This window comes from Leucopleurus acutus (assembly GCF_964270905.1).
Source record: "Leucopleurus acutus genome assembly, chromosome: 7".
Lineage (NCBI taxonomy): Eukaryota > Metazoa > Chordata > Mammalia > Artiodactyla > Delphinidae > Leucopleurus > Leucopleurus acutus.
Window position 1 is genome coordinate 103,815,475 of NC_139150.1, and position 144,179 is coordinate 103,959,653.

General features: G+C 38.0%; 2 protein-coding genes across 3 annotated transcripts; both read left to right on the forward strand.

The window, feature by feature from the left end:
• The first annotated feature begins 3,819 nt into the window (after nt 1–3,819).
• On the forward strand, nt 3,820–88,241 carry PPP2R2A (protein phosphatase 2 regulatory subunit Balpha). The gene is made up of 10 exons (XM_082843284.1): nt 3,820–4,062; nt 5,910–5,984; nt 57,529–57,626; nt 70,655–70,820; nt 76,759–76,871; nt 77,601–77,778; nt 79,793–79,957; nt 80,884–81,053; nt 83,565–83,656; nt 86,183–88,241. The coding sequence occupies exons 1-10, from the start codon at nt 4,056–4,058 to the stop codon at nt 86,460–86,462; spliced, it is 1,344 nt and encodes a 447-aa protein (XP_082699410.1). The 5' UTR covers nt 3,820–4,055; the 3' UTR covers nt 86,463–88,241.
• A 25,144-nt stretch (nt 88,242–113,385) lies between these two features.
• Nucleotides 113,386–138,882, forward strand: BNIP3L (BCL2 interacting protein 3 like). Of its 2 annotated transcripts, none has more exons than XM_082843285.1 (6): nt 113,386–113,559; nt 120,820–121,003; nt 125,228–125,300; nt 130,317–130,420; nt 130,539–130,688; nt 138,256–138,882. In XM_082843285.1, the coding sequence occupies exons 1-6, from the start codon at nt 113,460–113,462 to the stop codon at nt 138,302–138,304; spliced, it is 660 nt and encodes a 219-aa protein (XP_082699411.1). In that variant the 5' UTR covers nt 113,386–113,459; the 3' UTR covers nt 138,305–138,882. The 2 variants fall into 2 exon arrangements, with proteins under 2 accessions (XP_082699411.1, XP_082699412.1); XM_082843286.1 differs by lacking the exon at nt 113,386–113,559 and adding an exon at nt 119,972–120,053.
• Nucleotides 138,883–144,179: the final 5,297 nt, after the last annotated feature.

A 144,179-nucleotide genomic window follows, 5' to 3' on the forward strand; every position in this document is an offset into this window, starting at 1 on the left:
GCCACCAGGGAAGCCCCAGTGCATTAGATTTTATGAGAATATTTTGGAAGCGCATCTAACACAGCTTAAGGTGGGTAGGGAATGGGGAAAATATCAGGGAAGGCTTCCTAGAGGTAGTTACATCTACATTTTTTTGTTTGTTTTTTAATATTTCTTTATTTATTTTGGCTGCACTGGGTCTTAGTTGCGGCACGCGGGATCTTTCGTTGCGGCGTGCAGGCTTCTCTCTAGTTGTGGCACTTGGACTCTCTAGTTGTGGCATGCAAGCTCAGTTGCCCCATGGCATGTGGGATCTTAGTTCCCTGACCAGGGATCAAACCCACGTCCCCTGTGTTGGAAGGTGGATTCTTAACCACTGGACCACCAGGGAAGTCCCCACGCAGGATCATTTAGTTGTGGGCGTTTGGGATCCTTTTAGTTGCGGCATGTGGACTCTTAGTTGTGAAATGCAGGATCTAGTTCCCTGACGAGGGATTGAACCCAGGCCCCCAGCAGTGGGAGCGCAGAGTCTTAACCGCTGGACCACGAGGGAAGTCTCTACATTGGTTTTAAAATAATCAGAAAGCGTTTTGTTGGCTGAGGAAGGAAAGAGGGATGGGCATGTGGGTGGGGGTGGGGTGAGTGGATGGTGATGTTCCAGGAAAGAGACAGTGTCTGCCAAGGTATTGAGGGGACACAGACTTATATTCTGGCAGTGCTTGTTTGAAATTTTTTTTAAATAAATTTATTCAATTAATTAATTTATTTATTCTGGCTGCGTTGGGTCTTCATTGCTGTGCGCGGGCTTTCTCTAGTTGCGGCGAGCGGGGGCTACTCTTTCTTGCGGTACACGGGCTTCTCATTGCGGTGGCTTCTCTTTGTTGCTGAGTACGGGCTCTAGGTGCGCAGGCTTCAGTAGTTATGGCATGCAGGCGCAGTAGCTGTGGCTCACGGGCTCTAGAGCACAGGCTCAGAAGTTGTGGCACACGGGCTTAGTTGCTCTGCAGCATGAGGGATCCTCCCGGACCAGGGCTTGAACCCTAATCCCCTGCACTGGCAGGGTGGATTCTTAACCACTGCGCCAGGGAAGTCCCTTGTTTGAAATGTTTATTGGACATCTGTAGAAATGTCACGTAGGCAAGTAGAGGTGTGTATCTGCAGTTCCAAGGCAAGAACAGAGTTGGAGATCTAGATTTGGCAGTCACTGGTAAATACATGGTATTTATACCTGTAAATATCTGTAAATACTGAATGAAGTTGCCCAGAAGAGTGTGAAGTTAGAGAAGAAGACCCAGAGAGACAGGATTGCCTTAATATTTAGAGGGTGGTCTGAGAGGAGGAGCCAGCAAAGGAAGCTGAAAGGGGTGCCTAGAAAGTTTGGGGGGAACCAATAATGTGTCAAGAAAAAAAAGGGTCTCATTAAGCATGGGGTGATCAGCAGCTTCAAATGCTTTGGGGAAGGAGAGAAAGAGAAAGCCAAGGAAGTGACCATTGCATTTGGTAACTTGAAGATCGTTAATGACCTTGACAGAAACTGTTTCCGTGAAGTAGCAGGGACAGAGCCATAGTGCAGAGGATGGAAGATAGAATGTAAGATAAGGACAGAGAGATGAACAAGAGCAACTCTTGTCTTTGGGCTAATGGGTCTTCTGGCCTCTCTTCTTAAGTGCCATTCAAAGGAAAGGGAGGGAGTTTGTGGTCCACCGAAAAGACTGCCCAGGGTCAAAAAGTGCCAGGTCACTCATACCAGGGCTCCAGAGGGCACTGATCCTTGCTTATTAGGCTCATCTCAGCTTCCACAGACATGTAGTACTTTCAAGACTCTATGTAATGTTCTTAGAACAGCACACAGCACATAGTCAGTGCTATATGAACTTTTGTTAAAATTATCCCAGTTTCTAGGCAAGCTCTTTGGTGCCTAAGAAGAACAAATCATTTATGTGGACCAAATCATTTTTCAGGAAGTGTGAAGACACAAATCTTAACACATGGCAAAAAATGAAGCATAAAAAAGAAAAATGACTTGTGTATAGGGGTGCCAGTCCTCTAGTTTAATGATCTATTCTCTCTTTTCTGGTTAAGGTTTTTTAGAGAGCATAGGATTGAGCTATTGAACAAGGGCAGAGACATGAAAAGGAAAACAAAGAATAAAGGCATATCCAGAGAAATACATTTACGAAATCAACCAAAATAGAAGTCAGTACCACACACACTGCATTAAAGTTTTGTATCTTTCAGGTAGCTGAGAGATGACAGATACAGGGTGGATTTCTAGTTTTGGTTTGTTCATTGGTTAGATGAAAAATATTAACGTAGAAACGGAGGAATAATAATACAACGGTGCAGCTGTTCCACTGTGGAGGAATTTTGAAACCGAACTGCTCCGCAGATCAAGAATAAGGCAGAGGGCTTCTCTGGTGGCGCAGTGGCTGAGGGTCCGCCTACCGATGCAGGGGACGCGGGTTCGTGCCCCGGTCCAGGAAGATCCCACATGCTGGGGAGCAGCTGGGCCCGTGAGCCATGGCCGCTGAGCCTGCGCTCCGCAACGGGAGAGGCCACAACAGTGACAGGCCCGCGTACCAGAAAAACAAAACAAAACAAAACAAAACAAAACAGAATAAGGCAGAAAGTGGAGATAATGGAGAGGAAGTGTAAATAATCATAAACTTCTCCTTGATCTCTGAATGCCTTATCACTCCTTTCTGCCTGAAGGTTAAATCCTGGATGTTTTCACAGTTTTCACGTGGAAATTGTGGTTCTCTATCTTACAGGAATATTGTGGAGATTAAGTGAGATATGTAAAGTGTACAGTACATAGTGACTGCATCTTTAGTGCGTCTTTGAAAGAAGTACACATCCCCTCTTGACTGATGACTGGTGTTTCCAGTTTATTTTTTTCCTTATACCCTTTAACTCCACTGAAGATGCTTTCAATACAAATCTAATAATAACTGCAGCTAACGTTTATCATGTACTCAAATTAAGTCATTTAATCTTCGAAACAATTCTATAAGGTAGGATTGTTACCCTCATCTCGTGCGTGGAGTCAGCATTTGGCATCCTGGCTTCAGAGCCTATCTTAACTACTATTTCTACACTTTTGGCCGGACAGACCTGGGCCACCCTTTCGGGCACATTCTGCTGCTAGCAAACTGAGTTTTCTTTTTTGAAACCATTCTTAACTGCCTTCCGTTGCCAAGGGCTCTCGCCTCAGTTCCAGGGCCCATGAGAAGGTAATTTAATTCACCCAGATGGCACCAGCCCAGCTACGTCCTCCTCAGATCCGCGAACTTTCACCTTGGCTGAGCAACGAGTCAGCGCTACCGTCCCTGTATTTCACTGGCCGCGGGGCTGCCCCGCAGTGTCATTATTTCAAGTAGCAATACAGTACGGGTATTCTCTGCAAAGACTCAAGACCCCACCAATCTCTACGAGCGACCACGTTAACTGGACCACTGAGCCGGCCCCAGAGTCCAGGCACTGGCGCGACGGTGTGGGCGCGGATGTGCAGCAGGACCTCGGACTGGGACTGGCAGGGCGGGCAGAGGGGGAACCGCCTGAGACAGGGAGCGCGCGGGCCAGGCCGGAGGGGACGCAGCAGGCGGGGCGAGGCGGGAAGGGGCGGGGCGAGGCGGGAAGGGGCGGGGCCAGGAGCCCGCCGGGCCGCTCCCCGCCCCTCCCCCTCCGCTCCTCGCTCCAGCCCTCGCCCCGCCCCGCCCCTCCGGCCCAGGCCTGCGGCTCCGCCCTCCTGGTGACGTCACTGGCCAGGCCAGCCGGCGCCATTTTGAAAGTGGAGTCGCCTGCCCTGCCGCTGCCGCCGCCGCCGTCGCTGTCGTAGCCGCCGCCGCCGCCGCTGGAGAAAGAGCAAGAGTGGGGAAGACCAAGAGTGAAATCCACCATCCCGCCGGCTGGTTTGCCAGCCCCTCCTTCCTTCTCCCCCGACCCCCGCCCCCTCCCCCCACAGGTGCCATCCGCCGCCATCCGCCGTCTCTACCCCCCCATCCCCAGGTGAGGGGGGTGAGTTCAGGAAGCGGAGACCCCGAGGAACCCAGCAGGGTCACCATTTGCAGCGCAACATGGCAGGTAAAGGAGAAATCACCCTCTCCACTGACAAGGCACCGCTTCCTTCCTCCTCCCTCCATCACCCCCTAGCGACTGCTTGCGCCTCTCGGAGAGCCACGGGGCACCCCTGGGATTTCAGGGAATTGGTCGAGTGGGCTGGGGTGGGGGTGGGGCGGGTTCTGGAGAGGCGAGTGGTCGCAGTGGTATCGAAATGGCTTTGAACTGGAGGGCTGGAGCCTGGGCATGGGTGGGGGTGGGGTGTGTGCCGGCGAGCTGAGGGGTAAGGCGTGGGTGGGGCGGGGTAGGGGCGAGTGCCGATTCGTCCCTGCGCTTGGGAACCCGGTGGAACCTCCGCCCCCGCCCCCCCAGGGGGCTTTTCTGCGGCTCTTCCTTCCTTTAGTTCCTATGTTTCTCTCTGCTGCAAGCCTTTTTGGGTGTTCCTACAAATATATTTTGCACTGAGAAGGAAGAGTGCTTTATAAGTTGAAATACAATGGGGACATAACGTGTATTTCTTTCCACTGTGGGTACGTATATTTTTGAGACTGTAAGCCTGAATTTTTTTTTTTTGTCTGGAACCATCTCCCTTTCGTTTTTTTTTTTACCCTTTAGGTCCAAAGAGTGCAAGGCCTCTAATACAGCGAGTTGCGTGAAAAATGTAATTTTAACTTTCCGTTTTGCATGTTAGCTTTTGTGCAGATGTCCTTTTCCCAAAAGGGTTTCATGGAGTTAGTTAAAATAGTTGTGGAGCTCAGAGATATAAATAGCCAAGAGGAGAGAGATTTAGGTAAAAGCTTGGGGCGGAGGGGGGGAGATGCAGAGAGAAAACCAGGTTGGAATATTTAGCAAGGAATGGAGGTGAAGGAAGAGAAAGGTAATTGCTTCGAGGATTATTTTTGTATATTTTGGTGTTGCTGAATATCTTCCTTCATCTAGTAGAATCAGTCCTAGATCTAGATTCAGTTTCTTTCTCCATAGATCCAGGACATTGCCCCCTCCCTGCTTGGCAGTGAAATGGAAACATTCAGGGACTAAACCAGTTTTCCGTGCTTTTATCAATATTTAGATAGATAATTAAACCTGTAAAAAAGTTAACATATTGGATTGACTTAGGGTTTGCTATGCATAAGTTGCTTTTTGGCCTTGTTGAATGATTAAGTGAAATTAAAATTGTTCTGCACAAGATGATGACAAATGAGCGAAATTAATTCTTTGCCAGGTCCTTTGGATTCTGACGGATTAGGTCAAGGGAGGCAAACCAAGCTTCCTTTTGGCAATCTCTTCACCAACATTCAATTCAGTTTCTTTTCCTCTCTGGAGCCAGTGATTTGCTGGTAATGAACTGCAAAGAAATGGGTGGTGATGTTGTGTTTGCTGTATGTGCGCTGTGGTGATAGGGTTCATATGAATCATCGCTCCTCACCCAGGCAGTAATGTTCCTGAAGTTTTCTCTTCGTTCCGTGTTTTATGGTAGCTTAACCTTATTACCTCTCCTGCCGCCTTTTGTAGCCTTAAAGGAAAACTCTTTAACTTTCGGTATTTACTTTTTTCTGGTAGGTCTTGCTTGAAGTAAGGCTTTTACTGTGTTTGAGGGGAAGGGAAAATGGAAGGGAACTTTTGAACTGATGTACAGTGGTAACGATAGTACATGGCCTTTAAATATTTCAGACCTGGAATCTCTCTCTCTTTTTTAATGCAGTACCAACTATTGGGGACTAACCTTTTTCCAAATTAGTGCTCTGGGGTGGTGGTTGTATGTGTGGGCAGTACCAGGCTGTTAGTATCATGCCAACTATGGATGCCATCTCTGTTTATGAGAGTAAACATGAGTAGGACTCAGTTTTAATTGGTATGTTTTCTTTTTCCAGGAGCTGGAGGAGGGAATGATATTCAGTGGTGTTTTTCTCAGGTGAAAGGAGCAGTAGATGATGATGTAGCAGAAGGTAAGAAAGCATTTAATAATGCAGAATTTGGATATAGAATCTTTCCAAAATCTCTGTTGCTGAAGGATTTCCTTTCAGCTGAGTCTGTTCTAGTTTAAGAACATTTTATGTTTGTTGTCCAAGCAGGGAAAGAACAGTTTTAAAAGTCACCTTTCTGGAAGATAATCTTAAATCTTTTATTACTTATGCCGTGTTTTATTATTATTTTTTTCTGAATAAAATAAGGAGCACTAGATGATGATATATATAAAACCGTCACAAGAAAAATCTAAGGTCCATGCGGTAAAGGTGTCCTTGCTGTGTAAATTTCACGTACAAATAAATGGTGGTGCATTTTCATGGTTGTACACTGCTTTTAGATAATTTAGTTGAACTAGGTGCCATCAATATTTAGCTCAGAAATATTCTTGATAGCATCTTCCATTTTGAGGGGAGATTTTTAGTTTTTTTGGACTTGCCTACTATGAGAGTGTGGTGTTGATTGGCATATTCTGTGAAGAAATGCTGGCTCAAATGATGCATTTAATTGTCTTATAAAGATTAACTTAGGTGGATAAGAAAATAACGGTGTTATAGATATATAGCATGTCTTCTGGAGAGCTTATTGTTGTGTATTTTGAAGCTGGATTTGATCAGTGGAAGAGCTTTAGTTTTCCCCCAGATTTGTTTATTAGTGTATTTCAAAATTCTAGTTTTGAAACTCTAGGATTTTACATTCATTTGAGATGGTCTTAGATGGAGGAAGTCTTGAGATGGAGGAGACATTATATTCAATAAAGTAGTTTTATTATTTCATTGTTCAGAAATATTAAAGTTTGAATTTTAATAGTATTGTGTGTTTGAATTACAGTAGGAATTTTCTAATACTCAGATAATTAAAATATGTACTTTTAATTTTCAAAAATTTGTCTAGTGAAAATTTATAAATTATCTGTCTCTAGATTGTGTTGTCCTCATAATAAGATCCTATTTCTGACTTACGGTCAGTGTACTGTTTGTTTTGAGGGTTTTTCCAAGGCCACGGTAGGATGATGGCCTTGTGTTGAGCCAGTTGAATGCTTGGATTTGCTTGTGTCAGTGTTACTCGTTTTTGTTTTTTTTTTTAATTTTAAAATTTATTTATATTTTAAAAATTTTGGCTGCGTTGGGTCTTCGTTGCTGCGCACGGGTTTTCTCTAGTTGCGGCGAGCGGGGGCTACTCTTCGTTGCGGTGCGCAGGCTTCTCATTGCGGTGACTTCTCTTGTTGTGGAGCACGGGCTCTAGGCCCGCAGGCTTCAGTAGTTGTGGCACGCGGGCTCAGTAGTTGTGACTCGCAGGCTGTAGAGCGCAGGCTCAGTAGTTGTAGCGCACGGGCATAGTTGCCCCGCGGCATGTGGGGTCTTGCCGGACCAGGGCTCGAACCCGTGTCTCCTACATTGGCAGGCTGATTCTTCACCATTGTGCCACCAGGGAAGTCCTCAGTGTCATTCTTAATTAAGTACCTGATCAGTTTGCTGAATTGTGTGGGGAGCCAACTGGCATACATTGTACTTCTGATACAGAGCACTCTCACATTTCTTTCTATTGAATCCTCATCTGTTTTTCAGATGAGAAACTGGAAGCTTAAAGCAGTTAAGAGACTCACTGATGGTCATACAAATAGTGTAAATCAGGGTCTTCTGATGAAGCCTGTGGTGTTTGGCTTGTTCAGAGAAATAAATCCTAAGTTGAAGGGAGGAGTCATGTGTTACTCATTTTGTAATTCCATTACCTATTGAACAGTAGGCACTCAGATATTGGATCATTAGTTCTGTGCTGTTGTGTAATACTCGCCAAGTTATGAAAGTGCTGTATACTTGAAAAACATTCCTTTGCTGATGTCCATTTATTCCCTTTATCAAAGATCTTCTAGGGGCCTCCTAAATGCTGAGCACTAGGGCTCCAAGGTGTCTAGAATACAAACCCTGTGCGTAGTTCACTGTTAAACAGGCAAAGACCACATGCATTTGATTTAATCAGAAGAAATTGATGATTCCAAACTTAACTGAACCAAATGATAGTTTGTGACATGTATGATGGATCAGTGGTAACTTTCTTCTGCTAATATTTAGTAACTGCATTTTGCAACTGATTCATTAAATAATTTTCATCTGTGGTTGTTAAATATTACTTTTAACATACAGTGCATTCCTAGTATCTTATCCTGAAGCTTGGTATGTATATTTTAATAGAAACATGATTTATTCTAGTACCTATGTCTATAGAAATGCAATAAGTATAAAAAGCACCCAATTTTCAAATTATGCAGCTTTAATTTGGGTTTTTTGCATACTGTAGTTTGCACATCATAGTCTATTATGTTTATTTTACTAAGAGAAGGTTTACTTTTCTGAAATAAAGTAAGATTAATACATTTCCCCCTTGGTTTAGATTATAATCTCTAAATGGGTTACATCTGGCTCAACCTTTAGTTTAGCTTGCCTGTTTTCTGTTAACAGTACATCCTAAGTTCTTTTTCATCAAAGGCACCAAATTGTCTTTCCCCTCCTACATGTATTCAGCTGTCATGGCATACCCTTTTTACTTCTGTAATGCTTTAATCTTCTTTCCATACCCACTTTTACCTTGGTTAAGGTTCTCAGTATCTCTCATCAGGATTGCTCTAACTTCCTAAATGATTCCCTGCTTCTTGTCATGTTTTGCTTCTAAGTTAATCTTAAATGCCGTCCCAGTTTTATTTTCCTCAGAAATCTTTAGTGGTCACTGTATCCACAGGCTTATGAATTACATTCAGATATTTTAGTATAGAATGTGAGACTTCTCACTGGTATGGCCCCTGCTTCTCTAAGTTTATTTGCTAGTGTGGTTTACGATCCAGCTAAATGGATACAGTTCTTCACACAAGTCCTGTACACTCTTACTTTGGGGACTTCGTGATTTTTTTTTTTTTTTTTTTTTTTGCTGTTCCTACCTTGGAAGGCCTGATACTCCTGCCACAGTTCTCTTATCAGAATCATACTTATCCTACAGGTCATGCCTGTAACCCTTTTACTCATCTCCCTTTTTTGGGAGTATTTTAAGAATCTACCTTCATAGCACTTTGTATTTATAATATTAGTACCCCAAACCTCTACTGTTGTACTGTAAGCTGTATGTGGGACATTCTATAGATAAACTGCTATGCTTAAGAGAAAGCCTGGAACACAGTAGGTATCCAGTATTTATTGAATGGAGGAAGAAAATTTACTATAATGAGGTTATGAAGGGGGATAAGTATGGGTGAAAGGTAGCATGACTGAGACATACTTTTGGCAATCATGAGTTTATTTACTTGGCAGCTTTGTAAGTGGACTGATGGTATATAGCCGTGTAGTAGAAAGAAGCGAGGAGACCTTGGGTTTCTATCCTAGCGACAGACTAGTATATGTCACTTCTGGTAAGTACTCCTCTGAGTTCCAGTATGCTTAGCCTTAAGAAAACAGAACTGGAGTAGGTGATTTCGGTTGTTCTTGTACTCTTAATCTTGTTAACTCTCAAAGATGTCTTAGAAAAGAGACAGCCCCACATTATTATTACTGGTAAGTTAAATTGTTTGAGATGTTAGACTTTCTGGGGGCCTTAATTTAAAAATAAGACAGTGGACTTAGTTACTCAAGGCTCAGAATTTTTCCTTAAATAACATTACAGAACTAAGACAGAATTTTGACATTTGATCAGATACTCTCATTGTCTTTTGGCCCATGTAAGCCCTTCAGGACAGTTACAGCCTGTGTTGGGGTACTTATTCTATGCACACACGGCTCTTCAGGCACTTTAAGTAGTTTACCTTTGATGTAACTAATTGTTTGGGAGAAGGATGAGGCACTAAAATCATTCTCATGTAGTTTTTATTTTAACCTTCATAGTTAACAGTAATAACATTTTATCGTATCCTGTACTTTTAGTTTTTCCTTTATTGATAGCTATTCTCCCATGAGAAGGTAGGTCAGAGCACAAAGTCCATGGTTTGAATCCTGCCCAGTCACCTACTAGCTGTGTGATCTTGGGCAAGTTAACTCAACCTCTTTGTGCCTGTTTTCCCCCTCTGTAAAATGAGGATGACAGTAAAACTTGTCTTAGGATTTTGTTTTGATGATTAAATGAGTTAATATTCCTAAAACAGAAACCCAGCACATAATAAGGGTTTAGCTATTGTTATTACTTGAATATTTATGATGAGTAAGGGAGAGTAGGAGAATGAGGAAACTGGGCAATTGTCTTTAAAGGCTATTAAAAACTTCTCATCAGCCAAAGTGAGGAAAATGGTATGTGTATGTTTTATACATATTCTTTGATTCCACAGATAATAAAGTTCAAAAACATTTAGAATTAAACCATAGATTTAGAGACACATATGAAGCTGGTAAAACTCTATAAAGAATAGCTACAAAGTAATTAACTGTAAAAGCCAGGATAGTGGTTATCGTTAAGCAGTGATAGGCAGTTGTGATTGCCAGGGGTTCTGGGAAGGCTCATGGGGTGGCAAATTGACCTGGATGGTGGTTGTACAAATGTTTGTAATAACTGATTAACCTGAAGATTGTTGTTTTGATTTTGATTTTCTGTATTTGTTAGACTTCACAATGAAAAAGGTTTTTAAAAAATCCCATACTGTACTAAAGGGTTTAGAATGAAAAATGGCAATCCCTTCCACACTCACTCCCTAATCCTCCTTAGCCCTTCTCCTAAAGGCAATTATGTTGAACCCTTCTTCTAGCTGTTTCCCTTGGGCTTAATTACATTTTTTGTGAATAAAATTATATTTCTATTTCTTTCAATTTTAGACATTTTCAATTGACTTCCTTCCATGGTAGATGAAGATTAAGCTGTTGACGTTTTTGTGCGTTTGCCCCAGCGTTACATCACATGTTGTGGTTAAATTAGAAGTCAGTGCTTACATTGTTACGAGGATGCAGATGTTCTCTACTGAGCTGTACTACACTGTAGTGTTGCTCATTTCTTGTGCAGCCCTTCATTTTCCCTGAAGCTAATAATTGCCTGTTTTTTAATTTGCCTAGTTCTTTTTGAATTTTTTAAAAAACTTCATTATGGAGATTTTGAACATTACAGGAAGAAGATGGAATAGTATAATGAACTCCCATCACCCAACATCAACATGTGGCCAGTGCTGTCCCATTTATAACTTGGCATGACTTGACTCCTTCCCAGTTCTTTGTTATTTACTAGTAGAGATATTATTGGTTTTGTTTTTAAAATCTAGATTCAACAAACTAGAAAACCAAGTTCATCATTTTAATGTGAAACAGTAAGGAATTTTTCCTCATGATTTTCTGCAGTAGCAATTCTGATAATTTGTTAATTTGTTCAAATTTTACTTGTGAAAATAAAATTATTAAAAATTCAAATACACTTGGATAATCTGAAGTGTGTAATTTTGGGTGAAAGATAAGGAAAAATTAACCAATATTGGTTATTTTAATTATTTTAATGCAAATTTTCACTATTTAATATTAAGTATTAAATAATAAATTTTTATTATTTTCATTAATTAATGTAAGTATAATTTTCCTCATCTCCATATTTGACATTCTTAAACTTTCTTTTATAGGATATTATTTTAGGGTATGATTTTATTACAAGAAGTCAGTGAAACTTGGATCCAGATGTATTGCATCTTTTTCAACACTGCTTCCTGTTTATTTTTGGACTTAGACTTGTGGACTGGTTCTTGGAAAAAAAACTTTGATTGGGAGAGTCTAAATACTCCCCGAATAAGGACATAAATAAAATTTGAGAAGCAAATAATCTTTGGGGTATCACACAAAATTTGAGGGTTTTAAATCCATTCAGTATGTTTTATGCTACAATATAAATAGATTTTAAGATCATTTGTGTTCTGTGTTTCTTAGAGTAGTATGCATGTTCGATTTAGGCACTAGGGTCAATTTGTAGAAGAAAATAGTAGAACCCCATGTTTTGCAAATTTCAGAATATTGGCACATCAGCTGTATTCCAAAACGTAATGACTCATAGCAAAGGTATTAGTTAACATTCTTACCTTGTTTCACATGTCACACATCTTTCTCTCAGCACTAGCATTACTGCTGACAGAAGTCTGGTACTAATGCAGTATCATCACTTAAAGTAGTGTAACTTCGCCCATTAAATAACATGAATGATCATATTTATCTAGTATTAGGCAGTATCCTTGTTTTCTTTTAAGATGCTAAAAATTTTTTCTTACCCCTTTATTGGTAAAAAAAAAAAAATTACAAGAGATAATGGCATTTTGTCTCAGGTTACTAAAATAAACCAAAAATTACACTTAGATGTTTTTTAATACTCTCTTTTAGTGAACTATATTTTAAAATTTTTGAAGATTGTGGAATAAGCAGAATGATGAGAGACTGAAGGAAAGAATTAATTTTATTAAATCAGTAAAAAGATTACCGTATATTACGTATTTATACATCTATATTTGCCTAGTTGAGTTGCAGAAAGAAAGGTAAACTTTATTTTAAGCTTCTTATGCTGTTAAATAGGAAAATTAAAGGGTTGGAGATAGATGTTTTAGCTAATATTCTCAATTACAGTCTCTTTTCCCTTCTCTTAGGTGATAATGGAAATTAAAATTGAGTAATCAAAGGTCTGCAAGTTGCTTCCTTAGTAGAAGGAAAGAGAAGTAAAGTCTGGTAATATATAAATTAGATTTCTCAATTATGTGCCAGGTACTGTTTTAGGTGCTTTATTGATATTGTTATTAATCTTTGAAATAAATAGATGCTGTTGTTTTTCCATAGAGACAGGAAACTCGGCTAGGAAGGCTAGTTTACTAACTGTATCCTTGAGCAGGTGGTAGAGCTGGGATTCTTACCTCAAACCTTTAAATTTCCCTAATGTAATTTTATTTACTTAAAAACTTGAGCTGCTTCTTTTAGTTTAGGTGAAGGTGTTTGAGGTTGTTGGAATGTGACTTGTTTAGAGTTTATTTGTAATGCCAAGCAGATTATTGTTGTTTTGAAGTAATTAAATCCAACTTGGAGATTTACTGAATCTTCTGCTAATGGAATTCTTAAGCTAGGACATTCGATAAGGGGTTTTTGAACCTTCTGATGTTGTATGTAAAGTTGTAATGTGTGTGCTTGTACGTAGGTGCATTTTTCTGGTCACAGGGGGTCTGTAACCACTGTCAAAACAGTGATCATTTATTCCATTTTGACGTGTGGTCTGGCAACCCCTCAACTGTGTCAGAACGTCTCTGAAGTTGAAACTATTTTCATGATAATATTTGCCTTTTTCACTGTGTTGACATTTGCACCAATGGTACAAAAGCAAGGGTTGGTAAATCTGCAGGCAACTTAGCATGTATCAAGGCCTTGGCACCAAATGGTACCAGTAGTCATGGTAATCTTCATTGCCATGTACCAGCAGTTTTAAAATGCCAGTTTTACGTAATGTCTTTGATGAAACAGTAAAAAGTAATTTTGTCAAGTCTCTGCTATTGAAAGTCTTGACTCTTGAGTACATGTGTGTTAAACATTCTGTTTGACAGAATGGAAAGTACACTTATACCATTCTGTTATAGACCAGACAGAGTACAGTGGTTGAAGGAAAAGTATGGGTGCAATTGTTTGTTTCAAGCTGAAGTAGTTGCTCTTTTCATGGAACATTATTTTTACTAGAAGGAGCTACTGACAAACTACTCAGACTTGTATATTTGGCAGACATTTTCTCAAATGAACGGTGAATCTGTTACCTCAGTGGACAGTATTTGTTGCCCATGATAAAATCTGAGCTTTCAAGCAAAACTCAAAGTTTTGGAAAATGTGTATCTCCTGAGCTTGATAACTTCTGAATACTTACAGATATTTCAGATGAGATCAGTAGTAATATTAATGATTGTGATTTTTAATACTGTGTAATGAAATGTGTCAACGTTTGGAAAATCTGCATAACTTAATGGCCAATGCTTGTGATGCTAAAAGGTTATGCATAAGTAAAAGCGCAAGATAGAGCATTGGATTCTAATATAACAGACAACTGGTATGGTTTCAGACTCCACAAACCTTTAAGAAACTATCACGTGTTGAGTTTTGCTGTAGTATCAAAGAGTTATCCATAGTACCTGAAAAGCCTATTAAACTATTCCTCCCAGGACTTCCCTGGTGGTCCAGTGGTAAAGAATCTGCCTTACAATGCCGGGGACACAGGTTGATCCCTGGTCAGGGAACTAAGATCCCACATGCCTCGGGGCAACTAAGCCCTTGCGCCAGAACTACTGAGCTAGAGAGCCTCAACTAGAGCCTATGTGCTGCAAACTACAGAGCCCATGCGCCCTGGTGCCTGTGCGCCACAACTAGAGAAGAGAAAACCCGCACGCCACAACTATAGAGAAGGCTGTGTGCTGCAACGGAAGATCCCACATGCTGCAACTAAGCCCCGACACAGCCAAAAATAAATAAAATTTAATAAATAAAGCTTAAAAAAAAAAGTCAACATCTATTTAAAAAAAAAAAGGAAACTATTCCTCCCTTCCCAACTACATACCTAAGACTGGATTTCTTCATATATTTAACCTACACAACATAGTGTAGTATGTTGGATGCAGAAGCAATTAAGAGAACCTCAGCATCTTCTGTTAAGTCAGACATTAAAAAGATTTGCAGCAATGTAAAACAATGCCGTTCTTCTCACTGATTTTTTTTGGGGGGGGCAATAGTCTTTTTTTCTTTTTATAACTTTTTTGTTAATGTGTAGGGCTTTTTATTACATTCTTATTTTTTGGCTGCTTTGGGTCTTCGTTGCTGCACGTGGGCTTTTCTCTAGTTGTGGCGAGTGGGGGCTACTCTTCGTTGTGGTGCATGGGCTTCTCACTGCAGTGGCTTCTCTTGTTGTGGAGCATGGGCTCTAGGCATGCGGGCTTCAGTAGTTGCCACACGTGGGCTCTAGGGCGCCCAGGCTTCAGTAGTTGTGGCGCATGGGCTTAGTTGCTCTGGGGCATGTGGGATCCTCCCGAACCAGGGATCGAACCCGTGTCCCCTGCATTGGCAGGCAGCTTCTCAACCACTGTGCCACCAGGGAAGTCCCCGCTTATTACATTTTTAAATAAGTAGGTATTTGAAAATTTAAAATATCTTTGAGGTCTTCAGATTTTAATAGTATAAGGAAATCCTGCCATCCAGAAATACCTCACAACTGTGGGCTTAGTCTGTTAATTTCATTGTTCTATTGCTTTAAAAGAATCTCATGGGGGCTTCCCTGGTGGCGCAGTGGTTGGGAGTCTGCCTGCCAACGCAGGGGACGCAGGTTCGTGCCCCGGTCCGGGAAGATCCCACATGCAGCGGAGCGGCTGGGTCCGTGAGCCATGGCCGCTGAGCCTGAGCGTCCGGAGCCTGTGCTCCGCAACGGGAGAGGTCACAGCAGTGAGAGGCCCGCGTACCGCAAACAAAAAAAAATCATGAACTGTAAGTGATCAGAAAGAATCATAAAGTGCTGCTTTTGTGCATGTGTATTTAAAGCTTTCCTATGACTTCAGATTGTTTCAGCCTACTTACTCCCTTGCTGTTCTTTAGGTACCAAATTAAATCTGCCTTCAGTGTTTCAGGGCTTTTCCCACTATCTCTGCTGAGGTCCAGCTATCATTAATACTTAATGTAGGAATACTAAATTCCTTAAAGCCTAGTCTAGTGCCATTTCTGGGTTGGCTGCCTGGTCATTAGAAATGAGTTGGTGCCCTTGACATTGTGTTTTATTTTGAACCCGACATGTAGTGGTTTGATGTGTTACTTTTTTCTTGTAAGAAAGTCACAGAATTGGCATGGTAACTATTTTCAACTCTTAACCACTAAAGGGAGGAAAGGAGAAGGAACAGTGTTTTTCTTTAAATTCTACTTTAAAATGCAGCATAATTCTATATTTAAATAGTTGCTGAGTTTCCCATTTGAAGAATGCAGTATCAACTATTTATTGCTTAGTATTTTCAGGGTTTTTTTGTGGCTACTTTTCTACCCTTTTAAAAAAATTGTCGAAGTATGTAGGACTTTTAAAACTAGCTTTACCAATTTTCCATCCATGTTTAAACATTTAAACATTTTTAAATAAACATTGAGTTTATTTTAAAAATAGCTAACTTTTTATTAATATGGACATTTTTAGTTAATGTTAGCTGTAGCTGATTAAAATGTCATCTAGATCTTTGCCTGTGGCATATGTGGAATTCCTAGCAATTCATTATTGAGTGCTTCTGTGTGCCACTATACCAAGGGTCAGGCTCTTGTAATTTTAGTTTCTGTAGGTTGACTTTCTCTCTGAATGTTCAGATATCAACTGGAATTTTCTTTTCTGAAGTCCTTGAGTGATCTCTTTTATCCAGTTCAAGGGGGTTCATGGAACAATGACCCTGTTTAAGAACCTCTGCTTTAATCTAAAAATTTGTCTGTGATTATATGCCTATATGGTTAAGTTGGAGGAGTCAAGGATATTTTATATGGTAACGATAGTTTTTAGACTATTAAAAGGGTATTCTTTCTTAGGAATCTTGTTAGTACTTACTGTTACTGATATAATATTAGAGGGATGAATCTTCTAACTGGACCTGACAGCTTTAGTGTATTCCCATCTTGATTTTTTTTTTTTAATTAAAAAACTGCTGTCTCCTTAACCATGGGTAAAAATATTACAGAGTATATTGGATTTTTATCTGATTGCTTGTTTATACTTCATTCAGAAGGAATCTAAATTCTTCTTCAGTAGTCTGTATTAAGAGAGAAACCGAAGTTGGTAAAAGGGATTGGTGGGAACATTTTTAAAATTATTTGAAAATCTGGAACAATGTTACTTTTTAGAACTTGCCATTGTAGTTTCAGGTCAGCTGCCTATGAAAGTGGAAACAACCTTTTTGGTGTTTCCCCACGTCTGTTTTTTTTTTCTTTCCCAGTTTACCACAAGGTGAGAGTCTTGTGGGCCTGGAGTAGATGTGTTTTTAAGATAGCATAAGAGGAATCTTTAATATTTTCTGTTGGCTAATAGATTGGGAAGGCTGTATTTCAAGAAAACAAGCTGTTGTAGGCAATCAGTAACTCTTGTCAGATTCCTTATGTAGGGATGCAACATTAGAAATGGTTATAAGAATTGGTAGTGGGGAAGGGCCTGCTCATAGTCTTCTTTTTTCCCCTTGACAAGAATTATTTTTGTCTAGCAGCAGATAAGTGAAGTACTTTTTAGCTCCCTAATGTTTTTATGTTTTTTTCATTGTAAAAAAACACAAAAACATAAAGTTTACCATCTTGACCATTTTTAAGTGTACAGTTCAGTAGTGCTAACTGTATTCAAATTACTGTGAAACAGGTCTCCAGAACTTCATCTTGCAAAACTGATACTGGACCCATTAAACAACTCCCCATTCTCTCCTCTGCCCTGGTATCCACCACTGTGCCTTCTGTTTCTGTGAATTTGACTAGTTCAAATACCTCATACACGTGGAATCATACAGTATTTGCCTTTTTGTGACTGGCTTATTTCATATCCTCAAGGTTCATCCATGTTGTAGCATGTGACAGGATTTCCTTCCTTTTTAAGGTTGATTTCATTTTATGTATATACCACATTTTGTTTTTCCATTCATCTTTTGACAGACACTTAGTTTGTTTCCACCTCTTAGCTATTGTGTACTTCTAGCCTTTTTATATATAGCTGGGGTTCTGTGGGGAGGAACATCCTATAAGTACTTTCTGTAAGTGATTGGAGGTGGACAGGAAGAACCCTAAGCAGAACATGAAAGTATCAGATTAGAGGATATTAAAGAATACAGATTGGTACTGCTGTGATACAAGTCTGTTATCCCAGATTAACAGTTTGAGGACAAGAACTGGGTTACTTTATTTTGTAGGCTATTTCAGGATAAGGTTAGGCAAAATCTAAATTTTTGACCAAAGTTTCACCTCATTTGCAGTTTCTGGTTAAAAATAGAAAATCCCATAGATTTTGTAAGTCACATTTCATTACTGTAAAACTAACAGTAAAGACAGTCAGTATGTTGTTTTGTGTGTACTTTAATTAGGCAAAGTCTTCACCATAATAGGAAAATTTGATAACTGCATTGCATTTCTTTATAATGAAATTGTAGATAAGGAATAACCAAGGTTGCGTTTCTTAACAATAGCCTTTGAGGTAGACATTATTGTCATTTTGTACACAAGGGCACTGAAGCTCCAAGAGGTTGAGCAATGTTAATCTAAGATTATGAGTTAGTAAAACTGTTCTATTTTTTAGGCTCCCACGTTGCTTCTGTGTGGTTCAGCTTAAAAAAAAATACTATTTGATTAAATCTAAATCTCTGGTTCTCATAGGGAATGGTGCTAGGGTGAGACCTTAGGTATTCATCTACAAGTCAACAAGTACTTTTTGAGTGCCCAATATTTTGGAGAATGTGAGAGAAATAGAAGACATGAGTCCATCACTTAAGTATATTAAGGAAGGTCAGTTTTATTACAATAAGCATTCTCCATAACACATTGTAGCCTTTGGTATTAACCAGTTCATGTCACCAGGAGATCCTTGACTAATCGTATGTAAAACTTTTATAGGTAATGCTGGGATATGAGTAGTAAATCATTTCCCCTTTTCCAAGTTGACTTGACTTTGCTTGATATTGAGATGGTGTTGTAGTACACCTACTTGGTTGCTCAAAGAATCACATATATCTCAAGTCTCTTTTTTTCTTTTATGAGATGTCTATAATTATGCTTTAGAGAAACTAGTAGTGTATAACATTAAGTAGTAGTGTTAATTCTGAGGGCTCATAACATGAGCATTTTCCACATTTTTGAAAGAGTTAACTGCAAATAAGCTGTTATCAGTTGGAGGGCCTTTATTCTGTGAAAGTAGATGACAGTTGTCACGGGTATAGGTTGAAGGCATATGGAGATGTTTGTATATGTTATTTATAGCTATGATGGTAAGAAAATCCAATACCAACTAGAAAGAAAACCCCACTATAACTTTGAAGTGTTGTATTTTATTTATGTAACTGATGCCCAAGGACTCATGGAAATAAAGTGAGAGCTAATTGAAGTTATTTGGAAGTTTCTTTACTGTTAGAATTATAGTCCTTTAAGTTGGGAATGTTCAGTTCTACTCTGGGAGCATTCTGTTATTAACACATACTTGTTAAGCATGTCTCAAGTCTTTTTAAGACATAAATACGTCTTTCAGTGTTTTCAGATGGTCATGAGTTGAATTTACTAATGATTATAACTGGAGATTTCTCCAGGCAAATGTTTGTGGTAGTTTACAAGCCCTTTTGTCCCTTTCCTTTGTATCCTGTGTTTCAAAACCTTCATTTGAAATTTGGCAGTTCCTTAAAAAGTTAAACACCGATTTGCTGTGTAACCCAGCAATTCTACTCCTAGGTATATATCTAAGAGAATTGAAAACCTGTGTCTACAAAAACTTGAACACGAATGTTTGTAGCAACATTATTCGTAATAGCCCAAAAGTGGAAACAAACCAAATGTCTGTCACCTGGTGATGTAGCCATACGGTAGAATATTAAACAGCCACAGAAAAGAACGAAGTACTGATACCTGCTGCAACGTGGATGAACTTTGAAAGCATGCTAAGTGAAGAAGCCAGTCACAGAATTCACATACTACATGATTCCATATATATGAAATGTCCAGAATAGGCAAATATATTGAGACAGAAAGTAAATTAGTGGTTGCTAGGGCTCGTGAAGGGTGGGAGTAAGGAGAGTGACTGCCAACAGGTACAGCGTTTCTCTAAGGGGTGATGAAAATGTTCTGGAACTAGATAAGGGTGATGGTCACAAAATTCTGTGAATACAGTAAAAACTGCTGACTTGTACACTGAATTTGAAAAAATAATAATAGTTAATAAACTAAAAAATAAACAGGAGAGACAAGGTAGGATTCTGTTTCTTAAAAAAATTTCTACAGCCAATTAAAAACTCCCATTTACAAAAGAAAAAACTTTCATTTTGTAGTACTTCTCATACAGACGACATCTACATCTGACTTTCTCCACTGTAGTAAGCAAATCTAGTCTGCATATCTTTTTTACAAACCAAACATGAGGCAGTTATTTTTGTATTTTACTAACCAGAATTTAATGTAAACACACACACACAGACATATACAGTGGTAAAGACAAACAGTACAAGAGGTATACCTAGAAAGCATGTCTCCCTCTTACCCCATTCTCCCAGGTTCTGTGTCCCCAGAGATACTGTCACAAATTTCTTATATGTTATTCCGGAAGTATTGCATATTTGCATGTTTTTAACTTAATGGAGCATGTTCATCATTTTAGATTTAAAAGAGGAAAATATATTCCAGAAATCCATGATAGGAAAGGTCTGTAGGCCCCCTTAGCTACCAATTTCTTTTAACTGGTCTGTGATTTCTATATCTTCAGCCTGAAGAGTTGCTGAGAAGGTTGTATATGTTTGGGATGTGCATCTAGGTGTGCAATTAGTGTACAATAAAGCTAAGTAAAATTTATAATTATTAATGTCTAAGATATCAAAGTCTTTAAAAATAACAGTTTGGGTTCATTGATACCTGGGATCTGTGTCTTACCCCTTATTAAATTAGATCTTGAGCTTTCTGGAATTGAATCTTACTGTTCCTGGTAGAGTCTGAAGTGACCTGGTCTTTTTGGTGATTATTTAATTAAGATTATAGTAGATGTTATAGAGTAGGCTAGATCCCAAGGACCTAATTTTTTTTTCTACTGTGTCTTTCTGACTGTTCAATAAATACATAGGTCCCTTTGTTCACATATCCACCATCTCTAATTCTCAGATGAATTTCTTGGGAATTTGGTTAACATTGTTTAAAATGCTAAAATGTCCTCATTTGTATACTGCTCAGTTGATGAGAATACAGCTTTATCAGATTCTTGCTATGTGGTAATTTGCTAATGTCACAGATTTTTATTCTTTAAGGAAAAATAACTTTCTGAATATAAACATAAAATGTTGATATATTTTTAAAAAGTGCTCATTGGGCTTCCCTGGTGGCGCAGTGGTTGAGAGTCCACCTGCCAATGCAGGGGACACGGGTTTGTGCCCCTGTCTGGGAAGATCCCACGTGCCGCGGAGCGGCTGGGCCCGTGAGCCATGGCCGCTGAGCCTGTGCGTCCGGAGCCTGTGCTCTGCAACGGGAGTAGGCCACAACAGTGAGAGGCCCGCGTACCGCAAAAAAAAAAAAAAAGTGCTCACAAAACTTAGCTGATTGCCTACTAGTGTAAGCATTTTGCATGCATTATCTCATTTAATCTCTGAGGATAGGTATTACCACTTTCATTTTATAGATGAGAAAATCAAGGATTAGATAAAGTAAATTGACCAAGGTCACACAATTGGTAAGTGGGGGAGCCAGGGGATGAACCTTGGTTTCTTCTGACTTCAAAACCATCATAAGTAAGTGAAAAAAATAAAACCACATATAACCTCACCATTTTAAAATAACGTCTATTAACATTTTGGCATAGATCTTTCCAGTGTACAGTCCTTTTTCTGCTGTGAATGTATATTTTCAAAGCTGGCATTACACGTATAGTTTTGTATTATGCCTTCTTCCCAGTTAACATTTCAGAAGATAAATGGCTGTATGTTATTTAATTGGATGTCTGGTATATTTAATTTGGACATTTCATTTGTTTATGATTTTTGCTATTATAAATTATGATGAACATCCTTGTGAGAATTTTATCATTACTTTAGGGTATATTTCTAGCAGTAGAACATAATAGTCAAAAGGTGTGATCTTTTTTTTTAAGGCTAATGGTATGTATTACCAAATTGCCATAGAAAGGTGGTGTTGGGTTTCCCTTCCTCCACCAGTAAATGGGAGTGCCCATTTCCTGACCTGTTGACAATGTCTGGCACAATACTACCATTCAGAAAAATCTTTTCCACTTACTTGTTTGTGTGGGTTTAAGTGTGTAGATTCTGGCCCTGTCCTTTGTCTGTTGTTCTTTGGGGGTGCTTGTCTTTCTTATTCATATGTATTAGCACCCCCCCCCCATCATATTGTACCTGAGAGAGGTTGTATGGAAGCACAAAGAAGAAATAATTTGGGTCAAGAGTAGATGGGGAAAACTTTGTAAAAGAAGTGATTTTTGTTTGTTTGTTTTTGACAGGCAAAGGAAGGCCAAAGGGTAAGGAAACAAACATTTGAGAACTACTGTGTGTTTTCTTATCTGTAAATGGGGGTAATTAATAGACTTGCCTTGTTATTCAGAGGATTAAATGTATGTGCGTGCTCAGTTTTGACACATAATAAGTGCTCAGAAGATTTAGTAGGTGCACTTATTTAGTTATGTAATGCTAGCAGATTAACAATTAACAGAAGAATGAAAGCCTATATGAGCCCGTTAAATTAAAAAAAATCTAGTTGGTTTTGAAATTTGGGGCAGGTTACAGGCACTTTCAGTAAGTGTATGTTGCATTAATGACTACAACTGTAGTTTGCTTGGGTTAGGAATTTGGGAAATCCAAAGACAGAAGTGGGAAGATTAATTTCATCAGGATTGGGGTCAGGCTGGGGTTTGGCACTTTGCCCATTCATTTGACTAATTTAAAATTAATGTGTGGCAAAATAAACTCAAAATGGATTAAAGACCTAAATAAACTCAAAATGGATTAAAGACCTAAATGTAAGACCAGATACTATAAAACTCTTAGAGGAAAACATAGGCAGAACACTCTGTGACATACATCACAGCAAGATCCTTTTTGACGCACCTTCTAGAGAAATGGAAATAAAAACAAATGGGACCTAATGAAACTTAAAAGCTTTTGCACAGCCAAGGAAACCATAAACAAGACGAAAAGACAACCCTCAGAATGGGAGAAAATATTTACAAACGAAGCAACTGACAAAGGATTAATCTCCAAAATATACAAGCAGCTCATGCAGCTCAATATCAAAAAACAAACAACCCAGTCCAAAAATGGGCAGAAGACCTCAATAGACATTTCTCCAAAGAAGATATACAGATGGGCAACAAACACATGAAAGGATGCTCAACATCACTAATCATTAGAGAAATGCAAATCAAAACTACAATGAGGTATCACCTCACACCGGTCAGAATGGCCATCATCAAAAAATCTACAAATGGTAAATGCTGGAGAGGTTGTGGAGAAAAGGGAACCCTCTTGCACTGTTGGTGGGAATGTAAATTGATACAGCCACTATGGAGAACAGTATGGAGGTTCCTCAAAAAAACTAAAAATAGAACTACCATATGACCCAGCAATCCCACTACTGGGCATATACCCTGAGAAAACCATAATTCAAAAAGAGTCATGTACCACAATGTTCATTGCAGCACTATTTCCAATAGCCATGACACGGAAGCAACCTAACTGTCCATCAACAGATGAATGGATAAAGAAGATGTGGCCCATATATACAATGGAATATTACTCAGCCATAAAAAGAAATGAAATTGAGTTATTTGTAGTGAGGTGGATGGACCTAGAGTCTGTCATACAGAGTGAAGTAAGTCAGAAAGAGAAAAACAAATACCATATGCTAAGACATTTATATGGAATCTAAAAAAAAAGGTTCTGAAGATCCTAGCAGCAGGACAGGAAATAAAGATGCAGACGTAGAGAATGGACTTGAGGATACGGGGAGGGAGAAGGGTAAGCTGGGACGAAGTAAGAGAGTGGCATGGACATGTATGCACTACCAAATGTAAAATAGATAGCTAGTGGGAAGCAGCCACATAGAACAGGGAGATGAACTTGGTGCTTTGTGACCACCTAGAGGGGGTGGGATAGGGAGGGTAGGAGGGAGATGCAAGAGGGAGGGGATATAAGGATATATGTATACATATAGCTGATTCACTTTGTTGTACAGCAGAAACTAACACAACAATGTAAAGCAATTATACTCCAGTAAAGAAGTTTAAAAAAAAATGTGGGGCAACAAAATTTCAAGCTTTTTTTTTTAATTTTTTGCATCTTCCCATTTTTCTCAAGTTCCTCCAGTGTTTTGTTCTTCCCTGTGATTGTATACTCTACATCTTCTCTCAGGAATAATATAATTCGGGAGTGAGGGGGAACTTGGAACAGGCAGTAGAGCCCAAAGCATCCTTCACCATTAGTTTCATTTTCCCTGAGCAGGTAAGAGTGGAGTTTGGGACACCTGAAGGTGTGATATCAGGAAAATCCCATTACAGGTATTGACCCCTAATTACTGAGGCTCTAAAAAAGCCCTATCAGGTACCCCCCGCCCCAATCTAAGGCAACATTATAAGTACATTATTCTTTTATATTATAAGTATTTTCCCACTCTTCTTTCCTCCACTTCTCAGCTGTTTCTGTGATGATCTGAATGCTTTACCAAACCTTGAGTAGGCTGACGAGTATATGGATAGCTCATAAAAAAGGCGTCTGAAGAGAAAGCAAGTTTTATTGTACCAGTGAGCACCCTATTTCTCTCCTCCATTCCTTATTCAGAGGTGTGCTGTTTCGTTGTCAGAGGGTTGGTGTTAGCCCAATACAGGTACTTCTCAAGCTTTATGTGCTTACGAATTTCCTGGGAATCTTGTTAAAATGGAGATTATGATTCTGCATGTAGATCTCGGGTGGAGCCTATGATTTTGCACTTCTAACCAGCTCCAGTGACGGCCGTGTTGTTGCTGCTGCTGCTCTGGTGGTCTGTGGTCCACACTTTGAGCGCCAAGGCAGTTCATAGCCTTTTTTAGGGGAAGGGGAACAGGTACGGTAGTCTCTTAATTCTTTTACTCAGCATTTCTGACATACTGAATAGATCCATTGTGCTCTTCTCACATCAGTTAACAGTTGTTCAATAAATGAATAAACACCTCCTGGGAAGCTTTGTACTAGCTATTAAAAGAACAGGTTGCATCATAGTACACTACACTTTAGCCATCCCTAATTGTTAGGTTAAATCCATGTTTGCAAGTTCAGTTTAGCGCAGGCCAAGATCTTGCTATACTTATAGGCTTGCTTTTGCTAATTTGCTTTTATAAGTAGATTGTCCCCCAGTGCTGTGAAAAGGATGAGTTTAAGAAGTGAAATCTTAACTCCTTAATTGGTTGTTTCATAATCTCTAATACAGGTTTCAATAAGTATAAATGACTAACCTTTTAATTTTTATGTTTGTGATTCTTCTGTTTGTTTCATTAGCCTTGAGTGACCTTTTCAGTCTCCAGTAAGGCTTTCTCCCTCCCCGGCCACCTAATCTTAGTTTTGTTTTAGGCTGATTTTCATTTTATCCATATAGCTCATGTACATAATTTAACAAGTCATTAGTTTCAAAATGCTTTTGAGGAAGATTAATAGTTTTCTGTCTCTCCTCACCTATCCTCACCTTGACTCCCCTTCAAACTCTTCTTGCAGTTTCTTCTGGTATTTGTTTTCCTATTTCTAGGGAGATGCTCATACAGCTCTTAATCAATTTTAGACATCCTCAGGTATAAATAGTAGCTACGAATTGAGCTCTATTCTGCCCCTCTTACTGCTCCTGCTCTGTTTCCTCAGGATGGTTGTACCATTATTATTGTTTAAACCAATGTTAGAGTGAGTTTAAACAGGCTGAATAATGCCTCCCTCCCCCTCCCAAAAGAAGATACCCACTTTGTAACCCTGGGAATGAGTGAATATTATATGACGAAGGGATTTGAGATGTGATTAAATTAAGGATTTTTTTGAGACAGGGAGGTTATTTGGGCTTATCCTCCTAGGCCTTAAATGTAATCACAAGGGTACTTGTAAGGAAAAGAGGAGGAGATAAGAAGATCTGAGGAGGAAGGAGTAGATGTGACACCAGAAGCAAGAGGTTGAAGTGAAGCAAGGAAAGGATTACAAGCCAAGGAATGCAGGTGGCCTCCAGAAGCTCAAAAAAGGCAAGAAACCATATTCTTTCATAGAGTCTCTAGAAGGAGCTAGCCTAGCCAATACCTTTAGTCCAGTGAAACTGATTTTGGACTTCTGGCTTCCAGAACTGTAAGCAAATACATTTTTGTTGTGTTAAGCCACCAAATTTATGGTAATTTGTTACAGCGGTCATAGGAAACAAATACAAAAGTAGACATTATTATGTCCATATAAATACTGTTCACACTGCCAGGTAATGAATTATGATTATATCCTTTCTGCTATAACATTGTTTTTTCTAGGGATAATAATTACCGTGATTTTCCATCTGTTGTTGTTTTTTTGTTTTAATCTACCATCACTGTTTTCTTTCTACACCTTTCAGTAGCCTTTCAGTATAGTTTTCTACATGGTCAAAAGAATCAGGTAATCAATTATTTTCTCTCCCCTCGACCCCTGGAGTTCTCCATCATGCTGTTTCAGTCTGAAGTGATTTGCTTCATTTTCTGTGAATCTATCACTGAATCACCCTCAAATCCTCTGACAGGAGACTAGCTCTCCTGACAGTGTTTTGAAGCACATTGGATGTTCTACCAGTTTCACTTTTGTCTTGAGCTCTGTCCCTCTGATACTCTGGGTGTTTTCTAAGTTTATTGGTTAGCCTTGGGATTTTCCTTTGTTCTTACCATTTTCACATCACCATCGTGGGAACTCCTTTTGCCTTTCCTGTGTTGGATCTCCTTGTTCCTGGATGCCATGTTTTTTTCTTTCTTGGTTTACTCCCTCATTTTAGTGGTGTACAGCATCTGGTATGTCATGAGAAAGATTTCATGGGTGGTAGTTTTTGAGATCTTACCTGCTTGGAAAAGATGTCTTTATTCTGCCTTCACATTTTTGGGTTTGGCTGGTTATTAGAAATCATTTTTCCTCAGAATTTGGAAGGCATTTCTTCTGTCTGCTACTGTCCAGTGTTGCATTTGAGAAGCCTGTTGCTATTCTGTAGCACACTATTTTATTTTCCTCTCTGGACGATGTGCTATGGTGTGAGTCTTTTTCGTTAGTTGCGCCAATACTCATTGGCCCCTTTAAACTTGCAGATTCATTTCCTTTAGTTTTTTTCTTCTCTGTTTGTTTCTGGAACCCCTAATATGTGAATCTTGGACTTTCTGCATTGATCCTCTAGTTTTTGTGGGGGTGTTTTCCCTTCTATTTTCCATCATCTTTACATTTTGTTCTTTCTGGGAGAGTTCCTCAATTTTGTTTCCAACTCTTTCACTGATTTTTCCAATTTCAGTTATTATATTTTTAAAAGCTTTTTGTGGAGTATTCCTTTTTCAGCAATCTCTGTTTTGTAGATGGAGTATCTTTGAGAAGATCAATCTAATCTTGGCATTCCATTTCCTTTGAGTTCCTTTGACAGCGAATCAGCTGGTGGGCTCACTGTAAGGTGATGAGCCGGGGATTCTCAGCGTCTCAACAGAAGGAACACTTTCAGAGGCAGGTGTGTGTGTGGGGTGTCATATCTTAAGCCTGGCTGCTGGCATCCTGAGAGCCAGGAAGGTCAGCTCATTGCTGAGTATGCATCCTTTCACTTGATCTCGTTTTCAGTTTGGTACTTTGCCTTCAGCTCCAACCGATATCTTCTCTGGCTCAGGTTCTTCAGAAACTAAATAGCTCTCTCCTTGAGAGTAGGACTTCTCTGCATCTTATGTAGATGTTTCAACCGGTAGCCTTGTTTTGAGCCCCATGTCTCACTTGTCCTGTGCTGGCCCCTTGCATGGTCTGCGGTCTGCGGGGTGAATCTTCTGGTCTGCGGAGTGAATCTCCTCGTCTCTCCTTGGCAACCCCCTCCACGTGCTTTTAGTTTTCAGTTTCCTTTATTTTGCTAAGTTACCTGCTTTCCATTTTCCAGCACATTTGTTATTGTCCTCTGCTGTTTCCCTACATGTTCCTTTGTTCTTATTGTCTTAAACTGTTTTTATTCATTTATTGTCATTTTAGTGGGATCTAAAGGGAAGAGTTAATGAAGTGTTTGGAATCTCCATGTTTAACAGGTAGATCAATAAATATAGTTCTGTTTCCTTCATGTGGCAGGACACTTGGTAATCACTCTGCCATGGAACAGGAGAATTCACAGAATTCATATTTCTAATTCTTTTAATGTAAAGGTAGACTTAATTGTTTTCTCATATTTAAATTCTAATGTTGTATACTATTATTCTCCATATACTATAAACCTTGGAAAATTGTGGAATCTTTCCCTCAATTAGAACAAAAAATGAGATAAATTAAAGTAAAAGACACTATTTTCAAACCAAATTTTAGACATTAAGGAATCAGCCAAAAGGAGTGAGTTTTTAAAAAATTTACTATTATAATTTTTAAACTTTGAAGTGTATTTTGATACATTAAACTCTGCAAGGACCAGGTCTTTACTGTGCTACCTTCAGCATCTGCAGCAGTGTCTGCATACATAGTAGAAGCTCATGAGATATTTGTTGACTGAATGCATATGTGAAATTGTTCATATCTTTAAAATGTCAAGAGAAAGCTTGAGCTTTATTAAATATTAATGACTTTTAAGGGTTTTTTTCTACTTCTAAAATCACTTTTAATTAGTTGAAATGTTTGTCCCAAAGTGAATAAAATAAGATTATAGTCAGTTACTGATTGCAGGGCAACTAAGTTCATAATTTTCTACTGGGAACATCACTTATTCCTGAAACCAAGACAGAATTAAGGGAGTAATAATTTTTCTCTCTTTTTATCAGGAGCACTCATCCCCTGATATTAGTACTATACCATTTGTATACTTAGTTACCAGGCTGCCTCTGCCTACCTCTGAGATCTTTTCTGTCGTCTCCTCTTTGTGTTCCATGAACATACACATACACAGTCTTGTTCTTGTTGAAGGCTTTCAACTTGCCTTTTTAACCTGGAATGTACATTACCCAAATTTTCGCATGGCCTTACTACCAGTGTAAGTTAACTCAAGTCCCCTCCCAACCCCAAAGTACACTCAGTGTTACCTGCTTTTATTCCTCTTTTTCACCCGCATTATTATTTGAAATAATCTTATTTATTGTTTGCTTGCTTATTATAGGCTTTCTCTCAAGTTTAAAGTTTTCACGCATGAGGCATTGAACTCTATTTCTACCACTTTATTCTTAGCATCTTGAATAATCTCAGGCACGTAACAGTATTTGGCACACTCAGTGGGCATTTTGTAATTATTTGTTGAAAGGGTATATAATTGTGCAGCGTTGGGCTTCCCTGGTGGCGCAGTGGTTGAGAGTCCGCCTGCCGATGCAGGGGACACGGGTTCGTGCCCCGGTCTGGGAAGATCCCACATGCCGCGGAGCAGCTGGGCCCGTGAGCCATGGCCGCTGAGCCTGCGCGTCCGGAGCCTGTGCTCCGCAACGGGAGAGGCCACAACAGTGAGAGGCCCGTGTACAGCAAAAAAAAAAAAAACAAACCCAATAAATAAATAAATTGTGCAGCGTGTTTTCACGTCATCCCATTTATTTAAACATATATAAAACTTCAGTGTTTTATTTTACTAAATGTATATACTAGTTTTTTAAAACAAAAGAAAATAACAGCCAGCTAAAGAAGTTAATAGCGTTCATATCATTCTTCTCAGTTTTGTGAACCAGTAAAATGAGGCCCAGAAAAGTACCCTGAGTCACACAAGCTATTATAGACCAAGCTGCTGTAAAAGATCCAAATACCCTGTGGTTCCCCAAATTGGAAGCTTATTTCTCTCACGTAAGCCACCAGTGGTAGAGAGGAGTCGGAAATGGATAAGCTGCTTTTTTTCCTGGGATTATCCGGCACCCCAGGTCTTTATGTCTTCGATATTGCTCTTATCTGCATGGCCAGATCTGGTTCACATCTGTGTTCAGCCCTTGGGAGGGAGACAGAGAGGAGGACAAGGAGCTGCTTTTTAAGGATGTGCCGTGGAAACTTTACACTCGTATCCCCGTTGTTCAGAACTTGGTCACATGGCCTTAGAAGAGCCCAAGAAATGTAACCTCTGCTTTCCTGTTAAAACTGTGTGTGTGGTTTTGCTGGGGGTGCGGATGGAGGGCCCCCCGGTGGGGAGTATCAGGGTGTTTTGTTACTAAAAGGAGAAAGGCGGAAATGGCCACTTGCAGGGTCAGTCTTAGAACTTTTTACTCAGGCCTGATGATTCCTTAGTTCAGTGCTCTTCGTACCTCATCTGCACCTAACATTAGATATCTTCTTCAAGAAATTAAAAAATAAAAAATGCTACTGTAACTTTCATTATCAGATAAAATGTTGGTTAATGCAGAATGGAGTAGGTTCTAGAGTAGTAACAGTTAAAATCTTCAACTTTGATTGTGTCTTGTTTGAAGTGGGGTGGAGTAGGCCTACATCTCCTTTGTAAGAGGCATGAATCCCTCTCCCCCAGTCATCGGTGCCCTATATAGATAGCTTGGTTAGAATAGGGGAGATTATCTGGTTTAGTGATGATTTGGGAGAAACATGCCAGCTTAGATCTTGGTTTTCACACTGGTTAGATAGGAAAAGGCCAGTCTGGCTTTTTTTTTTTTTTTCCATTATAGGTGGCTTCATAGTTTTAGGACTAAGCTAAATGTGAAATGAGGTCAGACAGATAATATTAGATCTATACAATGAAATATGATGAGCTCTCTGCCGGGGGCAGGAACCAGAGGGGTGGTTCCCTGAAAGGCTTTGCAACCCATTTGAGAAGAAACCCAGAGAGGAGAGAGCTTCCTTTTTTGTTGCCATTGTACAAGAATGTATCTGGAGTTGCTATATTCCCTCTATCCCTTCCTTTTCCAACTTCTATTTTGAAAAATTTTAAGCCTACAAAGAAATTGAAAAATAAATATGATGATAACCATTCTTTATTTCACTTATATTCACCAGTTGTAAACATTTTGCCACATTTGCTTTATCTATACCTGTACTCCGGCCTCTAAATTTTTTGAAAGTAAATTGGAAGCAGCATGATGCTTTACCCCTAAATAACTCAGCTTTTATCTCTTAAGAACAAGAATATTCTCTTACACAGCCACAGTACCATTATGATACCCAAGTAATTTAGCATTAATTCAGAAATGTTCTCTATTACACTGTCCATTTTTAAACTTCCCCAACTGACACAAAAACTGTCCTTAAAAATATATATATATATATATATTTTTTTTTTTTCAATTCAAGATCCAACCAAAGCATTCTGTTAATTTTGAAGAGTCAAAGCTTGTTATAAAATATCTCACTTTCTGGATTTCACCAGTTGTTTCCTCATAATTAAATCCATGTTAAACATTTTTGACAAGACATATTACATAAGAGTACATAGAGTGTGCTTCCTGGTGCATCACATCATGTAATAAATTTGTCCTGTTATTGATGATTGATCTCTTGGTCATGTAGTGTATACTAGATCTCTCAAAAAAGGACCTTTTCCCTCCTTTGTAATTAATAAGTGAATCACTGATGGTCCTTGCCTGAGGCAGTTATTACATTGGTGGATGCAGAATGGTGATCTTCTAATTTCCCAACTCTTTTCCTTTTTAGTGTCAATATGGACTTGTAGGTTCTTTTTTGTTCCATGTATTAACAATCTATTAATGCCACCCAATCTGCTAATACCACCATTTCTTTTGATGCTCAAATTGTCCTAAATTTGGCCAGTGAGAGACCCATCAAGTCTCTTCCCTTTACGTGTCCCAGTCAGTCTTTTAATATTCCCTATTCTTTTGACACAAGATGTTTCCAGTTGTACTTTTTCCCCCACCATACTAGGAATTATTTTTCTAAGAAATTTTGTGTTCTTTTAGTAGAGAATGGTATTTGGAAACCATCATATGTACTAAGTGTATTCTTTACTGCTGGAATATCTTTATTCCTAGGCCCTGTCATTTTTTTTCTAGACAGAACTAGGAAATTAAAAGGCGTATTTGTTTTGGCCACACTGTGAGGCATTCGAGATCTTAGTTCCCCAACCAGGGATCAAACCCGTGCCCCCTGCGTTGGGAGTGCGGAGTCTTAACTACTGGACCTCCAGGGAAGTCCTGGGTTTTGTTTTTAAATCGTGAGTTCATATAGGATGAACTACAGTACGTTGTTTTATCAAGAGATAAACTGCAAGAAAAAAAATAGAGGGGGAACCTATAGATTAAAAAAACTTAAAAGATGTATCAGTCCATTGTAGTTTGAAAACCATATTGGATCATAATTCAGGTGGTTAAACTTTTTTTTTTGACGCAAGACAATTGGAAATTTGAACATATACTGGATATTTGATATTTGTAATACTGATTATTTTTAGGTGTGATAAAGTACTATTGATTTTTTTCAGGTATGGTGTATGGCTATATTCAAAGTGGTGGTCTTATCTTTTAGAGATAACTTCTGAAATATTTAAGGGTGAAATAATTTGATATCTGGGATGTGCAAAAAATAATATGGGATGACTTTATGGATGAAACAAGATTGGCCATGAGTTTGTGATTGCTGAAGCTGGGTACGTGGGAATTTGTTATACTATGCTCCTCTACCTACTTTCATATATGATTGAAATACTCTCATAAGATTTTTAAAATACCAGTTTATACTGATCGGCCAATTTCGATGGACTACCACAGAGTTCTTCCTTACCTCTCCCATTCCGTATTTATATCTTTTTTCTCCCACACTGAGAACTCTAGATCCCAACCCTGTAGCTATCTTTTGTCAGAATGTAAAGATGAAAAGAACCTGGATCTTTAATTAAATAAGCTGGTGAATTAACTAACATTGGATTTAATTGCCCTACCTTGGAATTTCTTATGGGAGATAACTAATTTATTGTGATAAAATATACATAAGTTTACTGTTTTAACCATTTTTCTGTATAGAGTTCAGTGGCATTAAGTACATGACACATTATGGTGCAGCCTTCGCCACCATCCATCTCCAGAACTTTTCTTCATCTTACCAGACTGAAACTCCATACCTATTAAATGGTAACTCTCCAGTTCTCTCCTTTCCCAGCCCCTGGTAACTCCCATTCTACTTTCTGTCTCTTTGAATCTGACTACACTAGGTACCTAATAAGAGTGGAATTATACAGTGTTTGTTCTTTTGTGACTGGCTTATTTCACTTAACATGCCCCTCTTCTTTGTCTATTCAGGCTGCCGTAACAAACTACCAGAGACTGGGTGGCTTAAATAACAATTTATTTCTCACAGTTCTTAGAAGTCCAAGATGAAGGCACCAGCAGATTCTGTGTCTGGTTCACAGATTGCTGTCTTCTCACTGTGTCCTCACATGGCACAAGGGGAGAGAGAGCTCTTTGGGGCCTCTTTTATAAGGGCACACTAATCCCATCCATAAGGCCCTACCCTCATGACCTAATCACCTCCCAGAGATCTCATCTCCTAGTGATCATCACACTGAGGGTTAGGATTTCAACATACGAATTTTGGGGGCTGTGGGGACAGAAACGTTCCATCTATAACAGTCCTCAGAGCTCATCCATGTTGTATGTCGCATGTGTCAGAATTTCTTTCCTTTTTAAGGGTGAATAGTCATTGTATGTATATACCATTTTGTTTATCCAGTTCATCTGTCATGCACGTTTGGGTTGTTTCTACCTTTTGGCTCTTGTAAATAGCACTGCTTTGCGCACTGGTGTTCAAATATCTGTTCAGGTCTGTGCTTTGAATTCGTTCGAGTATATACCCAGAATTGCAATTGCTGGATCATAAGATAATTCTGTTTTTAACTTTTGAGGAATTACCGTACTGTTTTCCATAGTGGCTGCACCATTTTAATTCCCACCAGCAATGTTGTACAGGGTTTCAATTTCTCCATATCCTTACTTACACTAGTTATTTTCTGTTTTTGTTTTTGATAATAATAGCCATCCTCATGGATGTCAAGTGGATTTTATTTACACTGTGGTTTTGATTTACATGTCCATGATGATTAGTTATACCGAGCAAATCTTCATGTGTTTATTGACCACTTGTATATCTTTAGAGAAATGTCTTTTCAGGTCCTTTGCCTGTCTTAAAATTGGGGATTTTTTTTGTTGTGTATCTGTAGGAATTCTTAATATATGCTGGATATTAATCCCTTATATGATTATGATTTGCACGTTTTTCTCTCATTCCATGTGTTGCCTTTTCACTCTGTTACTTGTGTCCTTTGCACCAAAGGTTTTAATTTTGGTGAACTTCAATTTATTTTTTCTTTTTTTGCCTTTTTTTCAGTGTCATATTCAAGAAATCATTGCCAAATCCAGTGCCATGATGCTTTTTCCCCTGTGTTTCTTCTAAGAGTTTTATAGTTTTAGGTGTTTTGAAAAATTTATTTATTTAATTTATTTATTTTTGGTTGTGTTGGGTCTTCCTTGCTGCGCGCGGGCTTTTTCTAGTTGCGGCGAGTGGGGGCTACTCTTTGTGGCGGTGCCTGGGCTTCTCACTGCGGTGGCTTCTCTTGTTGCAGAGCACGGGCTCTAGGCCCGCAGGCTTCAGTAGTTGTGGCATGTGGGCTCAGTAGTTGTGGCCCACGGGCTCTAGAGCGCAGGCTCAGTAGTTGTGGTGCATGGGCTTCGTTGCTCCGTGGCACGTGGGATCTTCCTGGACCAGGGCTTGAATCCGTGTTCCCTGCATTGGCAGGCAGATTCTTAACCACTGCACCACCAGGGAAGTCCTAGTTTTAGGTCTTACGTTGAGGTCTTTGATCCATTTTAAGTCAGTTTTTGTAAATGGTATAAGGTATGAGTCCAACTTCATTCTTTTACATGAGGATACCCAATTTTTCCAACACCATGTGTTGAAAAGACCTTGTCAGAAAGCATTTCACCATGTGTGGAAGGGTCACGTGTGATCAGATGTGGAGTAGAATAGTGTTTATTTCTGGGCTCTCTATTCCATTGGACTATATGTCTGCATTTATGCCAGTCCCATACTGTTGATTTCTTAGCTTCATAGTAACTTTTGAAATCAGGAAGTGTAAGACTTCCAACTTTGTTCTTTTTCAAGATTGGTCTGGCTTTTCAGGTCCCTTGACATTTCACATGAATTTTAGGATGAATTTTTTTATTTCTGCAAAAAACATCATCAGGATATTGATAGGGATTACATCGAGTCTGTAGAACACTTTGGGTAATATTGAACAATATTAACTATTAACTCTCCCAATCCATGAACATGGGATGTCTTTCCAGTTATGTTTTTAATTTCTTTCAGTAACGTTTTGTAGTTTTCCTTGTGTAAGTCTTTCACCTCATTTATTAAGTTTATTCTTAAATATTTTATTTTTGATACTATTGTAAAAGGAATTTCCTTTTTGTATTGCTCGCTTTTAATATATAGAAATGCCACCGATTTTTGTGCATTGGTTTTGTATCCTATAACTTTGCTAACAAGTAATTTTATTCCTTAAATGAAGTGCTAAAATGTTTGAAAATGCCGTTTGACTCAGAACATATCACCTAGAAATCTGTTGAGATCAGATACAGGGTTAAGCCTCAGGCACTGTGCCTTTTGTGTCTGTACAGGATGGTTGCTTGTGTAGGTTAGATCCTGTGCAGCAGTATGTGGTGGCCTTGTGTCTACTTAAGGTATTTCTTAATTCTGTTTTCCACATATTCATCAGCAGAAGACAAAGAACCTGAATTCCGATTATCCAGCACCAGAGTATCGCATCAGAAAATTTGTTGACATCTGATTGAGTTTTTGTTGATTCTCTTCCTACCCACTTTATTAGTATGCTAAGGAAATAGGGTGAATAAATTATCTTCCTGGGAATGAGGGTGGGGTATAGGAATAATACAGTATAGGAAAATATTTTTTTATTGTTAAACCAAAAATGGATATTTTCGTTTGTGAGTGAGGATGCTGTTGGTGTTTTTTACTTCAGATTTGTCTTTTAAGTGTTATGTCCATCTCATAGTGCTAGGTGCCCCCTGCTGGACACATAGTGGTAGAGGCTTCTTTACAATGCTCTGATTAGTTCATCCTGCTGAGCAGCTGTGTGTGTGATTCCTCTAAAGATAATGTTAAAACGTTTCTGTGTTAAGTTTTCTAATTAGTCACATCTTAAACGGAACTAAGTTTGGTGACACTGCATTTTTTAGAAATCATCAAAATTTAGTTATTTAAATTACCATAGTAGAATATATCTTGGGAACTGGTGTAGATTGAAATGTCTTTGTTTTATCCAACAACAGGATTGAATTATATGACTAAGAAAACCAACAAGTATTTCCTGTCATATTTATCAAAACAGAGTCTTTGAAGGAGTGTGTAAAGTGCTTTACTTAAACAAATCGCTGTGTTGACTTCCAGTGGAGGATGATGATCTAAGCCCATGTGTTAAAACAAACAGACAAACACACTGAAATGACCAAGAAGCATAATGGGGAGAGTTCAGTTTCCTTGGAAACCCTGGAAGAGTGCCGTAACAAAACTAAAAAGAATTTTGGCAGGAGACGGTACAGATGAGAAACATAGTGAGGGAAGTCCTTATTAGCTGACTTGGATTCATTTATGTGGTTGAGAATCCCTCCTGGGGTGTGACTAAAGGAACCTACCTTGAGCAGCCAGAGCTAGAATTGAAGGTGGTTCATGGGGCAGTTCATTGGTGAGGTATCTGGTGCTTTGAAGCAGGGTTAAACGCTGAATGACTCAGCGTGGTTCTTACCAAGGGGAATGTGACCAGTTGAGAAGGACTGGCTACCCAAGGTTGTAGGAGAGAGACTAACCATGAAGCACAATGTTAAAACTCCCTGCTCTAAAGCTTCCTTCTCTGGCCTTGTAGTCCTGCTTCCTGACCACATATTGCTGAATTGATAAGCTGACTAAGGGTAATGTGTGGCAGACAGCCTCTAAGATGGTCCCCAGTGACCCCTGCCCCCCACTCATGTCCTTGTGTACTCATGTCCCTCCCCTTGAGTATGGCCGGACCTAGTGACTTGCTTCCACAAGTGTGGCAAAAGTGATGGGATGTCACTTTCAAGGTTAGGTTACAACAAAGCTTTGGCTTCCACCAAAGCCTTTTGGGCGGCCCTGTCATTTGCTCTGAGGGAAGCCATCTCCCACTTTGTGAGCTTCCCTGTGGAGCTCATGTGGGCCAGCAGCCCTTGAAGACCCGATGCCTGCCAGCAGCCGTGTGCGTGAGCTTGGTTTGCAAGCAAACCCTCCCCCACCAGCCCTCATCAAGTTTGGAGATGGCAGGTGCCCTGTCTGACACATTGCTGCCTTTTGAGAGATCCTGAGTGAGATGCACCCAGCTAAGCCACACTCAGATTCCTGATCCACGGGAACTGTGAGATAATACTTGTTCACTGTTTTAAGCTGCTAAATTTGGGGTGATTTGTTAGGCAGCAGTTGAGAACTAATACAGGAAGTAACAATGTAAACATCTCCTTATCCCCAAAGATTTGAACTTGGTTCTAAATGTTTTTTGATTGAACCCAACACAGTTCCCAATATTGCATAAACATAGACCTTTCTCTTTAAAGTTGAATACACAAAAAGATAGACACAGATGCAGTCTAAGAGAAGGTGACAGACTTACTGCAAGAAACAAGAGAAGACATTGAAATTTAAAGAACTAATTAATATTCTCAAGGAGACTCTTGAGCATTTGAAGAAAAAGTATCAGAGAGCAGAAAAAGGAATTCTTAAGTGAAATATGTGATTCTTAACTATTGACTCTTTGGAGGCAGGAAGCATCAGGGCTGTAGAAATACTCCTGCAATTCAGAGGAAAATATAAGATGAATATTATAGACAAAAATACAAGAAATACAAATAATAGATTCCATGTAGAGTAAAAATTCAGAGTGAGAGGTCAGAGAGAACAGATCAAAAGGGCTCAGGGAATATATTTAACATTTATTGAGCACTTACTATGTGCCACGTGTTTGGCAAGTTGAAACTCATTTAAAAACCTCTATACAACTTCCATGTGGAAGGGTCTGTTAATACTCTTCTTTTACAGATAACTTAAGTGCATACCAAGCAAAATAAATGGGATCCACACCTAGAAATAGCCTAGTGGATTTCTAAATTTTAAGATGTGGAAATAAGTAGTACAAGTATTGAGACAAGAAACAGGTTACTGGCAAAGGAAGGTATATCAAGTAGACACTGTGTTTGTCTTCTGTATGCTAGAGCTGTCCAGTTAGTGGTAGCCACTAGCCATGTGTAGCTGTTAAACTTAATTAAAATAAATTCGTCCTCTCACTGCTGGCCGTTCAAGTGCTCAGTAAATAGCTACATGTGGCTAGTGGCTACCCTGTTGAACAGTGCAGAATAGAACATTTCTGTGATCACAGAAGGTTTTGTTGAACCATGCTGTGCTAAAAGACAGTGAGTGGAGTGCCATGTAGAAAACTTTGAGGAAAAAACTGTGTAAACTGAGAATCTTAAATTGGTGAAACTATCCTTCACATAGGGCAATAGAATAGCATTTTTCAGGCTTGGAATGACCCAGCGTATCAGTCAAGTGCTTTTCTTGAAAAAACACTACACTCAGTATACCCAGCCCCCTGAGAAGTCAGCAACTCTGGAGCATGATGAATCAGCTTCAGTGTTTGCTTAACCCTCTGCTTCCCAGAATAATCCAAGACATAAAAGTAAGGGAAAATCTTCATCAGTGTCAGACGTAAAGAGGATGCCCTTCACAAGCCAAATTTCCAACTGTCAGAGCAGTGATTTCAACCTAGACAGCTCAGTGCCAGAGCTGCTTCTCCTGATAACTGTAAAATAAAGCCACAGAAAATAACTTTTATTTTAAGGACACCAACCCCCTGAAACCACTTTTGTCAAAATCACCCCCAAAATCTGCATGTCACCAGATCCAAGTTTAATTCTCAGCATTCCCTTGATTTCTCTACACTTTCGGACACAGTTCATCACTGCCACCTTTTATTTATTCATTTATTTATTTTATTTTTTTCTGGATGCGCTGCGTGGCATGTGGGATCTTAGTTCCCCGACCAGGGATCGAACCCCTGCCCCCTGCAGTGGCAGCGTGGAGTCCTAACCACTGGACCACCAGGGAATTCCCCATCACTGCCTCTTTTTAGAAAGACTGTCTTTGCCTGGCTTCCAGAAAAGCTCTTCTTACCTCACCAGTAGTTCCAGTGCAATCTCCTTTCCTATTCAGCTAATGGTGGGAGAGCCTGAAGGCTCAGTCCTCAGACCAGACCTTGTTTTCTTGTCTGTGCTTGCTCGCTAGGAAATCACATTTAGTCCTTAAATGCCTCTACTACTTGATGATACTCTAATTTATATCTTCTCTTCCTCCCGTAAGCTGTCAAATCTGTCTAGCTGCCTGGATGACATTTCTACATGTGTGTCTGGTCGAAGTCAACACCAAAGATGTGAAAATGGAATTTTTGGCTCTTTTCTTACCCCCAAACCTGCTCTTTCTTGGTGTGTCTCTCCTCAGTAAATGGCACTGACTTTCCTCCATTGGACGTGGTTCTAAAACCTTGGAATCATCCTTTGACACCTCCTGTGACACCTCTTTTGAAACCTCAGCAAGTTCTGCAGTGCTGTCTTCAGATTGTATTCTGAATTCATCCATTTCTCTGGCTGCCACCTGAGTGCAGACCATCATCATCTCTTACTCAGGCTACTGCAATAACTTATGAACCAGATGAGCACTTGAAAACATAAATTAAAAACTCTCCAATGGCTTCTTATCACTTATGACAAATCCACAGTCCTACCATGGCTTACAAGGCTGAATATGGTTTGGCCTCTGTTAAATGCTCCATCTTTTCTAGCACGTTATCCTGCATTCGTCTTATCAAGTTTGGCAAACTCATTTCTACTTAGGTCCTCTGCTTGGAATGCTTTACTTTACAAGCTTGGATGACTAATTCCCTGTTCATTTTGGTTTCTGCCTAAGTTGTCTCCTCAGGGAGGCTTTCTTTGACTACCCTACTGTATTTGTATAGTACTTATTAGCACTACCCGGTACATTTTATATTTATCATTCATTTGTTTATCATATGCCCTCATCACTAGAATGTATGATCCATGAGGGCAGGGATTTTTTGGTCTGTCTTATGAACTCCCATATCCCTAGCACCTAGAAATGCTGGCATAACCTGGAGTGTCTTAACATGTATTAGATGCTCAGTAAAATATTTGTTAAAGGAATGACTCTCTTAAGAATTTGTTGAAGGAATGAGCAAAACAACAAAAATATGCAGGATTTATAAAAAATAAGATCAGTTGTCAGAGGAATGAACTTTTAGTTCAAGTAAGTGGAGAAAAACTTTAATTCTTTTTGAGTAAGATTCATGAAAGAAATTGCATCTTTGAAACTGGAATCGTGAAATTAATTTCAAATTATTTGAAAAATACGATTATAATTGTTTAAAAAGTATAGCAGAAACAATGAGTTGCAGTGTAAATACAATTGAAATAAGGTCAGAGAACTATCACCTAGAGCAAACTAACCTACCAGAACCGAGAAGAAAAGGATAAAAAAGGAAAATATGAGGAAAAAGAATGTTCTGAACGAAATTACTTTTTTTATGGTAATGTATGATGTATTCCTTTTGGTTAAGAGTTTTGGTGAAATCATTCATGACATGCTCTTTTGAACTTAGCCAATGGTGCTTAGCTTTTTTCTTTTACCTGAAGTTGGACCTGCCATTTAGATGCTATTAAAGAATACCTAAAGTAAGGTAAAATATCTGTCCATTGATGGTGATAAGTACATTCAGCCAGCATGAGAACCTGGACATTATTCTTGCTTTCATCTTCAGCTCTCCACAGCTTATTAATTATCAAGCCTTGCTTTATATACTTCATACATGAATTTTAAAGTCTGTACACTTCTGTGCCCTCTTTTGCTTCCATACTTTAGTTTCTTCATCTGTTAAATGGATATATTAATACCACCAGCTTCATAGATTTGTTATGAAGATTAAATCCCTAACATACTGTAAGTGAATTTTAAATGTTGGCTACTTATAATATTATTACTACACTAATACTGATTCACTCAGGTCACTTTCATTGCTTAGCAGGATTTCTGGAGTAACTCTAGGTTTGTCTCCAGACTTCTCTTTACTTAACCTCCTCCCAATTCCCAGTCCACTTCAGCCTGAGTAATCTAAGGTACATGTCTAATTGGATTACTCATATTTAAAACTCCCCAGTGGGCTTCCTTTTGTCATCAGAATAAATTCGATAACATTATTTGTATCGTATCTTAAAGTCCTCTAACCTCTTTTTCTAAGTATTCTGCCTCTTTGTACCCAGTTTGTAGGTGAGCTGAAGGAATTCTATCAGAAAACAAATTTGCACTGGTTGGCCAGTGAAGTGCTTTCAGGTTCTTATAGCGTGGCCATAATAATCCTAGTTTGAAAGATTTTAGGTAGATAGTAATAACCAGATACCCATCTGATTATAAAAATATTTTAATAAGGCATGCATAGATGCAGGAGCTTTGTGCAGTACTGCTTGTTTGTATAATCTCCACGAGAAACTATTTGCATTTTATTTCGATAAGGCAACCTAATGAGATGATTTGTTTAGTGGACTTAATTATGGGTCCGTTAAAAGTTGGTGAACATCTAATGAAGATGGTAACTAGGCTTAGAATGGTCAATTTAGAGCTCTACTTTCTAACATTACATATAACATTAATACACCAAGGCTTGTTTGTTAAATCACCCCTGTAGACTAAATGTATTAGCAACTGTTTATCTTTCTGTTCTTTGTTGCAGGAGGGTATTGTTCCATTCCATTTTATCCAAACATGATATCAGATTATCCAGGAACAAGTAAAAAAGAAGGGAGGCTGGTTCCAGAACACATCTCTGGAAATCACCTTATGGACCCTGACTCTCATGGCAACATTACAATGTAGGTTCTGTATGAGCATCAATAGCCAGCGGTCTTTGTTGAGCTTATCTCATAATGTGTTCCCGGTCACTGAGTCAGAGGTTGAGAAAAGGTTATGATGAAGGCTGTGAGCACTTACTTTGTTCTTGGAAATCATGGTAAAATCGAGGTGATATTTTGACCAAGAGACAGAAGTACAGGATCCTATCCTCAACCAGTTGTGCTTCATTTCAACCTGAGGCCTCTTGAGTGTATCTACAAAGAAGCAGCAAGCCCGGCAGCTGCAATACTTTGTTCCTAGTTTGGGCTTTAGCCTCAGGCTCCTGGGAGCTCAGCTGGACCATTTGGGGAACTTTTTTTTACCTAGGCTAGGTTGATTCACTGGAATAGTCTAGAAACAAGGGAAACTGCTTGTTTCTGCTTTGTGCAACAGAGCCCAAACCCCAGCCCATATCTTCTTTTAACCAGTGTGCCTACTGTGTGCCTCATTCAGGGATCATTTCTTTGCATTTATGGCTTGTTTAGCCCTAAAAGCAACTCTGAGGTAGGTATTTAAAGATGAGGAAATTAAGTCTTCAGGGGGCTGAGTTACTTCCTTAGGGTCATAGAGACAGAAGAAATGGCAGTTTGACAGTGAGGAAATGACCAGTCTGACTTCTGGTCATTTCCTGCACAAGTTCCCTGCCCCAAGAATGTGGTACAGGTGTGCTAAGGTAATGATCCCTCAGTCCTTGGAGCAGACGTGAGCAGCCTCCCCTCACCTCCATGCCAATGTGCCCTGGCGGGAGGAAGGTGGAGGTGCACTGGCTGCTACTATCAGCAGGAGTGCCGCCCTTCCTGCAGCCTTTCAGGCTACAGTGATCTGCCCTAGCCAATGCAAAGTAGGAAAGAGGAGTCGGGAAGGGAGAGAGGCAGAAGTGGTTGGGGCCTGCTCACCGTAGGAGCAGGTGAGCAGGTCACGTCTTACTCACTTCTGCTGGGCAAGAAATTGCTAAAGGGATGGCACACACTTAACTTTCTTTTTGGGGTGCCGAAATAAAATGTTCTTAAGTTTTGACCACAGCAAACTTGTGGGAGGAGTGTCCTGACCTTTGGGAAGAAGTAACAAGAACTTTGAGCTCCCTCTAGAGGTCAACAGTGACAAAGGAACATCATAGCGGTCTGCAGGGAAATAACTATACCTTCAGCTTGCCTACCCTTTATCAAAAAACTAGCATTTTATAGCTACATTATCCAGCAAAGTATTTTCTATGCTAGGGAGTAATTAGTTACCTTTGAGAAGAAATTTGGGTGAATCATATTCTGCTTAGCTGTGTGGGGCAATCCTGAAGTTCAGTGTTCTCCGCATAGGGTATACTAACTTAAGAGAGGAGAAAAGACTGTGAAAATGGTCATGTGTCCGAACAAGGGTAACATGCTGCTTTTTTTTTTTTACATTTATTTTATTTTTTAATGTCTTTATTAGACGTTATTTGCTTTACAAGATAACAGGCTTCTCAATGAGAACTCTAAGTGTTGAAACAAACTGGATCAAAATGAGAATTTCTGTGCTGTTATGTGCCAGGATGGTTTGACAGCAGTCCCTTGACTATAACGGAGAGTAGTTTGCCTGCTGTGTTCTCACCCCACTTCCCCAACATCTGAAAAGAAAAAAAAGCAGTGAGTACAGGAAGATTAGAATTATGAAATCCAAGTTGTAGGCATGTGCTAAGACTTCTAAGAAGGCTAACACACACAGTTTCTTAACTGTTAGAACCTCAGCTGACCAAATGAGAATCTATTCCAGGATAGAAATCTCAGTCATGGTCAGATAATCCAAGGATGAGAGTTAGTTACGGTGCTCTAGTTATTCCTTTTGTTCTCAGAATATTTATACTTCTCTTCAGAACTGAGAGAATTCAGTTCTTAAAACTTAGTATGTAACTATAGAATGAGTTAGAAGTCATCTTTAATTTGTGGTAATATTAAGAATATCTGAAAGTTACACATTAAAAAAAATATTCCAGAAGTGCTCAAGAAAACCAGAAGGATGGGAATATGTCAGAAGGACCCAGGAGCCAGTCTGAAAGAGTTCTCAGTGGCCAAATCAGGAACAGTTTGAGCAATACAATAATTACATATTATTAGATTATAACCCAAAGTATGACATTAATGCCTGTGAGTTCCTACTGATAAATGATTGACTGGATAAACAAATGAGGGAGAAGAGACAAATTTCCTATACAGAAGAATTCCAAATAATTTAACTAGCAATTCCCCCTCAAAGGGATGGAGCTTAACATACACACACTCCCTCTCCCTCTCTCTCTCTGTCCCTTGAGTGATTTCTTCCGGAGTACATTCTAGGGGGGGTGGAGTGACTGGAGGAACTTGGCAGACAGTACCTTGGCCAGGTCATCCAGTTGTCATCAATAAGTCATACTGGTAGGATGTACCCTTGATGTGATGTGAAAAGAATGGCACCTCCTCTCTGTTATCTTCCTGCCAGTAACCCATAATTGCAGACTGGCTGTGAGAAAACACAGTCCCAAATGGAGAGACATGCTGCAAAGTACCTGACCAGTACTCTTCAAAGCTGTCAAGGTCATCAGAAACGAGAAAAGCCTGAGAAATTGTCACAGACCATAGGAAGCTAATGTGGTATCCTGGAACTGAAAAAGAACAGTAGGGAAAAACTAGTGAAATCTGAACAAAACTGTGGAGTTTAGTTAGTAATCATATTCAAGTGTTAATCCCTTAGTTGTGACAAATGTACCATAGTAATGTAAGATGTAAACAATAGGAGAAACTAGGTGAGTGTAGATGGGAACTCTCTGTACTGTCCTTGTAACTCTTCTGTAAGTCCAAAATTATGATAAAATAAACTTATAGAAGACGAAAAGATCCAGCTCAGTTAACTCTTGTGTTATGTAGATTTTGTTCCATGACGCTTGAAAAATGGGGAACTTTTCTGTTATATGTACATGTATTAAGTAGTTTCTGACTTGTGTATAAAAGCGAGGAAGATACCATCTCATGAAGGTGTGCGAGTTAACGACAGATGACATGAGGATCTCTGGTGCTTTGCTGCAGCAGTGGCTGAAGTTGAGCAGAGCAGCTTCATTGTCTGGGTTCCATTCCTATTTCATCACTGATTAGCTTAAAACTAACTGGAAGTAACTTTCATTAAATCACTATTGTTGACGAGTTCCATGTTAAGAAATAAATCTGGGATCCATTTTTGTCAGAGATCTCTCGCAGAGATCCGTGGTCACGGGTAGAGTTATGCAACTGTTGCAGATGTGTTGTTCTTTTAAGTCTTCAATTTTTGCATATTAGAAGTTTATGCATCCTAACAAAAGCATGTTAATTTTCCCCAGCCATTATTCTGTTTTCTTCCTCCCTTAGATGTGTTGAGTTTAAGTGTCTGAGTATATGTTGTGTACATGCTCTGTGCAAGACAAATCCTCTGAAGAGATCATCTGTCAATGTTTCTTTGCAGATGAGGAATTTGAAGTTCATGAAGATTAATCGACTTACTCACTGTCAAATTATTACTTAATAGCAGAGCTGAGGCTGTTTGCCCAGTTGTCTTGTTGCTCTTCCCTAATGGTTAATGAAGAGCCAGGGCTTGTAGGGAAAGGGTGAAAAGAGAGGAGGATTTCAGGGAAAATGAGAGCAGAATGTGAAAGGATATTGGCAGGATAAGCACATTGATGTTTCTCTTATATTCTCTAACATTTTAGATATTTTAAAGACATTAGTATCTTTATGCATTAAAATTTTTTTTGGATTATTTCAGTATGATGACTTATGACATGAAGTGACGTGAAGTTCCAAGGGAATGAATGCTTTGTGGCTTCTGATATAAATTATGAAGTAGTTTTCTACAGTAATAATATATACTTCTATATACAGTGTAGGCAAATACCAGCCTTATGAACAATTACTATTTTCCCTCTAGTTTAGGAGATAGAAAATGGTGTCTTGTTAAAAATTTTATTTAATTTGATTTGACTGGCTCTTTCCTTATGTTTTATTAGTATTTCTCCTTCTGTGAATTGTTCTCCTATGTTATATGAACTGTTTCTAGAAATACAAGTATTTTTCCTAGTCCACTTGTCTTCTATTTAGTTATTGTGTAAAAATCACATTTTTATTTTATTACATCTATAGATTTTAATCTTCTGGTGTAGTTCTACCTCTCCAGAAATCTTATATGAATTAATTCTGTCTGTTTGTTTTTTTCCCCTGATGGAGCACATACAGAAGGGCTGAAGGAAGGGGGAGAGGAAAGAAGGTATTTCAGGCAAGGTAGACAATATATCCAAGCTAAAGAAGGAGTAGTTGAGGGTGGGCAAAAGTATGTATGTGGGAGGTGTAAAAACCTCAGTTTCACTAGAGAATTTGGTGAGTGCTATGGTACTAGGAAGTAGGATGGTATACCTAAGGGAGGTCTTCATAATATGGAGGAGATTGAATGCCAGGCAGTACTTCAAAAATCTTCTGTAATCCTTAGAGGACCTTGAAGGTTTTAGAGCAGGAAAGCATCTTGTAACCAGTAAGTAAAACGTAAGAGACAGATTTTGGCATGTCTGAGATGAGATTCCAGTAGTTGGATTTTGTTCTTGTTTTCTTATGGTAATTTACATACAGTGAAATTTCTCCTTTTATGTATAGTTCTTCAAGCTTTGATAAAAACCGTACAGTCACTACCATAGTCAACATAAAAAGCAGGTCCGTCACTCCAAAAAGTTTCATGTCCCCTTGTAGTCAACCTCTACCCCACGCCTATCCCTGTAGTTATACCTTTTCCAGAATGTCAGATAAATGGAATCATGTAGTGTGTAGCCTTTTGAATCTGGCTTCTATCACTTAGCATAATGCATTTTGAATTTTATCCATGTTACTGCTTCTATTGGTAGTTTGTTCCTTTTTCTTTTTTGCTGAGTGGTGCTTCATTGCATGGATATATACCTCATTTTGTTTATTCATTCACCAGTTGAGGATCATTTGGTTTGTGTCCAGTTTTTGGTGATTACAAATAAAGCTGCTATAAACATTTGCATTCAGATTTTTGTGTGAATATAAGTTTTCATTTGACTTGGGTAAACATCTAGTAATGTGGTTGTTGGGTTGCATGGTGTTTGTTTTTAGCTTTATGAGAAACTGCTAAATTTTTCCCCCAGAGTGGGTTGCATTCCTACCAGCTGTATGTGAGGGCTCCAGTTGCTCAATACCAGCACCAGCCATTGTCAATTTTTAGATAAAAGTTTAGTCATTTGAGTGGTGTGTAGTGCTACCTCATTACTTTTTTTTACTTTGTAGAGATTCGTCTGTCATTCGTGTATCTGTTACTGGTCTCCCTGTCTACGCTCTGATCACCAATTCCGTAATGCTCTGATCGTTTTGTTTCTGTTCAGTAGGATCAAATATGATTTGTCACTTTTTTTAACTCAGCGATATAATGTAGATAACATTCTTTCTCAGCACAATAGATATTTTTTTGTACTGAGCATGGGAAGTACATGTGGACAAACTATGGAAGGATATACTATACTGAAATTCTCTCAAAAGAGGGGTTAAGAGTAGATGACTATAGTTTTTTACAAAGTAGTTATTTGTGTGATCAAAAAAAAAGAGTAAAGTTAATTTTAATTCCATTACTGAAATTGGTCTTACAGAAGTCATAACATATATAAATATCAATACATCTCATACAAATTTTGCAATTTGCATGAGTTTGCTTAAAAGATTGTTCATTCATTACCTATGGTTATCCCTTGTGGTGGGATTTCAGGTTTTTTATTCTTTCAGTTTTTATAAGTTGGTTTGTTTTATAGTGATCATTGTATCTCTTTTTTTAAAAAAGAACAATACTATCTTAAATATTTATATACTTATGTTCCTATAAATCTTTTAAAATATTTTTATTGCAGTACTGATTTTTATCTTTGCCCTTAGAGTTTTAAGGTTACTAAGTGGTTGATTAGAACCGGTGGTTATTAATCTTTAGCTAATTTTATTGTGATTGAGAATGTGGTCTTTATAAGTAAAATTTTTTAAGGGGCTCTGTCGCTGCACCTGAGTTTTTTAAATTGCAAAGCTCTTTGGAAGAAATACGTATTTTTATATTGGTATGAAGTTGTGTGTGTGTGTGTGTGTGTGTGTGTGTGTGTGTGTGTGTGTGTGTGTGTGTGTGTGTATCAATTATATTTTTCAAGTGTCTGTCCTTTCTCCCTTCCCTGCCTCCCTACTTATTTTTTTATTTTTTTTTTGCGGTACGCGGGCCTCTCACTGTTGTAGCCTCTCCCGTTGCGGAGCACAGGCTCCGGACGCGCAGGCTCAACAGCCACGGTTCACGGGCCCAGCCGCTCCGTGGCATGTGGGATCTTCCCGGACCGGGGCACGAACCCGTGTCCCCTGCATCGGCAGGCAGACTCTCAACCACTGCACCGCCAGGGAAGCCCTCCCTACCTATTTTTAATCTGTCAGGTGTGGAAAAGGATTTGTCCACCTTCTCTAATTATTGTCAACTCTTCTATTCCTAATAACTCTGAAGTATATGAAGTATAAAGTAAAAATCTTTGAGTATGAAGATTTATGACCATTATATCTTCACCATACCTTTTATCAAATATATACATATTAATAAACTCTAGTCCTATTGAATTCTTTTTTTTACCTAATTTTACCAATGATTAAAGGCATTATTGGCACTTACTAGGCATGGGCTGAGTATGCTAACTATTCTGCAGTTTGCAGGACAGTCTTGAACAGGAAGAAGTTGTTCCATGGTCTGCATGATTTAGAATATTCTGCCAAATGTTCTTGGTGCTGAAAAAGACTTTATTTTCTAAGCCTAAAACCCAACTCTATTTGGTACTTTTAGTATGTGTTTAATGTGTATACTAAAGTTTACTTTGTAAATCAGGGGAAGATTATGCTTTGAAATGTTGGAATTCTTCATGATTTTGCAGTCACATCACTAACAAAAAACTAATGAAGTTTATTGAGTTGCCACTACTGTATACCTTTGTAAGTCTGCATTTATCCCTTGGTTGGATTATCCTACATATACTGTCATCATGCTTGAGCACTTACATACTGGTCATTTTCCCAAATATTCCCCACCTTTTTTCCTGGGACTGCAGTGATACGTATGTTAGAACACTTGATATTGTCCTACAAATCAAGACTTTGTTCTTTTTCTCCCCCCACTCTGCATCATTTTGTTTTGATTCTGTTACTAGGCCTTCAAGTTCTTGACCTTTTCTACTGCAGCATCTAATCTGTTAATCCTATCTGGTGTATCTTTCATTTCAAATTGTGTACTTTTCATTTTCAGATGTTCCTTCTTTGTCTTGAGCACATGGAGCATATTTACAACAGCTATTTTTTTTTTTTTTTACAACAGCTATTTTAAGGCCCTTGTCTTCTAAAAATGATTCTTCCATCATTTTTGTCATTTCTGGTTCTGTTTCTATTGGTTTGTTTTTCTTCTGGTTATGGGTCATATTTTCCTGCTTCCTTACATTCCTGGTGATTTTAGATGCCAGACGTGAATTTACGTTGTTGTCGGATTCCGTCCTTGCACGTGGTTAAGTTACTTGAGATCAGTTTTTCAATGTTTGCTTTTAAGCTTTGTCAGGACAAATTCAATATGGTGCTGACTTAGTCTCACCACTAAGGTGATACCCTTCTGAGGACTCTACCTCATGCCTTATTAATTATGAGGTTTCTTTACTCTGACTGAGTGGGAGACCTCTTTATTCTGAACACTTGTAAACTTTCTGATGGTTCTTTTCTAGGCCTTGTGGAGTGGCACACCACATGTCTTCAGATCAGTACTAAACCAAAGATTTTTAGTGATCTCTGTAGATCCCTTGAACTTTCTCTTTGTACTCTGTCCACAAAATCTAGCTGCTCTGGCTTTCCCTAACCCCCAGTTTCTGACTCCACAACTCGGTGAGGTTGCTGGCCTATGTTTGGATTCTTCCTGACTCACTGCACTGTCCAGGTGGTAAGTTAGGGCAAATACAGGGCTCACTTACTCTTCTCTAAGGGTTCACAGTCCTAAACTCCATGTTGTCCATTGTCTGAAAACAGTTTCATATATTTTGTTCCGTTTTCTAGTCATTCATAGCTAGAGGTTGAATCCAGATTGTCTTACTCCCGCATGGCCAGAAGCGGAAGACCAATTACAGATTTTTAATTTTGACTTCTGTCTTTCACTTCAGCCTTTTGAAAGAGGAAGTGCAAAGTTAACTTCACATTTTTATTGGTACTTTTTTGGGACATCTTCGTTTATGCAGTTAGCTGTAGTGTTCTTTGTTAACCTTTGTTTTTACTGAAATGTAACAAAAAGGAAAGGAGACTGATTACCTAGTAGAGTTTTGTGGGAAATTAAATATTATTTGCAAAAAGGCAAGATTCAGTATAGTCAGCTTGCTAATAAGCTCATTTTCTTCCAGGTGTGAAAGTTTCATTTGATACCTAGAAGGCCACGCTGGCAGGTGCTCTTGCAGCAAGTCTTCGCAGACGCTTGCTTTTTTCGTCAGAGCGGTCCCTTTTGAGATAATATCAAAAATGTAGAATTTTAAGAAACAGTGGTTATTCATAGAATTTTTGTGAACCTCTTGTCATGAGATTTATGCTATCTTGTGATGCATAAAGTAGCTAGGCCTGAATTTTTTAGAATTATTTGCTGCAGCAATGTTTATAGTATTTTATGAATTTTAACCTTTAAAATTTTCTTCTGTGTTACTTAGCTTTAAAGACTAATCATATTGAGGGGTACTTAGCACAGTACCCAGCACTGTGTAAGTGTGAGCTGCTCTTATGGGGGGGGCTCTTAATACTGATGTCTCAGTGATAGCACAGTAAGTGCTCAGTAATGTTTTTGTGAGCAAGTGAATTTGCGACACGGGTTAAAGTATATGCATTGTTTTCTGGGCGGAATAAGAATAAATAACAGGTTGGACCAGGTTAAGTTAAATTTAGGATTAAGTAAAAATGTTTGTGATCTGACATAATTTTATTGAAAAAATACTGCACATTCTTGTTTCATTAAAAAGTGTATCTGTATTTAACAATAAAAATTCTCTTAGGTCAGTAAAAAAATTTTTTTTAAATAAAGACTAATCATATTGAGAAAAATACAGAATCAGGTTTGTCAGCATTCAGTGGATGCTATGTTAACTGTTTCAAGTGAAACTTTTGGGAATCTATAATCCAGATGGGTAAAAATATGTAAGCAGCTTATTCTAGTTGATTCCTCCCCATTTATTTTTAAAATGAAGGGAGCATCTTTATATATTTACTCAGTCTTTATGCTTAGAATTCATTTTATAATTGTTTATTTTGCCTTACAATATTCCTTCTTTGGTTCTCTTAAACATTTACTAAATCTTTTCTTGGTTAACTGTTTATCTGTTGTGATTACATTCTGCTTTAAGCCCCTTTAGACGGTAGAATTTCGACTGGATCACCCAGCCCCTTGAATATAGCAGGTGCTGAAAAAAATGCTCAGTTTTATGGTAGGGCTACAAGTAACTGTAATGTGGTCATTAGTAAATAGTATAAAGGTGATGTAGTTTGACTCTAAATGTTTTATTGAACATGGACATTTTGGCAATGAAAAAGAAGCAGTAAACTGAACACATATATTATTTCTTTATTCATCATCCAGTGATTTATAGGATTCTGTGCTGCCACCTTATCCATATGATTGTTCACACCTGCTAAATTTGAATCTTGGCTCTGACACTTGACAGAGGTGTGATAGGCAAGTTACTTAATCTCTCCGTGCTTTCGTACACTCCTATTAATTGAAGATGATGTCTATATCATAGTGGTATTAGAAGGATAAAATGAGGATATATGTAAATGCTCACTTAGTATAGTGCTTGGCACATTATAGTTGTACCTGTCTGTAGACAGTGTGTGCTTTGACATTAGTTTGTTGTGTCTCTGTACCCACATAAGTCATATTTGTTCATTTAATGTTAATATCCAATTATATTAATATTCTAGAGCAGGGGTTGAGGAGCATTTTTTGTAAAGGGCCAGATAGTAAATATTTTCAGTCTGTCTCTACTGTTCAACCCTGCTGTTGTCAAGTGAAAGCAGCCAAAGACAATATATAAACAAATGGTCATGGCTGGGTTCCAATAAAACATTATTTACATAAACAGCTGGTGGGCCATAATTTTCCAACCTGTGTACTAGAGGTTACTTTTATATTTCCTCATTATCGGATGTTTGAAATACGTTCAGCTTATTTCATAACAGGCACATCTCAGATATTGAGGGTTTGGCTCCAGATGACTGCAGTAAATAGAGTCACATGAAATTTTTTGGTTTCCCAACGCATATAAAAGTTGTTTGCACTACACTGTAGTCTGTTAAGTGTGCGATAGCATTTATGTCTAAAAAAACAATGTACATACCTTAATTGAAAAAACACTTTATTTAAAAAAAATGCTGTCATAATCTTTTTGCAATAGTAATATCAAAGATCACTGATCACAGATCACTGTTAAAAATAAAATAATAATAATAATGAAAAAGTTTGGCATATTGAGAGAATAACCAAAATGTGACACAGAAAGGAAGTGAGCAAATGCTGTTGGAAAAATAGTGCTGATAGACTTCGTCCTCGCAGGGCTGCCACAAACCTCCAATTTGTAAAAAAACGCAGTACCTGCGAAGAATGGTAAAGGGAAGTGCAATAAAATGAAGTATGCCTGTATGTAAATAATTCACCTATAACCGTGTTGGTACTAATTTTAATTGGTTTCTTTCAAATTATTTATTTGGACTGTAGTCCTGAAATGGAATTATAAAATCAATGAGTAACCCCATAAAGTGTCTTACAGTGCAGGAGTTGAAGTATTTAGAGAATGTCAGAGCTAATAATAATTTGATCACTTAATATTTAGTCATTATTGTTAATTACTACCATTTATAGATACTATCTATTAATTTTCCCTCATCTGATTTTTATGCTGAGCGTGTTATACTTTTGAACCTTCGGTTGTCTGATTGATTGTGTCCTATTCTGTTTATTAGAGTACATAAGAAATAGAGAAGGTAGGTAACAAGGGGATGGTGTGGTGTGCCTGATGAAGTGAAAACAGACCAGTAACACTGCTGTTGTCATTCCCACCACCACCAATTACCGTTCCACCCCCAAAAGAAAGTGATTATTTCACCTTCTTAGGAGGAAACCTGGGCGCTGACAGTCTAGAACGAAGAGGTTGGAAGAAATTAGAGTTCCATTTTGTGTAACACATTATAAATTCCTTGGTTTTTATTAATAGTATATAGAATATCATAACAAAGGTCAAAAACATTGTGTTAAGTTTTCTTACCAAAAATCAGATTGTGCCTTTTAAATCTTGCTTTAGTGTGTGCCTAAAATGGCTGTGTGTTGACTTAAGGCACAGTAGGACCGTTGTCTGATGTTCTGATAGAGTCCTTCCTTTTTATTAACTGTATTAGAATGTTCTTTAGATGATTAACACAGGTGTTTTTTTCCATTGTGAAATAACATTTTTATTGGTCATAGGAAAGATTCTTATTTTTCTCTTTAGAAGAGGAAGTTTTTTGTTGGTTTATGAGAACAGACCTAGTTGATGTGTTATACCGGACCCTGCCTTGAGTTCAGTAATATGACTCTAACAGTGAGGTTAATGTCTTTGCCTTTTTAAAGTATATGATAGTGACTTTAATCTCAAGAGTAAAGTGTTCTCAAGTTTTTGAGGCTTTCATTAACAGTTTGTTTTAAAAATAGTATCCAGGAATCTAAATTTTCATGAAATGCATTTATATTTTCAGCCTGCTCCTTGAGGTAACGATCTGGGTGTGTGTGTGCACGGTAGTTCTGTTTTACCCATAGTGCACTGTTTAAAGGTTCAAAATTCTCCTAGTTCCAGCATTCTTGGCTTTGCAGTAGAAGTCAGTGTCCACTCTGTAATGTTTTAGACCTAGGCTGTCCAGTATGATAGCCCCTAGACACATGGCTAAAGTTAAAAATTCAGGAGCCACATGTGGCTAGTGATTACTGTATTGAACAGCGCAGATATAGGACACCTCCATGGGAACGAGAGAGTTCTGTCGAACAGTGCTGTTGTAGACTTCCTGCAGTCATCTACTCTGTAATATTTTTCAATGGCATAGGAATCAGAACATTAGAAGAATATTTTCTAGGAGCAGAATTACTGTTACTTTCAAATACATAGATAGCAGTGTTTGACCAACCTCATTTGGGTATCAGTGCACATGATGTGGGAGCACTATTTTTAGAGCCATGCTTCCTCATCTTTTACACATCCTGGCACACTTGAAAACAGAAATGTTTGTATGGCACACTGAGGTAAACTGAGGTAAAGAGCTTTCTCAGAACTGGAGGTTACAGGTTTGGGTGCTTGCCGTATCCAGGCAAACCCATATCCCCTTCTTGGCACGCCAGGGTGTAGAAGCATATACAGCTCAAAGCTCAGTTTCATAGCATACTCCATAACGGATTCCTGGATATTTTTCTTGGTCTACAAAGCAGAATTTGATCTTATTCTCCCTTTTATTCATCATTTTTATATGTCATATTCTCAGTGAGACCTTGTGAGATCTAGGCATCTTACGACTCAAAAAAACTTTAAAAGCAGTCATACACTTGGAGATTTAATAGGTGCTTGTGTATATGGTGGCTCTCTCACACGTGTGGATGGCCAAGCATCCAGAAATCATGGTGTTTCTTTTCTCCCCTTTCTTTTATTGTGGGGAAGGAGGAGGGAACACCATGGCGTGGTACCTATTTAACTTCATCATACAAGGCAGGAAAATAATTTACTTATCTGAAATATGGCTATATTAAATATGTGCAGTATAAAAATCACAGCAAGGAGGCCATGAGTCTGCCTGCCCACCCCTCCCCCAAATAAAATTCCTCTACACTACTCACTAAGCGTCAGTGGCTTGGTTAGCTATTTCTAAAATTTTGTTTGTTCATTGGCTTTTGGCAAGATAGTCACAAACAGTAGTGTCTTAAAAATATCTAAAATGAGAAAATTGTATGCCTTTCAGTCAATATTTCTCTCCCTCAAGGATTTAAAGTGGGTTGACTTTTATGGTATAGATCTTTGTTTCTTGTCGTTTCCTGACGTTCAGCCTCTCACTGTGTAGGCCATTTGTTCCTAGGGTTCCTCAGCCTGTCTCAAGTGTACCTCTTAGAGTTTTGTACCCTTGCTGCAAAGCTGGTTTGGTACTAAACACGTATCATTTCACTTTACTCTGCAGCTCTTGTTGTAAAATAACCATTCTTAGCATAAGAAGTGACACATTGTAAGGGCAGATGTCTTACTATTCCTGTTGCGTCCTGCACTAAATTATTGGTCTTTTCCTCTTCTCCTTCCTCCCCTCCACACCCCATGCATGTGCTCCCCCCATGCACGTGCACACACGTCTCCTTCCCTTCCCCATCCGATGTTCAGTGACCTCATTATAACCAGCTATGTGAGTCAGTAACGTCTTCAGTACTTGGGGGTATTGTGCCTGCTGTTTTATTCCTTGATTCTTGTTCTGTCTCTAAGAATAATACAGGTGTGGAATCCCTACTGCCACCACCCCCATCCCAGATCTCCTCAATCCTCTTATTATAATGATCTCCTTACTGACTTAATCACCTCTAGATTTCCCCCTGTCCAGTTCACCTAAGGAAGATCGACATTTCTCCCCATTAGAAATGGAGCCCATCCTGCAGCATTCTGTCCTCCCTGCTTTTTACTACTGCCCAACAGAGAGGCCAGCCAGGCTGGTCATACCGTGATCACTGACATATGCCCTGTTAAGTCTTATCTGTAATAGTTCATCTACCTAACAAGGAATTAATTTAGGTGGTTGCAACAATTTGGACCTGGGGAAAGAGGAAATAATTTAAATACTGAGCCTACTCTTCCTGTTATTCCATTGAGTGAAAAGGAGAATGAATCTGGAGTTGGTATCGGGTGTGAGCATTTCACCAAGCCAAGAGCATACACTACAGTCGAGAGATAAGGTGTTTTTGGTGAAGCATGACTTTATATTCAAATTAACTAGTTCATTTGATGAGTTAGCCAAAGAAACCACAAACTATCAATGCTGTAGGGAAAATTGGCTGAGTTGGACTTAAAAGAACAAGAGAAAGAGTTTGCATTTCCAAAGTGGTGCCTGTCTGAGGGATTTGAATTTAAAGATAATTTTTACTATGTATGGCTTTTACCTTATTCCCTGATTTTAGAATCTAACCTTCAAATAAGATGTAACTATTTGTTCTGATAGTGTTAGCTCCTACTTACTTTCTCTCTGTAACTATACTATAATGTGCTTTAAGTGCAGGGACTATGTATGTTTTTAATCCTTTATTATATTTACTACAGAGGTAAATACAGTACAGAGCACCTAATAGAATGGCTTTTAAGTATTTATTGATGTTGGGCTTTACAGAATAGTACAGTATATTCAGTTTTACACCGTGGTGTTGCATTTGCATGTAGTGTAAACACTAGCTTTATTCTTTCCTCCTGATACCACCGGCCACGGTGAGTTGTCTGGGCTAAAGGTTTTAACCTGGAGGTGGGATGCTGTCCAAACCTTTTGAAATTATATGCAAATTTTTGTGTGTACTTAAATATGTACAGTTTCTTGGGAGAGCATGTGAACTTTCAGTAGGTTCTCAGAGTGTTCCAAAAAGGTAAGGTGCCTTGGACCTAGACAATGGAGGAAGCAAAGAAAGCTTTCTAAAATCAAGCTGAACTTGGAAAAATCACTAAAATGAAAAAATGCTGTGCTGGACAGGTTATTGATATGATACAATACATTGGTCAGTAAGTTTTAAAATTTAAAGTATACAGTGTTCTTTACTATATAAAGTTACATTTTAAAATTCTTACAGTTAGCTAATATAGGCAAGAAAATGACCCTTCTCTTGTGGTAAAAGTTTGATTGTTTATGTAACATGCATATGATAGGGTCTTTCCTAATATGGCATAATGCTTGTGAAAATGGTGAATTGTTTAGTGTAATTGCTTTATCTTAATGCCCAATTCTGTAACTTAGATTTTTTTCTTTAGGAAAATGGCTCTGGTGTCAAAAAGCAAGGAAAAAAACCCTGATAATTTTATTTGAACTTGACTGTGAAGTTAGCACCGACTTTGGGTATAACATGACTGATTCTAGTAGCCCCTGCTGTGTTTGGGAGCCACAAGAAGAGCTGTGCATGTTGAAGGTGCATAGCACAAAGCATTGCTGGTATAAGTGTGTTCTATTTGCAAACATTTGTTTAAGAAGCCATAATTTTAATATATATATTTATGATTGTTAAATTTCCACCTGCAATTATTTTTACATTTTAAAAATTTCCCCATTTTATTTATATCTGGCTTAATTTTATAGACCATTTTTGGGTTTGCATAAAGAAGCTTATCAAAAGTATATCAGAAAGAAAATTAGCACAATAATTATCAATATTAATGTTTAATGGTGCTGTCATAGAATGTTTCACAAATTGTTGATTTCTTTACATTCATGAATTTAGTGAAATATTAATAAAGTGCTTGTGTTTATTATTTGTCGTGTTCCTGTTTGTTAAAATAGTGTCACTGGTTTACTCTGGGGAGTTTTTTTTCTTCTGGGTGAACCAAAATATTCATGAAAGAACTTTAGATTTACTTTATTTCTGATGGCAGGTTGATATATAGACTTGGAATATATTAGGAAAAACATGCTAAGTTCTCATTAAGAAACTCTATAGTGAGTTGAGAAAGAACTAATGTCTTTTTTTTCATTTTTGTTTCACTTATACAGCAGATATAATTTCTACAGTAGAATTTAATCATTCTGGAGAATTACTAGCAACCGGAGATAAAGGTGGTAGAGTCGTCATCTTTCAACAGGAGCAGGAGGTAAGTATTTAAAGTTTAATATCTAAATTTCAGTTTGCTCTTGGGACTGGAGCTTATGCTGGAGAATCTCATCAGAGGATGTTGGCAGATTTGTAAAGTGTGTTTATCGAGCAGAGTATCCAATGTATAGATGGCTCTGATTCTCTTAGCTCTGTGTGTGTGTATGTGTACGTGTGTGTGTTGTTTTGATTTAATTGTGAGAAGATTTGGTTAGAGAAAGGGGTGGGAAGTGTGGAATAAAAGATTTTAACTGGTTTTAAAGCCTTGGCCCTCTTTTTTTTTTCCTCTTAAAATTCCATAAAAGCAAAATTGCTTTGACCTCTTTTCAGTGCATAGTTTGCTTTGTGTAATTGGGGGTGGGAGCGTAGTTTAAAGAAAAAGCTGCTTAATTATTTTGACATCAGTTTATACTAATACTATTACTGTGATTTAAGTATAAAGGTTTTAAATGACAGTTGCATGTATACACATGTAACGTAATTTATAAGCTCAGTACCCCTCTTAAAGTAGAGTTGATTTGAAAATTGTTTCCCTTTCTCTTTGAAGAAAGGAATTTCTCATTGCAGAATCTGTGATTAAAGTAGGGTTTGGTTTTGTTTTGGGTACAACTTAGGCACACTTCTAAATCTGATTGACAAGATTTCTCACTAAAATTTTATGCTGAACAAAATTTGTCACAATGGATTTTCCCTTAGTCTCTCCCTCCATTTGTAGATCAAAGTTAAACCTTTATCATTTGTTTCCAAACATTCTGCCCCTGTCTATCTATAAGATATTCAAGAAGAGTTAAAAGTAATGTGGATAAAATGCAGGGTTTTACAAATAGATGTCTAAATCATAACACAGAGTTAGCTTTTAAAGGATTGTGAAATTCCTTAAATAAGCAAGAATCTAGTAATAATACTACTACTTTGCACTTCTATAGCGCCTTTGACCTGAGGATCTCAAAGTGCTTTACAAACACTAATGAATTAATCCTCACAACACCCAGTGAGGTAGGTAATTTAATTTTAAAAGAAATGATTAATAGTGTCTGATTCGAAGATGCACAAACACTAAATATGTCTCCTTTTATTTATTATTTTTTTTTGGTTGGAAGAAAATATGAAAATAAGACTCAAGCTTTTCTTGACAGAGAATGATCATGTGGGAAGGGGGGCAAAATCAGTTTTCTGTTCCTGTTTTCAAGCAGCTAAAAAATGTGACCATAAGAATTTTGAAATACTTAAGAGTCGAAATGGAACCTTACAGGTCATTACCATTTCCCTTTATTTACAAATGAGAAAGCCAGGCTATTAAGAGAGCACTTGATTTCTTCGTGGCAGAGCTAACAACCAGAACCCAGAACTTCCAACATGTTATCTCTCAGTGCGCTCTAATGTCTTTCATGTTAGGTAACCAAAATGTGAGTGTTAATTTTGTTATGCAGAATTTAGAGCTGGCTTTCCCGTAGGCATTTTCTGCCCTTCCGTGTATTTTTTTTTTTAACTGAAAATTAATGGCAGTCTACACTTTTGTTTTAAAGAAGGGTGTTTGGAGAAAAGCATTTAAAATTAAGTTTGCTTCCTAGGCACTTCCATCTTGAAGGGCTTTACATTGAGGGTTTCTGAGAGAGCCTACATTTCAAATGGGGGCTTTGTGTTATTTAAAAGTGTAAGTTGTCTGTCATTCTTAACTGCATTTAAGAGTTAAAGACAAAAATTAATTATCTGGAAACTCAGATTAGTAGCGTGTCTTTTGAAAATTATTTAATGTAAATATCAGTGTATTTTTTAAGGGATCGATTAAATAACAAAGATGGTAATTATTGGCTTTCCCTCTTGAAACTTGATCTTGTTAATATTAATCTGATGCACTTTACCTAATATATTTTCCACATTTTTAAGCCCCGTCTTATACTGGAGCTTCTAATATAATGCTGTCTTCAGGACATTCAGCGTCTATGTCATTGGTTATAAATGTGTGTACCTTACATTTATATCAATACCTAACATATTTAGGTTAGATTTTATGAGTTCATAGCTATACATCTGTAAAATAGTGTTACAGTTTAAAAACTGGAAGAAAGCCTAGAGATAGTCTTTTCCTAATATTTAGGTAAATCCTAGCAAAAGTTTACATAACAAAGTTATATTGCTTAGTTTAATAGCAAAGCTCTGGGATTAGAACTTGGATCTCTAAATTTTAATCCAGCCTTTTCTAACAACCACAGCTATTATACATACATTCCAAGGTACACTGGCGCTTAACAAGTGAGCATTTCTTAGACCCTGATGATGATGCTAGCTCTCTTTGCAAAGCATAATGATGCTTGAACTATCGCGTCTGCAGTGTCAGCGTTCCTGGCTAAAACTCACTTGACTGGAGATTTACGTATTTCCACTCACTCTTTTTATTGCCCTTAATTAAGAAGAAAAGATCATACTGTAGCAGCAGTGAACCTTGCACATCAAACTTTTGACATCTTTAACCCACCTTTCTGTCTCACTTTTACCCTTCAGGTGTGGCAGGTCCCCATCCTGTCATCCTGTCGGGCACACTTTGCTGCCTGTCCATCTGTTTCCCAGGCAGAGAAACTGGGTGGTCAATAAACAGGGTCTTCATTCAGTTCGAGTATATTTCAGCCTGGTGTTCCTGTAACATTTTCTGCTGTTATTTAATAGTATTTTTATAACTAACACGTTTGAATAGTTTTCTATTTGACAGAATCTCTGTGATAGAAGCAGGGTGTGTAGGGAAATTGAGGCACAAGGGTAAATCGATTTTAGGCATCATGTGCATCACATGGTCAGAGTCCAAAATTTTGAGTCTAATCCAGTGTTCTTTATAGCATGTCCTGAAATAACTGACCCATCTTACTAATTTTCACAGCTTGTATATAATGGCTTTTGACAACAAAGTGGATGGTGGGATACATTCCTTCTGATAATGATAATTTGGAGGGAGATTCCATGCAGCTGTTACGTTGTGGTGTTCCGTAGTTTTTAAGGGATCTTTGTTTCTGTGGGTGCTCATATTAGGTGATCAGTAGTTGTTGAGGTAGTTGATTTCCTGTTGGCTTTGGATTGCTCAGAACTTCTTGTTCCTCTGAGGCTTTTTGATATACATGATAAGCTAAAGTGTTGGGGGAGGATTGCTATTTTTAAGGGACAGTTAAGGATAAAAGTGAGCAGAGAGGTGGTTCCTTTCTGATTTCTTTCTGGATCGTTATGCAGCATTTGTTTTCTGTTTTCTGTGACTGCTGGTTACTTTCTAGGATTTCTTTCTCATTTTTTTGTTCTTAATGTGGTATTCCCAAAACTCCTTAACAGAGTACAGAAGAAAGCTTAGTGTGCTTATCTCAAAAGATGGATAGTATTGTTAATATGTTTGTATTCCCTTTCTGAATTATTTAGAAAGACTGGAATGGGACTCAAAATCAAGATGTGGTGTAACAGAATTCAATATCGTTTATAGAAAGGGCTTGGTTTAGTCAGTTGTTTAAGTGAAGGGACAGATCCTACTGTTTTAGAGTGATGTGGCACCGTTCACTTAACATAGTACTTACTGTGCGCCAAGCAGAATAGCAGATTTAGAGACATTGGAGAGGAATGGTTGAAGGGACTAAGGCTGTAAAGCCAGGAGAAGAAGAGACTACGAAGAGTCTTGTAACTTAGGGATTCATGTGGAAGAAGAGATTAGTTTATTTTGTGTATGGAAATAAGTACACAAGAATTGGATGCCCATCTGTCAGGAATATTGTGGAAAGAATATGAGAAGTTCAAGAAAATACTACCACTGTGGTTTCTTCCAAATCAAAATATCTATAAAATAAGCTTCCTTTTCTAAGCTACCGGGCTTTACCTGTCTTCATTTTTCATTCAATTTTTTAATCTAAGGTTGTGCTTTCAGAGTACAAAATGTTAGAATCACCTAAAAGTGCAGCTAACCACCTAAAAATTTTAACCAGAATGTTAAAATGCAGATTCCTAGATTGCACTTCAAAACCACTAAGTCAGAATTTCTGGAGGCCAGAGAGACACCATCCCTTTTCCTCTTTTTATTTATTTATTTATTCATTCATTCATTTACTTACTTACTTTTAATAAACTCCTTTGGGGACTTAACCTGTTAGAAAATTAAAATTAAAATTGACTGCATTCCAATACCAGGATAATGAAGCTCCAAAATACAGCTTCAAGTCTATCTTATCTAAAAATATGTTTAAACTGTTTTTCCAAGATAGATCATGCGTATAGAAAAGTGCATAGAATTATATGTGTACAGTTCTATGGATTTTCACAACAAATACATTTGTGTAACTATCATCTGGGTCAAGAAATGGGATATTACTGGCACTCCAGAAGCCTCTCTATCCTGTCACTACTAGCCCCTATCCCGAACTAACCGTGAATTTGTTTTGCCTGTTTTGAACTTTGTATGTATATGGTGTGTTCATAGAAATTAAGAGCTAAAATTTATAGGGTTTGCAGGGGTTCTTAATCCTTTCTGTGCCGTAGCTTCCTTCAGTAGCCTGGTAAAGTCTGTGGACTTCTCAAGAATGTTTTAATTGCATAAAATACATAGGATTGTGAAGGAAGCTATTGAAATATATTTTTCAATTTATTAAAAATACTTATTTTTGAGCAATATGTGTTTTTTTGTGACTAACAGCTGAAGTGTGATTTTAAAACATGTCATTTCTATAGTGACAAAGTCATGGTATTGCTAATACTGTGGCCTGCTGCTACATCCATAATTGAAAGAAATGCTGAATTTCAGCTAGAGATTAGTAAAAGTAACATGTAAATTTCTACCACATCCGAGTTTATAAAATCCCATGGACCCTTGGGAGTTGAGTAGTCTGTGGGCCCCAAATTTGTAACCTCTGGTAATGCAATCTCTTTTTACCAATAAAGAAACTGGGGGGCTCAGACAGCAGGTTTACTCGTGGAAAGTTGTACAGTTAACAAAGAAGTGAACCCTTGCTCTAGAACCCTTATATCCCGATTCCCTGTCCATTGCTTTTCCCATTCTGACATGGGTATAGCAACAACAGTTTATATGCCAGACCCTCTGCCAAGCTCCCTAAATCTTATTAATCTTCACAGTAAAATAACGAAGATGTTATGCACACTTACTATGTCTCAATTTATTACAGATTTATAAATGAATTGAGATTTAGCGAAGATAAATGTCTTCTCTAAGATCACACAGCTAGTCAAGTGGGTAAAAAAAAAAGCTAATTCTGTATAAATTGGGATGAACATCCACAATGAAAAAAAAATCTTACTCCTCTAAGTAATGAGCCTAAGTGGTATAAATCACACAAGAAAATCAGTTTCACTAACTTTATAGTAATGAGAAAAGTACTTATCAGACTTTTTAATAGTAGCCATTAAGGTATGATGTTTTCTCTATAGAGGCTTAGAGAAGGAAAAGTTGGAACGAGTTTGAAAGACCTGCACGTTTAAAGACCTGGGTTCTAGTCCTCATTTGTATTTACTCATCCAGCCAGCCACCCCTCTTGCTCAGCCATCTGTTATCCAGATTGCTAGTCTCAGTTTACCTCGTAATATTCCCAGTAATTAAAATTTTTTGCCCTATGCCCTGCTCTTATTCTGTGTCATGCTTTAGAAATAAATTATCTTGGGTAGTTAGATAATCTGAATAATAGCACATTGACTATTTTAGATTTTGGCACCCATAATCCCCATGTTGTTCAAGGGTCAACTACATTTTGAAATATAAAACAAATGGTTGTCTCTAACAAGTAATAGAATTAAAGGAGCATTAAAAAACAGTAACTAAGTTTTCTTGGTGTTCTATTTGGAAGCTTAAAAATGTCCTTTTTTGGGGGTTTCCCTGGTGGCACAGTGGTTGAGAGTCCGCCTGCTGATGCAGGGGACACGGGTTCGTGCCCCTGTCCGGGAAGATGCCACATGCCGCGGGGCGGCTGGGCCCGTGAGCCATGGCTGCTGAGCCTGCGTGTCTGAAGCCTGTGCTCCGCAACAGGAGAGGCCACAACAGTGAGGCCCGCGTACCGCAAAAAAAAAAAGTCCTTTTTTTTCTCATTTTTATGTGATCAAAGGAAAATACATTTAATGTTTCCTAAAATTTTTTATGTTTTGGTCTAGGAGCAAAGTAAATGTTTTCTGTATTTTCACAGAGTTTCATTTAAGGCAGAGGAAGTTAGTAAAAACACAAGGCAGTTTTTTATATATTTAGAATTAGCTGTTATAGAACATCAAGTGATGTTCCTTCAAAGAAGTCATTTTTAACTCTTGATTATTCTTAATATGTTTATCGTGGAAAATATGAAAACTGTGTATCATTTCCACAAAGAATAAGATAAAAATCCAAAATCATCCCATCACATGAATAGAGATCAATTTATGTATCTGTGTTTATTCTGGGGCTCTACTTTGTTTTGTAGAAAAAGTATCATGTTGTATGTATCATTCTGTAACTTCTAATGTTTTCTTGCATTAATCTCAGTCTCAGTCAGGGAAGTGAAGAGACTATTGCAAACCCTGAGTGGAAACAAGTGCATGTGTCATTTGGAAGAATCATAGTCTGTCTTTATAACTTAAATGACACAGTTTAACAAACGTAGCTTGTGGAATCTGCAGAAGGTATTAATTAGCAAGGAAGCATTGCGCATAAATTAACATGGTTGAGAAACATTGATCTCCGTATGAATTTAATTGGCTCTATAGCATTTCATAATTTACTTGACTTAGATTGTTTATGCATTAAGTTGTTCATACATCTTTGCTTCATTGTTTTTCATTAGGTATACTTTGAAGTGGAATTGTTGAGTACCTTTTTTTTGTTGTTGTTGTTGAGTACCTTTTTAAGGCTTTCAATAAGTATGGACAAATTATCCTCCAGAAAAGCTGTGTAAATTTATACTTCTCTCAGTAGTGTATGACTTTGTCCATATTCTCATCATTAAAACAGTGGTCATTATCATGTTTTTTTATTCTTCATCAGTTTAAAGGCAAAACATTATTCCTTAATTTTGAATACTAATGATGATGAGTAGTTACACATATATTTATTTACTGATCATTTTTTAGGTAAATGACCTTTTCATCTTTCAGAGGAGGGTGTTAATATTTTTCCTACTTATTTTTAAGGACCTTTTACACATGAAAGGTAGTAACCTGTTGTCTTAAGATGCACTTTTCCCCCAGTATACTTTTTTTAACCTTTAAATATTCTTCCTAGTCGGACAGACGTCCACCTTTCTCTGCTCTTTGCTTTCATTTTTATACTTAGAAGCTCTTTTTCACTTCAGAATTATATAGAAATTTGCCATTGTACTTTCTTTTGGCTGCTTTTATTTACTTTTAATTATTCCCTCTGGAATTTATTTTTGTGTAAGAAATGAAGTTCTAATTCTCTTTCCAAATGTTTGTTTGGCTCAAACATCATTGGATTTTACTGCTGTTTTATATTCTGTTTTGGCTTGTCTGAACCTCAGAGGCATACTTGAGGTCATGACACTACCATTATAGATCATGGCGAGGCCCTTTCTTTAAGTAAACAAACACGCACACGCATGTGTGTAGTCACACGTACGTTAACTTATTTTCATAATGTGCTCCCATTCTCCCATGCACCTCTCCCTTCATAGATAACCATTTGAATGTGTTCTTATAATTTGTATTTTGTTTTTGTGTGCTGTTTGTTATTTAATTGTGGCAAAATATCCATGTGTACAATACAGTTTTGCCAACCACATATACATTGTTATGCAACAGAACCCCCAGTTCTGCATAACTGAAACTCTGTACCCACCGAACAGCAACTTCCTTCTTCCTCCCTCCAGTCCCTGGCAGTCACCATTCTTTCTGTTTCTATGAGGTTGACTACTTTAGATACCCCGTATAAGTGGAATTATGCAGTACTTGTCATTTTTGACTGGCTTATTTCACTTGGCATAATGTCCTTAAGGTTCATCCATGTTGTAGCCTATGACAGGAGTTCCTTTTTTTTTTAAGGCTGAATAATATTCCATTAAATGTATATTATACACACACACACCACATTTTCTTTATTCATTTATCAGTCGATGGACATTTAGGTTGTTTCCACTTCTTAGCTATTGTGAATAATCTCATTTGAGATTCTGTTTTCAATTATTTTGGATATATACCAGATTGCTGGATCATATGGTAGTTGTTTTTTTTTTTTTTTCCCATCTGTGCCTCGTGGCATGCAGGATCTTAGTTCCCTGATAGGGGATCGAACCTGTGCCCCCTGTAGTGGAAACGTGGAGTCTTAACCACTGGAACACTAGGGAAGTACTTTTTTTTTTTTAAATAAATTTATTTATTTTTGGCTGCGCTGGGTCTTCGTTGCTGTGTGTGGGCTTTCTCTACTTGCGGTGAGCGGGGGCTACTCTTTGTTGCATTGTGCAGGCGTCTCATTGTGGTGGCTTCTCTTGTTGCGGAGCACGGGCTCTGGGCACACGGGCTTCAGTATTTGTGGTGCACGGGCTTAGTTGCTCCGTGGCAGGTGGGATCTTCCCGGACCAGGGCTCGAACCTGTGTCCCCTGCATTGGCAGGCGGATTCTTAACCACTGCGTCACCAGAGAAACACTATTTTTTTATTTTTTTGAGGAACGCCCATACAGTTTTCAAAGTGGCTGCACAGTTTCTATGCTGTATTTTTTTAAAAGCTGTATTGAAATATACACAGAAAAGTGCACAAAACACTAGTGGATTATCACACACAGAACTTCCCATCCTTCCTTTAACCTTTCTCATTCCCCTTCCCAGTCATTCCTTTCTCTTTCCTCCCCTTGTAAACCTGTCTTCTAACACTTAGTTTGGCTTGTAGTTATAGAACTTTTTATAAATGGAATCTACAGTAAGTATTTTATGTCTGGCCTTTTTGCTCAGTTTATGTTTGTGTAATAATTTGCTCACTTTCGTTGCTATATAATGTTCTTTTGTAAAACTGTACAATTTGTCCATTCTGTTATAAATAGATGCAGACATTGTGGTTGTTTCAGTTCATGGCTTAATAATGCTGCTGCGAACACTCTTGAGCAGATTTTTTGGTGCACGTTGTCATGCATGAAATTATCATGTCATGGGGGGGTAGGCATTTAGTTTTAGTAGACAACACAGTAAAAAGTGGTTCTGCCAATTTTATTCTCATGAACAATATATGAAAATTCTGGCTGTTCCACATCTTTGCCAATGCTTTGTATTGTCAGTAATTTTAAAATTTAAATATTGGGAGGTTATGAGGGTATCTTATGGTGGTTTTAATTTGTACTTTTCTTGATTAACGCCAAGGTTCAGCATCTTTTTATGTGTTTATTGGCCATTGGATATCATCTTTTGTGAAGTGCCCACTGAAATCTCTTGCACTTGTTTTCTGCTGGGTTGTTTGTCATTTTTCTTATTGATTTGTAGGCTTTTTGCACTTTTTGAATATATGAACCCTTTGTCAGTTGTATTTGTTGGAAGTATCTTCCATTCTGTGACTTACCTTTTCATTTTTTCTGAATGGTATCTTTTGACAAATAGAGGTTATTAATATTAATATAATTCAGTTTATCAATGTTTTCTCTAGACTTAACTGCTTTTTCTGTCCTGTATAAGAAATACTTCTCTACCCCAAGGTCCAGGAAGATCTGCATTTCTGTTATCTTTTAGATCTGTGCTCTCTAGTATGGTAGTTAGTAGATCCCTGTGGCTATTTAAATTTTAATTAACTAAAATGAAGTAAAATTTAAAGTTCACTTCCTTAGTCACAGTAGCTACATTTCAGGTGCTCAGTAACCACATGCGGCTGGTGGCTACCATATTGGACAGCACAGATACAGGCTATTTGCGGAAAGCTCTCTTGGACAGTGTTGTACTAGACATATTCACATTTATATTTCTGATTCACCTGGAATCAGTTTACATGAGTGGCTTGAGGTGTAGTAGGGGTCAGGGTTTGTTTTATTATATATGAATAGCCAATTAACCAAAAACTATTTAGTGAGAAGACCATCCTGGCTCAGCAGTGCCACTTTTGTCCAAATTCAGGCCTGTTTCTGGGCCATCTGTTCTATTCCATTGGTATTTGTCAGTTCTCATGTGAGCACCACACTGTCTTCATTGTGGCTTTAAAACTTGATCATGATATAGTATCCTTTATGTATTTGTGGCTTCTCTTTCTGTCCATGTTGAAGTGTGTGATTTTGTTTTTGTGGACTGTGTTTTTTTAATGTATGTGAAGAATACTCTGTCTTGCACCTCATTCTGTGTCCTACTTTATCACTAAGAGCTGTGTTTCCGAGAACCTTCTGTCTTGCTGTGTGTGCATCTAACCCATTCTTCGTAATTTCTGCACCATACTCCATTTGCCAGGTTAATTCCAGCTTCCCTTTACCATACTAGTGCCACCTTTTATTCATTCTTTTTGCTTTTATTTTTGTTCATTTAGAAAATTTTTATTGAATGCCTGTTATATGCCAGATACTGTTACAGGTGTTGGGATGAAGCGTTTCTAAATTCATTAAGAAGATTTCACATAAATAGATTGTGGGGTTAAGAAAATAGACTCTGGAAAGCTGTGCAAGAAAAACCCAAATATTGAAGCATTCTAGAATGTATCATGATTCTCTCTGATTGTAGGAGAGTTTTTAAAACAAAAATAAAATAGCCTTCTTTGACTTTGATGCATTCTTGTTCGAGTGGCACAGTGTTGGAGGAGCATTCTAGAATGTATCATGATTCTCTCTGATTGTAGGAGAGTTTTTAAAACAAAAATAAAATAGCCTTCTTTGACTTTGATGCATTCTTGTTCGAGTGGCACAGTGTTGGAGGACATGGGATTATGTTCCTTTTTTTCGTTTGCTCAGTGTACTTAGTTCATGCAGAGAACAGTGCTGTCGTAACCATTATAATGTAAACATCCCTCCCCACGTTTTAGGGAAAATCCCACTGTCTGCTAGGGTCCAGCTCTGCAGTTCGTTAAGTCAGTCATTGTTTTATGGCATCTGTTTTATGACATCTTTCATTTGTTACTGCTGCTGTCATCTCTCCTGTTATTTTTTTGTTCTTATCCATTGTCTTTAAAAATTCACTGTAATTTTAGCATAGTTTCAGGAGAGAGTGCACATGGGTCATGTATCTTTAACTTGTCGGCTGTAACTTTCTCCTTGTGTGGTGTGTGTGTGTATATATATATATATTTATATATATACATATATATAAATATATATATATATATTTTTTTTTTCCTGTCGGAAAGAAACAGTGCTTCTTGCAATCCATTGAGACGGCCAAACACCTCCAGTGATTTTGTTTCTGAATCATGTAATAGATCATGTTTAGACCCATTTGGTTATTCCTGAGTCTTAAGGATGATGTTATTTTTCTGTTGTAGAAAATATTTTTATATGGTTGTGCTTTTCTTTTCCTTATCATCAAATACAGACCCTGATAAACCTAGTTTCTGCATATACCTTGGCCTTGCTTACCTTGGCTCTTTGTTTTGCTTACTTGAATTATATGGACCTTAGTTTCTACTTTTGACTAAAGTTTCACACACACAAGTTACAAGAAGTTAGAGATTCTGTGTTATTAAATTTCTCTGTACCTCTGGGACCTAGTGTACATAGTACTGTAGTCTCTAGCTTAAGTTAAAAACACTGCATTATATTGTAGCTTTTTTTGGAGAGTAACATGACAAACGTTTAGAGACTGAGTAACTTTCAATGGAAGACTTACAGAATTTCTTCTGGTGAGATATTAGCATGTACATATTAAATGGGTTAGGTTATCAGATTTGGTGTAAGAGTATGGTAATGAGACCAAGGTTCTGAGTTTGATTTTTACCCTTTCCATATCCCCAGTGTGGATTATGTTCTGTGGTATGCTCTGCATTCTCAGTATTGGCAAACCCACTCAGTAATAATTGATACTACTGTCAGAGGACCCACATACAACTGTAACCATGAATGATCGATCCAGATAATCAAGCTACTGGAAAAAAACAACCCAAAACATACACTTACAAGATGATGATTCAATAAAGTTTTCTTTTTATAAGGAGAAATAATAATAGTGACTAACAGGTCATTCTTATTATCAAGTAATCTTAAACGTTTCATTTGCTAATTCACTTTTACTTAAAACAGTTCATTATAAATAATATCTTTTAAACTATTTTTCCATTCGTTTTTTGAACTAGACATTTAATGTTTTTGGTGGAAAGGTTTTTGATTATGTGATGATGGATTAAAAGGTAAAATTCTGAACATGGTTATAATTCTCATTTTTGCTAAGGTAGTGTTAACTGAAGAAGTTCACAGGTAGTCTCTTTATCCAATAGCTTAAATTATATTCACTCACACTGATACTAAGTGAAATAAATCGTTGGTGCGTGCTAGGCTCATAATATAAGAAAGATAATTCAAGGAGGGTACGCAGTTGTTGATGGGGTGAGGCCTGCTGGGTATTGCTGAATGTGGGCTCAGTGGGTAATGGAGCCCTGTAACTCTGGTCTTGGGTGTGGGGGGGTCGGGGTCAGATGTGCTGTTGCATTTATGAGAGCTCTTCTCTTAAAGAGTTTTTCAGCAGTGAATTGACCTAAAGGCAGGCATGAGAAAGGGAAAGGAAGAGGACAATACATCATGTTAAGTAACAGATAGAGAATTGATCCTTAAAACAGTGGGCAGAGAAAGAAGGTGTGCCTCAGCCAGCTGTTCCTGATGAGCTTTTCTTATTTAATCTTTACTTTTTGTCATGTATGCTCAGTAGTCCTCTGTACTATGTCATATACAAAGGTAAAGTAATCAGCAAAATGATCTGTATTTTAATAACACTTTTCCTCATGAATTGGGCCTAATTATTAGGCTTTATTTAGCTTTTCCTTTTTTTTCTTTTAAGCATTTGTATTTATTCCTTGAAAGCCTTTAAATATAAAAAACAATATAATGTATATAAGATTCAGGGTCTGTTGGAATTGATTATATGTTTGATTAATTTGAAATATTTCTCAACTGGTCCAAATATTTTTGTTTCCATTTTAGAACAAAATCCAGTCTCATAGCAGAGGAGAATATAATGTTTACAGCACCTTTCAGAGCCATGAACCAGAGTTTGACTACTTGAAAAGTTTAGAAATAGAAGAAAAGATCAACAAAATTAGGTGGTTACCCCAGAAAAATGCTGCTCAGTTTTTATTGTCTACCAATGGTAAGTGTAAATTTTTTCTTTTCATATGCCCAGTATGTACACATAAGCCTGTAGGATGCTTTCCCCTTTTCAAAGAGGAGTAGTTGTTAAGAGATCTCCGCAAATAGACATTTGGAAATATTTTTTCCCTATATAGAATGTAAACTCTTCTTTTTTGTCTTCCCTTTTTTATTGTCTTTTAGTTTTTAAATTCTATGAAAGAGATCCTCAGGCGTCCACTTCTTTTAGTCCACACAGTTTGTAGTGAGAAGAATGAGCTTTACCATTCGGTTTGGGTCAGATCCTGTTTCTGCCACTTCTTGGCTTAGTCGCCTTGGGCAGGTTACTAACACTGAATCAAGTTTCTCTCATCTGCAAACTGGAGATGGTAATATCTGTGTTACAGTACGGCTGTGAGGAGCAGATGTGGTGACTCCTAGTGTCCATAGTGAGTGCTCAGTAAATATTAATTGCGTTTCCTCTTCCTTTTTAAGTGTGCCTAACTCTCCAAAGAGTATTTCATACTGTAAATACAAAACACTCTGTCAAAGGACGGCCCCCATTCCAGGATACTCTCTAGGAGAACGCTCTTCTTACTTGATCCCCATCCAAGAAGGACACAAACCGGAGTTGACTCATTGCCTTCTTCCCAGCGAGCCTTATGGCTGTAAGAAGATGCTTCTTATACTGTTTTGTTTGTTCAGGAAACGTTATTAAGTGAGGGTTAGAATTATATAATGACTCTACCAGAATTTAAAGTCCTTTATGACAGGTTAAGAAGTGGGTCGTTTCTTTTGTTCTTCTAAATTTTTTTCACATGAGTTGTTGTGACCTGGTTTATCCCTGTGGGTTTGAGTCTAAAGAGAAGCATTAGAGTGATTGAGGGTTACGTCCAGGTGTTCTGGGTAGCTATAGTCTGTAAAAATTTAGATTAAAAGTTTTTTGAGGCTGGCACAAGGATTGGGGAAAACCTCTCATTTTCTCATCCCCTCGGTGTTAATAAAATCAGATTTTAGCACCTAGACCTCACCATTCTTTAGCACTTGCAGAATGTAAACTCAAGTGACTTTGGGGGTGACCCGGTAGACAGCATTAAGTGCTGCCCTCATCCACCTTAGTCCTTATCACCCATTGTATCCAATTATTGGAAATGCATTCCCCAGAATGATGCCACTAGCTGACAACATAAATGTTTGCTTCCTCTTAGATGCCAATTTTTCTGATTATCAAAGCTCTCCCTAACAAGTCCATTGAAATCTGTACCATCTACCCCCTCTCTTTTCACATAAATTGCATTCCCCTCTCTTCTTACTAAAAGAAAAATAAATAGAAATAATGATTTAAAGCTTGTAACTTAGAGCATCCTAGATGGAGGTTATATGTTTACTCATGTCACATGTTGGCTTCTAATCTTGGTTCAGTTTTAATTTACATAGGTAACTAAGTTATTTCAAATAGCACTTCAGATACTGCTCTTTGACACAAATAATATGTAATTATACAATTTACGTAGTTTCTGCTTTGGAAGTAAATGTTCCAGGAAGTGTGTTTGCTCTTAGTAATTTTGGCAGTTCACTTTTAAAAAAAAATTAACTGATTAATTAATTTTTGGCCGCGTAGGGTCTTCGTTGCTGTATGTGGGCTTTCTCTAGTTGCGGCAAGCAGGGGCTACTCTTCGTTGCAGTGTGCGGGCTTCTCATTGCAGTGGCTTCTCTTGTTGCAGAGCACGGGCTGTAGACACGCGGGCTCAGTAGTTGTGGCTCACAGGCTCAGTAGTTGTGGCGCACGGGTTTAGTTGCTCCGTGGCATGTGGGATCTTCCCAGACCAGGGCACGAACCCGTGTCCCCTGCATCAGCAGGCAGACTCTCAACCACTGCGCCACCAGGGAAGCCCTAGAGGGGAATTTTTAAAGTACAAGCTGAAGCAGAATAATGAAGCCCCATATACCCAACACCCAGCTTCAGTAGTTCTCAGTTCATCACCAGTTGTTTCTCAGGTACTTCTCCTCCCCCTCCTTCTCAGTATTATTTGGAAGCAAATCCCACTTCAGTTCACTTATGGATTAAATCTTAAATCTCTTTCAGTTCTTATTTATATCCACACGTGTCTTCCATGCAGGTTTCCATGTGCTCCTCTGTGATTTGAGATAAGGCATCATTTAACCAGGCAAGCCTTTCTAGACACTAAACCCTACAAAAGCTCAGTGGAACGAGAAACCATTGGAAATTGCAGTGGTTGGGTCGGGTTATGTGAATCTATGTAATATTTTTCTGTGGACAGAATCAACAGTGTTTCCCAAGTAGGATTCCTGTGTAAATTTGAAAAATCATTGATTAATAATACAAATTATTTTAAAGGACACTACACAATGCATTGTAGGTTTTTGTCTTTTTGTTGTTAATGAATACTAAGTAAGATACAAATTTGGGGGTGGGGGCTGTATTTTTTGTGCTAAAAGTAGAGTCCATTGTGGAAGGCTAGAACAAGTATGGACATTTTACAAACTGCTGTGTCTGGGTATGGTGAGATAGGAAAAAGGATGAGAGGAGTAGGACTTAAAAATCTGTATCTGGAAAGCTTTATTCTTTGAAAAGAAAGAAAGCAAATATGGAAAAATGTCAACTTCTGTTAAATCTGAGCAGTATCTTTCTGTTATTTCGTATAGTTTTCTCTGTGAGATATAGCATAATAGTACCTTTTCCCCCCACAGGTAATGGGTCTTATACTCACAAAAAGATTAGAAACCACTGGGGAGAGCAGTGGAAAATAGGACCAAACGTTCCAGCTTTGAATAACCCAAATTAATCTTACTTTCATCTTTGTATTGGCTTTCCATGATCATCACAAACTGTTCAGTGTTTCCCAGATTGTTTTCTTTTTTTTTTGGTACGCGGGCCTCTCCCGTTGTGGAGCACAGGCTCCGGACGCGCAGGCTCAGCGGCCATGGCTCACGTGCCCAGCTACTCCCCATGGCATGTGGGATCTTCCCGGACCGGGGCACGAACTCGTGTCCCCTGCCTCGGCAGGCGGACTTTCAACCACTGCACCACCAGGGAAGCCTTCCCAGATTGTTTTTATTTAAATAACTTAATAGTCACCTTCTTATAACTTATTCACAATGTTTCTTCAAGTGGTCTCTTTCTCTTTCTCTTTAGCCTTCTTTTGCCTTTCTCTGAATTCTCCTCAGTTTCTCTACATTGCAAAAACGTCCAACTCTAATCTGTTGACCCGGGTCCTTGAATATATGAATAATACTCGTAAACAGGTTGTGTTTTAACAGCTTATTATTAAGAAGCTTTTTGGATTTTATGTAAAAGCTGCACACCCACAGAGGAGAGTTGGTGGCATGGTTCTCCCTGGTCTGACCCTCTGGTGAGGGGGGTGCTGGGGTTGTGGACTTCTTTAGTTATCAGTGTTCACAGTGCAGGGAAACACTGCAGAGCAGTGGTTCTTAACTTTTTGGAAGCAACAGTTCTCTTTGAGGAATCTAATAATCCCCTTCACAGAAAATGAGTATATTCACATAATCTTGCACGCAGTTTTATGGAGTTTGATTATTCTCATGTACCTCTAACTGTGGACCAAAAACTCCAGATAAAAAGGTCACTACTGTAGAGCATAAGAATTTTGATTTTTTTAAAATTCCTGACCTGCCTTGTTCCCAGGCACTGCACTAAAATTGTGTAGTACTTCTGGATCCTTTGTTTATGCCATTAAAGGTTGTAAAAAGTCTCTTAAGTTACAAATTTTATCACTTTAAAATTTTTGTTTTGAAGTTTAATTTGCTTTAAAAATCTGTTTACCCAAGTTATCTTCTTTCATTTTTCTTTTTTTTTTTTTTAGAATTTTCTTCTTATAACACTACTAGGAACCACAAACACTAATTATGTCTTATTTCAAATGTTTGATAAGTATATCGTGATTTATTTGGATCTTTAGTAAGGATGAAGAATTTGAACAGGCCATAAGATAATCATGGGGATGTGTATGTGCCCGGGGGTGTGTGTGTGTCATCCTTATCATATTTAGGTGATAATTTCTCCCAAAATGTAGAATTCAGGCCTTGGCTCATTTATATTACAGATTTGGGGACAGGTTAAATATTCTGAAATATATCATTCTTTACCTAAATTATATAAATATATATAAACTAAATAGGACATAGAAAACACATATAACTTAACTGCAATATAACTGAAAAACAAGATCACAGAGGGTTCAGATGAAATACTAGGTTACAAGTTAGTAAACTTAGCAGTTTTTCTCTGTGTACACTTCATCTCTGCAAAGGGCACCCACAGGGGCAGCATAGCATGCTCTTCTGCACCAGGCAGAGTTGGGTGGCCAGGCTGGAGGAGTCCCTGCTACCTCTCTATGACAGAGTTCTACGGTACCTTTATGCACTGCTTTTTCAAACTGTGTTATACCCATTTGCTTATGAAGGGCCATTAAGAATGTGATACTTTTATAAGTGTAGTTTCAGGATTGTAACACAAAGTATAATATTAAATAAACGTGCTTGAGTCCATAGTGATATAAATGGTTGATTGAATAAATAAATAAGTGGGGAGAAGGAACGCTTGTTACAAAGGAGAATTACAAATAATATGTGGACAGATATTCCTCCGTGCAGGGACTGCAACTTAATTGTCCTTTTAAGTGTAGACTGGACTTAGTGACTCACTTCCAAAGAATAGAGTATGGCAATGGGGAAGTAGTGAAACCTGGCAGTTACTGCCTTAACCAAGTGATCAAATCTAACATCACCAGTGGAAAAGTCACGTTGGTGCTATGTATACACTCGCTTCGCCTCTGGGCTCCTAAAAACCCATGATCCCAGTCTGATCATGAGGAAAGAGCAGACATACCCAGTTCAGGGACATTCTACACAATACCTCGCCACTGCTTCTCAGAACTGTCAGGGTGAAGAAAACTAAGGAAAGTCTGAGAAATTGGTAAAGTCAGAGAGACTAAGGAAGCTTGACAGCTAATACAGTGTTATTTGGATCCTGGAACAGAAAAGAGGCGTTAGTGGAAAACCTGGTGAAATCAGAGTCAAGTCTGGAGTTTAGTTAATCGTAATGCAGAATGTTAATTTCTTAGTTTTAACAAATGTACTGAGGTTGCATAAGATGCTGACATTAGAAAAAACTGGGTGAAGGGTATATGGAAACACTCTGCAACTTCTCTGTAACTCTAAACTTACTTCAAAATTAAAGCTTATTGGGCTTCCCTGGTGGCACAGTGGTTAAGAGTCCACCTGCCGATGCAGGGGACACAGGTTCGTACCCCGGTCTGGGAAGATCCCACATGCCGCGGAGCGGCTGGGCCCGTGAGCCATGGCCACCGAGCCTGCATCGGCAGGCAGACTCTCAACCACTGCGCCACCAGGGAAGCCCCTGTCTTTCTCTTTATGACTTACTTCACTCTGTATGACAGACTCTAGGTCCATCCACTTCATTACAAATAGCTCAATTTCGTTTCTGTTTATGGCTGAGTAATATTCCATTGTATATATGTGCCACATCTTCTTTATCCATTCATCTGATGATGGACACTTAGGTTATTTCCATCTCCTGGCAAAATTAAATATTAAGCATTATATATGTATATGTTTGTATATATGTATAGACATATATGTGTTTATATGTACATAAATATACAATTTTTTCCCTTTAGGTTTAATTATTTTTGAAGGATAAGGACCTGGCTGTGACTTGATTTTAATATCAAATGGAATTTTACAAGTGCCAGTAACATAAATATGCGATTTCTGTACTGCTTTTCTGTGTATGGATGTTTTTATTCATCTGGTAGTAGGAAATTTGTTTTCTATTAAGTCAGATCACGGATTTTATTCTTGGGATACGAAATGGTGTGTTTAAATATATCTTAAAGTGTTCTTCTTCTATCAGTTTTAATCTTTTTTTTTGAGGACTTTCTTTATTTTCTCCCCAGATAAAACAATAAAATTATGGAAAATCAGTGAAAGGGACAAAAGACCAGAAGGGTATAACTTGAAAGAGGAAGATGGAAGGTATAGAGATCCTACTACAGTCACTACACTACGTGTAAGTACATTAAAAAAAAAAAAAAAGGTTCTAATTCTGATGAATTACATTTTGTATTCCTGTTATATATTATAGATACTCAGCAGAACATCAGTAGGAATAATTACAGTCTGCTCTTTCCCAAGATTCGGTAACCAGATAGAACATTAATAACTCAAATATTAAACAGACCCTGAGCTACAGAGAGGTTTCACTGTGGTCATGGGCTGAACCAGGACTCAGCACAAGCCTGTGTTTTATACTGTGCCACCATACTCTCTTTTGCTCTCATGGTTTGATTGTCAGCTGTTAGAAGGTTAAGTTTCAAGGTTAACTTTCTTTGGAGATCAAAAAAAGTAGAAATGGACTAAATCTTTTAGTTGCAATTAAAAAAATACCAAGAATTAGATGCTTTGGGCTAATTTCCTTTTTAGCCACTTTAAATTATAAACATTTATTAGCTTTGCAAGTCTTTCAAGCAAAAGATTGAAACTGGGAAAAACTGCAAATTCTCATAGTACTGCTCTCTGTAAAAGAAGGTAAATTTTCCAGATTTTTCATTTTTCTTCCCATTTTAACACTTTAAGTAAGCAGTCAAACATCAGTTGCTTTATAAAACTAAATCTGTGTAATATTATACTGTTTTATGTTCCCTCAAAAACTGGAGTAATGAAGTATTCTGGACCTTCAGTGCTTTTGTAAACAATAAACATTTTGTAATCAACGGTTTTTCATGTGTCTTGTTGACAGGTGCCGGTCTTTAGGCCCATGGATCTAATGGTTGAGGCCAGTCCACGACGAATATTTGCCAATGCTCATACATATCACATCAACTCAATTTCTATTAATAGTGATTACGAAACGTATTTATCTGCAGATGATTTGCGGATTAATCTTTGGCACCTGGAAATTACAGACAGGAGTTTTAGTATCCATTTGGTTTCTTTTTTTTGGTGTTTGGTAAAGAATGCATGTTTTCCCCTACTGGATTTATTTTCATCTCTCCTTAGCGTGTTTTGATTCTTTTTACAGTAGCTTCTTATTTTATACCATTTTTTCTTTGTGTTTAAGTGATTAAACACTGGCTGAAGTTATTTGATAAAAAGCATAATGTATCAATTTAAAAATTAGATTCTTAGAATTTTAAGGAATTCATCTGTTTGTACCTATGAAAATAGAAAATTTTTTAAATAGCTGTTTCTTGTAACAGAAACAAATATGTGGAGTATTATTCTTTTTTTTTTTTTTTGCAGTACGTGGGCCTCTCACTGTTGTGGCCTCTCCCGTTGCGGAGCACAGGCTCCGGACGCGCAGGCTCAGCGGCCATGGCTCACGGGCCCAGCCGCTCCACGGCATGTGGGATCTTCCCGGACCGGGGCACAAACCCATGTCCCCTGCATCGGCAGGCAGACTCTCAACCACTGCGCCACCAGGGAAGCCCTGGAGTATTATTCTTAAAAAATGTTTTTAATTATAAAAATAAGATTGGAAAAAGAAATTCATACAAGTCATGATGCATGGCAGTATAAATACTTTCCCAAACCTCATTTTCATTGTTTATGTTATCCTCCTGAAATTTTTCTGTGCATATACAAGTGTGTGATATATGAGATATATACATACACATATACTACATACATATAAATATAGAAATGTATATATGTTTGTTTTTAATTTCTTGATAAATGTTAGTTATTATAACTAGTATTAATGTATGTCTTTCCAAATAGGTATCATTTGAAAAATTAACACACTACTATTATTCATACTCTACCAACACAGGCATACCTGTAGTGGTGGCTGCTGAAGGGTAGAGGAGCTGTGGCAACTTCTTTGAAATAAGACAACAGCGAAGTTTGCCACGTCAGTTTTGACTCTTCCTTTCATGAATGATTTCTCTGTGGTCTGCAGTGCTGTTTGACAGCATTTCACCCACAGTAGAACTTCCCTTCAAAACTGGAGTCAGTACCCTCAAACCTTGCTGCTGCTTTATCAACTAAGTTTATGTAATGTTCTAAGCCCTTGGTTGTCCTTTCAACAATTGACTAAATTCACCATCTTGTGGGCACAGTTCCTGGCACCCCAAAACAATTACAATAGTGACATCAAAGATCACCATAACAAATGTAATAATAATGTAAAAGTTTGAAATATTGTGATAATAACCAAAATGTGACAGACACAAAGTGAGCAAATGCAGTTGGAAAAATGGCGCTGATAGACTTGCTAGATGCAGGGTTGCTACAAAACTGCAATTTATAAAAAAATGCAGTATCTGTGAAGCTCAATAAAAGCGAAGCACAATGAAATGAGGTATGATTATAGTGTATAAAAGAGCCTGTTTTCCTATACCTTTAGCAGTCTAGTTAGTGAAAACTTCTAGTTTTGATTCGCTTCTTTTATCCTGAGTAGATTTGAGCATGTTTTCATATTTATCAACCATTTATATTTCTTTTGTTCTTTTCCACATTTTTTCGTTGGATTTGCCTATATTCTTACTGGAATTTCTTTGTTTTTAAAGCACCTTTTCGACATCAAGTAAATCAGCTCCATTGTTTGTGTGCGAACAGTTTCCCTTTTTTGCCGCCGTACAGATTTTTCCTTTTGTTTTGTTTGGAGTGTACACTAAGTTCTTAATATTTAGGAAGATGGTGTGTCAGTCTTTTTCTTATGGCTTCTTTTTCTTATGGCTTATCATACTCAGAAAAAAAAGACCTCTACATTCTAAGGTGATTTAAAATTCGCCCGTGTTTTCGTTTCAGACTTTTTTTCAAGCATTAAGAGTTTTGATCCCTCTGGGATTTATACCCATGTAAGTAGTAATATGCAGTTTAGAATTAATAGTTGTGCTTAAGTCTATGAATGAATTTTAGATTTGAAAAACATAAAATTATGCTTGACCTTTTTTCTAAGTGGAAATTCCTTAATAAAATGCTGTCCAGATATTGTGGATATCAAGCCTGCCAATATGGAGGAGCTGACAGAGGTGATTACAGCAGCAGAATTCCATCCAAACAGTTGTAACACATTTGTATACAGCAGCAGTAAAGGAACTATTCGGTTATGTGACATGAGGGCATCCGCCCTCTGTGATAGGCATTCTAAACGTAAGTTTATTGCATCTTGTTTTCAAATGATAACATTTTCTGTTTGTCTTCAGACATGGTAACTACATTTACATAGGTTTACAAGTCTTAAACCTCCTGTTCCCTTTGGTAAGCTGTCTGACTCAACATGAGGGATTATAGGTTATTCTACTGGAAGAGCATAGAAGGCTGTCTTGGGGGCATGTCTGTTGAGTCCCAGTGGATGTATTTTTAATGGAATGCTATTCCTTGGGAACTTGAGTTGGGTTCTCCAGTCGTGTATTCAAGTAGAGCAGTTCCTTTCTTCCCTGCCTCCCTTCTCTCTTTTGTTCCCTCCCTTCCTTTCTTCCTTTATGTTTTGAGCTTCCTAGGAAGATTTCTTCTGAGATGAGGTTTCTTTGGCTTAAACAAGTTTGAAAAGTACCAGGTTAAAAAAATTAAAGGATTGCATTATTCTTATCTTCAAGTTGTTGAAGATTTTAAAAACTCATGAAGATTGGTACATGCTGCTTATCAAAATAATTTTACCAGGCCACTAAAAAAATAAAATGCCGGTATGAGTTGGAATGGTGAGGATGGTGTGTTTCTCATGGTGACAGTACAGGCAAAGTCAGTGAGGTATATGCAGGACCTCAGATTGGTGCACTGAAGTCAGACATCTTGAGTGGGTCTGGTTCTGCTGAATTAGCCAGATGACTCTGGAAGGTGCTGTGCTACATACGTCCTTTTGCATCTTCAACTTCAGTACTAAGTCACTCTCATTCTCTTAAGAAACTCTCAGGGAGGGTATGTTCTTATAGCCAGAGAGATGTTTTTCGGTTCTTTATTTACTCTGCCATTTTTAGCTCACTCTTAGGAAGTTGATGAATGGTGTTTTGAGTAAATGCTTTGTCCAAGCCAGAATATTTACAAATTGCCCTCAGCCCTCCTATTTTGCTTGTTTTTAGTGTTTGAAGAACCTGAAGATCCGAGTAACAGGTCTTTTTTTTCTGAAATCATCTCTTCAATTTCTGATGTAAAATTCAGCCATAGTGGTCGATATATGATGACTAGAGACTATTTGTCAGTCAAAATTTGGGACTTAAATATGGAAAACAGGCCTGTGGAAACATACCAGGTATTTGCAATTTTTTATTTCAGTGAGTATATAACCTGTTTACTTACTTTTACGTGTTCATAGAGAAGGATTTTGTACTATGTGTTAATCCCAGTACAGTGCAGTGCGTGTTCACCATTAGGCTTTTTCCTTCAGAGATCCATGAGTACACTGCCTTTGCTTATGTTAAATTTATATATACTTTTATAGGTTGTGTTTGTGTATTCAGTTTTAAAGTGTAAAGCTACCAATTTGGTTCGGTAATAACTTTTTTCCCCTGTTATCTACATTTAAAGTGAGGATGGAATTACGGTCTCTATCAAGGTCTGGGGGAAGAGGATTGGGGAGAATGGTCAGTCCTAGTCGAGGTGTCCTGGATGGAGTCTGGATCGTGCTGGTTGAACTAGAGCTTAGCTTTGGTGTGCCCAGTCAAGTGAACTGGCATTCTCCTTTTGGCTAATAACTGTTGTCTTAACCTAAAGGAGAAGGACTTGTGAGAACCCAGCAGACAGCTTTAGGAGCTGCCTTTCTGTTGTAGGATGTCAGTTTGGATTCTCTTCTTGTCAGCCAAGCCACTACCGTGGATCCCTTTCTTCTGGAGAAGAGAATGAAGATGTGCACAGCTGGGAACAGGGTCGGGGGGCCAGTAGAAACCTGTGTTATGCCCTAAGCTGCAGTGTAGAAAACATTTAACACTGCTTTAGGAACACAGAATTTATAAATGGTACCTTCTTTACATTGTATGTTCTCAGTAAAATTAGAAGGATGTTTCTCAAACTTTTTAATCCTCTTTGACAAACATGAACCACTTAAGAGTCTCCTTAATGGTATTTGAAATTTCAAAATAAATGCTACATTGAAACAACAAAGGGATACAATACTGCTTTGTTTTTAAATTACATTTGTGTAACTGCTGAGATTCTGATCTATCTCCTAGTGATCCGCACCACCATCACTGTCACCACCACCACCCCATTCCCACTGAGAATAATTGGTCTGAAACTTAACTTCATTCTCTTACATTGTTTGGTGAGAAACCCTGTATGTGCACTCTAAAACTTGGCTGAATTATCATGATTTACCTGTTTTACCTGATTTGCAGTTTTCTACCTATGCTGTACTAGATTAGTGATTGGGAGTAGAGTCACATCATGCTCAAATGTAGCATATGCAGGTTCAGCTATTATTGAATATGTGTAATTGAAATGGACAGTTAAAATGACTTTAGGTTGTTTCATAGAGAATTCTAAGCATTGAGAAGGTACCTACTCTTTAAAAAATTTATTTATTTATTTATTTATTTATTTATGGCTGCATTGGGTCTTCGTTGCTGCACGTGGGTTTTCTCTAGTTGCGGCGAGAGGGGGCTACTCTTTGTTGCGGTGCGTGGGCTTCTCATTGTGGTGGCTTCTCTTGTTGCAGAGCATGGGCTCTAGGCGTGTGGGCTTCAGTAGTTGTGGCACGTGGGCTCAGTAGTTGTGGCTTGTGGGCTCTAGAGTGCAGGCTCAGTAGTTGTGGCGCATGGGCTTAGTTGCTCCGTGGCATGTGGGATCTTCCTGGACCAGGGCTTGAACCCGTGTCCCCTGCATTGGCAGGCGGATTCTTAACCACTGTGCCATCAGGGAAGTCCCAAGGTACCTACTCTTTTCTATCATTACTTCTTTTTAAGGTTCCCTTTAAGTAGAAAAGAATAGTGAGACAGAAACTTGTTCTTTTTCCTTATGATCACAACAAATACTTTGGAACTGTCCTTTGTAATTTAGTAATATTAATATAGAATTGTATCATTTCTCAGAATACTTTTTATGTAACTGATTTATTTTATAGTTGATCCCTTTGTGAAATACTAGTGAGTAAACATAGAATTATACTTCAAAAAACAGAGCTACATTTCATTATCTTTGGATATTGTATAAGTAATAACAAGTATATCAAATATTTCCATAACACATACCTGGAATAACCATATAATTTATCACCAAACTAGGGCAGGGTCATGCAATGCATAACATATGCACTTAATAAGGTATTGTAGGCTTCAGTTATTTATGCCCCAAAAATGGTAGTGAAAAAGGAAGTAAAGCCACAGTATTGCATGTTTTTTATCAACAATTAATGGGCTGAAAATCAAGTGTTAGCAAATTCAAATATTGCTATAATATTCTTTAATTAGTCTCTTATCTGTGCCAGTTTTAAATGTTTTCTGGCCTAAATATTTCAGTCGAGCTTGTAAAGAGTACATGTGCTATGCCCAGAAGGGTATTTTTCTCTATTGTACGAGAGGAAAATGTGTGTTCATGGAAGGCGGATCAGATGTCTGTGAAAGGATAAAATACCTTTACTGTTTCTCAGAGAACTGAGTTTTTTTGTTTGTTTGTTTTGAGAATTGAGTTTTAATGAGACTAAAAGGTATGTATACATGTTTGTATATGCCTTAAAAATATATAGATTTGTTAAACCATTTTCTAATTTCAAGAGCAGCAGATCTTAAGGTGTAAGCTAAGTATACATATATATTTATTTTTTCCCCAGGTGCATGAATACCTCAGAAGTAAACTTTGTTCACTATATGAAAATGACTGCATATTTGACAAATTTGAATGTTGTTGGAATGGATCTGACAGGTAAATTGATTTTAATTTGAACTGAACCCCTTATTCAAATTGAATTTCATTAGAGGAGAGAAATTTACTATTTCACTCCTAGTATGGTTGCTACATTTACTAACGGCCAACCTGTCTTTAAACTGACATAAATTACATTTACCAACTTCATTTTCCCTAGGGTTTCCTTGAAATAAATTTAGTAATCTTACAGCAGTATTGGCAGATAAAAATTAAACATTATGTTTCACTAGTAAATGTGAAAGTATCCCAAAAAGTTCTAGGTATAATATATTACGATATAAATTTTAAACTTTACCGTTTATGAACCAGATCAGTCACATTTTTGACATGCCAGTGGTTAAAATGGTGAAATTTCAGTTTGGTTGTTACTTTGCTAGTAAATTGTTTTTAGAAATATTTAGGCAGTAGATACTTCATTTGCAGCGTTACACACTGGTTTTTCCAGGTACTACATTAATACCTCATAGAAGAGAAGAGGTAATTACCATGTATTATTTTAACCATATTACCATGAGTAATTAAGCTTTTTATAATCCACAACTTCATCAAAATGTGTACCATTATTTCGAAGGATAAATAAGTCTTAATCATTCCGTTTTTAAATGTCAGTATTTATTTATTATGTTCCAATAGAACGGACAATAGTAAAAGAAAACATAATTCTGGAATTATTAAACTTGCTTTCAAGGTACTCATTAATGAGTATTCAACAATAGTTTTATTGCTGAAGCTTAATATGAGTCAGGTTTCATGGTGCTTTTGAATATAATAGAACTTGGATAATTTATCTTTTGTCTGATTTTTAAAATTGTTTTTATCTGATTATAATATGAGGCCCTGTAGGCTGGCCACAGCACACCTGGAGTAGGAGCAAGCAGGCTTCGTCTCTGAACGCCACTGCTCACCCGAGGCGCCAAGGAGACAGGAAAGGGAAGGCGACACTGGTGGAGCAGGATATGGCGCAGTGCTACGGCCAGCTCGTCCTCATAGTGTTTAAACGTCGTGTTCCATTGTCAGGAAAAATTGTTTATTTCCCTTAACATAAAAAAATTTTTTTTGAAAGACTCTCCTACATAATGACAGTATAGGCATCTAAAGCAGAAAAAATTGCATTGATGCAGTACTGCTGTCTAATCCACAGATCCCCATAAATAACACGAGTTCTCTCAATGATGTCCTTTCTAGCAGAGAAAAAAAATCTGGTATCCAATCCAAAAGTATATGTTTCATTTAATTTTCACATCTCATTAGTCTCCTTTAATCTGGAAAAGTTCTTCATTCTTCCCTTGTCTTTCATGACCTTGGCTTTTTTGAAAACCACAGGCAATTTATTTTGTAGAATTTTCCTTAATTTGAGTGTTGTCTAATTCTCTCGTGTTTAGATTCCAGTTACACATTTTTGGCAAGAATACCACAGAAATGCTGGCTAACAAAACCTTTTAAAATAGCATAGACTAGGTGCCCTAATCCATTAAAACCTCACAAGTTCAGCTAACATGGGGATGCCAGTCTAAACTACAGAAATTATTTTAAAAGAAATACAGTTTTATTACCTTCAGGAATATGCACCGACCTGAGTTTGGTTAAAATGTTGTGAAGTGTCCTTCGGGAGAATTGACATTAATGAATAGGTCATGATCATTTGTATTTAATATGTGACCCTGTATAATGTATAATATTTGTAAGTATTCAGAGATGTTTTCAAGCATTACCTTAAACAGTTCCCGGTGTCCTATAATCTTATTTACAATAATAATTTAAACCATGTGGGAAGGATGTAAGTAATTTATTAATGGTTTCAAACATGTGAAGTTTTGCTCATTGGGCTGCTTAGCAGATGTTAAGCCGTGATGGATGGCGAGTAGGACTGACAGAGAAATCGTCTTAGGGTTAATAGGCAAGAATGTGGTGCCCCTGCAAAATGATACTATTAAAAATATTTGTCAAAAAATGCTTAAAATATATTTAGTGTTATAGGTTAAACGATTTTCTGTTAATAATAGTTGTATATGCTACTTTCTTTATATACTCTGAAGCAGATTTCTTATAAGCATACATAAGATGTTATTGTCTGAACCAGACAGTGTCCTGGGGACATAAATAGCTTATAATGTAAATCATAAAATAAAGCATTGGTTTCTTACAGAAAGCTGTATACCATCGTTTTGTTTTTTTTGTTGTTGGTTGGTTGGTAGAAGCTGGCTGGTCTAGTTGGTTGCATAGACTGAAGTTGCAAAAATACTCAACTGATAATTCAGTACTACTTACAAGCTTTACTTGAGGATGCTTTCAACTTTGCTGACAGTTTTGGTAGTCATGAAAAGGAGTCATTAATAGAAAATCAAGTTTACTAATACTATATTCCTAGTTTATTCCAGTGATTGTTCCCTGGGTTGGTGTCAGCCGCCCCCTCCTTAAATCCAAATCTGCTTGAAGTAGCTCCTTCTTTGGAGTACTAGGCAAGGTTTCACCATTGAAAACTAATGTTCATTATTTGACTGAGTGCTCTGTCTACTTTTACAGTGTTGTCATGACTGGATCTTACAATAATTTCTTCAGAATGTTTGACCGGAACACAAAGCGAGACATAACCCTAGAAGCATCACGGGAAAACAATAAACCTCGCACAGTTCTGAAGCCACGCAAAGTGTGTGCAAGTGGCAAGCGAAAGAAAGATGAAATAAGCGTTGACAGCCTAGACTTCAACAAGAAAATACTTCATACAGCCTGGCACCCCAAGGAAAATATCATTGCTGTAGCTACTACAAACAATCTGTATATATTTCAAGACAAAGTGAATTAGGGTTGGCATTCCTAGCAGAAGAGCCCACTTCCTGCTTAGTTGAGATAGTTGAATCTAGCATTCATACTTAAAAAAGAGAGGTCCATTGTGGCGCCCCTTTTCCAGTGTTTGACAATGTGCCATTCGACAACACATTTTTAATAGCTACATGGAGAAAGCTCTGTGGATTCCTCACTGTGGTGTTCTCCATGTCTGCTAGCCATTTAGGTAAGGGTAGGGCACTTTTAATTTAAATGACTTCTTGCACCATCTTGCCTAATGGACTAGATTGGACTGTATCAACATTGATTTACTCCACTTTTTATGCCTTCCATTGTGATGACGTCAAACACAAGTGAAAGCCTTCAGTCATGCTTATGGGATTTAATTGTGTATCCTCATTACTGTATCATTTGTGGGGTACACCCCTCCCCCCTTTTTTAAATTAAATACAGCTCATTCTTACTGTGGCTTGTAGCATTCCTCCTCTTCTGGCCTCCTGGACTCTTCCCCTTCATCTCTCTTACCCTTGCCCCTCCACCCAGTCTTGGTGGTGGTATAAAAAAGGAAAGAACGAAAGCACACAAAACGAGTCAGTTTGGGGTCAGTGGTAAAGGGGGTATATGTTGCGAACAAATGTTTTAATAACAGTTGGCTGTAATCACTCCTTGCCATGTCTGGCACTGAAAATAAGGAAAAAAAAAAACTACTACTGAATAAACGTGACAAAGAATGGAGAATCTGGTTTTCTTTTTCTTTTTAATCTACCCCTTTAAGCCAATATTTTGTGTCATAGCTTTGGGTGCAGTGAAATGAAATGAGGTTCCATTGTTTTATGGGTATTTTTGTTAATTATTTTTAACAAGTGTTCTTTTACATGGAGGAGAGGTATTGGTTCTGTATGAACATGTTTTGACTATATATTGATATTACTAAGGATATGATCTATACATGCTACTAGATTTTTTTTTTACTGTAGTTATAAGGGTATTGGATACATTGTATCTACACTTAATTCATTACCTGTTAATGAAACTGTTGTAAATGGGAACCAAATTTGTAGAACTTCATTTTTAAAGACTTTACAGTGCTTAATTTCATTTTTGTGTTACTAAATACTAAGTCAAAGTCTTAAAGTTTTTAAACAAGTTAAAACATTTTTTATCAGTCAGTCATAAAACTATAACATAAAACTATCCTCAAGTGATTTACATAGATAAAATGGACACTGCACTAAATTTTTCTTTTTGTATTTTACTGCTATCAAATCTGAATGAAATGTACTTTGTCATAGATGTTTTTCTTTTATTTTTGTTTTTCCAAAGCTATTAATGTTAAAGACAAACTTTAAAGGTACAGTGTTCCAAAAGTGCTTAATGGATTCCAACAGCTGCCTCAAATAAAAATTTAGTAATATGTATATGACTACATCTTCCCTAAATGGTGATACCTTATCCAAAGATGAAGAGTACCCCTATTTTTAATAGGTAGAATGAACCTTTGTGTCAATCTTGCAGAAGCTTTAATGGAGAAAGAATGACCTTTATTTTTCAAAGATAAATGAGTAGGCATTTATATTAGAGGATGGTAGTATGTTTTGGTTGAGCAGTAATATACAACCTTGAATTTTAGAGGACTCTGAGTGCTTCTTATTATTTGTCCGCTACCTTATTGTTCTCTTCTCACCAATGAAAAATGATTAAAGAATTCCACCGTAATTCCCTCTACACTTATACAGATATTATGTCTTGTAAGTCAACATTTTTAGCACACAGGAGAAATTATATGTAATAAAATTACTGTATCTTTTGGACTTAACAAATTTGAATTTGTGTTTAAACACTTTGATTATATGTCTGATAATTCTTAAAATAATGGCACTTTTACTAATTTATTTGGGGATCTTGGGTACATTCATAACTTGTGTTTTTCTTCATGCTTGACTTGGAAGTGGGCTATTTCCCTGCCATGAGCAGATCAGGCAGTTTTCCAGAAGATCTTCTTGGGAGATTGCTTCCCTAAAGTTTGGGTGTAGGTATTAAAATAACACCATCAAACAGCTATTGGAAATTGTTCTTTCATTTAGTAGTAGCTATGACGATTCTCATCCATGACACTAAGGGTTAGTTTTATATATTTAAGAGAGAAACATTGCTTAAATTAAAATGCCTCTATAAAGGAATGCTATTATAAATTATTATAACAATATTCTCAAGTATCAATTTTTAATTTCTTTGGTGTAGCAAACTATAAGCCCAGCCACTCATGGTCGTGGTTAATCTTTTATAGAATACACTTAGTCTTGTCAAGTTGCTTGTATTCTCCTATTCTCTTGACACCTACAAATACATACATATTCTATCCCTCTGTCTTAACCTTTTTGAAAAGTTATGGTAGGAAAAAAAACTTTCATTCTGTTAATCTCTTGATCTTTATTTAGTGGCTGGGCAATAGTTATATAAATCTGTATCTGTATAAACTCATGTTTATATAACTTAACTACTGGTTATTAAGCTTTCTTCTGTGAAGCCCTGAGACTTTGGAATAGAAAAGTACATTCACACTCTTTTTCCTTTCAAATTAAGTGAGGATTTAAAAAACAACCTTCAATGAGAGGATTATTCTGTTCACAGACATTCCTAAGGAAAACTAAAAATAATAAAACTGAGGTTCTTTTAGTTTGTAACAGTATTTATACAAGTAACATGTTGGTTCTTGGAAAATTATTTGTGAAAGCTAAACAGTTACTGATAGAAGTATTTTAGTGAAATTTAAACCATTACCTTGTTGGGGAACACTGCTTCAGCATCTTCTTTCTACCGCATAAAAATTCAAGGGGGGATAGTAATGTGCACTTCTGGAAGAACAAAGCCAAGCCCAACCCCTACCCCTAAAAAAGAAAGAAAAGACAGGTTTATGCTAGGTAATAAAGAATCAAGTCAATTTTACTGTAGTATTTGAGAGCATTACTATTTTAGATACTTATCTGTTCAGACGGTTGATAATTAAAGCTTTGTGTGTGTGTGAGAGAGACACCATGGTTAAAAGAGGTTTTTTTACACACCCCTCCTCTCCAGAAAGCCTTGGAAACTTGTTCCGCTTCATCTTGTAACTGTGCATATAAGGTCAAGACGTTATGTCTCACTCTTTGGTGTTAATCAAAAGCTTAGAGAATTTACAAAGTCTTGAGGTTCTCAGATGCTGGTTTTAAGTGTAATGATAAATTGAGTTTTGTCTCCTTGACATGTTATTGCATAATGGTATTGAACTTTGTGACCTACTGTGTAAGAAATGAACGCCCACCTTGCAGGCTTAAAGTTAATAATACGGATGAAAAGGCCCACCTTAGCACCTACCCATAAAAAGGAAGGCACTACAAAATTTAGTTTCCTGCAAAAGGAGCAATTTGGCAAACAAAAATAATTAAACTGGCCTAAAGGGAGAAAGCTAGTATTTATTTACCTTTTAAAAATGTTCTGCACTTACATGAACAGCAGCCAGTTATTTGAGGACTTTCCCACTAGGGGACACCAGTTAAGCCTTGACCAACACAATTTTTGTATTTTTGAGAATGCATAAATGAGATTCTGTTTCTATATTGAAAGAGCTTCATTATTAAAAACCAAATTTGGGAACCAGATAAAGGGAAAGTCCGAAGTGTATTTATGCCCAAATAAAACTGCTATTCAACATGATCCTGGAGTGAGTGATGGAGGGGGAACCCAAATATCAACTATGCTGTCATGGTCATACCTTACGGGAGAAGTAGCAAAAATGAAACTGGAAGAGAATTATGAACTGCCCTTTCAGTCATAGATTACTCAGTCTGCCCCCTTCCCCTTGCAAAATCAGATCCTTACGTACCATGTTCACTTTCTCCTTAACAAGGAGACCAGGACGTTCATGTTGCACGTTTATGCTGATTTAACTCTGGAATGTCTAAATTCCTTTTAAAAAAAGTAACTTCTGCCTTCTGAATACATGTTCTTCAGATAGACCAAAAAAAGAAAAAATACCCCAGCAGTTAATCATGCAGAGAAAACTCCCATTCACATTTGTATGAATTTCTTTTGTTCTCTCTCTTCTGGGCATACTTTAAGCCAGATTTCCCCTCTGAATAGCCTCATAATCTGTGGCTGATCCTTTATTTATTTAACTAGTGCCTGTTACCAAGATTGATGTTTATTTTCATTTTTGCAAGTGGAAATATTGGAATAGTGACCATACATACCAGCCTTGGTGTGTAAGATTTTTAGGATACACTCCTAGAACTGTAATTACTGTATTAAAGGATATGGGTATATTTAAGATTTGGTACATATTGTCAAATTTCTGTTCCAAAAATGGAAGTTCCATCACTTGATGGAACAAGAAGTTCCATCACAAGTTCCATCACACCCCTATCTTCACACTCTCAATAATGGACAAAAACCTCGTGTTTTATCTTGGTCAATCAGAAAAAATCAAAAATGGTAACCCAATTTGTGTTTACATATTTCTAGTCAGATATTATTTTCTATAATCTGGATACCAGACTTTATCACATATGCTTTATAAATATTTTCTCCCAGTATGAGGTTTGTCTTTGCACAGAGCTTTTTGAAGAGCAGAAATTCTTAATTTTCACAGAAGTCCACTTTTTCAACTTTTTCTTTAATGGGTTATGCTTTTGGTGTCATATCTAAGAAATCTGCCTAACTTAAGGTGACAAAAATTTTTAGAAGTTTAATAGTTTTCAGTTTTTATATTTACGTCTGATTGATTTGAGTTGGTTTTTGTATATGTTTACATATAAAAATTATATATGTACCATATATAGATTGAGGTTCATTTTTCTTTGCACCTTTGTTGAAAATCAGTTGACACAGCATTAGCCTATTTCTGAACTATTCCATTAGTTTATACGTCTGAGCTTTCACCCATACTACACTGCGTGATCACTGTAGCTTTGCATAAGTAATGCAACTATGTTCTTTTTGAAAACTGTTTTGCTAATTTTAGTTCCTTTGCCTTGCTATGTACATTTTAGAATCAGCCTGCTGACAAGAACAAAACCACCTGCTTGGATTTTGATAATGATTGCATTGAATCCATAGACCAGTTCAGGGAGAGTGGACCTCTTAATATTTGTCCTCCAATCCATGAATGCAGCATGTTGCTCCATTTATATAGGTCTTTGATTTCTTTTATCAGTGTTTTTAGATTTTAGCATACAGATCTTGCACATATATTGTTAGTACTTTATGGGTTTTTTTGTGTGTGCTTTTGTAAATGGTACTTTAAAAATTTTCAATTTCCAAAATGTTCATTGCTAATATCTAGATATACGATTGATTTTTGTATTTTGACCTTGTATCCTGACACCTTGCCAGATTCACTTATGTAGATTTTTTAAAAGTTTTCTACGTAGTCATGTCTGCAGATTATTATTTATAATAAATGTTTTATTTTTTTCCAGTCTTTCCAGTTTTCCTTTCCAACGCCTTTTATTTCTTTTTCTTGTCTTGCTGCACTGGTTAGACCTTCCAGTATGATGGTGAAAGGAGTGGTGATATCAGACACATCCTTGCCTTGTCACCAGTATTAGGGGGCAAGCATGCAGTCTTTTACCATTAAGTGTATCAGGTGTAGATTTTTGTAGATGGTCTTTATCAGGTTGAGGAAATTCCCTTTTACTCCTAGTTTTCTGAGAGTTCTTAATTATGAATGGATGTTGGATTTTGTCAGATGTTTTTTCTGCATCTATTAAAATGATCATTCTTCGTAAGGTTGACATGGTGAATTACACTGATTTTTAATTGTGGAACCAGTATTTTTGCTTCAAGGTTCATGAGAGATATTGATCTCTAGTTTCCTTACTTTTTAATGTCACTGGTCAGTGTAATGCCTCATAAAATGTTTCTCTCCTCACCTGTATTATTGAAGATTGTAGATAGAATTCATATAATTTCTTCCTTAAATGATGGGTAGAATTCACCAGTGATGCCACTTGGGCCTCCTTATTGAAAGGTTGTTATCTGAATTCAGTTGTTTTGAAGACATAAAATTACACAAGTTATCTGTCATTTCTTACATGAGTTTTGGCAGTTTGCCCTTCAAGGAAATTGTCCGCTTCGCCTAAGCTGTCCCATTTATGAGCACAGTTATTCATAACATTCTCTCATCTTTTAGTCTGCTCAGACTACTTCAACAAAATACCATAAACTGGGTTTTCATTTATTATTTCATAGTCAAGCCAAAGAGTTAGTTATAGTTAGAAAGTCCTTCTCCAACTTAAAATGAGAAAAGTTATTTTATGTTCATTTTTATGTTTGATGGTTTTATTATGAATCATTTTATTCCTTCATTGCATTCTCATTTCTATTAGTGGTGTTCTAATTCTGAACTCCATTAAGGTTATAAGAGGGAAAAATTGTTATAGGTGAAGTATTCACTCCAAAATATCAAATAATGTGCCCCACTAGCATTAATTAATCTTGATCTATATACATCAATAATTACTTTATTGCTTAAAGGGAATTCGAATGTCATTAAACCAAACTCCTCATTTGAAAGATGACACAATATAAAATTGTTCTGTCAAGGGTCACATTAGCTGTGAGTCACTCTACAAAGAGAACTGTAATATATGTCCCTTTTGAGAACTGAAATGTATTATTTTATTATTCTCTGAATCTCTCAGCAGAGTCCGCGGAATGAAGCACCATAATTTGAAGTTTTCCAAGTGACATTTTGCCTCCTCACAGTATCTTTGAAAATGTTAATTTATTAGCCCCAATCTAGATCAAACTCTTGCTGCCCACAGTTTACTTAGTAACGCCTGAAAGAATCCACTGATCAGGTTATGTAGTTGTTACCTTAAGTGGCAAAGAACAAGGTGGTTAGCATGTGGTGTAATGCCACACCTGGAACCCTGCCAGTCTAAGAAAATATTATAAAGTTCTTTCCTCCTCTTAGCCTCCCTTCACTCTCAACTGGCAGCAAATGATGACCGATCTTGCAGAAAAGTTGATTTGGTCACTGGATGAGAAGGCCTCTCAACAGCTCATTCTTCAATTTATTCTACCATGTTTACTTACTTCTCTTCCTTCTGAAACTACTAAGTTTACACCTCTGCTTTAGACTTAGGGCCAAAACAAGGCAAGATTATTTGTAATTGGGTATGATATGGAATTCATACTCAATATAATAATTATCAAATAGTTTGCAGAGTACATCATGGTTTATGTAGCGCTCTTAGAAACATCCCATTTGATCCCTACTATATCCCTGAGATAGAGAGGGTTACTATCCCTGTTCGACCCTTGATCAGGCTCAGAGAGGATGTAACTCGCCCAGTGTCTCACCACTGGTAAGCCTGGACATGGGACCCAGTTTTTCTTACTCCGGGTCCCATGGTTTTTTGCGCTACATTACACACAATGCCTCTCTGAGGTTAAAGACATCTGTATTTTTACTTAATTTCCATTTTATAATGGTAATGACGATGATGATAATTGCACTGTACTAAGGATTTTACATAAATTAATTTTCTCAAAGTAACCTGCCTAGAGCTACACAGCTAGTAAATACTACCCAGTTGGTCATCTCCAGAGCCCACAGTCTTACCACTACTTTAGACTGCCAGTAAAGAGAAAAAAAAGTCCATCCACAGTTCTACCTCTCAGAGATCATTTGTTTTGCTTTCATATATACAAAACATGGAGTGCTATTCATACTGTTCTGTAAACGATTTTCACATTATGGCCCACATTTTCCCATCACTGATAAACATTTTCATTTTTAATGACTGTATTACAAGGATATACCATTGCGTATTAAGCTGACTTTATTGGCCACATCTAGTTTTTTTTCCCTAAATTTTTTGTTGCTAATAATGCTGCAATGACTATCCATGTACAGACTCTTTGATTATTTTGTTAGGCCAATTTCCTGAAAGTGAAAGTTCTAGATCAATAGACTACATTTAAAATTTGGATACACAGTATCCACCAGAAAGGGTGTAGACAAAGCTTTGTTAGTGCCACAAGCTTAAGATCCTAATTTATTTTTGTTTGTTTCTTTTGGCCCTGCACCGCATGGCTTGTGGGATCTTAGTTCCCCCACCAGGGATCGAACCCAGGCCCTTAGCAGTGAAAGCTCGGATTCTTAACCACTGGACCTCCAGGGAATTCCCTTAAGATCCTAATTTAGATATCAATATTACAGGTGCCAAAGCAGTTCCCAAAATTGTGGATCAGTACGTCCATTTCCTGACTGATTTATATCATTTGGTCCTTATTTTTCCAAAAGCAATAACACTGCAGAGTTCTCAAACTCGATGAAACTTCAGGGATCAAGGCAAAATATTTTCTGCATGATAACAACTGTGGCTCTTTCTCTTGACAGGAAAGTAAAACTATAATTTGAGAGAAATCATTCCCTGGATGAATGCACGGGCAGCCAGCATTTTTTTTTTTTTTTTTTGAGCATTTGAAAGGAAACCAATCCTTTCCTACAAGTCAAATGCTAAATAATTACACCTCATACACTAAACTTCGCATAGCCCCATAACTAGTAAGTAGGAACTCTGTGATTAGTAAAAAGTTCTGAAGGAAGGATGCCTGGCAGTGCAGCTGGTGTGTCCAGGTGGGATCTCTGTAAATCCGGGGAAAGAAGAATCTGACCCAACTGGAGCCATTTTTCTAGACAGTGCCTTGGAGGCCAAGAAACTAGATTACAACCAGAATACACTGGCCACTTCATTCACATATGTGTGAAAATGAAAAGGGAGCATAGTAGCGGTGAGTTTGTACTTTGCAGTCAAATGGTTCTGGGTTCGAGTACTAGCTCTATCACTGTCATCTTGTGTATGGTACTTCGCAAGTGTCTCAGTTTTCTCATTTGTAAAATAGTAATAATACCTAACTTGTAAGATTGTTGAGAGAACTAAATAGAAAATTATCTATATGAGGTACCTATAAAGCCTGGCTCATGTTAAGTACACAATAACTTTAGCTGCTATTGTAAATGTGTGACACCACCTTCTACCTGATGTATTAGCTAACTGGGTTTGGATGAAGGCAATGTGTATACATCCACGACATTTGTATCTACAAACTCTTTGGCATCTAGACCCAGCTTAACTCACACGTAATTCACAAATGTCCCCTCATGGTAAATAACGTTTTATGGTACAGACTCATCTTCAGGCCTTCCCCCAAAGTGGCCCCGGCTAGACCACATGTCCTGCCCCCCTAACTAGGAACTCACTTGCATGTGGCTTTTCTCATCATAATAAATATGGGAAAGGGACATTTACCAGGGCAGTTGGGAGTGATTCAGGCTTTCCTCAGTAATGTACTTTGCCTTCACTGAAATCTGCTTCCCTACATCAAGGAAACCCTAATGCAGTTTACCAAGTGCTAAAGAACAGGCCGTTGTCTCTCGCCCCCTTTTCCTCTTCTAGGGCTCCCGTCTGGGCCTTCTGCTGCCATTCTCAGGCCTCCTGCCTGTGCTCTGAGCATGCCAAGTTTCTGGTCATCACAAGGCTGCTCCTTTATGTCTTCGTTCAAATGTCTACTCCTCAGAGAGTTTTCTGCAGACTAAATCTAGTCCACATCCTTCAGTTAGTCTTAATCACCAACCGCTGACCTTCTGTTTACGTCTTGGTGCTTGTTACTATCTGAAGTTATTTCAGTCACACACTTGATAGTTACCTGTCTCGCTACTGAGATAGGAAGCTACAATAAAGAGGCCTTCTTAACTGCAGTGATCGGGATGCCAAAACATGCCTGGCACTTGAGAAGTGCTCAAAGAATATTTTATTGAATGATTGAGTGAATACATCCTGGCTCTTTGATTAGTCCTCTATAACCTTGCTGAAGCTACTCAATGTGTCTAAGCTTCAGATTCCTCACTGGTAAAATGATACTGATAACGATACTTAAACTCACAGGGTGTGGTGAGGATCAACTGAAGTAATTTACGGGGCAAACTTCCTGGCGTTTAAACAGTAGTTATTATGATGTTGGCATATTCAATGATGATGTGATATCTTGTAATGTATTTATTAAAGGAAATTTTCATTGCATATAGATTCTAGGTAGACATTTTGCTTTCAGCACTTTTAAGAAATTCCAATACTTTCTGCCTTCCATAGTTTTCAATGAGGAGTTTGCTGTTTTCTTATCTTTGTCTCTCTGTAAGTCGTGTGTCATTTTTTAGCTATCACTTTTAAGATTTTCTCTTTATCACTTTTTTTTTTTGGCCACATAATTAGGATGTGCCTTGCTATGATTTCCGTCATCGTTTTCCCGTTTAGGGAACCTACAAAAGAACTGTAGGACAACTACAAAAGGTATAACATACACAGTTTATAACAGAAGGAGAAAAAAGGAGAAAAAGGAAAAAAGATATTTGAAAAAAATAATGACTAAGAGTTTTCCCCTAAATTAACGTCAAATACCAAATCACTGATACAAAAAACGCAGAACACCAAGCAGGATAAATGCAAAACAAGGGCTTCCCTGGTGGCGCAGTGGTTGAGAGTCCGCCTGCCGATGCAGGGGACGCGGGTTCGTGCCCTGGTCCAGGAAGATCCCACGTGCCGCGGGGCGGCTGGGCCCGTGAGCCATGGCCACTGAGCCTGCGTGTCCGGAGCCTGTGCTCCGCAACGGGAGAGGCCACAGCAGTGAGAGGCCCGCGTACCGCAAAGAAAAAGCAAAACAAAACAGGGACTTCCCTGGTAGTCTAGTGGTAAGAATCTGCCTTCCAATGCAGGGGACAGGGGTTTGATCCCTGGTCAGGGAACTAAGATCCCACATGCCACGGTGCAACTAAGCCTGCGTGCTGCAACTACAAAGACCACGCACTCTGGAGCCTGCGCGCCACAACTAGAGAGAAGCTCGCAGGCCACAACGAAAGATCCCTGCCACAACAAAGACCCAATGCAGCCAAAAATAAATAAAATTGAATAAAATTTAAAAAGCAAAACAAAACAAAATAAAATGACACCAAGGCATATTGTTTTCAAAGTACAGAAAATCAAAGACAAAGAAAAAAATTCTTAAGCTAAAGAAAAAAACACCTTATCTATAGAGGAACAAAGATAAGAATTACAAGTGACCTCTCCTCTGAAATCATGAAAGCAAGAAGAGAGTAAAATATTTAAAATGTTGAGAGGAAAAATAATCTAGAATTCTGTATACTGTGAAATTATTCTTCAAAAATGAAAGAGAAATAAAGATTTTCTCAAACAAAAATTGAGGAAATTTGTTCCAGTAGACCTGCCTTGCAAGAAGTGTTTTTCTTGAGAAAGAAAATGATATAGGTCAGAAACTCGGATCTACAGAAAGACAGGAAAAGCATTGGAGAAGGAATAACTGAAGGTGAAATAAAAAGGTATTTTTCTTATTCTTAACTGACTTAACAGATAACAGTTTGTTCAAAATAATAATAATATCAACGATGTATATATGCTCATGTGTAAGTGAATAAATGACAACAATAATACTAGAGAAGGGACTTCCCTGGTCGCACAGTGGTTAAGAATCCGCCTGCCAATGCAGGGGACATGGGTTCGAGCCCTGTTCCGGGTAGATCCCACATGCCGCGGAGCAACTAGGCCCGTGCGCCACAACTACTGAGCCTGCACTCTAGAGCCCGTGCTCTGCAACAAAAGAAGCCACCGCAATGAGAAGCTCAGGCATTGCAACAAAGAGCAGCCCCTATTTGCTATAACTAGAGAAAGCCCACGTGCAGCAACAAAGACCCGACACAACCCTAAATAAATAAATAGATAGATAAATAAATAAATAAATAATACTAGAGAAGGGATGGAGGAATTAGGATTATTTTGTTATTATAAGTTGCTCATACTACCTGGGAAGCAGTACAGTGTTATTTGAAAGTAGATCTGAATTAATTGTAAATGTATATTGCAAACTCTAGGGCAACCACTGAAAAAAGAGGGAAAAAGGTATAAATGATATGCTAAGAAAGAAGACAAAATGGAATCATATAAACTGTCCAATAAAATTACATAAGACAGGGCTTCCCTGGTGGTGCAGTGGTTGAGAATCTGCCTGCCAATGCAGGGGAAACGGGTTTGAGCCCTGGTCTGGGAGCCTGCGCGTCTGGAGCCTGTGCTCCGCAACAACAGAGGCCGCGATAGTGACAGGCCTGCGCACCGCGATGAAGAGTGACCCCTGCTTGCCACAACTAGAGAAAGCCCATGCACAGAAACGAAGACCCAACACAGCCATAAATAAATAAATAAATACATACATTTGGAAAAAGAGTTATTCAGGTATTTACACATTACTTAAAAAAAAAAAATTACATAAGACAGGAAAAGAGTGGAAGACAAAAATAGGAAGAACCTGGGCAAAAAACAGAAAACAGTAACAAGCAACAGCAATAATAAAGAATGAAATCATGCCATTTGCCACAACATGGATGTATCTTGAAGGCATTATGCTAATTGAAATAAGTCAGACAGAGAAAGACAATTACCATATGATCTCTCTTTTATGTAGAATCAAATAAATAAATAAATAAATAAATAAAACCAAGCTCATAGATACAGAGAAGAGACTGGTGGTCACCAGAGGCACAATACAGGGGTAGGAGAAATGGGTAAACTGTTTTTATTTCTTTAGTTTAAATAAACTGAATAAAAAGAAAAGAAAACGGTGATAAATGTGGTAAATATTAATCCAACTATGTTAATAATCACTTTGAACATAAATGGCCTAAATGTGCCAAATAAAAGACAGAGATTGTCAGAGTGAATCAAAAAACAGCACCCACCTACATGTTACCTACAAAAAAGTTTATTTTAAATAGAAAAACAAACATAGATTAAAAGTAAAGGAATGGGGACTTCCCTGGTGGCACAGAGGCTAAGAATCTGCCTGCCAATGCAGGGGACGTGGGTTCGAGCCCTGGTCCAGGAAGATCCCACATGCCGTGCAGCAACTAAGCCCGTGCACCACAACTACTGAGCCCACTCTCCTAGAGCCCATGTTCCGCAACAGGAGAAGCCACCGCAATGAGAAACCTGTTCACTGCAATGAAGAGTAGCCCCCGCTCGTTGCAACTAAAGAAAGCCCGTGTGCAGCAACAAAGACCCAACACAGCCAAAAATAAAAAATAAATTAATTAATTAATTTTAAAAAAAGCTTTTTACTTTACAGCTAGAACTGCAAGGAGAAATAGATGAATCTATTATTATGGTCAGAGATGTCAACACACCTCTGTAAGAAATGGACAGATTAGACTGGCAGAAAACCATTAAAGACATAGTGGAAATCAACAGCACCATTGTTCAACTGGATATAAACTGCTTCATGCAAAACCACAGAATACACATTTTTCTCAAATTCACATGAAACATTCACCAAGCTAGATTACATTCTGGCCCTAAAACATACCTTTACAAATTTAAAAGAATTGAAGTCATATAATAACTGCTCTCAGTCCACAGTGGAATTAAATAGCATTCAATAACAGAAAGAAGCCGGAAAATCACAAAAGACTCAGAGATTAAACAACAAACTTCTAAATAACACACGGGTCAACAAATAAATTTCAAGAGTAATATAAAAATATTTGACCTAAATGAAAATTAAAGCATAAGTAATCACAATCTGTGGAAGGCAGTGAAAGCAATGCTTTAGAGACATTTATACTATTGAATGCATGTATTAAAATAAGAAGAAAGATCTAAAATAAATAATGTAGGGTCCCATCTTAGGAAACTAGAAAAAGAAGAACAAACTAAGTCAAAACTACACAGAAGAAAATTAATAAAAACTAAAAGAAAAATCAATGAAATAGAAAACAGAAAATTGATAGAAAAAATAAAAGAAACAAATAGCTAGTTCTTTTCAAAGATCAATGAAATCAATCAACCACTCACTAGGCTAATTAAGAATAAAAGAGAAAGGACACAAATTATTAATATAAGAAATGAATGGGGAACATCAATACAGATCCCATGAACATTAAAAGGAAAATAAAGGAATGCTATGAATAACTCTCTACTTACAAATTTGACAGTCTACACGAAACGGATGAATTTCTTGAAAGATAAGATGTGCAGGGGCTTCCCTGGTGGCGCAGTGGTTGGGAGTCCGCCTGCTGACGCAGGGGACACGGGTTCGTGTCCTGGTCCAGGAGGATCCCACATGCCGCGGAGCGGCTGGGCCCGTGAGCCATGGCTGCTAGGCCTGCGCGTCCGGAGCCTGTGCTCTGCAGCAGGAGAGGCCACAACGGTGAGAGGCCCGCGTACTGCAAAAAAAAAAAGATGTGCAAAAATTCACACGAGAAGCGACTGGCCATTTAAATAGGCCTATATCTATTAACGAAATTGAATTAATAATTAAAAATCTTCCAAAACATAAAGCACTAGGCCACGATGGGTTCACTGGTGAATTATAACAACCATTTAATAAAGAAATCATATTAATTCTCTAGAATCTGTTTCAGAGGATAGAAGCAGAGAAGATTCTTCTTAATGCATTCCATGAGGCCAGCATACCATAATACCAAATACCAAACTTGGGGTATCAAATACCAAAACCAGACTAAGACATTATAAGAAAACTGCAAACCAATATCTCCCATGAACATAAACTTAAAAATCCTCAAAAGTTATTAGCAAATCAAATCCAACAATGTATTAAAAAAAAGTATATACCACAAATAAGTGGGACTTATCCCAGGTATGCAAGGCCAGTTCATTACAAGGCCATTACATTAATAGAAAATCAATTAATGTAAACCATCACATCAATAGGCTAAAGAAGAAAAATGAATCTAGACACAGACTTTACATCCTTCACAAAAATTAGCTCAAAATAGATCACAGATCTAAATGTAAAACATAAAACTATAAAACTGTTAGATGACATAGGAAAAAAATCTAGAAGACCTTGCTTTTGGCAATGACTTTTTCATTGCAACACCAAGGGCACAATCTGTGAAAGAAATAATTGATAAGGTGAATTTCATTAAAATAAAAAACTTCAGCTCTTTGAAAGACACCGACAAGAGAAAGAAAAGACAATTTACAGACTGGGAAAAGATATTTGTAAAAGACATATCTCATAAAGGACTGTTCTGCAAAATATACAAAGAACTTTTAAAATTCGACAAAGAAAACAAACGATCTAATTTTTTAAAAATGGGCCAAAGACCTTAACAGATACCTTCCCAAAGAAATTATAAAAAGAAGTAAACTGTCACTATTTGCAGATGACAGACATTGCACAGAGAAAAAGCTAAAATCTCCACCAAAAAGCTATTGGAGAAGTAATAAATGAATTCACAAAGTTGCAGGATACAAGCTTAATATACAGAAATCTGTTGCTTTTTTGTACACTAATAACTATCAGAAAGAGAAAGCAAGAAAATAATCCTATTTAAATCTCATAAAAAATAAAATAACTAGGAATAAACTTAACTACGGAGGTGAAAGAGCTATACTCAGAAAACCATAAAATACTGATGAAGGAAACTGAAGATGGTACAAAGATGGAAAGATATCCTGTGTTCTTGGATTAAAATAATTAATATTTTTAAAATGTCCATACTACCTAAAGCAATCTGCAGATTTAATGCAATCCCTATCAAAATACCCATGACATTTTTCACAGACCTAGAACAACTAATCCTAAAATTTATATGGAACCACGAAAGACCCTAAATTGCCAAAACAGTCTTAAGAAGAAAAGAACAAAGCTGGAGTTATCATGCTCCCTGACTTCAGACTATACTACAAAGCTACAGTAATCAAACCATCATGGTACTGGCATAAAAAGAGACACACAGATGAAAGGAACAGAACAGAGAGCCCAGAAATAAACCCACATACTTATGCTCAATTAATCTACGACAAAGGAGGCAAGAATATAAAATTGAGAAAACACAGTATCTTCAATAAGTGGTGCCAGGAAAACAGGACAGCTATATGTAAAAGAATGAAATTAGTACATTTCCTCACATCATATATAAAAAACAAAAAAACTGGAGAGGATTGGTTCAAGATGGCGGAGTAGAAGGACATGCTCTCACTCCCTCTTGCAAGAACACCAGAATCACAACTAACTGCTGAAAATCATCGACAGGAAGAAACTGGAACTCATCAAAAAAGATACCCCACACCCAAAGACAAAGGAGAAGCCACAATGAGATGGTAGGAGGGGCGCAAACACAATAAAATCAAATCCCATAACTGGTAGGTGGGTGACACACAAACTGGAAAACACTTATACCACAGAAGTCCACGCACTGGAGTGAAGGTTCTGAGCCCCACATCAGGCTCCCCAATCTGGGGGTCTGGCAACGGGAGGAAGAATTCCTAAAGAATCAGACTTGAAGGCTAGCGGGATTTGATTGTAGGACTTCGACAGAACTCAGGGAAACAGAGACTCCACTCTTGGAGGGCACACACAAAGTAGTGTGTGCACTGGGACCCAGGGGAAGGAGCAGTGACGCCATAGGAGACTGAACCAGACCTACCTGCTAGTGTTGGAGGGTCTCCTGCAAAGGCAGGGGGTGGCTGTGTCTCACTGTGAAGACAAGGACACTGGCAGCAGAAGTTCTGGGAAGTACTCCTTGGCGTGAGCCCTCCCAGAGACCGCCATTAGCCCCACCAAAGAGCCCAGGTAGGCTCCAGTGTTGGGTCAATGCAGGCCAAACAACCAACAGGGAGGGAACCCAGCCCCACCCATCAGCAGACAAATGGATTAAAGTTTTACTGAGCTCTGCCCACGAAAGCAACAACCAGCTCTACTCACCACCAGTGCCTCCCATCAGGAAACTTGCACAAGCCTCTTAGACAGCCTCATCCACCAGAAGGCAGACAGCAGAAGCAGGAAGAACTACAATCCTGCAGCCTGTGGAACAAAAACCACATTCACAGAAAGATAGACAAGATGAAAAGGCAGAGGGCTATGCACCAGATGAAGGAACATGATAAAACCCCAGAAAAACAACTAAAGGAAGTGGAGATAGGAAACCTTCCAGAAAAAGAATTCAGAAGAATGATAGTGAAGATGATCCAGGACCTTGGAAAAAGAATGGAGGTAAAGATCAAGAAGACTCAAGAAATGTTTAACAAAGGTCTAGCAGAATTAAAGAACAAACACAGATGAACAACACTATAACTGAAATGAAAACTACACTAGAAGGAATCAATAGCAGAATAACTGAGGCAGAAGAACGGATAAGTGACCTGGAAGACAGAATGCTGGAATTCACTGCTGCAGAACAGAATAAAGAAAAAAGAATGAAAAGAAATGAAGACAGCCTAAGAGACCTCTGGGACAACATTAAACACAACAACGTTTGCATTATAGGGGTCCCAAAAGGAGAAGAGAGAGAGAAAGGACCCGAGAAAATATTTGAAGGATTATAGTCGAAAACTTCCCTAACATGGGAAAGGAAAGAGCCACCCAAGTCCAGGAAGTGCAGAAAGTCCCATACAGGATAAACCCAAGAACAAACACACCTAGACACATAGTAATCAAACTGGCAAAACTTAAAGACAAAGAAAAATTATTGAAAGCAGCAAAAGAAAAACGACAAATAACATACAAGGGAACTCCCGTAAGGTTAACAGCTGATTTCTCAACAGAAACTCTACAAGCCAGAAGGGAGTGGCATGATATACTTAAAGTGATGAAAGGGAAGAACCTACAACCAAGATTACTCTACCCCGCAAGGATCTCATTCAGATTCGATGGAGAAATCAAAAGCTTTACAGACAAGCAAAAGCTAAGAGAATTCAGCACCATCAAACCAGCTCTACAACAAATGCTAAAGGAACTCCTCTAAGTGCAAAACACAAGAGAAGAAAAGGACCTACAAAAACAAACCCAAAACAGTTAAAAAAATGGTAATAGGAACATACATATCGATAATTACCTTAAACATGAATGGAATAAATCCTCCAACCAAAAGACACAGGCTTGCTGAATGGATCCAAAAACAAGACCCATATACATGCTGTCTACAAGAGACCCACTTCAGACCTAGGGACACATTCAGACTGAAAGTGAGGGGATAGAAAAAGATGTTCCATACAAATAGAAATCAGAAGAAAGCTGGAGTAGCAATACTCATATCACATAAAATAGACTTTAAAATAAAGAATGTTACAAGAGACAAAGAAGGACACTACATAATGATCAAGGGATCAATCAGAGAAGAAGATATAACAATTATAAATATATATGCACACAACATAGGAGCACCTCAATACATAAGGCAACTGCTAACACCTATAAAAGAGGAAATCAACAGTAACACAATAATAGTGGGGGACTTTAACACCTCACTTACACCAATGGACAGATCATCCAAAATGAAAATAAATAAGGAAACACAAGCTTTAAATGACACAATAGACCAGATAGATTTAATTGATATTTATAGGACATTCCATCCAAAAACAGCAGATTACACTTTCTTCTCAAGTGTGCACGAAACATTCTCCAAGACAGATCACATCTTGGGACACAAATCAAGCCTCAGTAAATTTAAGAAAATTGAAATCATATCAAGCATCTTCTCTGACCACAATGCTATGAGATTAGAAATGAACTACAGGGAAAAAATCGTAAAAAACACAAACACATGGAGGCTAAACAATACGTTACTAAATAACCAAGAGATCACTGAAGAAATCAAAGAGGAAATCAAAAAATACCTAGAGACAAATAATAATGAAAACATGATGATCCAAAACCTATGGGATGCAGCCAAAACAGTTCTAAGAGGGAAGTTTATAGCTATACAAGCCTACCTCAAGAAACAAGAAAAATCTCAAATAAACAATCTAACCTTACACCTAAAGGAACTAGAGAAAGAAGAACAAACAAAACCCAGAGTTAGCAGAAGGAAACAAATCATAAAGATCAGAGCAGAAATAAATGAAATAGAAACAAAGAAAACAATAGCAAAGATCAATAAAACTAAAAGCTGGTTCTTTGAGAAGATAAACAAAATTGATAAACCATTAGCCAGACTCATCAAGAAAAAGAGGGAGAAGACTCAAATCAATAAAATTAGAAATGAAAAAGAAGAAGTTACAACAGACACCACAGAAATACAAAGCATCCTAAGAGACTACTACAAGCAACTCTATGCCAATAAAATGGACAACCTGGAAGAAATGGACAAACCTTCCAAGACTGAACCACGAAGAAACAGAAAATATGAACAGACCAATCACAAGTAATGAAATTGAAACTGTGATTAAACATCTTCTAACAAACAAAAGTCCAGGACCAGATGGCTTCACAGGTGAATTCTATCAAACATTTAGAGAAGAGCTAACACCCATTCTTCTCAAACTGTTCCAAAAAATTGCAGATGAGGAACACTCCCAAATTCATTCTATGAGGCCACCATCATCCTGATACCAAAACCAGACAAAGATACTATAAAAAAAGAAAATTACAGACCAATATCACTGATGAACATAGATGCAAAAATCCTGAACAAAATACTAGCAAACAGAATCCAACAGCACATTAAAAGGATCATACACCATGATCAAGTGGGATTTACCCCAGAAATGCAAGGATTCTTCAATATATGCAAATCAATCAATGTGATACAACACATTAACAAATTAAGGAATAAAAACCATATGATCATCTCAATAGATGCAGAAAAAGCTTTTGACAAAATTCAACACCGTTTATGATAAAAACTCTCCAGAAAGTGGGCATAGAGGGAAACTACCTCAACATAATAAAGGCCATATATGACAAACCCACAGCCAACATCATTCTCAATGGTGAAAAACTGAAAGCATTTCCTCTAAGATCAGGAACAAGACAAGGATGTCCACTCTTGCCACTATTATTCAACATAGTTTTGGAAGTCCTAGCCACAGCAATCAGAGAAGAAAAAGAAATAAAAGGAATAAAAATTGGAAAAGAAGAAGTAAAACTGTCATTGTTTGCAGATGACATGATACTATGCATAGAGAATCCTAAAGATGCAACCAGAAAAGTACCAGAACTAATCAATGAATTTGGTAAAGTTGCAGGACACAAAATTAAGGCACAGAAATCTCTTGCATACCTATATAGTAATGATGAAAAATCTGAAAGAGAAATTAAGGAAACACTCCCATTTACCACTGCAACAAAAAGAACAAAATACCTAGGAATAAACCTACCTAAGCAGACAAAAGACCTGTATGCAGAAAACTATAAGACACTTAATTATAAGAAATTAAAGATGATATCAACAGATGTAGAGATATACCATGTTCTTGGATTGGAAAATCAATATTGTGAAAATGACTATACTACCCAAAGCAATCTACAGATTCAATGCAATCCCTATCAGATTACCAATGGCATTTTCTACAGAACTAAAACAAAAAATCTTAAAATTTGTATGGAGACACAAAAGACTCCAAATAGCCAAAGCAGTCTTGAGGGAAAAAAACGGAGCTAGAGGAATCAGATTCCCTGACTTCAGATTATACTACAAAGGTACCTTAATCAAGACAATATGGTACTGGCACAAAAACAGAAATATAGATCAATGAAACAGGACAGAAAGCCCAGAGATAAACCCACGCACCTATGGTCAACTAATCTATGACAAAGGAGGCAAGGATATACAATGCAGAAAAGACAGTCTCTTCAATAAGTGGTGCTGGGAAAACTGGACAGCTACATGTAGAAGAATGAAATTAGGACACTCCCTAACACCATACACAAAAATAAACTCAAAATGGATTAGAGACCTAAATGTAAGACCAGACACTATAAAACTCTTAGAGGAAAACAGGAAGAACACTCTATGATATAAATCACAGCAAGATATTTTTTGATCCACCTCCTAGAGTAATGGAAATAAAAACAAAAATAAACAAATGGGACCTAATGAAACTTAAGAGCTTTTGCAAAGCAAAGGAAACTACAAACAAGACGAAAAGACAACCCTCAGAATGGGAGAAAATATTTGCAAATGAAGTTACGGACAAAGGATTAATCTCCAAAATATATAAACAGCTCATGCAGCTCGATATTAAAAAAACAAACAACCCAATCAAAAAATGGGCAGAATACCTAAATAGACATTTCTCCAAAGAAGACATACAGGTGGCCAAGAAGCACATGAAAAGCTGCTCAACGTCACTAATTATTAGAGAAATGCAAATCAAAACTACAATGAGGTATCACCTCATGCCAGTTAGAATAGACATCATCAGAAAATCTACAAACAACAAATGCTGGCAAGGGTGTGGAGAAAAGGGAACCCTCATGCACTGTTGGTGGGAATGTAAATTGATACAGCCACTATGGAGAACAGTATGGAGGTTCCTTAAAAACTAAAAATAGAATTACCATATGACCCAGCAATCCCACTACTGGGCATATACCCAGAGAAAACCGTAATTCAAAAAGAGACATGAGGGGGCTTCCCTGGTGGTGCAGCGGTTGAGAGTCCGCCTGCCGATGCAGGGGACACCGGTTCGTGCCCCGGTCCGGGAAGATCCCACATGCCGCAGAGTGGCCGGGCCCGTGAGCCATGGCTGCTGAGCCTGCGCATCTGGAGCCTGTGCTCCGCAACGGGAGAGGCCACAACAGTGAGAGGCCTGCGTACAGAAAAAAAAAAAAAAAAAAAAAGACACATGCACCCCAATGTTCATTGCAGCACTATTTACAATAGCCAGGTCATGGAAGCAACCTAAATGCCCATAGACAGACGAATGGATAAAGATGTGGTACATATATACAATGGAATATTACTCAGCCATAAAAAGAAATGTAATTGGGTCATTTGTAGAAACATGGATGAATCTAGAGATTGTCATACAGAGTGAAGTAAGTCAGAAAGAGAAAAACAAATATCACATATTAACGCACATATGTGGAACCTAGAAAAATGGTACAGATGAACCAGTTTGCAGGGCAGAAGTTGAGACACAGATGTAGAGAACAAACGTATGGACACCAAGGGGGGAAAGCGGCAGGGGGGTGGGGGTGGTGTGATGAATTGGGAGATTGGGATTGACATGTATACACTGATGTGTATAAAATGGATGACTGGTAAGAACCTGCTGTATAAAAAAATAAATAAAATTCAAAAAAAACCCCAAATGGATTAAAGACCTAGATGTAAGACTAGAAATCATACAACTCCTAGAAGAAAACACAGGCAGAACACTTTTTGACATAAATGGTAGCAATATTGTTTGGGACCTGTCTCCTAAGGCAAAAGAAACAAAGCAAATTAAACAAATGGTACCTAATTAAGCTTAAAATCTTTTTCACAGCAAAGGAAATCATAGACAAAACAAAAAGACAACCTCCTGAATGGGAGAAAATATTTGCAAATGATATGACCAATAAGGGGTTAATATCCAAAATACATAAACAGCTCATACAACTTAGCATCAGAAAACAAGCAAAAAACCAAACAACCTAATTAAAAAATGGGCAGAAGACCTGAATAGACATTTTTTCCAAAGAAGATATACAGACGGCCAACAGGCACATGAAAAAATGTTCAACATTGCTAATCATCAGAGAAGTGCAAATCAAAACCACAGTGAGATATCACCTCACACCTATCAAAATGGCTGTCATCAAAAAGTCTACAAAGAACAAATGTTGGCAAGGATGTAGAGAAAAGGGAACCCTAGTACACTGTCAGTGGGATTGTAAATTGGTGCAGCCACTACTGAAAACAATATGAAGGTTCCTCAAAAAACAGAAAATAGAGATACCATATGATCCAGTAATTCTGCTCCTGGGTATGTATCTGAAGAAAACGAAAACACTAATTTGCAAAGATACATGACCCCAATGTTCACAGTAGAATTACTTACAATAGCCAAGATATGGAAGCATCCTAAGTGTTCATCAATAGATGAATGGATAAAGAATATGTAATGTACACACATATATTACTCAGCCATAAAAAAGAATGAAATTCTGCCATTCGCAACAGTGTGGATAGACCTAGAGAGTATTTATGCTTAGTGAAATAAGTCAGAGAAAGACAAATACTGTATGTTATATTACTGTATGTTATCACTTATATGTGGAATCTAAAAGATAAAACAAACAAATTTCTGAAGAGCTGATTTCTCATCAGAAACTACAGAGGTAAGAAGATAGTAGGAAAATACTGAAAAAAGTGCTGAAAGAAAGAACTACCAACCAAGAATTCTATATCTGGCAAAACTATCCTTCAAAAATGAAGATGGAATTAAGATATTCCCAGCTAAGGAATGAGGGAGTTCATCACTAGTAGACTTTCAGTACATGAAATGCTTAAAAATAAATAAATAAATCCTCAGGCTGAAATGAAAGGTAACTCAAAGACTTATGAATCCCAGTAAAGGTAAGTACATAGGTAAACATAAAACCACTGTTACCGTGGTTCTGGTCTGTTAACTCCTCTTTTTGTTTCCTATATGATTTAAAAGAATAATGCATAAAATAGTAATTATAAGTCTAGGTTAAAGGGCATACAATGTATCAAGACATAATTTGCAGCAATAACAACATAAAAGGGAGCGAAGCTATACAGGAACAGAGTTTTTCTATGTCAGTGAAGCTATGTTGGTATCAATTCCAACTTCACTTGACCCTTCAACAACATGGGGGTTATGGGCACAGTTGAAAATCCATGTATAACTTTACAGTGGGCCCTCTGTATCTGAGGTTCCACACCTGCGGATTCAACCAACCACGGATCATGTATTATTATAGTCGTGCTTATTGAAAAAAAAAAAAAACACATACAAATGGACCCATGCAGTTCAATCCCATGTTATTCAAGGGTCAACTGTACATTGCTATAAACTTAGGATGCTAAATGTAACCTTCATGGTAACCACTGAGAAATTATAATTTGTTGCCACATAATTCTTCACAGTATTCTCTTATTCATAGTTCTGTCAAGTTGGTAGTAAGGTCCCCACTTTCACTTTTGATTCTAGCTATTTGCTTCTTCTCTTTTTCTTGTCAGTCTAGCTAAAGGCTGGTCAATTCTGTTCATATTTTCAAAGAGCCAACTTTTGGTTTTGTTGATTCTCTCTGTCATTTTACTATTTGCCTATTTTGTTTATCTCTGCTATAATATTTATTATTTATTTCCTTCTGCTAGCCTTTGGTTTAGTTTGGTCATTTTTCAGTTCCTAAACTCATAAAGTTAGGCTATGGACATGCAGGTAAATATTAAGAGAGAACATGATCTTCTAAAACAGTGGGTAGGAAAGGGAAAGGAGGAAGAAGGGGCATTATACTAATTTCACTATTGTTCCTTTCTGAGCATTAAATGAAACCATCTAAAGAAATGACCGAATTATATAAATATGCAGTTATAAAGGCTACTAATTGAACAAAAATTAAAATTTCTAGGTTATATGATGAAATTCATTGGAAAACAAATAGGGCCATAGTGAAAGATATTTTAAGATATTAACTGGAAAGCACGATGTAAAATAACAATATTAAATCCAATTAAATGTAAACTATCAATAAATGTAAATGTGTTAAACTGCCCTATTAAAAGAAAAAGAAATTCTGATTACATCCTAATGCAAAGACTGCTTTTCTGCAGTTAACAGGTGACACACCTAATAGAAAGTGATTCCGAAAAGTAGGAAATTAAAAGAGTGGGTAGAAGTACATCAAAATGTTGCAACTGAACAAAAACAACAATAATAACAATAATAAAAACCAGAATCATGATTTCAATAACAGACAAGGTTGGCCTGAGGACACAATTACGACCAATTCATAATGATAAAGACACAGTTATGAGCATCTATGCATCAAATAATGAAGCCTCAACGACAAAAGAGATAGAAGAAATAGAAACATATCAGGAGTGGGAAATATTAATTGACCTCTTGAAATCCATAAGACATAGAGAGGGGGGAAATATAAAAATCTTAAATGACATTATTACTAAGGTAGTACAATAGATACATCAGACCTGCTGCCCTGAACACAGAAACCATACCTTCTTTTCAAATACTCATGGAACATTCCCCAAAAGGAACGATGTATTACACTTCAAAGAAAACCTAAGAAAAATCTCCAAACTAAAAATAGTACAAAAACATACTTTGACCAGGGAAAAATTCTTAAATACCCAAATAAAGAAAGAAGGAATGAAATAAGCATCAAATGTAAGAAGTTAGGAAAAATGAGACATAACTAATAAGCATAGGGTTTCTTTTGGGGGCGACAAAAGTCCAAAATTAGACTGTAGTGATGGCTGCACAACTCTGAATATAACAAAAAACAGTGAACTGTGAACTTTAAATGGATTAACTATATAGTATGTGAATTATATCTCAAGCTGATAAAAAAAGGATTTAAGAATCATACAATTAGGAAGAAGGAACTGGGTTTAAAAGAGCCAATAAAATAGATTAACCATTAGGTAATATAATCATGAGAAAATAAAGTCCAAATAACACAACATAAGAAATAAAGGTAACATCCTACAGAAACAGAGCTACCCGCTCCTGCAAAAAACAACCCCACTAGGTCTGGATGTTTCCTTAAGGGAAACAGAAAATTAATTTCAATTTTACCTACTTAAGAACATAGAAAAGGAAACTTTCTATGTTTCTTTTAAAAAATGAGTGTAAGATTATACTAAAACTCAAAAAAGTTTATGAAATGTTTAAGATCTTTTTAAAGAACACCTTTTAAAATTTTTAATAAAAATTGAATGAGGGATATGTCTGAATGGAAGACAACTTTGTATGTCAGTCATCTCCCCCAAATTCATCTGAAGAGTATTTAAACAGTCAAAGAAAAATTTTAAACAAACTTTCTCTAATAGTTATCTAATAGAGCTACTGTAGAGAAACCTGAAATGAACTCCCATCTTTGTGGGAATTTAGAATGTGATAAGGGTGCAATTTCAAATCAGGGTGGAAAGGATGACTTAAAAATTAATAAATACTGTTGGGTCAGTTGGGAAGAATTGAAATTAAGCAATTTACACATACAAGAATAAGTTTCAGATGGATTGGGGTATAAATATAAAAATTACACCTGTAAGAAAATTAGGAAAAAATTATAGGGAGTAGATTCAAAATCAAGGTGTGAGGGTATTCCCAAGCCATATAAAAATAATAGATCTCATTGCCTGAAAATTTTAACTTCAGCAAAGTGAAACAGGTTAAAAGACAAATGAGAAAAATAGATGTCACACATAAACGAAACCAAGGAAACGATAAAGACATGGAGAGAGGAAGTAGGTGGAATGTTTAGGAACATAGTTTACTGTCACCCACGTAAACGAAACATGGCTTGCCATGTCAAGTCCCAGAAATGGGTTAAGTGATGGGATGTGGGTGATTATTTTCTTCTCTATGTTTTCCTGAAATTTTCCTTTTGTTTTTTTTAACAATGATTGCGTGTTGTTTGTAATTAATTTTTTAAAAAATTGTTTAACAACGAAAAAGTCTGGCCTGCCTTACATTGTTCACTGGCGTGTCAGCGTTCCACCAGCTTTATTTCAGTTTTATGACAGGGAGGCACGGGGACTTTTGCTTACTTTGTGTCACCACGATACCTATTACAGACTGAGTCCTTACAGATATTAAAAAAGAAATGCTCACGTATTGGATAAATAACGTTGGTCCTGTAGGTGTGGGAGACCTGCGTGCCAGCACCTGAGGGCCTTGCACTTCCTCATTACACACGTCTCCCCATCCTCTACCCCACTTCCAGCCACATACCTCACTCCATCCGGCCGGTACAAATGACAGGCAGGAATTCATTCCTGGCGCGCGCGTCAGCGTGACTCCCGCGTCTCCACGTCTGTCGCTCGCCTGGGAACGCCCCCGCCCCGCCCCGTCGCTTGTTGTGTTGTCATCACGTGGCCGGGGCGGGTCCTGACGTCAGGGCCAGGGGAGGGACTGCGCAGGCGCAGAAAAGGGGGCGGGGGACTCGGCTTGTTGTGTTGCTGCCCAAGAACCAGAGACGGTCCTGCTGCGGTCGCACCTCTTCCAGCCGCCCGACAATGTCGTCTCACTTAGTAGAGCAGCCGCCGCCCCCGCACAACAACAACAACAACTGTGAGGAAGGTGAACAGTCTCTTCCCCCTCCAGCCGGCCTCAACAGTGAGTACTGGGCCGGCGGGCTCGGTAAAGGGGATGGGGGAGGAGGAGCTGCTCGGGCCGCTGCCGCCAGCTCCGCGCGGGGAGCGGGAGGAGAAGGCAGCCCATTGGTCAAGGCCTAGGATGTGCGGATGACTGACAGCTCCCGTCACCTGTCAGGAGGAGTTGCTCCTGTCTTCCTCCAGACCTGGCTCAGTTCCTTCCTGGGGTCTTGGGTGGGGGGCTGCTTGGGTTCGCCGTTGGGAAGGGTAGGTGGGTGGGAAGACGAGGGCGTCGAGCGGATCCCACCTGTGGTGGGCCCCTGAGCGGAGCCAATCGGGGCGTGGAGGGGCGGGCCTTGGGGCGCGGGGAGGGAGGGTGGGCGGAGCGGGCCGCCAAGTGGACGTGGGCAGGGATGGGGACGTGCGGCGGGGACGCCAGGGGATGGACGCGGGCGGCGGACTGAGAGGAGGGGGCGGGCGAGGGACGGGCGGGAGGTCAAGTGTGCGGCAGGCCTTGGGCCAAGCCCGGCTGACCCCACCTCACTGGGTCGGCCTTCCCCCAGGGCTCAAAATGTGAGACCTCTGGTTGCGTTCCTTTGTTAGCACGAGCTGGCCAGGAGAATTATTTGGTAATTTAGTGGTTACTTGTATCACGTGACGGGGGGTGGGTGTGAGGAGGCTATACTACTTTTTTTTAAAGATGTTTCAGAGTTGCTCAAGTAATTTTTTTTTTTTTTTTTAACATTGGGGTTGTGTGTCCTGTAAACCTGCTTACGAACAGCTTCTTGAACCATCCCAGATTGCACAGATCACGGAGTCTGGGGCAATGAATTTTCAGAAACGGGATTAAAAATACATTGGTACACTGGGGCGGTTGAAAGTTAATGGCAGTATCGAATTACGACCAACTACAGTTGCTTTTGCTAACATTCTGGTGCTTAGACATCTTGTTCTAAGGTGATTCCCTGTTGTCTTTAAAGCTCGCTGGAAGCCTTGGAAAGGTTCTTGCCTTAACCTTCCTGTAATTTACCTTTTGAAAGAGGTGGTTGGGACAGTTAGCGTATGGCCAGATGAAGTCGTTTAAAAATCAGTTGGATGCTTAAATGACATTTAAAGGCACTCTAAGATCTTTCATCAGAGGGAGGTGTTCCAGCGTGGCCTAACAATTATTTTAGGGAAGAGAGTTCCTGTCCTCACAAGATGTTTTCATTGCTTATTCTTCTTGCTCCATCTTTTGATTAGGTGATTCTTTAAATGTTGACTTTTAAAAACTTTTAAGTGTCTTATGTTCTAGAATGTAAGATTTAGATATTATTTCCCACAGTAAATTAAGATTAATTTCTGTGTGTTTTAATGTTCTTTGCTTCACATATTAATATGCATTTTAAAATTAATTACCTGTATTTAGAACCATGTGATTTTAGAACGGGAAGAAACTTTAGCGATAACTGTCCACTTTTATTTACTGGTAGAGAAACAGGTCTATTTAGAATGGATAAAAAACAAGGTTCTACTGTATAGCACAGGGAACTATATCCAATCTCCTGGGATAAACCATAATGGAAAAGATACAGAAAAAAAGAATGGGTATATGTGTATAACTGAGTCACTTTGCTCTACAGCAGGAATTAGCACAACATTGTAAATTAACTCTACTTCAATAGAAAAAACAAACAGGTCTAGAGTGAAGTGTGTTGTCCAAGTTCATGGCAGGCTAGGTCCTAGAGCTGAGGTTTTACTTTCACCCGACTAGTGTTGCTTTCAGGACACTTCTTTTCATTGGCCCACAATCCCCTGATTATGTGTGTTTCTTATTCTCTCAGTGTATGCCACCTAATGTATAGAGGTGACCTGCCTATCGATCTCTTTTTAATGTACTGTTTCTTAATTGTATTCCAGTTTTCTGTGATACTTACAAGTTGGCTGTTTGGTTAGTATGTGTACCCGACTTCACAGAAAGCAAAGGAATTTTTCTTTTCCTTTGACCATGTAACAGAAAAATGGGGTTGAGCTCTGTGTGATGGTTTTCCTCCGTGTCCTGACAGACCTCTGAGGTCTTTGATGTCCTTGGCCAATCAGGTACTGCTACGTTTGTATTAGCTCTTACAGAAGTGCAAGAATGCTCAGCCTGTGTGTGATATCAAAATGTTGCTTTGGGAAATCTGCTAGATAGAAAGTATTTTATTTGAGCTAGGGTGAGCTGCTTTTAAATGTTACTGAAAAGCTTTCAGATAAGTGCCATGTTTCATTACGCTCCTTTCGCCTTTTACTCTTTTTTAGCTCATTATACAACACTGGACTGAACAAAACAAGAAGTCTTATTGATTCCTTCAAGTGATTTTTGGGCACTGAGCAAAACAACTTATTCGGGCATCTAATACTATCCAAATTGCTGATAAGTTGAAGTTGTTTGTTGCATAAAGTTGCACAACTCTGAAAAACAGGAGATGAACTCATTGTACAGATTATCTCTGGCTTGGGATTTTATCTTTAGTTCAGGGGTCAAAGTTTTAATAGAAAATTATTGAAATATTTGGAATAATGAAACCGTTCTCTGATTTTTTTTTTTAAGTTTATCCTTGTATGGGGACTGTTTGCTTTCATTACAAATTAGTGGACAAATATCTGAACTACTTCCAAAGTTAAAAGGATATTTTCCAGTTGATAGTTTTATTCTAGAGAAAACTATCAAGTTACTTAAGAATATTGGACATTTATGTCATAAAATTCAGTAGGTAATATGAGGAAAATTATGGTAGTAATAAAATTCTTGTTATTGTTTCACGTAGGAAGTGCAGCCTTTTTTTTCTTTTTCTTTTTTTTAGTACAGCCTTTTTTATCTTTTTAAATATCTACAGCTATGATGTACTTGCTTCCTCAGTTATGGCAAGAAGGCTTTTAAGGCTATGACACGTGAAACTCCAATGCCTTATAATACTGGTTTTTTTTTAGAAAAATGTTAGTGAATGTTCTCAGTCTGGATTCCAGCATCAGGTACTTGAAATAAAACACATGTTTTGAGGAGAGAAAATAAGACATGATGAAATGTGTTAGCCCCGGTTACGATGAGTTACACATGGAATTGAAAAGTTGGGGAAAGAATGAGAAATACTCTTTTTCCTTTTCTCCCTTCCCCCATTCCCTCACTGTCCTTGCAAGAGGATTAAACTGGTGATTATAAAATTATAAAGAGTAAATACAGCATACAGTCATGAATGCAAATCACAATTATTGGACCAACCTTCACGAAGAACTGTATTACAGAATGTAGAAGCATGCATCTCTGAATCCTCTTAGCAGTTCTCAGACTTAAACTAGAAAATAGCTCCTGTAGTGTGTATATGTACCACCTGGCTTAAGAGAACGATTGTCAGTTTGTAAGTAGTCTTTTAATATAGTGGAGCCTCCAGTTTTTAATTTTAAAGCTTAATTATTAGGAAGGGAATTCACTGTGAGATTTTTTTCCTGCATTGTATTGCTTGGACAGCACAGTCCTCATGTCTTATTTCCTTTCCAAGTAAGAAGGGACTTCATGAGGATTGGTAGTGTTAGAACGTCAAGAAATTCTGAGGCTATAAATCAGGAATGAACTAGGAGATGAGAAAAAGGTATGTGCAGTTCAACTATTGAGAAAGATAAGTTTGATTTTTTCCACTTTACTCAAAAGATAAAGCTAGTATATACACATTTTTTTTCAGATCTAAATTTTTTTTTAATTCTTTATTGGAGTATAATTGCTTTAAGTATGTAAACATTTAATGGATATCTATGTCCTGACTTTCTCTGCAGAACTGATTATTTCCATAGATGATATTACTGGAACAGAATTAAGAGTTAAAGGAAATCTACCATTTTAAGGCTTTTAATGGGCATTGCCAGATTACCCAGCAGAATGTTCATGGAAGTCCTGGTTGTAATAACAAAATATTAGAAGCAATCATTTGGATGATGATTAACCATTGCCATTTGGATAATGGTTAAAGCATGGTATATCTTTATGACGGGATGCAGTGCAGTTCCAAAGAATAAAGTAAGGCAATATATATTGACATTGAAAGACATCAACGAGTTGTTAGATAAGAAACACTATTTACAGAAAAATATATACAGTACAATTCCATTGTTTTTATTTGTAATAACAAAAGCAAAACACAAAAGTATTCTCTGGAAGTCTACATATGAAACTGTTAAAAGCAGTTTCCTTTACGAGTAGGAATGAGAGGTTGGGAGGAGAGGTATCAGTTTTTTTCCTTCACATACTGATGTTTACATTTTCAAGGAATGCATTAATTTTGTAGTAAGAAATGTTTTTAAAAGATACTGAGTATAATTATAATAGTAACTAACACATAGCACTTGTTACGTACTCGGAACTTTTCGTTGGGTTTTATTCCTGTCATCCTCCCAACAGCCCTAAGAGGTAGATGTGGTGTTTTGTGGTTTTTTTTCCACTATGTGCAGGCAACCATTCGGTGTGTGTTTTTTTTAAATTGAGGTGTGACATATAACATTAGTTTCAGGTGTACAAAATAATGATTTTATTTATTTTTTCATTCATTTTGAAATGACCACCACAGTAAGTCTAGTTAACATTCATCACCACACAGAGTTACGAAAAAATTTTTTTCTTACGATGAGAACTTCTAAGATCTACTCTCTTTTCTTTCAAATATACAATACAGTTATTAACTGTAGTCACCATGCTGTAAATTACATCCCCAGGACTTATTTCTCTCCTGACTGGAAGTTTGTACCTTTTGATCACCTTCAGGTAGACACAGTTATTATCCCTGTTTTACAGATGAGAAAACTGGAACACAGAGAGGTTAAGTGACCTGTCTAGGCTGTGACAATCTGATGTGATAGAAGGGGAGTCTGGGACAACTGGACGTGATAGAAGGTAGAAGGAGAGTCTGGCTTCAGTCTGTGGTCTGAGCCACTATGCTAATACATGCCCTATAGGTATTGTCTGCCTTGAGTAGAGGTGCCTTCAGTTATGTTACAGAGTGTTAAGGCAATTACAGGTCCTTTTCACTAAGCTTTTCTGGGTGAGTCTCCTCAAGTTCCTACATTGTGATTACTTACATACATTTAATGTAGAAGGTAGAATTTAGATATGGGTTTGGAAGTCCTTCAAAAAAGCAAGGTTTTGAAAACCTGATATTGTTACAGCCTTTTTTCTCTCTGATCAGCTGCTTCAAGTGAATGTTAATTGTATTTTAGAGAAGACTGGCTTCCACGGAGACCCATCTAGAACTCCTGGTTCCTTAGTTCTGCTTCTGCCAGAGCACCTCCAGCCTTTTATTTTTTTCACATTGGGCTTCTGTACAAGAACTGGTCCCACTGGTGTAGAATAAATTGGACAGTCCTAGAAAGAGTGGGAGTAGGAAAAAGACAGTTTGTTCATCATATACCTCTCTCTCTGTCGCTCTTTTCAGTTAAAATATTTTGTAGAGCTCTAAATTTAGGGATGCTCGTGGTATATTTCTTATGCATTCCGGAGGCACTCCACAAGTATTTAGTTAAATGACTTTCAGTGTTAGATCTATCTTATTAGCTTTGCTAGTTGAATTTCTTCATCCATTTTGAATACTGCCTAGCCTGTGTCCATTTTTGTGTGTGGACGGAATGAGACCGTGGAGATGTCATGGAGTTGTGTTGTTTGGCAGTACAGTCCCAAAGAATGGGGGGTGATGATGGGACTCTGACAGCCACTGGGACCACCTTGGAGGGGAAGGAGGGAAAGGGTAACTTCACTTCTATGGAGCAAATGCTGTTCTAAGTACATTACAAATATCAACTCTTTTAACTAGTGTATTGATGAGTATCTCCTGTTTACTAGGCATTTTACCTGTGTTACTCTATTTAATCGTCACAGCAACCCTGGGGGGAAGGTACTATGTAATCATCTCTGTTTTACAAATGAGGAAACTGAAGCTCAGAATGTCATAGTAAGTGGGAGAGTCAGATTTCCAACCAGGGCTACCTTTGAGCTTTTCCTTTGTAGACGGGTGATGTTGAGTTCACTTCTGGGTCTGGATTAGCGGTAATCTCATTTTAGGGTTTGGGCCTGTTATTCTGATTTACGGATGGAAGACTGTTCTGCCACAGAACTCTAACACTTCTGCTTGGAGTTTAGAGAAATGGCTCCACCAACCTGCTTGGTTATGTTTTCTAAAACAAAATTTGTTGTAAGGAATGGAAATTAGAAAAAACATACACCACTCTCTTTTTGTTATGAAGTTGTTTTATTGGCTACTGTTGTCAATGCTTATTAGAATGAAAGGACCTTCATGTAGTCAGCAAACTCATGGAGCCAGTATTTTCAAGACCAGTCCAAATTACCAGGGCCCCATCCTTTCCTGTGGCTCCACCCTCTTTGACTGTTCCCCTGAGGCAACGTCAGTGTTGCCCATAGCAGATGCCTGGTTTTCTGCCCCAAACCAACGAGGCTTCATGAAAACCCTAGAAAGTGTGAACCTGTGGGAGAGAAGAGAGAAAAGGCCAGCTTGCAAGGTATGTTTAGTGCATAGAGAAAGGAGAAGTAGAAAGAGGGAGGCATAAAGGAAGGGAAGAAGCTAATGTGTGGGATAGGGATAAAGCTTTTTTTTCAGGGTTTTTAAGCATTCTCACCTGATTTAGTTAAGAGGCAGCTGCATTCATTTTATGCTCCAGACTTGCACACAAACAGAAATGTTGATGATTGGATTTAAGTTCCCTCTCCAGGAACGTCTCAATTGTTTGTGCTAATTAAGGCACAGTGGTTAACATACTTAGATGACCTTTACGACGTTTCTAAATACAGGTGGAGAGGACACAACTAAATAGCTGAGGTAGATGGAGAAGATACAACTAAATAGCTGAGGTAGACTGTGGAAAAAATATATATGTAATTAAAATATTAAACGTAAGTACCCTGTCTGGTAATAAAGTAGCTGTTTATTTTTTGAAAAGCAACCAAAAATTTTCAGTAACGTATTTATTGTATGTAAATTAAGTTTTAACCAGAGAGAAAACTGGCTGAAAGACACATCTTCTACGATACTCATTTTAAAGGTCCAGCTTCTTCTAAATCAGTTGATTGCACGAGCTCCTTCAGGAACAGAACTATATAGCTTTTCAGACTTTTATTGCTCCTTGTTTATTTTCTTCAGAATACTTTGGCATTTGCTTTGAGGCGAGCCAGAATTCTTATCTGAATTCACCATATTCACATGCTGTGTGCACACGAGAGACTCCTGTTCTGCTGTGGTTAACTGCAGTTATCTGACTTGTCCAACAGGTTCCTGGGTGGAGCTCCCCATGAATAGCAGCAATGGCAATGATAATGGCAATGGGAAAAATGGGGGTCTAGAACACGTACCCTCCTCATCCTCTATCCACAATGGAGACATGGAGAAGATTCTTTTGGATGCACAACATGAATCCGGACAGAGCAGTTCAAGAGGCAGTTCTCACTGCGACAGGTAAGTGAGATCCACGTTTTGGTGGAATTCTGGAAATGGAAGGGTTGCAAGGTTACTTCCCACTAGAAAAAATAAATTGCTTACATCTTCATGTGACAAAATTTACAACTCCCTTGCAAGGTTACTTCCCACTAGAAAAAATAAATTGCTTACATCTTCATGTGACAAAATTTACAACTCCCGATTTCTTGCAGCATGTGTGTTTAAATCAGATAGCCAATTGACAAGGACATGAGTGCCCACTTTCTCCTCAGATTAAATCAGTTTCCTTAGATTGTGTCGTTTTCAGATGTTTACTAGTTTAAAAGTCAGCGGTATAAATGTTTACTTACAGAATTAATCTAACTTTCTCCCCTTTTCCTTTGTCCTTTCACAGCTCTCTTTCTGCCTCAAATACAGTTACCTCTGTAATCTCTGTCCTCGCTTCTAGATTGTGAGGCTTTAAAAGGCAGGGGTCCTGTTTCATCTCCTCTGTACCCTTGACAGTCATGATGCTGGTATACAGTAGACATTCAGGAAATGTTTGAGTCGCAGGAGGTACAAGTTGATTCAGCTTGTTGTATAGCAGTATTTGCATGGTGGAAGCACCAACTAAGGTCTGTAAAGATAGTTAATTTTGAAGGCGGCCATTGCATTTCCTTAGAGCTCAGAGGAAGTTTTGTTTCAGACCTCGTTTTTCTATATTTGGCTTGGGGAGACATTCTTCAATTAAGGACTGCATGTGGTGAAAGAGTTACGAATACAGACACGTATGAGGAGAGTGAAACTGCGTTGTTAGTTTATATTTCAGTACAAGCTTCTCTTTTTCCAGAGGGACTAGGTATTACATGACATAGTGGTATATTGAACATTCTTAGACCAGTGACAGCCATAGTATTAGCATTCTGGGGTACTGGATGATCTTCTGGCTAATTAAGAGTTCACTGTTATTGGCCATGTAGAAAATGCAGATACACAGGAAATAGACTAAGGGGACATCTAAAAATGTAAACAATGATTATCTCTAGGGGATGGAATGATGGCCATTTTTCTTCTTCCAAATTTTTATACTTGGTAAAAATTGTGTGTGGGGTACATATTATTTCTCATCAGAAAAAGCAGAAAAGGAGAATCAAGAGTTAAATCATGTTCGAAGTGCCTGCGTGACTTACGATCCACCGTTGTCACCAGGGCCGCAGAGGACGGGTCTGACGGCTCTCTGGCACACCCACCTCCCAGTCACATCACTCACGTGTCCCTGTGCTTCGGAAGAGCCGGGATGGCTCTTGTCATGAGCAGAAGCAGAGCAGATGGCTCTTCTCTGAGCAGCTTGCCACCAATTCTGGGAGCTACGACATTAGTCTGTTTTTTGAGAATCACGTTTATATTATGTTACATTTATGTTATGAGACTCACGGGTGGGTTTTCTGAAGTTTTCTGCTGCTTATGGGCTTGTTGATAAGCCTTTTATTACATGTTCAAGTACTGGTGAGTCCCTTAACCTGCCGTTCACTCGGTGCTGTCATTGAGCAGAGATAAGATCACCTGCCCGGCCTTCTGGTCATCTTATGTCATTTCTGGTTGCAGTTATACTTGTGGTCGAACACGAATTCATCTTCCCGTGATCACGTTTCAGTTAGGTTTCTGAACATGTAAATCGAGATGTGGCGGGTGCCCTGGGACACTTTCCTGTTCTCCGCTTACACATCTTCAGGCTCTGGGTCACTGGTCACGTCTCAAGGGAGGCCTGGAACTCTAGCTCAGTAATGCTCTCCTGGGATACCTAACACTTGAACATTTAAGAATGTCTTCACAGTTCATGTCATCTGAATTGCCAGCATCTCTAGATTTGAGGTTGTGAAGCAGTGCTTCTTGTAGGCAGAAATGTTTTAGGATTGTTGGCTATTCGTCCCCAAGCTAATTTATGTATATTTTCATACATATTTAAAAATTTAAAAATTATTCCGTCAGTATATTTTTGTCACTGTGGTGGTTGTTAGAAGAGACGCCCCTGTGTGTTTTGCTTTGTGCTCCAGCCTATTGTAGGAGTTTCCAACCTATTGTAGGAGTTTCCAACCTACACACTATATTCCCACAGGGAGCTTTTAAAAATACCAGTACACAGACCCCATCCCTAGAGAATCTCGTTCTGTTGTCGAGACATGAGAAAATTTTTTTTTTTTAAAGAAGATGTTGGGGTAGGAGGTTTTATTTATTTATTTATTTATTTTTGCTGTGTTGAGTCTTCGTTTCTGTGCGAGGGCTTTCTCTAGTTGCGGCAAGCGGGGGCCACTCTTCATCGTGGTCCGCGGGCCTCTCACTGTTGTGGCCTCTCTTGTTGCGGAGCACAGGCTCCAGACGCGCAGGCTCAGTAGTTGTGGCTCACAGGCCTAGTTGCTCCGCGGCATGTGGGATCCTCCCAGACCAGGGCTCGAACCCGTGTGCCCTGCATCAGCAGGCAGATTCTCAACCACTGCGCCACCAGGGAAGCCCAACATGAGAAAACTGTAAAAGCTCCCCAGCTGATCCTAACGTGAGCCAGGATAATAATGCATCCCAAATGGATCAGTCTACCAGTGATGTTGAGTATTTGTCTAAGCGAGCTTGGTGCCAGTGGTAAGAAGAGTGTAAAGCAGAGCTGTGCTTCTCTTGGCCTTTTGACTTGGTCATTCTGCTGCCTTGACCTGGTCATGGTTCTGTAAGGCTGGTCCTTAACTTGACCTCTGGCTGTGAATCCAACAGTGTTATGAGCATAATAACAGTATACTGAGGACAACCAGAGTCCCTCGTTCTACTTGGTTCCTGTGCTATAGCCTGAGATTTCTCATTCAAGACAAAAATTTTCTAAATACAATAATATGGTGGTTTGGTATGGAACCAGTTTTTCACTTTTCCTTCCCCCACTTCAGAATCTCCTACATCAGTTATAATCGTCAAAGACTGGTGATCTTACTTACTTTCCAGTCAGTCTCACCAGCATCTCTATATATTACCATTGGACACATGCTCTTGACAGCGTTGATAGTTAATATCTATTCCTCTGAGCAAGTTAAGCCTGGAGCATCCTTCATGCCCACTTGAGTTTACATTTGGGGAGGTGGGGTGTGTAGTGAAAGATCTAGTGACTCGCTGTGGTTACACAAGGAATCATTGATAAAGCTAAGAATAGCACTTAGCACATTGTATTCATCTCTTGTATCAAGTACAGCTTGTGACCATGTATCTTTGTCTAAAAATGTATCTGTAAATTTTTATAGTTCTGGGAATATATCTTGTACTTGAGAAAGGTTATCACTTGCTATAAGTTTATATAATTCACTCTGAAATATCTCAAAGTCAGTATTTCAAAAGTAGGTAAAATAGTGGTTCTCAAACTGTTTGGGCTCAGTACTCCTTTACACTTGTAGTAACTATTGGGGACCCCAAAGATCTTTTGTTTATGTGGGTTATATATTTTGATATTTACTATATTAGAAATTAAAACGGAGAACATTAAAAAGATATGTATTCATTCATTCAACAAGAAGCCTATTACATGTTAACATAAGTAACTTTTTTAAACAAAATTTACCTGTTGTCCATAACCAAAAAAATTAGTAAGAATAGTGGCATTGTCTTACGTTTATGCAAATCTCTTTAATATCTGGCTTAATAGAAAACAGCTGGATTCTCACCTGCTTTTACATTCTTTCTATGTGTATATGCTATTACACATAATTTAGCCTTTGGAAATTTTCACTGTACACACATGGCAAAATGAGAATGAAAAAGGCAAATAAATCCTGATAGTATTACGAAAACAATTTTAACCTCAAAGACCCTTTGAAAGAGTTGTTAAGAGCCGCTTTCACACTTTGAAGATAGCTGGTGAATTGTTTAACGATGAAAGAACTTTGAGAAAAAGAAGCCCAAGCTAGAGTTTCTGAATTTGAAGATCATTTTACATTTATTGGAAAAAGAGTAAAAATAAGAAAATGTGACAGTCTTGTGTCTTTAGGTAGTATTTCCGTTGCAGATTTATCATTGCAAAGGAATTTATCACCACTGAAAAATTCTAGAACATTTGGGAGTAAGGGTGCTCAATTTCATTTTTTCTTACATGGGGTTGTGGTATACTTTCTGATTTGCTGCTTTTTCAAAGACATACCACTATAACTTTTAATTTTCTAATTTCCAATAGAGGCTAATTTATTTGACAAAATGAGAATTAAAACTAATGGCTATAAATGTGTCTTTCTCTTCTAGCCCTTCCCCACAAGAAGATGGGCAGATCATGTTTGATGTGGAAATGCACACCAGCAGGGACCATAGCTCTCAGGTGTGTGTGTATGTTTGTTTATTTTTCTGATTTGCATTAGATAATTAGGAAAAATGCAAATCTCTAAGTCTGTTTTGCTGAAATATAGTAAAGAATATGAAGACTTTAAAAAATTGTTAGAACAATGGAATATTACTCAGCCATAAAAAAGAACGAAATAATGTCATTTGTAGCAATGTAGATGGACCTAGACATTGTCATACTGAGTGAAGTAAGTCAGAGAAAGACAAATATATGATATTGTTTATTTGTGGAATCTAAAAGGTATAAATGAACTTATTTACAAAACAGAAATAGAGTCACAGATGTAGAAAACAAACTTATGGTTACCAGGGGGAAAGGGATAAATTGGGAGATTGGGATTGAGATATACACACAACTGTATATAAAATAGATAACTGATAAGGACCTACTGTAGAGCACAGGGAACTCTTCTCAGTACTCTACAATGACCTATGTGGGAAAAGAATCTAAAAAAGAGTGGATACATGTTTATGTATAACTGATTCATTTTGCTGTGCACCTGAAACTAACACAACATTCACAACATTTTAAATCAACTATACTCCAATAAAAAATTTAGAAAAATACTTTGAAGCCATTTTAAGTTATTCAGTTTCTGATGTTGGAATTTATGCTGCTGTGGTCGTCGTCATGCTCCTTTACAACTAAGAATTTGGGGTCCTAAAAGAATTGGGAAATTCTTGTCTATAATGTGTCATTCCAATATTCCAGGCTAGTTTCTTGAGTTTATAAATAGAAAACTGAGGCACATGTCTTATTTAAGGTCACAGAATAAATGAAACGGAAGGTTGTTGTAGAACCAGGTGTGAAAACTTTTTTGCGTCTGAAATCAAATCAAGCTAGGGACAAAATTCACCTAAATTATGCAGGATTCCTTAAGGTAAAGAAGTTAAATATAGTTTCACAAGGAGTTGACATGTTGGAAATATAGATGGATATAGTATTGAAAGCTTACAAAGGTTTTTATTGTAAAACTTGGGATAAATAAATAATTGTCGTTAATGATTTAGAATGTTCATAGCCAGCCCTTGACTTTATTGATGTGTCAGATCACCTGCAAGTGTCAGAGTGCAAATTTTTTTTATATATAAATTTATTTTATTTATTTATTTTTGGCTGTGTTGGGTCTTCGTTGCTGCACCTGGGCTTTCCCTAGTTGTGGCGAGCGGGGACTACTCTTCGTTGCGGTGCGCGGGCTTCTCATTGCAGTGGCTTCTCTTGTTGTGGAGCCCATACTGGCTCTAGGCATGTGGGCTTCAGTAGTTGTGGCATGTGGCCTCAGTAGTTGTGGCTTGCGGGCTCTAGAGTGCAGGCTCAGTAGTTGTGGCGCACGGGCTTAGTTGCTCCGTGGCATGTGGGATCTTCCCGGACCAGGGCTCGAACCCGTGTCCTCTGCATTGGCAGGCAGATTCTTAACCACTGAGCCACCAGGGAAGCCCAAGAATGCAAATTCTTGAGAACAGGAGGCGTTGTTTTTTTCTCCCATGTTAAGGTACTTGAAGAATATATGTTGAGTGAATGTTTGAATGAATGCTAACAAAAACTTTGTTTTGCAGAGTTCTCACTGTGCAGTGTCCTGGCTCCCTTTGCACTGGAAATATTTTGCATGTTACCTTGGTTCCACCCAGTATTCTTTCTGTTTAGGAAGCTGCACACTTTCTCCCTACGTTGACTGTGCTTTATTTGTGCTGTTTTCTGAAACCTAGAAACACTATGGGACGGAATACTAATTTATTTTATGATGAACTTTATACTGTAGAGAAACTTGTAGTAGCAAGGCTACTACAGTCAATTTAAACCAGGTTACGTTTTTGAAAAGGCAATCTAACTCCTATAAGAAAAACATTATATCCTTTAGAGTAAGACTTTTAGTAAGAGAGAAATCAATAGGAATAATATACTTGAACTTTCAAAAAGCCTTTTGCATTGCTTGTTTCTAATTGAAGAAATGCTAATTCAAAAATTAGTTACTTTAGGGTTTGGGAAGGTGGATTTCTTTTTCATGAATTAGAAGGAAGCTTAGGGTTAGGAAACAGTTAAAAACAGTTAATAAAGGACTTAATGGTACTTGCTCTTATTGAATTTTTTAGATTGTCTACATGAGGAATATATGACATTTTTAGCCTTTTTAAGAGGAGGAAGGAAAGAAGCTAATATTTACTAGATACATTCCAGGTGCAAAATTTTTTTTTTTTAATTTTTTCCCACTGTAATGTTCTCAGCCCAGTGAAAGAGGTGACATAATGCCCATGAATGAATTGGAAAAAATGAAGCTGTGTCTTAATTAAGTTACTTACCTAAGATCAAAAGCAAGTAAGTGATAGAGTCAGGACTGAAACCAGGGCTGTCTGGGCCTGTGGCCCCTGTTCTACTAAAATAAGTCGATGAATGGGATTGATTTCAGAAGAGCTCACAAGGTCGTGAGAATGAACTAAAACACATGTCTGGTGAGTCATGGTACAAGGAAGCCTAAGGTGTAATGCCTTTAGGAAAAAGTTGTTCAAACTGGACTTTTAGGATAATGGTCCTCAAGAGTCAGTTTTGTAGCAGAAAATAGACGGTAGATTGTCTCTCAGAGGCGTTTTTCAGTGTGTTTCTGGGACCAAATAGGCCAGCACAGGGTCGGGTGTCATTGGAAGATGATACAAAGTGAAAATGTCTTCCTTTTCCCTCCTGTAAAACTGTGGTTTATCTGTTCTGTGTTATGTAGTTTAATATCCACATTTAGAGACCTAAGAGAGCTTGAGGTGCGCCAGAGAAGGAAAATGTAAGTGATTAGAAGGTAAGGGACTGCCCATGATAATAGGCTGAAATGATCAGAATCTTCTGTCTGAATAGTTGTAGCTGTGGAGCGAGGGTTATTGATTTGGATAAAGGCATGAATATTACTTCATTAGACTAAGTGCATTTTTACCATATTCTGAAATTCCAAGAATCAGAAGGCAATTTAAGGCCTAAAGCTGGCAAATGTAAGATTAATAAAAGGAAGCACAGGGCAGTAGTGAATGAGGAGAGCTTACAATCCTTATTCTTAAGGTAAGCATTCTAAACTGATCTGGGAAGTTTTTGTGTTTTTTTTTTTTTAATAATAGCCCAAAGATCATCATCTTTAAAAATTAGAGTAAAATCTTATTATATTTTCATTCTTTTGGAAAGTATGAAATACTAGCTTGTTCACACATTTAAACCTGAATCTTTGAGCAGTTTTAGAAGCGACATTTAAGACCCATGTTGGAAACTGAACAGAAGTGACCTGCAGTGTGTTGAATGAGATATTGTGTGGCACAGGCTGATCTATAAGTAAATTGTAACAATTTATCGTTTTTGATTTAGGGTATTTTCAGATTTACTCCAGAGAGCCAACTCATGATTCTGAGTAATCTCAATACTCAGTGGAACAAACTTAATCCTAAAGGCTCCATTATGTCATTCAGTGGTATTTGCCAAGTCCAGCAGAACTAAATAAGAATGATAGTACCAGAGTAGCAAAAATCCACAGGGATTTTACTTTCTGTTTGATAGCAAAAGGGACCATCTATATCTAGAGATTCTCTGAAGCTACCTTCCTGGAGCAGCTGTTTCATAGAGAGTTTTCATAACTACCTACAAAAAAGAATGAAAGTTTGAATTCTATCCAAACAAAATAACAAATCAAAATAATGCTTAGCTTTGAGACCCTTTGGTTTGAGGTCATAGCATTATATTCCTTAAAACTGAATAAATAATGCTGTGTCATTTTTTAGGAATTTCTCGTCCCTGTGGGGTCTGGAAAGAGAAGCTATTGGAAATTTTGATTGATCTTAGCCTGAAACTTTAGGTTATTATCATTAGCAAGGAGAAGGACTTTTTTAATTTATTTGATGTGAAAGATGTCCAGTTCTTACTCTGTATTAAATAAATTACTCTTAAAACTTTTGGCTTAAGTAGTTTTTTTTGTTTGTTTGTTTGTTTGCGGTACACGGGGCTCTCACTGTTGTGGCCTCTCCCGTTGCGGAGCACAGGCTCTGGACGCGCAGGCTCAGCGGCCATGGCTCACAGGCCCAGCCACTCCGCGGCATGTGGGATCTTCCTGGACCGGGGCACGAACCCTTATCCCCTGCATCGGCAGGCTGACTCTCAACCACTGCGCCACCAGGGAAGCCCTGGCTTAAGTAGTTTTGAATAAACCTTGGAAAATGTTTGGATAGCAATTTGTCTAAAAATCTCCTTCTAGGGAGTAAAACCTAATGCCTAAGAGTAGGGGCTATAGAGACCATTTGCCTGGGTTTGAATACTGGCCCTGCTACTTACCGCATATAGAAACTTGGGCAGTCACTTAATTTATGTCTCGGATTCCTCATCTGTAGAATGGAATAGTAATAGTTCCTTTTCTTACAGGATTGTTGTAAGGTAAAGGTTAATTCATGTAAAATGCATAGACTGATGCTTGTCTCTAGATAAATGCTTAATAAATACTAGTTATTTTAAGTTATTATAAATTATTTACTTCCTCAGCCCAACTCCCAGTTATTTATTTTCTCATTACTTTATATTTGTTAGCATATACTTTTTGATGTTCCCCTTTGTTTTTAATTATGAAAAATTTTGAATGCATACAAAAGTAAAGAGGATATTACAATGGCCCTTCATACACGTATCACCCAGATTCAATGATTATCAATGTTTTCCACACTTTAGTTACACTGTATCCCCAAATATACTTTTTTCAGATTCATATTCTTTTTTTTTAATTGAGGAATAATTCAAATCTCAGGTTTATATGCTGTGTTTAGACATAACAGTGAAACTCACTCAAGTTTTTTTTAAGATGTTAAATACTCTGATCTTAGATCATTTTGTCAGCCTTTTTGGAAAAATGACATCTTTCTTACATAAAAATTATTGATGCACAAGCTTATGATTTTTGTATATTTTCTGTCTAGATTTATCTTCTGTAGTAGGAAGGATCAGTCTCTTTTTCTCCTTTTTTAAAATGTGAATTCTCCTTTACAGTCAGAAGAAGAAGTTGCAGAAGGAGAGAAAGAAGTGGATGCTTTGAAGAAAAGTGTAGACTGGGTGTCCGACTGGTCCAGTAGACCTGAAAACATTCCACCTAAGTAAGTCAGTACATGGTTCTTTTCAGTGGACACAGTGCATGTAGTGTGGGCCTGCTAATTCCTGAGATATTTTCAGCAAATGCATTTCTGACACCTGCCTCTGCATTTCTTCCCCCAGGGAGTTCCACTTCAGACACCCTAAACGTTCCGTTTCCTTAAGCATGAGAAAAAGTGGAGCCATGAAGAAAGGGGGGATTTTCTCTGCAGAATTTCTTAAGGTGTTCATTCCATCTCTCTTCCTTTCCCATGTTTTGGCTTTGGGGCTAGGGTAAGTATTGGTCAGTGCCTGAAGTTTCTTCCATTCATTTTATTCACAGATTTTATTTCCAGCTGTAAGAAATATACGTGAAAGCAGTTTGTGTTGTTGTCCTTTTAATGTTTCAGCACAAGTGGGATGAACTCAAAAGAATTATTGAAGTCGATTCACTTTTGGTGTATAGGGTTCCCCCCGCTCTCTGAAAGTAGAGCATGTCTATGAAACCTTCCGTAAGCTGAAATGGTATAAAGCGAAAAAGCAATTACCTTAGGACACATCTTGCTAACTGATGCACAACATACATCGAGATAAAGCACAGATGCTCACAGATGCAGTTCAAAGCTATGGGAGCTGGATGCTGAGGTGCTGAGTGTGGTTCCTGGGAAGGAGGCGCTCTCACTGCTCGGAGTGCGCTTCCTCTGTAACAGCTCGCTGCAGAACCATCGCTGAACACTTCACTTTTTGCCTTTTTTTATAAAAGTGAAAATCCTCTTCGAATTCCTTTCAGTTATCGAAAACAGGTACTAACATAGGTCTAACCTACATAACGAAGTAATGAAAAGCAAACTTTCGAAAAGCGGGGGATACCTATCCAATAAGCATTTTTAAGAGTAGAGTTTTTTCTTATTTGAAAATAAGTTGTTCATATGATTTACTACCCTAAAGGTTCATTTTAAAGTGAGCTCTTCTATATTTGATTTTTCTTTCTGGGTCTTGTTGTTGTTTATAAATTTCTCAAGATAAGCTGAGTTTTAAAGTAAAGTAATCATTAGTGTATAAAGTTGGCGTTGATGTGAGCATTTCTCTTTCCCAAATGGGAAAATATACCATTTTATCGAGTAGCCCTTGAGTGCAACTGGAAAGCTGGTTGGGGTTACTACTGTTTTCTCTTTGTATTGACAGCATTTTTCTTTCCTTCTAAAATTGACCCCACATTTACCTGCAATTCATTAATTTTTCAGGGATTTCTTTTTTTTTTAAATAGATCTTTATTGGAGTATAATTGCTTCACAGTACTGTGTTAGTTTTGGTTGTACAACAAAGCGCATCAGCCATATGCATACACATGTCCCCATATCCCCTCCCTCTTGAGCCTCCCTCCTACCCTCCCTATCCTACGCCTCTAGGTCATCGCAAAGCACGGATCCCGTCTCCCTGTGCTGTGCTGCTGCTTCCCACCAACCAACTATTTTACATTCGGTAGTGTATATATGTCGACGCTACTCTCACTTTGCCCCAGCTTCGCCCTCCCACCCCATGTCCTCAAGTGCATTTTCTATGTCTGCCTCCTTATTCTGCCCTGCAACTAGGTTCATCAGTAACATTTTCTTTTTTTTTTACATTCCATATAGATGCGTTAGCATACGGTATTTGTTTTTCTCTTTCTGATGTACTTCACTCTTCAGACTCTCAGGTCCATCCACCTCATTACAAATAACTCAATTTCGTTTCTTTTTATGGCTGAGTAATATTCCATTGTATATATGTGCCACATCTTCTTTATCCATTCATCCGATGATGGACACTTAGGTTGTTTCCATCTCCAGGCTATTGTAAATAGAGCTGCAATGAACATTTTGGTACATGACTTTTTTTGAATTATGGTTTTCTCACAGTGTATGTCCAGCAGTGAGATTGCTGGGTCATATGGTAGTTCTATTTTTAGTTTTTTAAGGAACCTCCATACTGTTTTCCATAGTGATTGTATCAATTTACATTCCCACCAACAGTGCAGGAGGGTTCCCTTTTCTCCACAGCCTCTCCAGCATTTATTGTTTGTAAATTTTTTGATGGTGGCTATTCTGACTGGCATGAGGTGATACCTCATTGTAGTTTTGATTTGCATTTCTCTAATAATTAGTGATGTTGAGCATCTTTTCATGTGCCTCTTGGATCTGTTTGTCTTCCTTGGTGAAATGTCTGTTTAGGTCTTCCACCCATTTTTTAACTAGATTGTTTCTTTTTTTGATATTGAGCTCCATGAGCTGTTTGTATATTTTAGAGATTAATCCTTGTCTGTTGTTTCATTTGCAAATATTTTCTCCCATTTTCAGGGTTGTCTTTTTGTCTTGTTTATGGTTTCCTTTGCTGTACGAAAGCTTTCAAGTTTAAGTAAGTCCCACTTGTCTATTTTTGTTTTTATTTCTGTTACTCTAGGAGGTGGGTCAAAAAAAATCTTGTTGTGATTTATGTCTAAGAGTGTTTTTCCTGTGTTTTCCTCTTAAGACTTTTATAGTGTCTGGTCTTTTAGGTCTTTAATCCATTTGGAGTTTATTTTTGTGTATCGTGTTAGGTAGGGTTCTAATTTCATTCTTTTGCATGTAGCTGTCCAGTTTTCCCAGCACTGAAGAGGCTATTTTTTCTCCATTGTATGCTCTTGCTTCCTTTGTTGTAAATTAGGTGCCCATATGTGCGTGGGTTTATCTCTGGGCATTCTATCCTGTACCATTGATCTATATTTCTGTTTTTGTGCCAGTACCGTAATGTCTTGATTACTGTAGCTTTGTGGTGTAGTTTGAAGTTGGGGCGCCTCATTCCTCCAACTCCGTTTTTCTTTCTCAAGATTGCTTTGGCTGTTCGGGGTCTTTTGTGTTTCCATACGAATTGTAAGATTTTTTCGTTCTAATTCTGTGAAGAATGCCATTGGTAGTTTGATAGGGATTGCATTGAATCTGTAGATTGCTTTGGGTAGTATAGTCACTTTCACAATATTGATTCGTCCAATCCAAGAACATGGTATATTTCTCCATCTGTTTATGTCATCTTTGATTTCTTTCATCAGTGTTTTATAGTTTTCTGAGTAAAAGTCTTTCACCTCCTTAGGCAGGTTTATTCCTAGGTATTTTATTCTTCTTGTTGCGGTGGTAAATGGGAGTGTTTCCTTAATTTCTCTTTCTGATTTTTTGTTGTTGGTGTATAGGAAAGCCAGAGACTTCTGTGCATTAATTTTGTATTCTGCAACCTTACCAGATTCATTGATGAGTTTTAGTAGTTTTCTGGTGGCATCTTTAGGATCTTCTATGTATAGTATCATGTCATCAGCAAACAGTGACAGCTTTACTTCTTTTCCAATTTTGTATTCCTTTTATTTCTTTTTCTTCTTTGATTGCCGTGGCTAGGACTTCCAAAACTATGTTGAATAAGAGTGGCAAGAGGGATATCCTTCTCTTGTTCCTGATCTTAGTGGAAACGCTTTCAGTTTTTCACTATTGAGTATGATGCTTGCTGTGGGTTTGTCATATATGGCCTTTATTATGTTGAGGTAGGTTCCCTCTATGCCCATTTTCTGAAGAGCTTCTATCATAAATGGGTGTTGAATTTTGTCAAACGCTTTTTCTGCATCTATTGAGATGATCATATGGTTTTTATTCCTTAATTTGCTAATGTGATGTATCACGTTGATTGATTTGCATATACTGAAGAATCCTTGCATTTCTGGGGTAAATCCCACTTGATCATGGTGTATGATCCTTTTAATGTGCTGTTGGATTCTGTTTGCTAGTATTTTGTTCAGGATTTTTGCATCTATGTTCATCAGTGATATTGGTCTGTAATTTTCTTTTTTTGTGATATCTTTTTCTGGTTTTGGTATCAGGGTCATGGTCACTTCGTAGAATGAATTTGGGAGTGTTTCTCCCTCTGCAATTTTTTGGAAGAGTTTGAGAAGGATCGGTGTTAGCTCTTCTCTAAATGTTTGATAGAATTCGCCTGTGAAGCCATCTGATCCTGGACTTCTGTTTCTTAGAAGATTTTTAATTATGGTTTCAATGTCATTACTTTCTATAGGTCTGTTCATATTTTCTAATTCTTCCTGATTCAGTCTTGGAAAATTGTACCTTTCCAAGAATTTGTCCATCTCTTTATGATTGTCCATTTTATTGGCATAGAGTTGTTTGTAGTAGTCTCTTATAATCCTTTGTATTTCTGCAGTGTCAGTTGTGATTTCTCCTTTTTCATTTCTAATTTTATTGATTTGCATCCTCTCCCTTTTTTTCTTGATGAGTCTGGCTAAGGGTTTATCAGTTTCATTCATCTTCTCAAAGAACCATCTTTTCGTTTTATTGATCTTTGCTATTGTTTTCTTCATTTCTGTTTATTTCTGCTCTGATCTTTATGATTTCTTTCCTTCTACAGACTTTGGGTTTTCTTCTTTCGCTAGTTGTTTTAAGTGTAGTGTTAGGTTGTTTATTTGAGATTTTTCTTGTTTCTTGAGGTGAGATTGTATTGCTATAAACTTCCCTCTTAGAACTGCTTTTGCTGCTTCCCATAGGTTTTGGGTCGTTGTGTTTTCATTGTCATTTGTTTCTATGTATTTTTAAATTTTCTCTTTGATTTCTTCAGTGGTGTCTTGGTTATTTACTAGCACACTGTTTAGCCTCCATGTATTTGTATTTTTTACAGTTTTTTTCCTGTAATTGATTTCCAGTCTCATAGCGTTGTGGTCAGAAGAGATGCTTGATATGATTTCAATTTTCTTAAATTTTCTGAGGCTTGATTAGTGACCCAAGGTGTGATCTATCCTGGAGAATGTTTCATGTGCACTTGAGAAGAAAGTGTATTCTGCCACTTTTGCATGGAATGTTCTATAAATATCAATTAGATCTGTCTGGTCTGTTGTGTCATTTAAAGCTTGTGTTTCTGTATTTATTTTCTGCTTGGATGATCTGTCCATTGGTGTAAGTGGGGTGTTAAAGTCCCCTACTATTATTGTGTTACTGTCAATTTCTCCTTTCATGGTTGTTAGCATTTGCCTTACGTATTGAGGTGCTCCTGTGTTGCGTGCATAAACATTTGTAATTGTTATATCTTCTTGGATTGATCCTTTGATCATTATGTAGTGTCCCTCCTTAACTCTTGTAACAGTCTTTATTTTAAAGTCTTATTTTATCTGATACGAGTGTTGCTACTCCAGCTTTCTTTTGATTTCCATTTGCATGGAATATCTTTTTCCATCCCTTCACTTTCAGTCTGTATGTGTCCTAGGTCTGAAGTGGGTCTCCTGTAGACAGCATATATATGGGTCTTGTTTTTGTATCCATTCAGCCAGTCTGTGTCTTTTGATTGGGCCATTTAATCCATTTACATTCAAGGTTATTATCGATATGTATGTTCCTCTTACCATTTTCTTAATTGCTTTGGGTTTCTTTTTGTGGGTCTTTTTCTTTTTTGTGTGTTTCTCGCTTAGAGAAGTTTCTTTAGCATTTGTTGTAAAGCTGGTTTGGTGGTGCTGAATCCTCTTAGCTTTTGCTTATCTGAAAAGCTTTTGAATTCTCCATCAAATCTGAATGAGATCCTTGCTGGGTAGAGTAACCTTGGTTGTAAGTTTTTCTCTTTCATTGCTTTAAGTATATCCTGCCACTACCTTCTGGCCTGCAGAGTTTCCGCTGAAAAATCAGCTGATAACATTATGGGGATTCCTTTATATGTTATTTTTTGTTTTTCCCTTGCTGCTTTTAATATTTTTTCTTTGGATTTAATTTTTGTTAGTTTGATTAATATGTGTCTTGGTGTGTTTTTCCTAGGGTTTATCCTGTATGGGATTCTCTGTGCTTCCTTGACTTGGGTGACTATTTCCTTTCCCGTGTTAGGGAAGTTTTCAACTATAATCTCTTCAAATATTTTCGCAGACCCTCTCTTTTTCTCTTCTTCTTCTGGGACCCCTGTAATTCAAACGTTGGTGAGTTTAGTGTTGTCCCAGAGGTCTCTGAGACTGTCTTCAATTCTTTTCATTCTTTTTTCTTTATTCTGCTCCTCAGCAGTTATTTCCCCCATTTTGTCTTCCAGCTCACTTATTCGTTCTTCTGCCTCAGTTATTCTGTTATTGATTCCTTCTAGTGTATTTTTCATTTGAGTTATTGTGTTGTTCATCTCTGTTTGTTTGTTCTTTAGTTCTTGTAGATCTTTGTTAAACATTTCTTGAATTTTCTCAATCCATGCCTCCATTCTGTTTCTGAGATTCTGGATCACCTTTACTATCATTACTCTGAGTTCTTTTTCAGGTAGGTTGCCTATTTCCTCTTCATTTATTTGGTCTTGTAGGTTTTTACTTGCTCCTTCATCTGTGACATATTTTTTTGCCATCTCATTTTTTTTTTTTTTTTTTTTTTAATGAGTGGGATTGTGTTCCTGTCTTACTGGTTGTTTGGCCTGAGGCTTCCAACACTGGAGTTTGTAGACTGTTGGCTAGAGCTGGGTCTTGGTGCTGAGATGAGGAACTCCATGAGACCTCACTCCGATGACTATTCCCTGGGGTCTGAGGTTCTCTGTTAGTCCAGTGGTTTGGACTCGGATCTCCCACCACAAGAGCTTCGGCCTGACCCCAGGCTCGTGAACCAAGATCCCGCAAGCCGCCGGTTCACTTTGTGCTTCTCCTGTCTCCTTGGGCATCAGAGTCCCCCACCAGCGGCCAGCAGGCGCCCTAGTTGGGGGGAGACTCCAACTCCGCATCTTCCCACACCACCATCTTGACTCCTCCAGGGATGTCTTTTAAATTCTTCTTTTTTTCTGGATTTGAACAATTGAGGAAATACACTTTTGAAATATTTTAGGAGTTAAACACTTGTGGTTAAATATTTTTAAGACATATCTGCTCTTCTCTTTGAGCATGCCCAGTGGGTCCTCTTCTGTATATAATGTGCAGAAGAAGTACAGCATCTCTTATCTTTCCTCTAAGGAGCTCAGCATATGGGAGAGATGTTCACAGTAATGAACTTGGAAACGTATGTGACTTTCCCACACACACCTCCTGCCTTTCTGGGTGCCTGATCTGCTTTTGTGAGGGTGAGCACAGTGATGGCACGCAGCAGAACGGGGGGAATGTGAGAATGCTGTGTGGGGTAGGAGTTCACATTCCCCGGCAGCATTGACTGCACACTAGTTCATCTGCCCTCAACAGGTTGGCCAGCTTTTGTACCTTGGAGGAACTCTTCCTTTTATGAATCTTCAGACTGTTTCTCTTGCTGGTGTAAGTGTAACAGTTGTTATAGACGAATGTAGAAAACAAAAGGATTCTAAAAAGTAAAGTTGGTTTTATTACGTTGGGGTGTGAGGCTGGTTCCATCTTTTCCTTAACTTCCCTTCTGCTTCTGTTATATAAGGGTCAGACACTTGCTTGGCATGGGAAAGTAATATAAGGCCCTAATCCTTAAGAGTTAAACTGTTAATAAGAGCATTTTAAAGCACTGGCAGCTTTGTAATTTGGTATATTACTGTATTTTGTGTCTGAAATATCAGTAGAATTTTTTTCCACCACAGCGGACCGTCTCAAAGGAGGTTAGCTCTGCTTTACTCTTTGAAGGGATCTGTTCTCTCTGGCTTTGCTTTGTCTAATCACTGCCCCAGTGATGTCCAGTCCTGCCCAATGAGTAAACATAATCATATAAAACCAGTTTAGCTGGCTGATGACTAGCTTTAAGTAAGTCAGTGATGATTTCAGGGTGTTAGGGAACTGTACACACGGACCTTTAGAGCCTTGTACAATGACTGAAAATTCTCATTTGTAAGTACAGTTCAGCCTGTGGGCAAGTTGGTATAGAGCTGCTGAAACAGATGAAACATGATATACTGTGTTTCCTTTCAGCATCTACATTGGAAAACGACTCAGCACGCCTTCTGCCAGCACCTACTAAGGGAAAAGAAGAGCCCCTGGGAAAGCGTGTGACTTGTGAAGTGGTGTATTGTCACAGTAGTTTATTTGAACTTGAGACCATTGTAAGCATGACCCAACCTACACCCTATTTTTACATATCCAAGTTCCAGTAACTCTCAAATCCAGTATTTTATTCAAACTCTGTTGAGGCATTTTACTAACCTCATTCCCTTTTTGGCCTGTAAAACACTTTAGAATTTCCTAACAGAGTTTACTGTTGTTTAGAAATTTGCAAGGGCTTCTTTTCTGCAAATGCCACCAGCAGATTATAATTTTGTCAACAATGCTGTTGTCTCCTTTTAGGTACCACCAGACTTAGACCTGCATCATTCATGGTATAAATTTTACTCTTGCAAGATAACTCCCATCTTTCTCTTAAAGCAAGACCAGGTTAGCAAATGATATAAAAGCTTTGTTGTTGGTTTGTTTTTTTTTTTTTTCAAGACAAAGGCAAGCTTCCCTAAGCTTGAATTTATAGTTATTAAAAAAGAAAAAAACAAACAAAATAGGACACAAGAAAAAAAAATATCCTGGGCAATAAAAACTTATTTTAAACCAGCTTTGGAGCCACTTTTTGTCTAAGCCTCTTAATGGCGCCTTTTAATTTGTAGGAGGCAAGCTATGTAAATGATAGGTATAAAATAGAAGAACTCGAATACATCAGCAGATTTTAATACTAGTATGTTATAATGCTGTCTTTTCTATGGTGTAGAATCTTTATTTCTGGTAAGGAATGTCTCAGGCCTAGAAATCTATGAAATTGCTTTGGGGACTTCTGTGTGTGTGTTTGGTATTTTTATGTTTATTAGCTGCATGTGAATTTTTCGTGGCTTTGATTTTTTTTTTTTTCTTTTTTTCTTTTTTCCTAAGAGGCTTTGGAGTGAGTTCCAATTTGTGGTATAAATACAGGCTTCTTGTTTTAGGAAGCATCACTTACACTCTGAAGCCTTTAAACTCTGAAGATAACTGTTTCAGAGTTATTTCAAGCACTTGGGCAACTTTGAAAACCAGACTTGGGTTGTGGGAACAGTTGACAGAGTTCTGAAGAGATGCCATTGGTTTTCTTCTGCTCTCTCCCTTTCTCATGTTTACTGTACAACCTGCCCAAGGCGATTCCTGTGATTGTGCAGGCGCCAGCCATTTCCTTCTCCTGTAGCCATCTTTTCAGTTACGTTCAACTCCTGAAGTTCCAGAACACTCAACAACTTCCTCTAATGATATACCTTTTGGTTCCTTTCTCAAATGTGAAGCTTTAGGACCAAATTGTTAGAAAGCAACAGATTTACCCGTCATTTCAAGTAGGTTTATTGACTTTCTGAACACACAGCATGATTCTGAAGGATACTATTACATGTTTTATATATAAATAATTACTGTTTATGGTATAGGCATTGAATATTTAGAGAACCATTGTTAATTTGAAGGCTAGCAATCTATTCAGTAAATAAGGAGCATCAGGTTGACTTGAATAAAAGCACTCTGACCAGCAGGTTTGCTAGTTTGCAGAAACTACCTGAGTCTTTTCTCTCTCACATGAAGTTTTGTAAAGTTGATGTGTTATAGTGGAAAATAACATACAGATTAAACAAAAAAATTAATTTCTGACTCTCTTTTTTCAAGAATGTAGCTGGCTGTCTTTAAGAAAGATGAGATATCCAGATAGTCTTCTGAATTCTTTGACTTTGTTTTTCTTTCTAGATTTGGTGTCTAAATAATTTTGGACATTTTTTTATTATTCCTTGTTTCTATCTTATTCACACATCTGATAACGCTTGATTTGCCTTCTGTAACCTATTTATTTCAAGTCTTCATATTTCTTTGGGAAGAAAGTAAATCTGCTGGCCCGCTGACTTTGAAAAGTCTGAATAAAATTGTAAAGGCCGGTAACGTTAGGAGAACTAAAGAGCTAAACCGTTCTAATATACAATTTGTATTACAGTTGGTATCATGGGAGGAAAAAGTAAAATTATACTTAAAGAAAAGCAGCTTTTTACAGGCAACACATTACTCTCTTTTGAAATTCAGTAGTGATCTTGTCAGGTGTGTGGCTGAATTTGGGTATATTTGTGGGTTTTTTCCAACATTGAAAATAAATTTAGTCCTGCCCTTTTTCTTAAAATAGCTCTGAAATTTTGGACTATTACTTAAAACATGAATACATGATCACAGTAGAACTTAATCGTAAGATGAAATCATGCAGTATTTATTGATAACCCTAACATCTGGGATAAATGTTTATGCTCCTACCCAGATTTGTGTTGAATGGAAACAGATTGTGTGATTGGAAAGTAGAATCGACAACTAACAGTTGACATTTTTAAGATTAATGTTTAGAAAGCTTTACACCTGTTTACAATTTGAGGACGAAAAGGCAGTCTTCATTTTTCTTATGTTTGATGAAAACTGGCTTAAGATATTTGTAAATATAATCAAGAGCAAAACTGCACAAACTTGCACATGGAAAAGTGTGGCAAGTTACTTTGATTGCAGTAAAAACATCTACTGTTCTAAAACATGAAAACTGAAGACTTAGATGATGAATTTTCAAGTGAACCAGTTGTTGAAATTATCGGAATTAACTGAGCCAAAGTGATTATGCATTCTTCATCTATTTAGTTAGCACTTTGTATCATTATATACAGTTTACAATCCATGTATAACTTGTAGCTACAAACATTTTGTGCCATTAAAGCTCTCACAGAACTCTTTCTGTCAGTACGTTATTTTATGTCCCGTGTGTTGCCTGGGAGTTCAGGGGAAAGGAGGCCTTACCTGTCTACATACACGTTTTCCATAGTTGAGTTCCTCAAATCCTAGAGGGACTGCCAGTGTGCCGATCACGTAGGAGCGGACGATATTCCTGCCCTCCTGAGGCCGCTACACTCGGGAGACAGCCACCACGTGATGTAATTATTTCTCATGTATGAGGTACAATGGGGCCATGACCATCAGAGCATTTGTTCTGCCAGAGGGCGTCAGGGCTCACGGAGGAGGGGGTCTATTGTAGGATGAGTTAAGTGTTCAACAAATGCAAAAGGGAATTACAAGCATGCCTGCGGCTGACACATGTGAAAATACATTCCGGAAATAACGAAGCTCACTGTGGCTGGAAAACGTGGTGGGTAGAAGGACACTGAAAATGTAGTGAGGTGTCGAACCAAACTGAAGTTTACGTGCCCTCGGTGGTTGAACTTATTTGGATAGTCACTGGGTTACTTTTGAGGGGTTTATTTAAAGCAGGGAAATGCTTGAAGACTTAAGTTGTAGATGGTTATGAAAGAGTGAAGCAAAGAGAACCAGAGGCCAGGAGACCTGTGAGTTCTCTGAGGAAGGAATAGGAGCCTGCCCTCAGCTGTAACCCTAGGGATGGGAAAGGTGGGCCGGGGCAGATTCGGGAGACAAAGCTGAGTCAGTGGTAAGGAGATGGTTGAGAAAGGAAGAAGGCATGTGACATCAATGTGACGGTGCCATTAACTGAGAAAGTGAGGACCAGAGGAGGAATGGTGTGGTAGGGGGAGAGAAAGATGATTTCAACTTTGAATACATTTGACCTGGTTTGAACATAACCAGCAGACACTTCTTAAATAGAACTGGCACTCAGGAGAAAAGTCTGGAGTGGAAATGGAAGCACACGCTGAGACACGCATGTGTATGTTTGAAGATTTGGCCATGAGGACAGATGAGAGAAGTTGGCAAAGTCGTGGGGAAGGGCAGCATTTGAAGACTGAGCAGAAGAGAGTGATGTAAATAGGTGAGTGATGTAAATAGTGCGGTAGGAGAACCACCCCTCACCAAAAAGAGGTGGTAACCAAGCCTGTCCAATTTAGTGGTTAAAGAGGGTGAACTGAAGGGTAGCTTTTGAACTGGGCAGTTGAATCACTGCTGATCTTTGCAAGAGCATTTCTGTCAGAGCAAAAGAGGGGTCCCAGGTTAAACTGAATTGGGTCAATGAATGAATAGGAACTAAGGAGTGTTGACTTTTCTTAGTCAATTTGGAGATGAAGAAAGTGAAGGGAAAGATTTCCCAGAGGAGACCGGATGGTAGGATTGTTTGCTTAGGTTGGGAAAGAGAGAGAGGAGGAATGAGTTTTGTAGGCTAAGGAGGAAGTGCAAAGGGAAATATTGAAGACGCGGGGGAGCCAATAAAAAAGTCCTGGAGGGAGTAGGCAGGATATGTTAAGGACTCAGAGGGGAGATTTACCTTGGAAAGGGGGAGAGGGACTTTTGGAATCGCTCAAAATTCACAAGACCCAAATACTTAGAATAGGAAATAAAGAGGTAGGTGAGAAGAGGTGGAGATCTGTGAAGAGGTGAAGGAGCAGTAAATTGAGGGAATCCACATCTGACGGGCTCCGTTCTCTCCATGAACACTAGGTCTTTGAAGATGAGGATGGTGGTGGAGGCTGAAGGAGGATGGAACTGTTTTCCATCAATATCTCCTGATCTGAAAGGAGCCGGAACTAAAGCTGAGACTCCTGGAGCCTTTTAATTGCTCTTGGCATCTTTCCCCAGTGTACCTTGATGTTGAGCAGGCTGGAAGCCCAGACCGGGCTCTGCCACCTTTCAGCCTAGTCAGTGCTTTTGAGATTTCAGCTGTCTTGGGATAAACTAAATGATCTCTTGGGACTTTTTAATCCTATAATTGCTGTCAGTAAATTACAGTTCAGTCTAAAAAGCAGGATTGAGAATGGCTGAATGACGAATAGGCATTATGAACATCTTATAAGTGTTACTTTATATTAGTGGAACAAGAAAGCGTGTTTTTCTGAGCGTCTCCTTTATGCCTCTTGGTGAATGGACAAGATAACAAACCAGAATGCAGAGGAAAAGCTATGAATTCTGGGTGCAGATGAGTGAGGATTCCAAATCCCAAATGATTTACATCTTTAATCAGTAAGCCCCATTCCTGACATTTAAACTTCCATGTATTAGCCCTGGGATGATTTATTGTACCTCTGCTCTATGAGAGGTATGAAGTTCAAAGTCATAATCACTTTTCTAGATTAATTATAAAATTAAATGAAGTTTTTGGAGTGGGGAGAAAAATTTGTAAAGATTACCATGTCATCGACTTCATTTATTATTATTTCTCACTTAGAAACACAAATATAAAGGTCACGAAATGAGCCAGTTTATAAATTCAAATCAAGGGAAAAATAGTTTCCGACAAAGGCCTCATTTCTCCGGCTAAGACAGAAAGCGCTCAGTCATAAGTCAATGGACAGGGCTTCCCTGGTGGTGCAGTGGTTAGGAATCTGCCTGCCAACGCAGGGGACAAGGGTTCGAGCCCTGGTCTGGGAAGATCCCACATGCTGTGGAGCAACTAAGCCTGTGCATCACAACTACTGAGCCTGCGCTCTAGAGCCTGTGAGCCACAGCTACTGAGTCTGCGAGCCACAACTACTGAAGCCCGCGTGCCTAGAGCCTGTGCTCCACAATGAGAGGAGCCACCACAATGAGAAGCCGGAGCACCGCAACGAAGAGTAGCCCCCGCTCGCCACAACTAGAGAAAGCCGCATGCAGCAACAAAGATCCAACACAGCCAAAAATAAGTAAATTAAATAAATTTAAAAAAGAAGTCAGTGGACAATGACGAGTCCTATAAATAACTGGAAAGAGCTTTTGAGCTGTTTTCAAGGGTTTTGAATAAGAGCTAATGGATGGTGAAGCTGCTGACCTATTCTTAGATTTTGAAAAGCAAATTTGAAGTTTGCCTAAGTGAAATGAGGCTGGAAACTTGGGGTGAGGGGAGAAGGGTTACAGATCACATCAGAAATCAGAAATCACGATCAGAAATCATCAGAAATTTGCTTACCACTTAGTAAAAGATACACCCCTGCAGTTCCTAGCATTTT

Bases quoted from the DNA above. Each gene is read 5' to 3' on its own strand.
- PPP2R2A (XM_082843284.1), top strand. The intron at 76,872-77,600 runs GTAAGTACATTA...TCTTGTTGACAG, and splicing joins CTACAGTCACTACACTACGT to GTGCCGGTCTTTAGGCCCAT. The intron at 79,958-80,883 runs GTAAGTTTATTG...GCTTGTTTTTAG, and splicing joins CTGTGATAGGCATTCTAAAC to TGTTTGAAGAACCTGAAGAT.
- BNIP3L (XM_082843285.1), top strand. From the start codon at position 113,460: ATGTCGTCTCACTTAGTAGAGCAGCCGCCGCCCCCGCACAACAACAAC. The intron at 113,560-120,819 runs GTGAGTACTGGG...CTTGTCCAACAG, and splicing joins CCCTCCAGCCGGCCTCAACA to GTTCCTGGGTGGAGCTCCCC. The intron at 130,689-138,255 runs GTAAGTATTGGT...GTTTCCTTTCAG, and splicing joins GTTTTGGCTTTGGGGCTAGG to CATCTACATTGGAAAACGAC.